This window comes from Megascapheus bottae, chromosome 19 (genome assembly GCF_031878675.1).
Source record: "Megascapheus bottae isolate mThoBot1 chromosome 19, mThoBot2.hap1, whole genome shotgun sequence".
NCBI classification, from domain to species: domain Eukaryota; kingdom Metazoa; phylum Chordata; class Mammalia; order Rodentia; family Geomyidae; genus Megascapheus; species Megascapheus bottae.
The window spans coordinates 5,034,337-5,159,739 of record NC_143527.1 but is presented as its reverse complement, the minus strand read 5'-3'; the positions used below and the strand labels follow the sequence as shown (position 1 = coordinate 5,159,739).

The following is a 125,403-nucleotide window of genomic DNA, read 5'->3' as shown; positions in this document are numbered from 1 at the left end:
TCCCTCTCCATGTCAGGACTTAATTTAGATATTTATAGTTCCTCTGTTTGCTCTTTGCATGCTATTTTCACAAATTACTGCAAATTTAGTGCCTTAAGACAAGTAAAACACCCGACATGGCTCTTGCTTAAAATTCAAGGCCAGTAGGACTGTATATCCTTGTAAAAACTCTAGCAAGAGCTTCTTCTGGATGTTGCATGTTCATAGAACAGCTGCTTTCCTGGGCTCTTGGCTCTGGCTCAGTCTTCAAGAGCATCAACACAGTATCTCTCTGACCATTCTTCCATATATCCATCTCCTTCTGCTCTTCCCTCAGCCTCCCCTGCCCTCTTAAGGACTCATATAATTCCACTGGACTCATGGTGACAATGCAGAATAATCTCAACAGTCCTTGACTTCACTCTTACATGCAATGACACAAAATAATTAATATTTAGAGGAAATTCCAGAGATGTTAATGTGTGTGTCATGTGTGGGTGGGGTGTGGGAGGGGAAGAGGTTATAGAGTGTACCACAAAAACTCAAATGCAAATGAGTCTATTTCCTTCCTTCTTCCTGGAAGAAGCTTTGGCTGAATCAAGGTTTTAGTGCCTAGCACAGAAACGAGCAGAATTCCCTGGGGACATTCGCTCATGGTGTTCAGCTTTATGGTTTTGGTATACTGAGGTCTGCTGGAGGAAGAGACAACAAGAGAGAAGAAAAATCCTAATTAATATTAAACCACACACGTGTACATTCATACTGTACTAACCAAAATACCGAATCATTAAAATATTTCTTGTTCAAATCTTTGTAGACTTATTACTTTCTAAAAATAGTTTAAGGGTTCCTCTGGATTCCCAGAGGTTAGGATCTAATAGCTCGATACAAAAAAAAGAGTAATAAGATAAAAGCCAGGCTCAGTTCTCTCACAAAGGGTAAACCCCACTATGATCTGTGCAGAGTGTGATAAATTTCACATCACTGCTTCCCTTTATGTCAGTTTTACCAAGTTTCCCACTGCCATTGAAATCATGTTTTTCTGTTCTTTCTGTAATTTGTGCATACTGGTTTCTCTAAGGACTTTTTCGATGCTGTATGTCTCTCTTCATTTTGCCCAGTAGCATGCCTATCTCTTCCTGAATTCCCTTTCAGAGGATTCTTCCAACGCATCAGTTCCCTCAATATGAAAGCTGAGATGTCCTCAGGTTAAAATAGTATCACACACATAATTTTCCTTATAGTATAACTACGTAATCAGATGGTTCTTTTACCAACCATGATCATTTCAAATATTTATGTAATCACACTAACAGTCATTTTTTGTGGTTATTAAAGTCAAAAATTAAGTGATTGTCCTTTTAAGCTAGCATGCTGAAGTTCTCAGGCTGGTGTCCAGGACACATTTCATTCACAGCAGACACAAAATCCGCTTCCGAGGGCTGAGGCTCCACCCTGGAGCCCACAGTAGAGATCATTCTGAGTCTTCCAATCCCTGAACACAACATTTCACCTGTTCACGTGACGTAACTTGATGTAACTCCATTTGTAAATTCTTCTTTGTATTTTCTGAGCTATTAGAGAAAGTCATTGCCTAGGCCTAAATCATATTTTCCTCTAGGAGTTTCCCCTTTTGTTCTGATCCTATATTACTACATTTGATCCATTTTCAACTGATTTTTGTACAGAGTCAGGGAAGGGAAGTGAGTTTTATTTTTCTACATGTTGACAAGCACAAAAAAAGAGGCTTTTTTTTTTTTTGGCCAGTGTGCATTTTTGGTCTGCTTTCTCATGCTGCATCAGAGCAGGGGGGACGCGTTACCTCTGCCCTCACCTCTGCTTGCCTCTGTGTATGGTCCTCTTGCTGCGGCAAGCACTGGGGCTCTGCAGTCCTGGACAGTGGGCCTCACTCACACCTCAGCTGCCGAGTGCAGTACCCGGTCCCCACCCTCCTAGAGAAATGTTTGGAATATTATGTCAGAGACTCTAGCCTTCCTCACCCCGCAGTGTGGCTTGCTCGGATGAACCACTCTCCAATCTTTTGGTTGTTATTGTTGTTCCTCTCACATCTTATTCCTAACTAATCTGCTGCTCCAGAGCTTTCCCAATTTGCCTATTTTTGCTTTGCTTCCTGTTTTGTACATAGGGAAGAAAACTATAGACAAACTCAGAGGAAGTCAAAATGGTAAATGCTTGAGGTTTCGAAAGCATTCTCTCCCAGATCTGTCTGACCCAGACCTGACACAACTGAATTGTTTTGCAACACGTGTGATTCACAATCCACTGGGAATGGTGTTTCATTTCACACAGCCATCCATACTCGCTCCCTTACCTTCTCATCCTCCCAACACACATTAATTGTTTTAGAAAGGACATCAGCTGGCTGAGGTGGCACGTATCTGTAACCCTAGGCCAATGTGGATTACGTGATAAGGCAAGAAAAGAGAAAAAGAATGAACAAATGAAGAGAAGGGAAGGGAAGGGAAGAGAAGAAGAAGGAGAAGGAGAAGAAGAAGAAGAAGAAGAAGAAGAAGAAGAAGAAGAAGAAGAAGAAGAAGAAGAAGAAGAAGAGGAGGAGGAAGAAGAAGAAGAAAGGGACCAAAAGGAAAAGAAAAATTAAAGCCAGAAAGAAGGAAGGAAAAAGGATGGGACACAGGTAGGCAAAGGTCATGAGAGTTAACATCATTATGATTCTGCAAGTGTCAATCATTTTTGAACATGGTCTTTTAGCTGAGAGCCATCCCCATCTCTTTTGAAATACAGAGCAGCATGTTTGGGGGCTATACGGTCCTTACTACCGAGTCCTGTGGTCTTCTTCCTCCCTGCACACATTCCTACTTGGTTTTATAATAAGAACCACAGCTGGAATGGCCCAACCAATCTGATGCAAGGAATGTGGACTCTATTGGAAGTGCTCACGAAGCATCATGGCATCCCGGTCAGGTGGTCTAAAGCAGCCTGCCTTTGAGTGTAGTTGTAATTTCTGTCTTTCTCATTTGGCTTTTTTAGGAGGCGTTAGATTCCTTAGATCTAGCCCCAGTCTCGATGTTCATTTCTTCCTCCTCTCAACTGATGAAAGAAAAGAGCTCAGCATCATTCTGTATTTCTGAAAGCTCCAGGTTGTACTGGTGGCATTTTGTATTTGAGTGTGCAATTAGGGTCTCGGGCTCCTTTCTCTTTAGTCCCTATAGAATAAAGCTGGGTTAACAAGCTGGAGTTCTGGAAGAAGTGATGTTATAAAGACCAAGATCACTACAGAGATTTCCAGAGCTGAACGTTAAGAGAACTACTCAGGACAAGACCAGCAGATATAAAAAGGAAAATTATCTGCACAAGGTTGGGAGACATTTTAGAAGAGATGGACATGAACTTCTAGAAGGACATTTTATTTTTGACTCCAACATGAATCTCTTTGCTATTACTTAACCTCAATAGCTCTTGTGGACACAGAGACCCAGCATATTTTGAGACCTCATCTAGAGATCCTTTGGAGGTTTGCTGAGATACTCATGCAGAACGACAACCCAGTGGGAGCTGTGAACTTTCATAGATCAGATGGTTCAGTCTGTGGTTGCACAGACTGAGGAAGAAACCTCAGGGCTCCAGGGCAGGAGCTCTTTGGACTGAACCGGACTTAGCTGGTTCAGGCATAGCCAGTACGATGGCTCACGTCTGTAATCCTAGCTACTCAGGAGGCTGAGATCTGAGGATTGAGGTTCAAAGCCAGCCCAGGCAATAAAGTCCATGACTCTTATCTCCAATCAACCACCAGAAAACTGGAAGTGGAGCTGTGGCTCAAGGGGTAAGGCAGTAGCCTTGAGCTGAAGAGCTCAAGGATGGCCCCCAGACCAGAGTCCAAGCCCCATGACCAACAACAACAAAGAAAAAAAAAAAAAGAAGTCCCGGCATGAGGAAGGCTGGTAGACAATGAGGAAGAAGCAGCAGTTAGGAAAGGAACAAACTCTTCATAAATAGATAGAGGTGCTTCCCAGTAAAGGTAATAACAGATCAGAAGAGGTCATCTGGCTTCTTGGGGAAACTACTAAGAAACAAGAGCTGAAGAATACTGACAGCAAAACCACACCCCAAATAACAGAAGCCACCCCCAAACCCCTGATTTTCTAAAGCCTTTCTTGTCAGTTCAGACCTTTCTGATGGGTTCAAATTCTCAGAATTTGAGAACTAGTTCACAGTTTCACAGAAGTAAAACATGATCATCAGGGCTGTCAGAACTGTTTTAAGTCTAGCAACCATTCTATAAAGAACATTAAATAGTAATATTACGTTTCTATAGCAAAGTACCAATGAGCATATGTTAAATGAAGAGACCCAAACTAATACCAGTTTAACCATTCTAAAAAGAGAGTAGTGATCGTATGATACATACACACACAGACACATATTAAAATTCAAATATGAGAGGTCTTGTCTAATACATCAATCCAAGAGAAGGAAATTAGTGACTGCTGTCAGAGTACTGACATCCAATCTCTAAGCTGGAAACAGAGGCAGAGCTACAGGCATTTTCTTTATGATTAAACAACTATACTTACCTGATCTAGGCCTGGTCAACTCTATGCAGACCTGGAATCCAATACACAGACCTTTAGCTGTCCCTGGCCATAGAACACACTCGCAGTGCCTTTCAGAGCCACAGTGTATGGCGCACACAAGGTGGGCCTGCTTTGTGAGCAACTAGATTCCCAGAAAGGATCTGGGCTCCCCCCTTAAAGCCATCCTGCCCTCCAGGGCCCAGGCCTGCAGGGGGTGTGGCAGCTTGTCACATCTCCCAGAAGCCTCAGGGGTCAATTCCTTCAGGATTCTGGTGAGTAATGTATGACTTCCTTCTGCCCTTACTGATCTCATGGTCCAGTGGTTGGACCATTGCAACATGGCAAAATGGAAGCACGTTTTTCACCCTTTACAACCCCGCTGGCTACATTCTCCAATCCTTTTATGTTCTGCTCCTCTTTTAAATAAATTCTATCTTTTATTCATATCTCTCTTCTTACATTTTCCTGTAAGAAGCCATGTGATCCTCTCAACACTGCACTGGAGCCTTCTTCATTAGACTTCATTTAACCTTCTTCTTTCCACCAGATAATACCAAACACTTAGCAATTTCAATCTCCCTGAAAATACAAATGAAATGGACCTGATGAGCAGAAGCCTTGCAGCAGAGAGTGACTTGGAGAGAGGAAGGTAGTTCAAGTGGAGGGGTGGGGACTACCCTGCACTGATTTGAGACCAGGAGCAGAATGTTCAATCTACAATGTTTCCCTAACGGCCCTGGATCGAAGCTTGCTTCCAACTAGTGTCGTTCTTGGAAACTATAAACTTTAGCAGCTGAGATCTATTTGGCAGAAGTCAGCCCTGGAGCCAGGATGTAGAGGCTTAGATCCTGACCAAGGCCTCTGCTTCTCTGTCTACTTCCTAATACCACATCTTACCCCAACATGTCACTGGCACTCAAGCCCACAGCCATGAGGCCAGAAACCATGCCTCTAAACTTGGAAACCATACTTCAAAATAAATCTTGACACCATTTCCCCCCTTCCCTGCCCCATGAGGTGTTTTGTCATAGGCACAGAAAGCTGTCTAACACACCCTTTAAAGTCTCTTCTTTCCCTTACCTTTAGTCATATGTGGAACTGCCCAACATGTTTGGCTACACCCCTGCACCAAAATCAAACATCTTTACTAAATATGTTTCACCAATTCAGATGCCATTTCCTCTTCAAGATGCGTTTGGCCAGACCCTGGTGGCTTACACATGTAATCTTTCTATTCAGGCCACTGAAGTCTGAGTCCATGAGACTTTTCTCCAATTAACCACCAAAAAAACAGAAAATAACCTGTGGCTTAAGTGGTAGAGCACTAGCCTTATTTGAAAAAATATACAGGATAGCACCCAGGCCCTGAGATCAAGCTTCAGGACTGGGGCACGGACACACACACACACACACACACACACACACACACACACAGTGTGGCTTTTTTTTTTTTAGGAATTAGTTATCTTATGCATATTTTGGAATAATTATGCCAAATTCTTCAGTAATATACTATTATTCACAAGCTAACTTTCTGTACTTTTGTAGCTTTTAAAATGTTTTAATAAATATTTGTAATTGTTAAGAAGGTTGTACATCATTTTAGATTTGCTTCTCTGTGCCTCACATTTTCACACTGACAGACGTCATTAGTGATAGTGTCTCTTTAAATGTAAAGTTGTTTCCAGAATAAAGAAATAAACTTGATTTTGAGGTTAACCATCTTGCAAAACTCACTGTGATTGTTTTCCCTTCGGTACTGAGGTTTAAACTCAGGGCCTCAAAATTCCTCAGTTTGCGGCTCGATTTGCACTATTAAACTTGAGCCATGACTCCAGACCTGCTTTTTGCACATCCATTTTGGAGATGGAGTTTACCAAGTTTTCTGCCCCAGGTGGCTATGAACCTGCATCCTCTGAATCTCAATCTTCTGAACTCTGAGATTTAAAAATAACATATTTGAAATTGCTTGAGGTTTACTATGTCCATAAATTATGTCATCTGCAAACAGAACTTTTACTTCTCCTTTCTAATGTTTAGACTAGTCATTTATTTTTCTTATCTTATTGCTCTGCATGAGTTATGCAATAAAGTTTGGGTAGAAATGGACTCACTAGGTCTACTTTGGGCATTCTTTTTTGAAAAAAAATATTCTTAAGTAGTTGTACAAAGAGGCTACAATTCGGTAAGTCAGGCTCTGAGGACAATGCATCTAGACCACTGCCCCGCTTCTTTTCACCTCCCTAATACTCACACAGCCTTAGCACATCCTTTATTATTATTATTATTATTATTATTATTATTATTATTAAAGTGAATACTTCTGGAATAAGCTTATTCTGAGTTTGTTTTACTTTTAAATATTCCTTATTGGTTAAGGATCTCTTTAATTTTATCATCAAACAGAATATTATCAAACACTTGTATGTCTACTGAAATAAGCCGATAGGTCATTTTATGACTTTTTAAATTATTGCTCCTTAGGCTTTTTGCCCAGGGGACATCAGATCTCAAGGAGTGCAGCTTGTGACTAGGTAAGCAGGAAGGCATGGAGGCCATGTATTTTCTCTAACAGAGAGAATTACTGAACGGAGTGAAACAGAACCTCCCGTGTGGCTCCCGCGCATGAGAGCCCATGGACTGCCCAAGTGTTGAAGGCCTAGGCCTGCCCACTGAGTCCTTCACTTTGTAGTGTCTTGGTAATGAGAGGCGCCCTCGTAGCTGATCCAGGATGTGGGCCATTATATTAATTGGAGATTCAGGGATGGGCCATTCAAATTCTGCTAGTCAGCTTCCTCCAGGCAAGAAGCCCAAAGGGAAGTAGCCAAGACATTCCTCGCTCTTGCATTCTTGCACATACTGTTTGCTTCTTTTACACCTGTGTAAATTTATAAATTTCATGGGAAGATAGTGTTTTCACTTCCACTACCTCTCATAGGTCATATAAATATACTTCTTTCATTATCATTCAGGAAGTTTCTACTGTGACTTCTGCTTTAACTCTGGGTTGCTGATGAATGTTTTTCAATTTCCAATTTGAACAAATACAACATGGTATGATTAATTTTTAACTTTTTACATAGGGTGAAATTTTTCAGATAAATAGATCTATTTCAATTCACATATGAATGAGGAAAAAGCTTATTTTCTCTGTTTTGTTACAACTTTGGACATACTCACTAGATAAGTCATTCAAGTTTTCAAAATCCACTTTGGACTTTTGCCTGCTTGAGGTACAAGCAATCAAAAGCAAAAAATAAAACCTATTCTTGCAATTGCAGATTCATTCATTTATTCTGGGAACTTTAGCACTTGCTTCATTTAATATTTTAAACATGTACACACTTAACTCATGTACGCATGTTAAATATGTACACATCTTTAAGTCTTTTGGGGAAGTTGAATTTTTAATCACACCACTAGCATTTTTATCTTTCTTTAACTTTTAATCTTAAAATGAAATTTATTCTCCATTAATACATTGGTTGAAATTAACATTTATTTTGTTTTGATTACATTTGTTTTATTCATCCTTTTATTAATGCAAACGTAAGGCTGGACATCTTGAGTATTGCTATCTTGTGGAACAGCTCTCCATGTGGAATTGAGGTCATGTTGACTTTTATTTGAATGCTGAATCCAGCCAAACCCTCCTTTTCATGAGCCAGTAGTCACATTTCCTTTCCCACGATGACCGCCCCTCCCCCACTCCGAAACTAGTTGTTGGTTGCTTACAACAGAAAGTGACACAATAGACATACTCTTTCCCATTGGACAGAGCCTTGGGGAAAAAAATAATAAAAAATGAAGTTCAGCTTTTTGAAATGTGCCAACTTGCAGATAGGCAGCTGGACTTGAACTCCTGGTAAATCAACAAAAGAGCCAAGAATCTGCTCAGCTGCAGAATGTGTTCTTATCTGCCCTACATACATCCAGGTGATGTTTGTTTTATTTGGGCTATGCATTTTTTTTTTAGTTTTTGCTATATTTGCCTGGATTCCTGATCATCTGTTTTGCTGGGACTACTCATTATTTATTAATTATTTCTATAGCAGGTGTAAAGGATGGATTCTTCTTCATAGCCCCTTGGCTCTACCTACAGCGGCAGAATTTTGATCACTATTTTTCTGCCCGTGAACTTTCTGTTCACTGTAAGCTCTGGCTCTATGAAGGCAGAGGGAAGCTACCTTCCTGTTCTCTGCTGAGATTATTTTTGAAGTTTATCTCTTTTGATATTAATAGAATCACTTCAGCCTTCTTGCACTTAATTTGTACAACCTATCTTTCCCCTTCAATGCACCTTCATACTGAAAGTGTACTTCTTTTGTAGATAGAAGGAAAAAATGCGAGAGGTATGGTGGGAGGGAAATCTCCCTGCACTTAATTTTCAGTTTACTTCCTGGTTCTAATTTCCTGAGTCTAGCTCTTGGAATTCTACTTGTCCTTCCTCACACACATACAATCCAAGCCGTCCAGCCAGCCAGCCATCCCACATGACCAGCGTCTCCCTCGGGAGCTCTTGACCCCAATGGAGATCTGCAGGAGAGACATGCTTGCCAACCCTCCAAACTTCAAGTTGGCAGCAACAAGACAGAGATCAGTCTCTCAGACCATCTCTGAGGCTATTTTGGTTTTAGCTTTCCTTTCAAGATGAAGACTCCTTGTAATCTCTTAGACCTCTGAGGGCAGGCTGGACAGAAGTAATCTTTCCTGCCTCTCAGACCTCAGGGCTAAGAGTCAATACGAGACCTGTGGTTGACCCGTCAGTGCTTTCCTTCTCCACCCAGTCCTCTTAACAGCAAGGCTGTTAGTTGGCCTAAGGTCCCAGGGCTGCCTACTAATTAGGAAAACTTCCAAGCAAAGATGGTGGACTGGTGCCAAGATAGCTGAGAAGCAGAATGGCAGGAATAACCAGTCAGGCCATGAACCTGCTCATGAACCCATTTGCATCAGGGACAGCCTAACTTTTTTCCATTGCTACCCCCATCAGGAGTCCAAAACAGAAAGCCTAGAGGCCTCTGAGGGTGCCACCTTAGAGTTCCATTTTGCTCACGTGCAATTGGCCGACATGTTGGTGAGTGCCAAACCAAAATAGAAATGGCAAGAACACAAGCATGGAGAAAGAGTAATGATTTGCAATGGGCAAGGAGAAGATGGGGTTAATTCAAACAATTAAGTAAGAGCAGGCCAGGGATTTTGTTGGAGAAATCGATATACATTCCTACAGGAGGAAACATGGAAGGTAGGCCCATTTCTAATCATGCTTCTGAGGAGTTTATTCCTGAGTATAAGGGCATAAGAAGAGAAGAAAGAAGGATTGTGGGCACATATTTGGGCATGCTTAGCCTAACGTTGTAGAGCACAGATTGACTGACAGATTAAAATGGTGAACAAAGTCCATTTCTGGCATGTGCAACTTGAGTCATACAGACGTCAAAACCAGAATGCCCTAGACAGGCTCAGTTTTCACCATGAAGACTGAACTGGAAACAAGAAAGGTGTGTTAATAAAGGAGTGTGCTCCCAACGTTACTTATGTCTCTCAGTGGCTAAGAAAACTTAGGAGAAATCTGAAAGGCTTTGAAGTAGTTTCCCCCTCCTTCTCTCCCTCTCTCTCTCCATTTTCTTTTGAGCTTGATCTCAGGGCCTGGTGCTCTTGCTTAGCTTTTCTACTCATAGTCAACACTAGTGAGCCATATCTCCAGTCCAATGCTTTGTTGGTTAATTGAAGAGTCTCCTGAGATGTTTTGTCCAAACTAACTTCACACCACAATCCCCAGATCTCAATACACCACCATTTGTTTCCCAATCAGTTTGTGCCTCAGTTTCTCCTAAGGTCAACACCTCCTAGAGGTGAATTTTTGGAGAGGGACCGGTAGTCCTGGGAGTTCAGCATCTTGGTCAGCAACAGACCTTCAGCCACGTCAAACCTTTAAATACACACTGGAAGTGCTGTGCACAGCGGGGCTTCCCGTTGTGGTAAGACTTTATCTATTTAGAAAGTCTTCATTTGAGTCCAGATTCAAACTTATCCACAGGAGATGCGGCATCGCCATTCTTCCAGATGAAGCTGTGTGTTGCCAGCTGCTGCTAAGAAATAAACTAGAAAAAAGAATCAAAGTGATGCAATTAGAAATGCCATTTCCCACATGGAGGCAGGCTAGAAGAGAAGGAGCTGTGCCATCCATTTTCATTAAGTTGAATGACTGCATTTCCTTTTGGACTTCACTATAGCTCCCTCTTCTCTTTTAGTACAAAGAGGACAGCTTCACACTGGATTTATTTGAATTCTGGTTCTGTGGGAGTCCAGCTGCCAAATCTGAGCACTGAGATGGGGAAACTCAAAGGAAGCTGACTTGTGCTTTCCACAGCCCTGGTAGGTGGTACTAACTAGCCTCTGGTTTTCTAGAAGTAGAATGTGACTTTTACAACTTTCAGAATTTGTGGCTCTATTTTCAAAAAGTAGATACTGACATTTTATCCCAAGTAAAATTGTCAGTAATATAATGGGCTCTGAAAGCCTCCACTGGTTCATGCTTTTTATTGAGTGTTGACTAACTACATTTTCAGATCATTGCTAAAATACTGATTTTTATCTTTTCCTCTACTAAATTAAAACGCTATTATAGAAATTGTCTTTAAGAAGCACTCTTTTGCTTTCATTTTTAAAGAACACAATACAAATATATTCTATGCCTAAAATAGTGTAAAACAAAACACTTCAGCCAGATATGGGTAGCTCGTGTCGATAAATCCTCCCACTTAGGGGACTGGGAACTAAGGATCATAGGTTCAAAGCTAGCCTGGAGAGAAACACATTTTATCTCATTAAGCAGAGAAAAAAAGCGTGAATTGAAGGTGTGGTTCAAATGGTAAGAGCCAGCCTTGAGTGGGAAATTAAACAAAACCTCCATAACTCAACCCTTTGGTTTTGAATCCTGACAAATAAGAATTTTGAGCTTAACTTATATCATAAGCTTGTATAACTTTTACTAATAAAGCTTTTTTCATAATCATTCGAATAAATAGGCACTGAGTATCTGCTGTATGTAATGAAACGTTCCAAATCTGAATCAATTGTCTTTATGAAAGAATGGAACCGTCACTCTACATGCAGGTCAGAAGAACCTGGGGCAAAGAGGTGAAGGGACACCAAAGCCGGGACACAAAGCAAACCAAAAATACTGAAACAGTCTTGGAAAACTCCGAAGAGAAAAGAATCTCAGCTGGGATATCTGACAGCTTCATGGGGGAGGTGACATTTCACTTTGGCCTTTTAAAACAGGCAGAGCCAGAAACACGGAGGTGGATGGAAGAAGTCTACCAGAAGGAAGCTGAAGTTAATCAGAGGTCAGAAGGAAAAAAGGGCATAATTAAGCATGCCAGAGAGAAGGCCCTGGGGGAAAAGGTGCATGGAGAATAACCTCTGAGCATGCACACACATCCTCCATTTTTGTTCTAATTATAGGGAACAAGGCAAGGAGTAACCACAAAAACAAAAAATTGGAAGAAATCTCAAAAACTCAGTCACATCACTTCTCATGACTGACGACGTAGAAAGGAGGTGCTGAGATTAAACCTCTCTCTACTCTCCCGCTGAGACACACGGGTACAGGTCACCATACAACACCCTCCAGCACATGGCTTTCTCCAGCTTTTGCCAGGTGAGTTTCCAGCTTACCAAGCTATGGCTGCATGTGTTTCTAGATGATTCCAACACAGAGTCTTGTAAGTACAGAACTTGGTAAACTATTAGTGATGTGTGAAAAATTAAAAAAAAAACTTTCTAGAAGAACTAAGTTGAAGGCTTTTGCAAATAATTGGTAGCAGTGAATCACAAATTATTTGATGTGAGGTAGAGTGTTAATTGCAAGAGAAAGTAAAAAGCTGTAGATACCTGGAAAAATTCCTAGTTGTTGTTTTTTTTTAAGGTAATACAAATCTGGAAGCAGTTCATTTGGAATGCTTAAAATAGGTATCAGTGTTTGCTTCTCTTCCAGAAACTGAACCTGTGAATTATCCAAATGCATTAGCTGTGATTTATGACCAAAAAATCCCCCCAGTATTCACAGAAAGACAAAACTATAGTCACCAAGGCCTCCTTAACCAAAAGATTCGAGAAGGAACACCACACGTTTTCATTTCTGGAATAAAATGGGGTGCATATTGTTACGTCTCTCAAATGCAAGAACACTGGAAACGCGTCTGAACCAATTGTTCTGTCTTCACAGCCTCTTTTCTCCATGGCAACAAAGGGCACTGCAACAACTGATGCTTCCATCAGGAAGATCCACCTCTCCCAAGGTACGGGAGAAACGCTGACTCCACCCTGAAGGGCCATCTTGCTTTGTTAATTCTCATACTAATATTTCAAGCTCTGGATTGCAAACAGAGCTAATCATGAGGTAAATGCAGATTGGACGCATTAAAGAAGAATCTTTCTGCATCAAGGAGCATCTTGTTTTTCTCTTAAGTCCATGTAGATCATTACTCATGGGGCTGTGTTTGCCCAGCCGTATACCTCGACCCCTTGTCTGCTTCCAGAGGACCCCCAGGAAGGGTCCATTCCCAGCCTCCCTCTGCAGCCGCAACCAACCATATGCTGTGTGTTTTGAACTGGCCTTATTGGAAGGCTGGAAAATGAATAGCGGGAGGAGCCCTTTCCTATTCTTTCTCTCCTTCCTGGTGCTCAAGAAAAATTTACAGTCCAGAATGTGTAGAGAGAAATGTCCAGAAAGCAGAGCCACTGTACTGTCCCCACCACAGGACATGTGACTATGTACTAATCACCTGGGAGGTTCCAGGTGTGGAGCAAGGACCACAACAGTAACAGAAGGGTGGGGGGCAGAAGCGGGGGGAGAAGTCTCTTCATAATAATGAAGTCCTCGTTATTTTAGACTCTCACATCTTTTCCTAACAGAGAAGGTAATTCTGAACTAGACATTAGACCCATACACAAATACTTCACAACCCAATTATCTGACCAATAAGAGAAAAGAATCACAAGTAGTAGATTGCCCTCATTGAACACTGAAGAGTAGAGGTGAAGGGGAAATAAGAGCTTGTGAGTGGGTCAGTCAGATGAAACCCCCTACAGAGGTGTGAACTGCTTTAGTGAAACCCCCTGCACAACTGACACGCACTCAAAGAACATGATATTTTTGAGGGCTTGGAGTGTAGCCTAGTGGTAGAGTGCTTGCCTAGAATGTATGAAGCCCCGGGTTCCATTCCTGGGTACACAGAAAAAGCCAGAAGTAGAGCTATGGCTCAGATGGCAGAGCACTAGTCTTAAGCAAAGAGTGTCCAAAGACAGTGCCCAGGCCCTGAGTTCAAGCCCCAGGACTGACAAAAAAAAAGGACATTGAGTAAGAATGTAAAATAGGTCCCTAGTGAAGAGTGGGTACAGGGAGGAGGGGCAGGGCAGATGAAGTCATGTATACTTTGCATACACATGGAACAATGACATTTGTTATTGGTTTGGGAAAATAAGCAGATATGGACATCTCAAAATGGACCTTCCTTGCAATTCATGCTGGTAACGATGGGAAAAAAATAGTAAACTTCCATTTTTATGATGTTTCTTTCCATAGTAAGTCAAAGAAAACAATGCATTAGTGAAGGCCTTAAATCAGAATTTCAGAGCTTATCCAGCTCTGCTGCAGGAATGTCCAATGCCAATGCCACATGATTCCAAGTGGGACCCAGAAACAGGACAGGTACAGCCACCAGCAGAGACAGCGCAGGAAGATGCCATTGAAAAAGAAATGCATGAAAAAGTTTTATTTTAAGAGAAATGTACTGAATGTTCCCAGAAGGATGCTTTGTGAAGCACTGTTCAAAAAGTTTTGGGTTTTGTTTTGGGTTTTGTATTTTCTTTCAGAAACAGATTGTCTTCAGTTGCAGAAGGAGCAGACCCAACGATAATTGTGGCTGGGAACATATAAAACACAGAGTCATGCCGAGCTCCTTGTGTGCATGGCTGCCAAATCTCAGAATTCCTGGGTTCCGCCAGTCTTTTGTACACCGCAGCCTCGGGCTCAGCTCACTATTACTCAGTCCCACATGATTCATCACTTGAGTGGTATGAGGAATTTCTTTAGGAAGAGCAAACTTAGTTTTCTCTTCACAGAAACTTCAGCATTTTTCTTATCACGAATTCTCTTTCTCTGGGGATCACAGAACAAGAACCACAGGTAGAAAGAAGGAAACAGCTTCTCTTAGATGGATGCACTCTTTATGTTAAGGTTTTCTTTTGGCTAGCGAGGTAGTAATTTTTGGAACTTTCCATCTTTATAAGTGAAATAGAGAAAGTAATATTTCACCAACTGACGTTCGGACAAATAACACATATCAAGTCATCCTGCTGTGTTTTGGGGCCCAGTGAATGACTTCCTGAGTGGTGGTAGGACTCAGCCAGGAGACTGTGGACGTGGATCTTTCCAGCTGATTGCAGTCCCGTAGAAAGGGAAACCTGAGTTGTGTGAGCAGAATGCTTCCCAGCACATCCCTTCCCTGAAAGGAGAAAAGTCTGGAAGGATTAAAAAAAAAAGTCATTTTATTAGAGAGGAATTTGAGGGGATTTGTAACCACTAATAACAGCTAAAGGACAGAGTCAGTTGTCCCAATTACTATGCTAAGCATTCAGGCTTCTCAGAAACATCATAGAGGAGGTACGCTTACCTTCAGCAAGAGCCTTGAGCCTGCCTCAGGGGTCCACAAGGTGCAGGGACCCCTCCACTGCCCAGCTAGCTTGTTCCCAGCTCCACAAGATTCAGGAAATGTCTGCTTTTAACTATTTTCTCAGGCTCTCTCTCTCTTCTGTGAGTTATGGCGCTTGAACACAGGAGCTAGGCAATGGCCCTAAGATGCTCAAGGCTAGTGTTCAACCACTTTGAACCACAGCTTCACTTCCAGTGTTCCGGTGGTTAATTGAGGATAAAGAGTCGCACAGATTTTCCTTCCTGGGTTACCTTAGATCTCAGCCTCCTGAGTAGCTAGGATTTTAGGCATGAGTCACTATGCTGGGCTTGGACTCTCTCTGGTACTAAAACAAACAAACAAAAAAACCAGTTGCTGGATATAGGGAAGGGAGCTATGCTAATTATTGCTCTTGCTTCCATTCTGCCAAATCTGGGTAGTATCACAGTTTAAGATTAGAGAATCAAAAAAACCCTCAGAACTGTGAATGACTGGAAAGTCACTGTAGGTGGATGAGCTTATTTCACATCACAAAAAAGGAAAATGGGTGGCTACCTCCTCCCCCAAAGCTGCGCCAGGTCTCAAATTCAGGTCAGTGTTACTGCTGACAGCTTCACAAGGCACAGCTGATATGAGCTTCTGTAACACAGAGATCACACCCATCCTTCTCTTCACCATGTCAGGAACTAGAAAAAATGGAGGCTGCAAAGTAGTTCCCTGCCTGGTTCCAGAATCCCTGTCTGAACTGGAGCTGCCATGCAAGAGATTGATTCAAGTCTCCATTTCATCACTACACTGTTCATGATTCCAAGTCATTCCTTTCTTCTGGGCAATTTGCTATAAAACTGGGGACTAGTCTGACATTCTTAAGTTATAGTAAGCATCTCCTGGGAATCCACCCACATTCTTCTGGACACAAGACTAACACCTGGAAAGTCAGCACTCTACAGCTAGCAGCAGCCAGCCTCTTCAGAGTGGGTGCACAGGGATAAGGCAGCCATGGAATACTCCAGCATTCTGCTGAGCATCTTCCCTGCTGGCTGAACAGGCACAATGTGGATGCAAATGGGAAGGACTGCTGTCAAGCACTGACTGCACATCTAGCCATGGATGTTCCTGGACACAACACATGGAAGTGGACGTCTTCCTGATGCTTCCCCCTTTTCCTGTCCCAGTTCTGCAGTCCTCCCGGGCTGTACCTGTCAACACCCCTGGGTGGTCTAATGAATGGGTTACAAATCTCATTAGTTTATGGTCCTACCATGAACTCTCAAGAGATAATCAAATACAGCACACTCTGACGTGTGAAGCCATCAATCAGTGAACCGTAACAAAAAGGATCATTTCCCTAAGGAAAGCAAATTTTTACAGGAAAATGGTGATTAGCCACAAAATCCAAACACAATGATGGCTATTTTAATAGAGGAATGAAGACAGTAAAGCTTGGTGGTTGAGAAAAATCAGGCTCATGAGCCTGAATCTACTCCAACCATTAACCAGCATAGGCAACGGGCCAAATTACCATGCCAAGTTCCATTTATTCACTTTGAACACAGGATACTAATATTTTAGAACAAGACAGATTAAATGATAAAAGTCCTGACAATGACTGAGATTGGAAGTCACAATGAAATTCATGTCATTTACTTATCAATGAGCACTTACAAGGAAATGCCACAGAATCAAGTCAGAATATTACAGGTGTGAGCTGCAACTTTCCTACCGAAGTTGTTGTTTGGTGTGCCTTAACTGTCCCAAGTCCTGAGGGGATTCATTATGTTCAAACATCATTTTGCTCAGAATAATCCCCTCAATTGCTTTCTCTCCCCACTCCCCACACACAAAATACTGTTTATTAGTTCCTAAAATCGATATAGCATGAGACTAAGAAAAATTTGCAAGCAGTAATGATGTGATTTTCAGTTTCTAGAAATGTTTTATTAAATATTAAATAGGATTTTAACAGAGTAAATTGCACAGAATGCTGCTGCTTTCCCCATCAGCTTGTCAGCCGTGGCCCAGGACGGGCCCAGTGGGCATCGTCCACCTGGAGTCAGCAGCCGTATTTCTCCCAGAAGAGGGCGGCAACCAATCTGCAGAGTAGGAGCCTTATGCAGGTAGCAGGCGGCAGGCGCGCACAGAGTGGTCTGAGGTCCAGTTCTCCTCTTGGTAGCCTCATGGCTTAGGAAGAGCTCAGCAGCTGCACCAGGTTTTCAAGACATTTCAAATAGTAGGCATTTAGTGGATTTTCTTCTGAGTCTGAAAAAGCTGAGACAGAAAACTAGGAGTGAGCAACGTCACATAATTAAACAGTATGACACTTCAGTGTGGAATCTCTTACACAAATGAGTAAGGCTTGTATATAAACTTCTGCTTAAGTCAATGTATTAAAAGTGATAAAAAATTTTCCTATTTTAAAGATCAAGAAGTCATGATTTACATTTATTTCTTTACTAACAGTTTTTCTAAAAATTTTTTAGAGACACATTCATAATGGGCATCATTATGTTCAAACGAATGCAATTACTTCATGCACCACCATCCTAAAGCAAAAACTTTGGAACTTAATAATTCATAGTCACAACTAGAGACAAACTGAAACTGCTCCACCTCTAAAAATCAATAGTCAGACAGACTATTAAGCCAGATTAGCAACTAGTAGATCTATGGCAGTTCAGGAAAGACACAGTTCAACTGTCATGTAATAAGGAATGTTCAATTTTCAGTGATCAGTGCCCACTGAAAACTGGTGTCACTTAAAAATGAGTAATGTGGACAGAAATCCTCTCGGATCATGCAGACAGTGGGGAATGTGCTTATAGGGGCACATGCTCTTAGGAGACTACGAGACTATTCCCTGGTGTTACATCCTTAAGCAGAAGCTCAAGGTCAATTCTAATTGGGCCCGGCTCTTATCTCACTATGAACACACTCTTAGCATGTTGGAAGTCACTGGAAATTTAGTCAAAAAACAGTAACCTGGAGAAAGAACAGATACATTTTAAGAAATTATTATGTCTCAAATGTTTTATTTTAAAATGAGGTACCAGAACATTTTATTATCTAAAAAATGTTACAAAGAAATGAGTGAACCAAATATTGGCAAATTTTATTGAACTGATAAAGAAAGAAGATTCCTAAAGCTCAATTAACAGTATAAAAAGGAAAAAAATACCTGTCATTTTAACCTGCCTAAATATTTCAATAAGCAGAGGATGTGTTTTTAAGTAGTTCCTATGTTCAATTCTAATTCCTTACATAAGAAAACTTACTTCTTTTCGCTAAGGAGTATGCTTCATCCACTCTTCTTTTTATAGATGGATTTTTCAAGGTTGTTTTTGCCTACAAGACAATAAAGGATAATCCAGGAGAGTTAGTCTCCAGTTCTGCCCAGTTCTAACTAGTTCCGTCCAGCGCTAACAGCAGCACTGAACGGCCACTAGAAAATATCCCCCGGTAAGGAGAGCTTTTCATTCTAGAAGGTACTACTGTGCCCGTCCCTTGGTACTTTCTCAGGTCTCCTGCCACCCTTCTCAAAAGTAATACAATTCTTTTACCACTGCCCAGGCTCTTCACCTTCTCTTATTCCTTGTCCCAATTTGCCATTCTAAACTAGTAAGCCTTAGTGAACTTGGTATTCTTCAAATATTAGATTTCAGATAAAATATTCCAAATATTACAATTTGGCCAATAAATATTTACTGAGTGATGACCAAGTACCAAATCCTATGGGACACTGGGTGAGTGGTGACAATGTGTCCCAGCCAGTGGGATGACCAGCACACAAACATGACGCTATCCCAGGAAGCTGTCTGTCCTAACACTGTCATCTGCTTGCTTGCTTGTTTACGTGCTTGCATGCTTGCTCGCATGCTTGCTCACAGCTATATCCTGACTGGGATTTCTCTTCAGAGAAATGTTGCCAATAAAAGAGAAGACCAAGGCCACAGAAGAGACTGAACAGGAGTGGCCGCTGAGCTGCATTCTCCCTGGGCAGGCCCGAGCTGCCTCTCACATGAACTGAGCTCATTTCAACTCAGTGATCACGCAGAGGAGAGGAAGACCATGTAACTGGACAGAACTCTGCTAGTCAGCCTATGTTAAGACGCACATTCCCTTAACACATTTCTAGGAAAAATAAAATTTGTACAAAATGGCAAATTAAACTGACAAGGAAACTCAAAACAGACAATACAGGTACTCTGCTGAACTGTGACATTCTGATGGAATGACAAAATGAAAAGGATTTCAGTTACTAGAGAAGGAATTAGGTGATTGATCAATGAGAACACAGGTCTCTGAGGCCAGGTTTAATCTGTCCTGCCCTGGTATAGCAATGACTTTTTTTTTTTGGTTGGCTGTGGGGCTTATACTCTGGACCTGGGCGCTGTCCCTGACCTCTTCAATTCTGGGCTTGGGTGCTGTGCCTGAGCGCTTCAGCTCAAGGCTAGCATTCTACCACTTAAGCCACAGTGACATTTCTGGTAGTTAATTGGAGATAAGAGTCTCATAGACTTTCATGCCCAGGCTGGCTATGAACCATGATCGTGAGATCTCAGGCTCCTGAGTAGCTTGGATTACAGGTGGGAGGGGGGCTGCATACTTTAAGGGTATGGAAGAATTCATTGTGGTAACCCCATAGGAACCATGTTTTAAAAAACTGACCTTCTGGTAATTGTAAGTCAGAGCCCAAAGTGCAGCTGCTCCAATCCTCTGAACATTTTGATTATCACTCTCTAGACAGGCCGCAAGCATAGTAATGACTTTTTCTAAAAATAAACACATTTAACAAAAATTCAGTTCCAGACATTACATTGCTTTTTTCTATGGACTAGTCAGACATCTGCTTTCCCCATTAAAACATATATGAAGTTGGAATCAACAAACTGGCAAAAACAATCTTTTATGACTGTGTTGTGCAGAAGGACCACTCATTTTCACGACAGATGAAGAACAACCAGAGATCAAGACTACCTACATTCCTGGACTAAGTTCAGAAGGCACATTTAAGTGACGATCAACAATATCTCAGAAGGAAGTACTTAATAGCTTATAATTCATTTATTTTGTTCAGTGCTTGGTACAACTCACTGGTAACATTACTGAACCTAGGATTTTCTATATTGCTAGGTTTCTGATTAATTCAATGTCTTTCATAGCTATTGGACTTTTGGACTTCCTGTTTCTAAGTTATTTTTTATCAAGGGAAATTTTTCTTTAGTTTTCTGCAGATTCTCCATACTAGGTAAGGAGTGCATGATTTATTTTTATCTGCTTAAAATGATCTGAGCTTCTTGAAGTTGCCTAGTAATGTCTTAGAACAGTTTTAAAATTTGTGTGTATAGATAGATAGATAGATAGATAGATAGATAGATAGATAGATAGATAGATATGCCAGTCCTGGGCTTGAGCTCAGGGCCTGAGCACTGTCCTTGGACTTTCTCAAGGCTAGAGCTCTACCACTTGAGCCTTAATACCACTTCCGGCTTTTTCTATGTATGTGATACCGAGGAATCGAACCCAGGTCTTCGTGCATGCTAGACAAGCACTCTACCACTCGGCCAAACTCCCGGCCCTTGTAGCCATTATTTCTTAAATAGCATTTCTCTCCTTTCTTTCTCCTCTCCTAGGAATTTATTAGACAGACTGTCTCAATGAATTTGCCATGTCACAGAATTTTATTTAATTTTATGTATTTTTCCATGTCATGAGTTTTATTATAACATAGTTATTTCTTTCTAATCATTTTAGCTCTGCTATTTTTTTGTGTGGGGGGATTATGGGGCTTGAGCTTGGCCTGGGCACTGTCCCTGAGCTCCTCAAGCTCAAGGCTACCATCCTACCCCTGGGCCTGGGTATTGCCCTTGAGCTCTTGAGCTCAAGGCTACCCTTGAGGAACAACCCTATTTCCGTTTTCTAGAGGTTAGAGACAAGAGTCTCAAGTCCTTTTGTGCCCGGGCTGGCTTTGAACCTTGATCCTCAGATCTCAGCCTTCTGAGTAGCTAGTATTACAGGTGTGAGCCACCATGCCCGGCTAGCTCTGCTATGTTCTAACTATGATCTATTTGCTAATCTAAATTATTTTTTGTATCATATCTAACTTAAGCCCAATATTATTGAAGATAAATTTTTAAATTTTGGCTATTAAAGTTTTAAGACAATGCTGCCACTATAACTTCCAACAAGGCAGAAGTATTTATAATAGCCAGCTCTACTTAGTCTGATAATCAGTAGCTATATGTAACTAGTATGACTGAAAAATTGCATATTTAATTAATTGAAATAGTTACATGCAACTAAGCTATCAGGTACTCCATAATGTTCAATGATTTTTTTTTCTTATTTCAGATCTGCCAGTTTGTTTCCTAGCTCCTGAAAATATTTCCAGGCTGGTCACTACCTTACCTAAATATGGTATGATTAAAGTCATTTAATCATACCTAGGAAGTTCAGAGAGAGAAAGTGGTAATGTCTTCCTCTCCTCCATCAGACAGGAATTCTGTTTCCGCAGGGATTCAGGGGCACTATCTATCAAGCCAAGTTCATGGCCAACTCAGACTACGTATCCCTGGGGAGGAGAGCCAGGAGAGGCAGTCTGCAGTGCTGCTCCTTGCTCTCCTTTCTCTTTAGTCATTCACATGACTCTGCTTCACCCTTTTCCTATGGGAGCAGTTCATCGGTGTCTTAGCTTTCTTCAGGATTACAGCAATAGTGCCGTCATGGTCCTGTCCCCTGGCCTCTCCTCCACACTCATAACAGAAGCTCAGCAAATTTCCTTGGGGCAACAGAACATCCTACATCCTTCTTATGTATTTCAACAGAGGCTTTCAATCAAAATTATATTACCTTTCATTACCTTTTTAAATTGCTATTCTCAAGGTGATGGACACAGGGGTTAGTAACCTAAGCCACGTAAATAGTACATTTCTTCTGGGACCAATGTCACTCCTTTCCTCGCTCGCTCCTAGTTTTCCCCTCCCATCCTGGCTATCCACAGGTTGTATAGTTCATTTTTACCACAGTGTCTAGTGAGTATCATGACTGTATTTGTTTACCTTTTGTCTCTTTCTCGTTAGCTTCTTAGCTGCTTATTTTTTTACCATAGTTTGTCCAGTCTTCTGACTGACTGGATTATCAAAAGCAAGGAGTGCTGTGGCTCAACGCTCATCAGTAAGGGCTAGCTCCAGGGCACACTCCATTCCTAACCTTCTACACCAGATGTTTCACTGTTTTCCACCAGACAGGCAACCTCCTCCCCTCCTGAAATTTCAAGCTGGCTCACTTTGCCAGGGCTTCCTGACTTGATCCCCATGTGGAAGAGAAAGCCAAAGCCTGGGACACAGTGTAGCAGCTCTGGAGGGCCTACACGACTGCTATGTCTCATCCAACCCATGCCTAGAAAGCCACTGAGTCCAATTCTCCGGGCACTGGGGAAGCTCCTTCCTACCATGATCTGCTTCAAGCTCATGGCAGAGAAAAACATTCCTGATTACAAGGAGAGGGTCCAAAGAAATCTAGAGGGATCTAGAAGTGGAAATTGCAGGTTTCTCCTGTGGTTTCCCAGAAGTGCTTTCCTCTCCCAACTCTTTCTACAGTAGGACCACAGTAAGTGGTCTCCAAAGAAAATGTGTATTCTGAGAAGGATGAATAGGTAACAAGAGATGCTATGAGGAGCTGCCATGTATTAGAGCCAGCAACAGATGTGTCACATGCCATCTAATTGCCCCGAGGTAGGCTTACTATTATCCTCATTTTACAAATGTAAGGCTGGAAGCAGACACAGAGAAGAGCATGGGAAGGAAACCTCTGAGGTACATCCCCAGGTGGTGAAAGCAGAGAAGCAAGAAAGAAAAACCACAAGTTGACTGAGATAAGCTGAAAGCCAGCTCCACTTGAAAGCAGCTATTACCAGAAAAATAGAATCATTACTATCCACACAGTAGAAAGAACTTGAGCAGAGCTTAAGTAAAAGCATATGAATGTTCAAAAAGTGAATCATGAATCTGATGACGTAGGAGAGATGTGCCAGGCACTGAATGACAGTTTACAGTTTCTTGACAAAGCATGGAGACGCAGTCACTAGACCAGAGGGTCCCGGGCATGGAGGTCTTGGGCCTAGAGGGTTAGGGAGAGCCCATCACCATAATACAATGTCTCTAACAAAACTTCCCATGTGAATCAGTCAAAGTCACCACATTTCATTCTCTTTTTCTCATTTGCTTCTGTTTTTCTCCTGAGTCCTTACCAGTCATCATCTCCATCTGCCCTCCACCTGGGAGATAACGTCTCTATAAGGCTAATACGGTTGTTTGGTTGGGGTCTGCACTCTCTCACCACCACGACTCACACTTTCATTGAAACTTATGGGGGCCCTAACAGGCACAATTCTACATGTTCCCAATAAAAAGAGCTCCTGGGCTAGTGTATGTGCTCACAGAAACATCCATCCACATCCATCACACAGGACAGCGGAAACGGGTCATGGCATGGAGAGAAATGATCCAGGGAAAGTAGATGAAAGGATAAGAGGCAAGGACAGCAAGCATGATGAAGAGGTATAGCTCCTCTACAAAGTGCACCTACACAGTAGCATTGGTTGAAAACAAGGGAGAGAAGCAGGGAAAACTCTCAAGAGCAAGGGGTGAGGGTGGAACATGAGCTTAGAGAGCACCCCTGCCCCTCACCACTCCTCCCATATCTAATTCTCCCATGGCATGGACAAGTATTCAAGAAGGACAGAATTTGTTAACCTCAAGAGACCCCAGCAAGCCATGGAAGGCTAAAGCTATGCCTGAGTCCTCCCCACAGGGACAAACATGGAAGTGTTTACTAAACAGAGAATAGTCTACAAATAATCACAGGTATAAAGTGTGTGTGTGTGCGCGCGCACGCGCGTGAAGGCTTACCATTCGCCAGGATCTTGGGTTTATTTGCAGGACTGAAGCAAATGTTATGAGAAATAAGAAGGGGCAGGTAAGCGCTGCTCTTGTGCTTGTACTTGCTCATCTCTGTGAGTAGATCTAAACAGCCATCCAGCCTCAAAATCATTTGTTGCCCATCTTCTCCAAATGATAGATTCAGGAGTAACTTCAGCCAGAGAATGGCCAGATTACTGAGCTGTTTATTTCCTCCTTTTGGCAATGGTAGAGATAGAAAGTTCTGTAAGAAGTTACTCTGTGGGCAAACAGAAACAATGTCATTTTCTTACTCCCTTGGTGACCAATTAGCTAGTATTTTGATATCCTTTTCCCAACTTTAATACAGTCTTTCCATATTTTCTAAATATCTCATCTACATTATTTCCAAGTATAAAAAGATATGGAGAACAAAACAGGCCTCCAGTTTTAATCCTTGATCATTTTTTTCCTGGTGATGGATTGACTAAATAGAGTTTGTTCAATTATTTAGGACTGATAATACAGTTTAGAGATTGTTTCAAGCCCCTTGAGTTTTCTCTTTTGGTCTATCTTCTGGCAGTTTTTCACTCATTAAAAGATGTCCTATGGGGCAGAAAAAAAGCAACAACTCAAGTCAGTCTTCCATACTGATTACTAATCTATGTGGTAGTGAAGATACATAGTATCATTCCGATGAGTGTTTTCTTTTCCTAGTTATTTATTTAAATTTATGAACAGGAACTGGATGTGAGGCTCAAATGACAGACTGACAGCCATGAACAAAGTAAAGCGAGAGAAAGGCCCTGGTTCAAGCCTTGTTAATGATCCTAAACATAAAATATATAACTTGCTTATCACTACAGATAATCATGTCTCATGGCTACATATCATTCTATTAAACTTATAGATGAGAACCCTGTATTACTAGAAGGTAAGAGTTACCTAAACATTCAAGTAAAGCCCTTCTACCAAGTCTCATCAAACTCTTATTACATGGAAAATAATAAATTATTGTCCAAAATAATCTATATGTAAACAAAATATTAGTATTCCTATTTAGGAGGAGCCAGCAAGCTCACACTACTATGTTCAGACTTTCAGTGGAGATAGGGTCTTGAACATTTTTGCCTTCCAGATCTCAGCTTCCTTGTAGCAGGCATGCCCCACTAGACTTAGTTATGGATTGAGATAGGGTCTCCAGTCTGGCTTCAAGCCACAATCTTTCTGTACTCTGCCTCTCAACAGTTAATATTACAGGCATGTACTACTATAACCCAGACTCTTCAATTTTTAAGGGAGTACGAGATTGTTCCCAGTTGGGGTTCAGTTCATACACACGTAAATAAAGATTCCCACTGCATATGTGCATTAGAATTTATTTAACTTATTCCTTCCATTTAAGCTAATGCCAGTGATGAGAAGTCCAGTTTTGGATGTACTGGAGGAAGCACACAGAACTGAAAAAATGTTCTACTTTGTCATGAAGAAGTAAAAGTCAATCTGGGGGAAAAGGACTCTGATTTCATAAAGCATTTTGTCAATGTAAATTGAACTGAAATTGTTACTGCTCAAGTGGTCCACTTAAACATTAGATATATTACTTTCATGACCTCCAATAAATGTAAGGCAGCTGTCTTTCTGACATCATTTTTGAGACAGATAAAGCACAATCCAAAAGTTAAGATGAATTAAAGGGAAATGGTCTGATCGCAGTCTAGCCTGTCATTTTTCATCTATCCTCTACAAACCTCTTAATCCTTTTACTGTGTCTTAAAATAAAATGTCTTAATATATTAAATTAATCCTCAAAACTGCATTCTGAAGTTTTCGTTGGGTCCTGTTTTGCTGAGTATCTCCTTTACCAAATGCAGAGGGATTTAAGTACTTACCTTTTGGATCGCTCCCTTACAGTCATGAGACAAAGCCAGGTTTGAAAGGAATGTAAAAACCATCTGCTGGACATGTGTGCTCTCCAAAGGAACCTGGGAAGCCAACTTCAGGATACAGAGCATCAGGCTGCTGCTGGCTCCTCTGTGTGCGGCCTGAACATACTGCCCGTAACTTGACCAGCAAAGAGAGCTGCAACCTTCAAACACAACAGCCCATCACAAGGTTGTCTCAGTTCCATGGCTTAGCTTCTAAAAACCACTAAGTAAAGCACATCTGTCCATCAAAATGATGTGTGTTCTCATTCTAATAGCTTCACAGACCCCACTGAGGGCCAAATTCAACAGATCATTTGAAAGTTTATATTTTTAGGAGCAAAATAAATGTGGAAGTGTGTGTGTGTGTGTGTACAAAGAGAGAGAGAGAGAGAGAGAGAGAGAGAGAGAGAGAGAGAGAGAGAGAGAGAGAGAGAGAGAATAGTTCTTAAAAACAGCTAAATAGAAGGCTGTATGGAGGAATGGAGGGACCGAAGTTTAGAAGTGGGAATTAATTTGGCCTGCTGCCTTCATTTGATGAAAGACAACTCAAATACAATTTCCACAGGAGGCAGGGGAGGAAAAGAGCTGTGAATCCAGTGGGATGTGCAGTCACCCAGCTTCCAGGCAGCCAGAGCTCTCAGTGGTGGCTCCTGGCTTCTCAATATACAGTGTTGTTTTGAATACACTCAGCTGTGAGGACAATGGGAACAGGGGTGCTGGGTTAACAGTCATAGGATTCAATGCTCACTTGTGGCAGTAGGAAATGTGAGGAGATGGGTGGGTTTGAATAGATGGGGTAAAGGGAGCATGATGATGATACACTGTACACATAAATGGAAATGTTACATGAAACCCCTTATACAACTACTAGAAGAGAATGACGTAAGAGGAAAAAGAGCCCAGCGTTTTCTCGATAAATTAATAACCACAGGAAATTTACTGAAGGAGAAAAATAATCATATGAAAATTGAGAATATGTTTTAGTGTTAAGATAATATGATCATACAGTAACATAAAACTCAGAGAGAATCAACTTGTGAGAGTTCACACTGGAGACCAGTTTATAAATAATCACAGGAAAACAAAGATTCACCAAAATTACCACATACAAGATGAACAAATTGTAAAAATGACCATCTTTCCTATGTTTACAGCTTTTTGCAAATACCAATGTTTCCATGACCAACTACACCAATCTGACATTAAAAGATGAAGTTCTGGGCCATGAGTGTGGCCTAGTGGTAGAGTGCTTGCCTAGCATGCACGAAGACCCGGGTTCGATTCCTCAGTACCACATACATAGAAAAAAGCCAGAAATGGTGCTGTGGCTCAAGTGGTAGAGCTCTAGCCTTGAGAAAGCCCAAGGACAGTGCCCAGGCCTTGAGTTCAAGGCCCAGGACTGGCAAAAAAAAAAAAAAAAAAAAAAAAGAGATGAAGTTCCGTTTAGAAATAAAATGAGACATTAGGGGTAACCTAATAACTTCTATTTAAAGTAACAAGGTATATTTTCAAAAGATTTGTATTAACGAATATATTTTATTAATATTTAGCAACTGATTCTTTATCTTTCCTTACTTCGTTAATCCCTACAAAGTAGAGGATAGCTGGGCACTCACTGGTGGCTCACATCTGTTACCCTAGCTACTCAGAAGGCTCAGACCTGAGGACCAAGGTTCAAAGCCAGCCCTAGCGGACAAAACCCATCAATTCTTATCTACATATAGAGAGCAAAATAATAATAATAATCTGAAACTGATGGTTTAGTTCAAATAGCAGAGTGCCAGCCATAAGCAAAAAAGCCCAGTGAGGGATGTGGGGAGTTTGCTCAATAGAAGAGTGCTTGCTTAGCAAGTACAAGGCCCTGAATTCAATCCTCTACACTGCAAAATTTAAAAAAGAGGGGGAGACGTGGGGACACGTGGGGACCCGTGCCGCCCTCGCCATGCAGCGCTCGCACTGGGGAGGACAGGCCCCGGAAACCCCAAAGCTTGTCACTTGGCAGCCCTGCCTGCTGTCCCGCTCCAGGCCTCGCTCCTCTCACGGCAGGTTTTGGCTCCCACCAAGGCCATCACTCAGTTTCAGCTATTTAAAGTTTGTACCTGCTTAGAAACAGTGTTCTCATTCCTAAAAGAGATTAATATGCAGGTCTGGCAGAGGAGTAAAATTAAGTGGAGACCAAATAACTTTGCCAACTTCAGTCAGAAAGCAGACAGACGTGGAGGAGTGGACTTCCTGGGATGAAGGAGGCAATGGCAACCTGGCCTCACAACAAAATACTTTGGAACAACTGGAACCTGACTATTTTAAGGACATGACACCAACTATAAGGAAAACTTAGAAAATTGTTATTAAGAAGAGAGAACCATTAAATTTTGGCATCCCAGATGGTAGCACAGGTTTCTCCAGTAGACTAGCAGCTACACAAGATATGCCTTTTATCCATCAGTCGTCTGAAGAGACTTAGACGCTTGGCAAGAAAATACTAGTACTTGAGGAGAGGAGGAAGATGCAGCCTGACAAGCAGAAGAAGTTCTGAGGCAGCAGAAAATAGCAGACAGAGAAAAGAGAGCAACAGAACAACAAGGGAAGAAAATGGGGCACAGAGGCTAATGGAGAAGGAACAGAACAAAATTGATGTGAAACTTTCATAACAAATACTCTTCAGATGTCATAGTGCCAGTAGGAGAAGTCTGAGCTCCACAACCCATGAAACATTCGTATGGATTTAAGAGTATTTATGGAATCCAAATACACTGCTTGATTTTAATGCATTCATCAGGCCATCCAGGAGACCGAGATTCTGCCAACGTACTTGGAACTCTTAGTGACTGAGACTCAAAAGGACAGAAAAGATGTATGCAACTATTTTCTTCAACATTTTCCAGACATACGACAGTTGTTTCCTGTAGAAAAATTATTACAAATGGAATATTCCAGTACCTCTCAAGCTAGTGTTTCTAGCTAAATAAATGGGTATAAATAATTTTATGGTGAAAAAGAACTCTGCTATCTATTGTTTTCCTTCGATGTGTATACTTATAAAATAAATAATTCTAATATTTAAAAAAAAAAGTTCTTAGATAAATAACAAAATAAAAAGCCTAGTGAGAATTCCAGGTCCTGAGTTCTGGGTCCTGAGTCCCAGTACTGATATTAAAAAAAAAAAAAGAAAGAAAGGAAGGAAGGGAGGAAGGAAGGAAAGAAAGTGAAGGGTAAGTCAGGTAAAGATAAATGCAAGACTGCTTCTATATTTCAAATAGAAGCTGGTCATGCGCTAAGGCAGGCTAGATTGCAGACACACAGAGGAGATAACCCAAGCAGAAGAGACAAAAGAGTTAACAGCAGCAGAAGGCAGGGACAAATCAGATATACAATGACAGTTCAAGATTCAAGATTATGAAGGTCTGTTTACATCTGTTCATGCTGGCTGAAGACAAGACAGTAGGCTGGCAAAGCCGAGACAGCCTCAGCTTGCATCCACGCATGGTGGTGACCAGATGTGCCAGTAACTGTCCTGAGCTCTAGCCGCTCCCTGTACATCCTTCACTACTCAAGGACCAGGCTATGGAAGCTGCCCTCAACCATCCCTTCTCCGCCTGTTATCCAGGACAATCAGATCATCTACTTTCCAGCTATAATCCAACTCCTTGTTCTGGTCTCAGAGACCCCACATGATCTGCACTCCTGTTGTTTGAACCTCTCAATGCATGCAAAACTCAATGCATAACCCCATAACAGGTTCTTGGTAAATGTCCATTCAGCCAGTGAACATATGAACTCATCTATTATAAGAACAATTACATTTTGGGCTCACTTTCTTCATGGTGATCTCTTCTTCTAGAATCTAGGAAAGTTTTAATTTTACCCTAACTTTTATTTGATAATTTTCTCGGTTTTCCTTTAAATCCAGGTTACCACTGCCATATAACCAGGCCCCTGTGTTCCCTGAACTGTCCAATATCTGCTCTGTGTCAATAAATATGGGATCAAAAAATCTGTCACCTCTTACAATACCTATAAGAAACTTTGCTGTGTTTAGCATACTTGCAAATATGGCTTTTCAGTGTTCCTTAACAACATTATATGAAACTAGCATTTCAGTGATTATTGAAAGTCAATATGGATTTGACTTACCACTGGGAAAATTCGCAGTATAGACACAAAGGAGCTGCAGGGCAATTTGCATCAATGAATCGTCCATCAAAAGCCAAGGCCAGAGAGAGTGCAAGACAGGGACAAGGTGAGCACCAAGCGCTGCTTCCTGTCATGGAAAGGACATAGGACAAGCATCACTCTGACCATTCAAATATAACATTGCATTCAAATCTGCACTATAAAGTTGGTTTTATATTTGTTTTGGTCAGCACAAGGGATCATCTGGATCTTGCCCCTGGCAACCCGCACTCCATGCCTGCACAGTCTCAGGCAGCCTGTCAGGAACACATAGCATAGACCATGCAAATAATTTTTCGAGACTTAATTAAGTGTAAGGACTAATCAACTGTGCACCTTTAAAAGTCAAAGAATTTCCCTTTTGTATTTGTCCTATGTTGCCTAATACAAAAATTCAACTGCTTACTATCAACAGTGCTACCAGAATATCAAGGAAAAACTCCACTTACTTTGCACTCTTCATTCTGATACAGACAGTTTCTTAGAAGCTGCATGGTAGTGCTGAGCTCTTTAGTAAAGCTGTCCTCCTGTTTAATTAAACACACAGAAGTTGACAGATGTGAACACAGAGGCCTAGTCCAGTTTCATCTACGGGAATGCCCTCCCCTTTGGGTCATAATAAATGTGCTATGCTCTGCTCATGCCTGACCAGGGTATGTCTGAAGGGACTGAATGATCTCTGGAAGACAACTGTATCTATAGACACATATCTATCACCAAAATAAACACATAAATAAATGCATAAATAAAACCTATTTCTGATCTATCAAGCATGGTGGAACTCATATATAATTGCCTTCACGTTTCATTTCAGCCTAGTGAGGCAGCTACTGGTTTTCAATCATACCAGGTAATGGCTGATTTTCTTGATGATGAAGTTTAGGGCTTTTGGCTAGAGAGGAAAAAAGGAAGAGGCACAAAAGAAACCGACAAGCATGAATTAATCTAGTATACCAATTATTAAATAAAGGGTTGGCTTGTTTTCTTACTAAATTTGCCTACAGTGTTTTTACACTGGCCTTATCCACACTCAAATCTGTACATTTATATACTCACACATATATGTATTCACTTTCTAAATTCACTACTAAATAACTATGTTATTTTGTGTTTATGTAAACTTGAAGTTAAAAAAGCTGTCCAGCAATTTAGTACTAGTTCATCAGTCTTGGAAGGAGATAAACAGATTAAGAATATGTGTACCTAGGCCAGTAATGTGGCCTCGTGGTAGAGTGCTTGCCTAGCATGCATAAAGCCCTCATTATCACATACACAGAAAAAGCCTGAAGTGGTGCTGTGGGCTCAAGTGATAAAACACTAAACTTGGGAAAGTTCAAGGACAGTGCCCAGGCCTTGAGTTCATGCCCTAGGACAGGCCAAAAAAAAAAAGCATACACGTACGCAAATCTCCCTGGCAAGTTCATGCCTTATCAATTGTCAGTTTTGTGACTGTGTTGTTACAAGTGGTTTTTAATGAGAAAATATGAAATATGTGAATAGTGTCTGATATAACACACAATTACAGTTGTTACAGATTTCATTTACTAGAGTTTGAGCTTATTGTTGTATAAACTCTTATCTGACATCCTATCATGGGTATGTAGACATTACCAAATGTATACAGTAGCAAAAATATATAACACATAAATTTCATCTGAATATCTTCAAAGTGAGAATTAATATTTAAAACAAAAGAGCCAACAACATAAAAATCTCAGTTTATTTGAATAGACCTTTTTTCTACCTTAGACATAATTTCAACCTTGTGCTAATTACAGGCCTGACGGACTGGAGACCTGGCAACTGTATGCATGCATTCCTTTGCCCAGAACTTCACACTATGGAATTACCTTTTTTTTCAGTACAGCTTTCCCAGGCCTCAGAGAATCTAGACTCAGTTGAGCATTAATGTGCTTCATCTGTTCCATGCAACTGTCTATGAGATCAGCTAAAAGGCAAAATCTGCAATAGTCAAAGGGTTTCTCACTTCCAAGTAAGTTAAAACCACATATAATACAAGTCTGAAAATCATTTACATTTCTGAAAAAAATTCACTTTAATATTATCAGTGAAAAATAACAAATGAGAAAAAATAAAAATTAAAATATTGAAGCCTACTTATTTTTAGCTCTTAATAAGATATTCCCAACAACTTCTAGTTTCAGACTTGTACAATGTGTTTTTGAGCAAATTGTAATCGAGCTTAATGGACTTTATATTGCTCTTATTCTCTTACATGTCCAGACGAAGAATTACAACATTTTACAGGAAAAATTACATGAAAATACAGGATTATCTTTACTATCAAAGTGACAGCTTTGTGCGTATATGTTCAGATGTGCAAAATGTTTGTGATACTAACATTGAATCACAAAACTGATAATGTGACTCCTTTATCTTCTTTAATATTGAACTATAGACTATCTAGAGGAAGAATCATTACATGGTAAATAAAAATTAACAACATATGTAATCTTTTAATTTCCTCTAATCATTTATTTGTGTTTTGTGGTGCTAGGTATCAAAGTCAGGGTCTTGTGCATAATAAGCAAGAGGCCTTCAATTGAGCTGTGTCTGCAACTTGCTACCTTTATAAATGAATGTTTACTGCATTTTTTTTCCCCAGTCCTGGGCCTTGAGCTCAGGGCCTGAGCACTGTCCTTGGATTTTCTCAAAGCTAGAACTCTACCACTTGAGCCACAGTACCACTTCTGGCATTTTTCTATACATGTGGTACTGAGGAATTGAACCTGGGTCTTCGGGTATGCTAGGCAAGCACTCTACCACTAAGCCAAACTCCCGGCCCCGATTATTTAAGTGAAACTGAGATGATAAATCTATACATTTTGAACAAATGAATGTTACAATAAACAAGACCGAAATATGAACTGCAGCATGCCACCGAAACAGCTGGCATGCCATGTAGATCAGATCACCTTTCAAGGCCTGCCTCTGAGCTCTTCTGCTGGCAGCCAGGAGTGAAAGCAGGGCATTTGTGGCAGGTCTTTTCAGAGGATCTTTGGAGGCTTTTCCTTCATAGAACTGCAAAGAACACAGAGGAAATTGCCTTGAAGAAAAATTAAATCTGGAGTTCAAGTCTTGTGAATAAAAGACGAGTTCTGCCTAAAATGTATTGCTAGGTTTCACTTTCATGCAAAATCTACTGGAATTTGATAAACCATTAATGCCAGAATGGTCTGTGTAGTAAGACTGCATACAAACCACTATAGAAAGCAGTATGGTGGTTCCTTAAAAGAATAAACATAGAGCAACCCTATGACCCAGCAATTCCACTACTTGGCATTTACCCAATCATCCAGAAACAAGGACATACTAAATCCACTAGCACAACGATGTTGATTGCAGCACTATTTACCATAGCAAAGATATGGAACCAACCCAAATGCCCCTCAGTTGATGAGTGGATCAACAAGATGTGGTATTTATACACAATGGAATTCTATGCTGCTGTCAGAAAGAATGACATCGCCCCATTTGTTAGGAAATGGAAAGACTTAGAAAAAATCATATTAAGTGAAATAAGCCAGACTCAAAGGAACATAGGCTCAATGGTTTCCCTCATTTGTCATAATCAGTAGAAACCTTGGGCTCTCCTAGCAGAGATTTACAATAGAACAAAACCTAGATACACAAGGCCATCTAGTATGACACTAAATGAAAGGACCTCCAGGATATAGAAACAAAAGCCATTTAAAGAGTGATTGTTGTCCTTAATGTACTGTTATCTCTCATCTCTTTTGCTGTCCCTTGGTTATCTCATATTGTTACGGTATTTCACCTTGTTATCTGATATACTGGATGTATGTGTATTTGGTTATTTGAAACAGGTTAGTGAAGGGGGGCAAACAAGATGAAGGGGGGGAGGGAAATGGGGACCAAGACATGAGAAAGGGTATCAATGTTTGTGAACCTTCTATCTGGTGAATATAATGTAACCCTTCTATTAATTACAATAAAAATATATGGAAAAAATTATAATTTTAATTTTTTATCATGAAATCCTAAATCTCAACACATGTCTAAATCAATAAATGTCATTATTCAATTGTCAAAAAAAATGTCTAATCTGGGCATATATGGGTGCTATCCCCAGGTTCAAGCCCCAGAACTGGCAGACTCAAATAAATGTTTAATACGCACAAAAGTAGAAAAACAAAATAAAAATTCAAGCTGAAGACTAAACACTAAGAGAGACCATCATCAAATATATAGTGTGATTCTCATTCCTGGTATCAACTAGAACCCAGTTCAAATTCAGATTTGCCCCTTTGTCTCCACAAGGCCCCCCTGTAGTTGTTTGATTTAAGGCCCAAGAAGCTTAAAGAAGCCCTGGTATCCTTTCTGCCACTCTAGCTCCCAAATGGATGGTGACTAAGCTTTGTGAACATGCTACAAAACACTGGCATTCTTGCTTCCTCATGAGGATGCTAGCTCCTCTTCTCTTATTCCCTGTTTACTGGACCTTTTACCTGGGAATCCTTGACTAGATCAAGGTTCAATTTCTGGAGCTGAGATCTCATGAATAATTTTTATTACAATTTCAAAGGGTTCATAAATTCCACCTTAAGACCAAAAGTCCTCTATTTGCTTGTTATAAAATATATATGTATATAACATGTATTGTATATAAAAATAAATTCATAATTTTTCACTGCCTCAGTAATTTTTTAAATTAGCCAGTTTGTATTATGATTATAATTATACAATATTACATTAAATACAGTATAACATAGTTGCACTGATGCCTGTGCGTGGAGATGTGACCTTGAAGTAGCTTGCACAGTGGGGTCTTGCAGCCTTCAATGTCTCCTGAGGCTGACACCTCCAACTATATAGGTCTCCTCATCAGTCAGTGGCGTAGACCCAGGGATGCTGGATAAAGATTATACTAAGTGTAACTGAAGATGAGGGGGAAAAAATAAAAGGCAGGAAATTATTATAGGATGGTGACTGTATGCAGAGCATGATTGTATTTACTTATGAATTATATGTATTCTTATGAATCTTATTATTTTTCTATAAAAGTAATCTTTAGCCTTAACAGAAAAATTGCTATATTGTATTGAACCTGCATGTGTTAATAATATGAAAAAGATCAAAGTGCTCGCACTGAAATGTACCCATCAGCTACACATGTACTAATAGGGGAGAATTAGGTGAGACTCCCAATGGAACCATTTTGTGATGTCTTTTATCCCATCTTGAGGTTCCATTAAGATGGCATGAATGGATTCTACACACATGATGAAAGAGTAAGACACGGAAAGCTGCTGGGTGAAAGGCAAACACATGAGCTGAAAACCCTGAATTCCACATGGTTCATGAGGCGCAACCCATCCCTGTACCACCCCAGTCTACATACTGAACTGCCAAAGGCTGAGGGAGCTCAGACAAAGCATGGAAGGAAGTGAGGGTAAAGGGGCAAGGAACAGTTGAAGAGTCCCAGATTCTCCGCTGACAACCAATACCTGTGCTGTCACACCCTCCTATACCCCAGTTCTTCAACTCCTGCAGGTCTAGTCTCCAGAGCACATGAATTCGATGCATTTCATGCATACGGAGGGCTCTGCCCAAGTCAGGAAGATTAAGTGAAAATGTACAAACTAAGTTCTAAGGCCTCCTGCTTTTCAGACCTACTTTGCCACATATCCCTTGTCAGTTGGCATTCACTTTCAGGCAAGTGGCCAGAGACTTTTCTCTAGGGAATCCAACAAGATCCCGAAGGCTATCCCCCAAACAATCCCTACACACCTTGCACAGCAATAGCTGATAAGCACCTCTCATAGACTCAGACCTCGCAGACCTCTGCGAGGTCTCCCAGTCTTAAATAGAGCAGGTAACCAAGATGATCAGATATGTCTACAAAATCTCTTAACCCGAAAAGAGAGACCAAATAGAGAATAGGAAAGCAAAGCAAAGAGAGATTATGCATGAAGGAGCTAAGTTCCTAAGAGTTTCAATACACACACTGCACAAAGCAGAGGGAAAGTCAATGAATGAACCTTGACAAGATGAGTTATAGATGGAAAGTACCTACTAGAGAACCCAGCACAGTGGATACACCAGCCCCACACCTACACACTTTATTAGAAAATTAAAGGATGCTAGAGAGGAAGGACTCTAAATCCTTCTGAGGAGAGACAAATAGGAATGATACTGGCTTCCTGGTTTTCCACAGTATCATAGGGGGTTAAATGGAACAGACAAATTATGTCTAAATTCTTACTAGCCAAACTATAAATCAGAATTTCTACAGATAGGTACCAGGAGCTAATGCCTGTAATCATAGCTACTCAGAAGGCTGAGGTCTGAGCATCATGGTTCAAAGCCAGCCAAAGCAGGAAAAAAAATCCATGAAACTTATGCCCAATTAGCCATCAGAAAACCAGAGGTGGAGCTATGGCTCAAAGTGGTACAGCACTAGCCTTGAATGAAAAAGCTCAGGTAGAATAAAGACTTTCTGACAACCAGATACTAAGGAACACATCTATGTACCTTTTTCTTGACAGCTACCATACAGTCTCTATACCAAATGGAGCTCATTGGCCAAGGATGAAGAACACAGGGGCAGTACAGAGAGGATGACACAGAGCAGAGAGATAAAAAGTGTCTTTAGGAACTAAGTGAGTGGAGAGCCCAGGACAGCACCAGGCTGTCCTCAGAAGGGAAATGGGAGGCATTGCTTCTAGGTAGTGAAAGTTTTGATGATTCTGAACATATTACAGAGACACTTGTAGAGATAATCAAAATCTCAGAAATTAAGAGAAAAGCAACCATTAGCTCCACGCAAACAAAACCTGCAGGAAAAGCACCTGGCTGGAATGTATGTAGTGTTTTCACAGGTTTTAACACCGTGCAAGCTGTCTATTCTTTACTTGTTGAGACAAACAGGAAACCAGTTAGGAGGTACACAGGGCATGGGAAGATAGTTTAAGTCTCATTTTCATTGCAGATAGGTAATGTCTAAAACTGAGTGGTAGGCTAAAAGAATGTAAGCATATTATTTAGACACTGAAGAGAAATAAAATAGAAAATATCAGACAAAGGAATTGGTTTAAATTTTGCTTTTAAATTAACTATTACATGTATTAAATGATTTAAAGGTTTCCTCATCAAGGGTTTTTTTTGTTTTTTATTTGCTTTCTAAAAGATACTTAACATAAAATAGCACGTACCACTGTTTGTTGAGATATGGTCTCCCCAACTTTTTGCCTAAGCTAGCCTCAAATACATTCTCAATCTCTATCTGCCATGCAGCTGGCTTTACAGTTATATTCTACCGTGCTCAGCCCATAACATTCTTTTTTTTTAACCATTTTATTGTTAGGATTATAATATTCTTTAAAAATGAAAAATCCAGGGCTGGGATTTAGTGGTAGCATGCTCCCCTAGCATACATGAAGCCCTGACTTTGATTCCCCAGAACCACATACACAGAATAAGCCAGAAGTGGCACTGTGGCTCAAGTGGCAGAGTGATAGCCTTGAGCAAAAAGTGTCCAAGGACAGTGTTCAGGCCCCGAGTCCAAGCTCTAGGACTGGAAAAAAAAATCCAAATCTAAGCACCGGAGGGATAAAGTGCCATTATTCTCAAAGGCAAAGAGATCACGGGGATACTCTTCAGGTTTTGCTTCTGACTACAAAAGGGTGAGTGAACAGGGAAGTAGTAGCCAGGGGGAACTGAGGCTTCTGCAGAATGAAGGGTTAAAGGAATATGCCGAGAACTCTTTCCTCTAGAAACCCAGGCTAAAATAAACTCGCTGGAGGAAGTGGTGCTGTGGCTCAAGTGGTAGAGTGCTAGCCTTGAGCTGAAGAGCTCAGGGACAGCGCCCAGGCCCATACTTCAAGCCCCACAACCAACCAAAAGGAAAAGACAAAACAACAACTGCTGAAGGCAAATGAGAAAATGCTGGAGAATCCCTATCTTATCAATGACAGAAAGGCAGCTGACCTCTGCGTGGGACAGGAGAATCCTGTTGACATGTAAACTTTCACACAAAGTGGCCTTCCTGGCTCTCTGCAGCCTTTCAACATGACCAATGTGATACTCAGGATGTACAAAGTTTGTCTGAAACATGTTCACGGCCACAACCCTCCCAGACCACAGAGTAATCTCCAAATTTTAAACACAAAGGGACAGTACCATCACTGCATGAAGAACCTTGTAAAATGCAGCCAGCTTTCTGAGAAGCTAATGTAAGCCCTCACACATAATAAATACTACGTTTTTACTTTCCAGTGAAGAGACAAATCATGGAACTATATGGTTATCAAACGGGAGAATTTTTGTAGGACTTAGCTTTCAAGTTAAAGCGTCACACTTTATGGGTTTGTTTTGCATAGCTACTGCTCTATAAGTTGAGTCATTTTCCCAGCATGTTGTTGTTGCTGTTTCTGGTTATTTTGGAGATGGATTTTTATGAGCTTTTTGTCTACAAGAGCTTTGAACCTGGAACCAACAGATCTCAGCTGTGGGAGTGGCTAGGATTAGAAACATAAGCTACCAACACCTAGCCAAAAGAAAGATTCTTATTTTTTTCTTTTTTGTTACCATTCCGCTTGCTTTTATTCTTTTTTTAAAAATTGTATTTCATTGTCAGGGTAATGTATAGAGAGGTTACAGTTATATTCATCAGGTAGTGGGTACATTACTTCTCAAACATTGATACCCCTTCTTATGTTTTTGTTCCCCTTTCCCTCTGCCACCCCCTCCCACTAATATTTCTAGGTTTCTAAAAATATATTTAGTCCTATTTTCAAGTTGCTAATGTACCCAGTTTTTTTTTCCCTCAAGTAGTCAAAACGAAAATTAAAATGATTGAAAAAGCACTAGCATCCCCAAGACTGAATTTGGGTCTTCACTGAAAGCACTAAATTAAAAGACCAAGAAATCACACACCTGAAGAATGACCTTGTTGAGTCTTTCTGCAGATTTCTGATGCTCGTGCATTCCATCCAACAGGGAGGCCACTGTTGGAGCAGGGCATGAACTTGCTCTGTCCTTCCCCTGCACCTGCCGTTTTCCTTCCTCCATCAAGAGGACAGACAGAAGCTGCAGGCTGGCAGCACACAGGATGGGGCACCTGACCCACAAGCCCACACAGTTGCAGAACATATCTAAAAAGGAAAGGGAGGTCAGAGGTAAATGGGAGAAACCATGCTTAAAATTAAAAGATGAAATGAATCAGACTGAGTAATGAAGTTCATGGCCTTCTTATATCCAAAGATGAAAAGCTATCAAAAGTTCAAGCATAATAAGAAAAACTGTACTAGACCGGAGTGTGGCCTAGTGGTTAAAGTGCTTGCCTAGCATGCACGAAGACCCGGGTTTGATTCCTTGGTACCACATATATAGAAAAAGCCAGAAGTGGTGTTGAGGCTGAAGTGGTAGAGCTCTAGCCTTGAGAAAGCCCAAGGACAGTGCTCAGGCCCTGAGCTCAAGCCCAGGACTGGCAAAAAAAAAAAAAAGAAAAACTGTACTGTTTAAAATTAAGTGTTAAGGAAGTAAACTGAAGTTAAAGGCCAGCCTAGGCTACAAAGCAACACCTTGTCTCAAATGACCCAGGGCTGTGAAGGCAGTACTATGTTATAGCACTTAGCACATGCACACCACCAGCACTGCAAAACAAAGAAAAAAGTATCAAAATAAAAATAAGAAAACATTCAGTGTGGAATGATGTAGAATGGTTTTATAGTGCATCATAAAGAACAGAAATGGTTATGGACTCATTTGTAAATTTGTAATACTGTAGATTAGAAAGAAAAAACAAGATAACAAAATCAAGAACACAACAGTCATTTCTAGTTTCTTATTGTAAGCACACATTAAGTTTAATCTAAATAACAGCTGGGGCCAGGCCCAGAAGGAGGTACATGTAATTACAGCTACTCTGAAGAGACAAAAACTTAAGGATCATGGTTTGAGGCTAGCATGGGGAAACCTTATCTGAAAAACAAACTGAAAGTAAAAGAACTAGGAAAGCCTGGGAGTTGGGGGGACAGTTGGTGGTTCATGAGGAAGAGCACAAAGTATGAAGCCCTGAGTTCAATCCCCAGTAACACAGGAAGGAGGAGAAAGGGGGAGGAGGGAAGAGAAGGAAATAGCACTACTTTTTATTAATTTGTAAAGTAAGAGACTTAACAATTTCAGTTCATTGTAACTATTCATAATTTTTATTTACATTTAGGTTTATACAAATGTAAATAAAATTGTGCTTAGCAGCAGCCTTTTAAGAAAATTATATTCATTTAAATTACCTCCAACTATTAGTCAAGCTTGAGAAAAGACTGCTACAGACAACAGAAATTGAATATTAATAGATGTATAAATACAAATGAAGATTTTTATTTTATATAAAAATAGTATGGATGCATAGGAGGAAAATTGACCGTTTAAAACAAAAGAGAAAACTTTACCATAGCAAGGGATATCAACATTTTCATTAATATTATCATTATTAAAACTATGGAGTAAGTTATTTTTGATTAGTAATATTAGTATATAATATTGTGCTCACATTTTCTAGGAAGGCATTTAATTTAGTATATTTTCATATCATCCCTAAGGAAATAAGTAAATACACAAGCTTAGGTCAGAGGTCAACAACCTTTTTCTGCCAAGGGTAGACTAAGAAGCACAGACTGTTTTGCATTTCACAGATTTTGTTGTGATTATTCACCTTAACTCTTACAGAAAGAAAGCAGCCATTTACTGAACTTCAGTAAATGAGTGTGGCTGTATTCCAGTAAGGCTTATTATTAAACAGTAGCAGGATGCCTCTGACCAGCAAGCCCTGGTCACTAACAAGAAGTGTTTTGCTTTATGCTGATGATTCAGGTGTTAAACTAATTTTCCCTGATGGATGCAAATGAAAAAGCTCAGTCTTTTAGAGAACTGCTTCCAATTTCTATCTCTTTTAATAAAATAATCTATAACGTGAGCATTTTATCTCTTATGATACATTCAGAACCAGTATGTTTGAAAATTGCTTCTTGTTGAACATGGGTTTTCCCTATAAACATTGCCTCAAACATACCAATTTGTATCATATACTTAACTTTACAAAATGAGCAATTACAAAATAAGTGTTAAAAAAGAGTCAACTGAATTACTAGATAACTTGAAAGCTCCAGCAGCTCACACCTATAATTGTAGATGCTCAGATCACAATTCAAAGCTAGCCCAGACAGAAAAGTCCTTGAGACTTATCACCAATTAACTACTAAAAGGCCAGAAATGGAGCTTTGGCTCAACCGGTAGATTGAGTGCCAGCCTTAGGTGAAAAAGCTAAGAGATGGTGTCCAGGCTCTGAATTCAAGGCCCAGTACAAATATACATACACACATACACACACACACACACACACACACACACACACACACACACACACACACACGAAGATAAATTTTTGCAATATACATTTCTTCAAAGTCATCTTCACATAAATGAGATTTTAATCTCAGTGAAAAATCACAAAATTCACGAATAAATGATACAATAAAAGCCAAAAATGGCACAATAGAATCAAGTGAAAGTAAGAAAGAAGGAAGACAACAATACACTCATTGAAAGTAATGTTGAGAGGAATCAACAAAATAAGGCAGATGTTCAAAAAGCTAGATGAAAACTTGAAAAGTTGAACCAACAACAACAAGAAAGTAAAGAGAAAATGCAGGTGATCAGAGAAAAACTCAGTGAAGAGTTGGAAAGTGTAAGGACTCCATCAATATATCAAAACACTCACTGAAAGCCTCAGCAACAGAAGTTGAAAACAGGGTTTCAGAGATTCTAGAAGGTAAAGCAGAGGAATTAGGTAACTGAAAAAACAACAAAAACAAAAACAAAAATAGTCATAATATACCTAGGCGACGTACAAGACCTTGTAGCTCCATCAAAAGATCAAATCTACATATGAGGAAGAAGAAATACTAAAGGAATCAAGACCCTATTCAACAAAATATTAGCCAAAAACCTCCCTAATTTGAAAAAGAAAATTTCATCTGACAAAGGCATATACAACTTTTTAAGCAGACTCTAAACCAGAGAATGCAAGGATGGCCTGGAAAAATAATTCGGTCCCTGAAGGACAACAGTCAGTATGGACTACTGTACCCAGGAAAGCTATAATTTACAATTGACCAAAAAGTAAAAAGCCTTCCATATTAAACACAACCGAAAGGAATTCATGACCACTAAACCAGTACTACAAAAGTATTTAAGGGAATTTAAGCCTAAGAAGATAAATAAAAAACAAAAAAATACAGGAACAAACACACCCTACTAGAAGAGATTAGTAAAACAGGAAGAAGAAAGAAGGAGGTACCACAGAAACAACAAAATGCTAAAAAACAGGTCATATTTCTTAACAGTAATGTTGAAGGCCAATTTCCTTAACTCTCCAACCAAAAGAACAGCAGTCAGAATTAAAAAGCAAGAGCCAACAACAGCTGCTGAGTGGATGTAGGGAAAGAAGATCCCTATAACATTGCTGGTGGGGTTGTAAACTAGTACAACCACTCTAGAAGGTAGTTTGGAAATTCCTCAACAAGCTAAACACACAACTATCCTATGATCCAACAAAGTCACCAACCCTGGGCATCCATTCATAAGATCCCAGTCAGGTGATAACAAACACACTGGCACACCCATGTTCACTGCTGTATTATTCACAATAGTATTGTTACGGAAACAGCCTAGATGTCCTGAGATGATGAGAGGATCAAGAAAATGTCTTAAATGAGTAAAACACAGAACAAATATTTTGTCACTTTCAGGGAAACAGATGGACCTAGAAAAATTATGTCCATGAAGTAGATCAGGCTCAGAAAGACAAATGATATATACATGTTTTCTCTTATATGTGGAAGTCAGATCTAAATTATAAACATACATGAAAACATAAGGCCATATGCAAATACGCACATACAGACTACGGACGATTAGTAAGGATGGTTTGGATGTTTGGAGGATTCTAGTAGTATAACACTTCTGAAGAACTGAGGAATAGTGTGATGAATACTACCAGGTAGCTAAAACATGTGGTGTCAAGAGTAGAGCAAGAAGGGGAACAGGTGAACGAGAGAGGAAGCGCGTGCAAATACACTCACTACATTCAATACACACATGTAAAAACATGGGGACCTTGCACTTAGAATCCCACTTGTTGAACTGAAACCCTTTGTACAGCTAGTCAAATTTTAAAAGAAATAAAAATATATAAATGAAGAGATTTCCTTAAGAGATATAAAAACTACTTACTTAAAATGACTGCTTGTGGGGCCAAGAGTTTGGCCTAGAGGTAGAGTGCTTGCCTAGCATGCATGAAGACCCGGGTTCGATTCCTCAGTACCCCACATACATTGCAAAAAGCCGGAAGTGGTGCTGAGGCTCAAGTGGTAGAGCTCTAGCCTTGAGAAAGTCCAAGGACAGTGCTCAAGCCCTGAGCTCAAGCCCAGGACTGGCAAAAAAAAAAAAAAAAATGACTGCTTGTTTAGTAGGAATTGTAAATTAAATGGAAAATACAAAAATAGTCTCCCTCCACTACAGACACTGCTGATAGTGTGAAGAAATGGTTAAGAATTGTATTTGAATCCCCATGTCATCATATATATATATATATATATATATATATATATATGTACTGTGTACAGATTCACTCACAAAGAGTACACATTAGAAAGGAGACACTATTCTGTACCACCCAAGGAAAATCTATCACCCTGCTAATCCTATCATATATATCTTCATTTGACAAGAGGTTTTCCTGCTTTCATGTCATCTTTCACAAATGAATCTACGGGGTGAGGGAGGGGAGGGGGGGGCAGGAGCTCCTCAAGAACATTGCAGATGCCTGCCAGCAAGCAGTCTGGTATGCTTTCCTGTGTCCATCTGTGATCACTTCACTTCAGTAAGCTGACATAACTAACTGAGAACAAGGCTGCCATAGCTCTAATAACAGGAAGACACCAATCCCTCAACCCTCTCCTTACCAGTTGCTGCTTCCCAGTGGTTGGCCAGTGCTGAAGTAATAAACGGGAAGGAGACAGACCCTGCTTTCCTCAGGAGCGTGGTGAGAAGACCACATAAATGTGTCCATGTGCGATAAAAAGCTGATTCCAACTCAAGATCTGTAAAGTTTATCCAAACATTTTAAGTTATTAACACAAAGGAGAGAATCTTTCAAAAGAGTATTTACAACACATTATTACACTTACAGTGTAAAATAAAACAAATAAATACAATCTAAAAGTCCTTTCGATGACCTTATCTTTTCCACTGCCTTCTTTTTTTTTTTTTATTTTTTGGCAGTGCTGGAATTCGCACTGAGTCTCACACTTCCTAGGCTGGCACTCTACCACCTGAGCCATGCCTCTAAAGCTGATCTGGGTGGTAATCTTCAAGATGAAGCTAACAGACTTTGCCGCCCAGGCTGCCTCTGACCCTTCATCTTACGGATCTCAGTTTCCTGAGAAGTTAGGATTACGGGGGTGACCCACCAATGCCCACCTCCATTATTTCATAAACATACCTCACCTCCACACAGATCTTCATCTTACTATAACACACTGAGCAACCACTGCAAAGTAGGACAATCGGAACAGAAGCAGTAACTGCAGAGGTACACACTAGGTACACATTAGGGCACTCTGCAACCATATGACACTGTGCTAGCTCTCTCACACACTTTTCTCCTGTTCTCTTTACTCTCCAGCTTTGTGCAGAGGTGAGAAGGAAAACATCAGATAGCAAGGTCAAGTATGGAAAAAAATTTCCTCCAACAGTAAAGAAACTATGACTCAAAAGAGGATTCTGCAGCCTTCCCATGTCTGACAATGTTAGCCATGAACCCTCAAGAGCAAGCCCTCGGTCTCCACGCCTGTGTTAGGTAAAAATACAATTTAAAAACTTCTTTCCCTATAAATACATTTAGAAAAGCACTCTTGCTAGTAGAAAATAACTTCAGATAGTCCTGCTGTTCTTAGTACTTGATATAATCAGTGACAGGTAAATTATATTTTAAGTAACTATAATAATTCGAGATTACTTTTAGTGATTTGCCAAAGAAATCACAAAGGCAAGAGGACTAGTAAACCGTATCTAAAGGCCACCAAGAGCAGCAAGAATGCTCAAGCTCTCTCCTGCACGTAACTCCGGGGTCAGCAGGAGGTCACTGCCTCATCACAGGCCGTGGCTCTATTGCTGCACTTATCTGTGCATATTCCATCCGGTCCCTAGCAGTGTCTTATCTCACAAGGGACCAGGCAAGTCCAGACTGAGAAGTTAAATACTACATGACAAGCCTAAACAGGTCTAGCCAAGCTCTGGGAGCACTCAGACCACTGTCATAGCTAAGATGGTCACTGCTTGTTTGCTTGCTTATTTTGTTTCAGGCCCGTCCCGAAAGGAGCCATTTTCCTTCTTTTGGAAGTGGAGGCGATACCGCCCGGTGAAGGTGATACTGTCAGCGTCACATGCAGAAATGCCAACTGAGCAACGACTGGTCCTCAAGCACTGGGACAATTTCAACATGGGAGAGGTGCCCAGGGCCAGCACTGCTACATCAATACACTTCACTTTCCACACCTGAACCCAACAAATGCAAACAATTCACAGGACTAAATAAGAAGGAACAATCATTAATTACCAAGTAGTCCATTACTTTATCATTACTTATGATTTTATTATAAATGATCTCTCTTCTGTTTCATTTTCTTCTCAGCACTAGGGATCATACCAGAGCAAAGCAAGTGCTTCTACTCTGTGCCCTACCCTCAGCCTAAATTCCATTTCATTTTCTCCTCCACAGTAGAAGTGAAGTTTCAGCACTGCATTCAACTTAACTTCATAAAATACTTCCCAATCATTTAAGACCTTAGGAAAAACATGATATTATATGCCAAACTAGCTTATGTTGTTATTACAAATGACTTATTTGGCCTTAGCCACAGTTTATAAGAATAATTAACATCTCAAATCCACTGTGCTTTATAATAAGACCTGGAAAGCTTTGCCTTTATTTCAACTGACAGACAGGGACAGTCTTTATTATGGCATACTTGCCTTAAGTGGTCTCTTGGAACCATTTAAAACCATCCAAACTATAAAATACACCATCAAAGGCTTTCAAAATACTGCCAAACACACAAACACACACACACAAAGTAACCTTGAAGTATCTGGAGCAAAGATTTTTTTTTTCTTTCTCCAATATTATTTGCTTCTGACCTACACAAAGTAAAATAAAACTAGTCAGGAACCAGCAGTTCGCACGTATATCCCTGCCTATGCAGGAGGCTGAGCTCTAAGGATCGCAGTTCAAAGGTAGCTTATGCAGAAGTCTGTCAAGACTCTTCTTTCTCACTGAGTAGTAAAAAGCCAGAAGTGGTTATGTGGCTTAGGGTTCTAAGTTTAAGTCCCAAAACTGGCAAAAGAAAGAAAACTTACCTGATACATCTTTGATGCCAATAGTGAAAACTCTAATGACATTAGTGATAAGCGGTTTCAGAATTTTGTCCTGGGTCACAAGGTTAGTATCTACCAATAAACAGGACTGCAGAAGCCTGGACAAAGAGGACAGATATTCCAGAAGAAAGGAAACCTATTTGCAAAAGAAAATAATGTATAAGAATATATACAAAAATACCATCCGAGTGATGCAATATTTCACTTTTCTATGCATTATAATAAGCCCTTTTGGTACCATAAGTTAAAATACTAATAAATATAATTCTGTAGTTTAGAAATGAACATATATCAGGCACAGCATTGTTTTTCTCATAATGTCAGTATGTTATCAATTAGCACTATAAACTATACCACCACCAAACAAAGCAGTATGGTCAAAGTCACAATCTACATCCTATTTAAAGGAACGTCCTCATAGTTTTATAACTTATCTATGCTGTAGAATCAGGATTGGGAGGAAGAATAGAAGGGTATTCCAGAGCCATAATGGACGCTGTTCTGTTAAGAAAGATTGTGACAAACACCCCCCAAAGTGTACACAAGGTGAAAACTCTGGCCTACCAGCCTAGATTTGCTACAAATAAAATGAATATATATTCTGTCTTGGTCCTTCATTATCCTCTTTTCTTAACTAGGAATCAGTGGCTCACACCTATAATCCAAGCTACTCATGAAGCTGAGATATAAAGATCATGGTTTTAAACCAGCCAGGGCAGAAAACTCAATGAGACCCTTATCTCCAACAAGCCATTCAAAAAAGCTGGAAGTGGCAGTGTGGCTCAAGTGGTAGAGCACTAGTCTTGAGGTCACAGAGGCTTAAGGATAGTACCCAGGACCAGTGTTCAAGCCTCAGGATTGGCATGCATAAATAAATAAATTAATTAATTAATTAATCATATTCTTAAGTATAAAAAAGCACCAGTAAATAAGCCTATACCTAGAATTTCCTAATTATAATTTATAAGTATATCATAAATATTCTTTAAAAAAAATCCTCTAACTGGGTGCCAGTGCTTCATGCCTATAATTCTAGCTATTCAGTAGGATGAGATCTGAGGATCAAAGTTCAAAGCTAGTCCAGGCATGAAAATCCATGGGACTCTTATCTCCAATTAACAGCCAGAAAACTGGAAGTGGTGCTGTGACTCAAAGTGGTAGAGCACTAACCTTGAGTTGAAGAGCTCAGGGTCAGTGCCCAGGCCCAGATTCAAGCCCCACAAGCAAAAAAAAAAACAAAAAAACAAAAACAAAAGTCAAACAACAACAAAAAAATCCTCAATGTACATCAATGAAGCAAAACCCTATGATGCTTCCTTTATCTACCACACCATTCATACAGATATACACACCATAAATACACATATATACACATGCACACACATATACATATACAAAATATGACACACACACATATATGTATACACACATATACTTCTTTTTTTTTCTTTTTTCTTTTTTTTATTGTAATTAGTAAAAGGGTTACATGATATTTGCCAGATAGAAGGTGCATTAATTCACATACATTGATACCCTTATATACTTCATCTTATTCTGACCTTTGTGGTCAAGTACTGATATATAGCATGTGAAGTAGCTTTCTCTATGCATGACTCTTGGAAAGTCTGTCCACCACAAGCTTGAACACAAAACCTTAAACCTCATCAGCTAATAACCCGCCGGTCTGCCCACATGCTCTGACCCCACAACCACAGTGCTCACTCATCAGCTCAGGTCTCAGCTCACAGGGCACCTTCATGTCTTCTCTGACCACATAAAATATTATCTTCCCCCAACCCCTGCCTCCACAACCCTTTGTACTGGTCCCCATTTCGTCTTCTCCATTCTTTTTCACCATCTTCTGCCCTCAGTACAGGACAGACGCCATATGACTTAACTCATTTCTGCATCAATATTGACTAGAGCAAAATCTGACAGAAGCTGAAGAATTTTCTGGAATAACTGGAAGATCCTACACAAGCACCAATAGCCAGGAAGCATTAATATCCATAAGGCAAGCAGTGCAGAGCTGAGACCATCTGTCTGGAACCCACCTACCACCCACCTGCCCTGTGAGATCCCCACCTCAGACATTTTCTTGGTAACCAGAGGTACTAATAAACCTTACATTATTGCTGTGAGGACTGCATAAAGCACCCGTAAAGTTTGTCACTAATACTCCTTATGCATTGCTCAAGTATTGAATGCCACGGGAAAGGTGTTATGTTAAACTTCCGGGAAACAAAATAGATCAACACAGACCAGAGGCCTTGCCTCACTTTGCTTGCTGTGGCCATCTCAGATTCAACTCCAGCAATTCTGGCTCTACCCACATCCCATCCCTGGGGCCTTGCTAGGTCTGTAGGACCAGTTTTCCCACTGGCTTCGGGTCATACATCACTGTCTGAGAGAGGTTGAGGTTCTCCTTGGACACTTCCTGTCCCCTGCTCTATGTTTGTCATCCTCAGATGTGCATGCATTTATTCATTATCTGTCTCCTACAGGGAAGGGAAAATCTTGGTTCTACTCATGTAGGAAAGATCCTGGTACACGGAAGGTGCTCAACAGATTTGCTGATTAGACAGACAAGAACTGCAGAACAGGCCGATGCACACTTGAACAGGCACACTGCTTCAGAGGGGAGGTGCAGCACCCCCACCCCAAATGAGGCCTTCACGTCCAGCTCTAAGAACACACCTGACTTCATTACCCGTAGTAAATGCACTAAAAATAGAACAATCCCAATTAACTTGTAATTCTGAAATAAAATTTCTAGGAGCAAGAACTACACAAAAGTCATTTCAGCCAGAGCTGAAAAACAATAAACATCTGTGAAGAAAAAAAGAACAGATTTATTCTTTTCAGATTAGGTCTTAAACATACAGCTAATTTAGCCACCAAGAAATTTTAGCAACTTGATTTATATGAAAAAAGCAGACGTAACAGAGAAGGCCTTAAAATCACAGAAGAGATGTGTGGGCTACAGCAATGCCCCATTTAAAGGGAAGCGCCATGATATCTGGACATGTCATTAAAAGTGTATAGCTGGTCAATAAGGAGACATGATAGTGTATAAGTGTTTGAACCCATGCAATCACCATATCATACCATACTCATCCCCAAAGATAGTCATCCTTCTTTTATGGTTGGAGACCCTCCCCCAAACCACCAGCAGGGGCTGCAGAAGGCAAAAAAATTCTGGGTGAGAGGCAGACGAGTTACTTACATGCGCCTGAATGTCTTCAACCGGAGGAGAGGCAGGCAGGGGGGTCCTGAGGTCCTGGATGCACATCTCTATGAGTGGGACATTCACAATGCTGGGAAGGACAGACATGATTCTTAGTATATGTCTTACTGAAGATCAATAAAGCTGGACTTTAGTATGAAAGAAAACCTGAATAGGATCAAGAGAAAATCCTTCCATAACTAAAGAGAATGCCTATCCAGCATTTCAGAAAATAGGAAAAAAAAAATATATATATATATATATTTATTTCTTTTTAGGAAATATTTTGATAAATGTGAGAAACAAAAGATTCTGAAACCAAGAAAATCAAAGAAAATTTACTTATTAAAAGTAAAACAAAGCCAGGTGCCAGTGGCTCATATCTGTAATCCTAACTATTCAGGAAGCTGAGATTTAAGGATCACAGTTCAAAGCCTGCCTAGGCATGAAACTTCATGAGATTCTTACTTCCATTAACCACTAGAAAACTGGAAGTGGCAATGTGGCTTAAAGTAGTAAAGCACCAACCTTGAGCTGAAGAGCTCAGGGACAGTACCCAGGCCCAGAATTAAAGTCCCATGATCGATAAGGATAAAAAAAAAAAAGTAGAATAAAATACAGGAAGCCTTTGCTTCCAGACCATATGGCCTCAGAGCCACAAGATTCAGCTAGCTTATATAAACCCTGGATATTATTAGAGTTCTTGTGGTCATTCATACAGTAGCAGGCAGGAAGGGAAGTCACCTGACTATAGTTCTATAGTTACTTCTGCAAACTTGGTAGGCACCACAGTAGAAAAGTATGGCAAATAAATATGAAAGGCATAATCACAACCCACTGAAGTAAAACAAAATATCCCAACACTGACCCACTACTGACTGCATTATGACTTTAGATAGATCTGAATTTAACACCTAGGCCTTTCTTATTCTACTGTGTAAGAAAATCAGAAAAGAAAATTATGACAGAGACTCAATAATGCTAGCTAAGTGAAAACTCAAGGAATGAAATAATTATTTCTTTAAATTTTATTAGAATAGTTATTGAAGGAAAGTTTAGTTTCTTATAATCAAATATTCCATATGATTTCAATGATTTTTAATCCAAGGGCATCATTCTGACAAGATTACTAGGGAGATGGGTCCTCAAACTACTTTATTTACAAGTAGAAGAATCAGGAAGATTGCACCAAGATCCTTGAATACACCTGAGGGAAAATACAGCTTAGAAACCCTGCATTAAAAAACCAAACCAAACCAAAAACACCCAGCAACGTTGGCCTCAACTGTCAATGTAAGAAGTTAATACAAGTCTGTTAAAAAACAAGATAGAAAGTATTTGACAACCGTGGCAATAGTAAAAACTTGGGGTATAGTCTAATGACTCTAAAAAAGAACAAATATGGGCCGGGAGTCTGGTCTAGTGGTAGAGTGCTTGCCTAGCATGCACGAAGACCCGGGTTCGATTCCTCGGTACCACATACATAGAAAAAAGGCTGGAAGTGGTGCCGAGGCTCAAGTGGTAGAGCTCTAGCCTTGAGAAAGTCCAAGGACAGTGCTCAGGCCCTGAGCCCAAGCCCAAGACTGGCTCCCCCCCAAAAAAGAACAAAAATGTGTTCCCAGCACACAAGGTATCTCTATGAATCCCAAGAAAAGAGCTGTATCCACCACTGCACTTCCTCTTACCTACAGAGCATCTCTGGGAGACCAGCTTGCTGCAAGGCATCTGCAGTGTCTCTTGCAGCAACGACCAAGAGGTTGTCTAAGAGGCCGCAGACTGCTGAGAGAAGAGATGAGGTAACAAGCACTCGTGGCTTGGACAGTGCGGTAGACAGGGATGAGTCACGGGGTGGTCGTGAAGGTATGGATCCGTGGTGACCTACTAATAAAAATGGGCATCAAAATGACTATTTACCGTTGGTTATTCATCCTGCTCTCAAGTTCTTACAATCACAGGTAAGTTCTTAAAATGATGAAGAGGAACGGCTGGCCACCTCTGTTTAACCCTGAGGCAAGCAAGTCAGGATGCCCTTCCCATCACAGGAGTGGTGTTTTCACACACATGCACAAGACCACGTGTGTATTTGAACGTGTGTACACCAGGGAGGAAGGAGAACAGCCCAGGCAGGGCATTCACATGCCCTATGGTCTCAGACACTGAGGGACAGAAAGTCCATAATCTTCTTTCTGAAATTCTGGAAACAAGAGTGGTTGTAAACTGAGCATATTTTGCATTTTAGAAAAAAGACACATGTGCCACAAATTCATTAATGCCTCCAATGGTACAATAAACATATACCATAGCAGGTTGAATAAAGGAGGGAACAGGACCCCTAGTCAAGTCTGAGCATTAGGTGTGGGCAAAATAGAAGTTTTCAGTAGTTTTGGATTGCAAAATTGAAGATATGTTTCCATCTGCCTTAATACTTTACCCTTAAAAAAACAAAACTGTACCTTTGAGAAATTCAGACTTACAGAAGAATACCTAAGTACAAAGAATTCTCAGATATTCACCCCAGATTCACTAAGTACTATTCTGCCATATTTAGTTTACTACCTGTCCACTGATCTATATTTTTAATTGTATATACATCACAGATACAATGCCCCTTAATCCTGAACTAATCTTCTACAAACGAGGATATTATCTCTTATTACCACACATCATTATTTAAAAAACAAGAAATTAACACTGATGGAACAGCACTGTTACCTATAAAGCATGTCAAACTTTGCCAATCATCACCTTCTATATAGCAAAAAAACCCAAAATGTTACCCATCAGGGGTAACATTGTCTCTTTTTAAACTGGAAGGGTCTCTCAGTCTTTACTTTGTCTTTCTGTTTGAGGCAGTACTGGATTTGGAAATCAGGGCCTTGTGCTAGCTAGGCAGTACTCCACCAGTTAAGCCATGCCCACAGCACTTTCCTGCCTTAGCTATTTCAGGTAGTGCCTTACATTTTTGCCTCCAGCTAGCCTTGAATGATAATCTTCCTACCTATGTCTTCCCAACATATAAACCATGTTGGCTTATTCCTTCAGATAGGATCTCGCTGTATTTCTTATCCACATGGGCCCTGAATCACACTGCTCCCGATGTCTGCCTATCAAGTAGCTGGGATGACAGGTTTGAGCTCCTCTGCTCAGCTTGCCTGCTGACCCATTCTATGAAGAACAGAAGCCAAGGTTTGTAAACTGTATGAGGCTTCCTTGTGGTTGGTGGTGCATCATCAATAAGGGGAAACTTGATTTGTGTTTTTCCATTATTGTAGGTGTTAACTTTGGCCATTTCATTAAGGGAGTGCCTACATTTCTCCACTGTAAAACCATGGTGTTTCCTCTTGTGCTACATAGTGATTTACTCATACTCTACTAGCTGAAGAGCATTTCCTCCCTGTCACTCATTCACTCAGTACAAGGATTCTTCTCAGTACTGTGCTGTTACTATTATCTATTCTGAGTTGACAGAAGTGGCTCTTGAGATGGAGCCTATATTCTTTTACCATATACCCAGTTAGCCTCTGAGACATTCAGTGTTCTGCCATTCATTTATTTTCAGTGTTTTTCTAGATTAATTTATTACTTTTATTTTTAAAGCAGAACAGTGGCCTAAAAGAATACCTTGCTCCACAAACGGTTCATGTAAAGCCTCAGGTGGAAGAGTTACTGGCCCAAGTGGGTGAAAGTCAGCTGTTTCCACTGAAGCTGTCACCTATGAATCACAAGGAGAAATGATGTCATAGTAGTGTTCACATGAACAGCAAACACGCAACCCACAAGGCAACCTTACACAGCAGGCTTCACAGCAAAACTACAAGAGGTACACAAATGGGCCATGTTTCATAGTTGAATTACAGCTGGTTTCTGTTAATACATTTCCCCCTATAGGAACTGTTAGTTTACATGAAGCAGTAACTCAATGAGATCACATTTTACACCTTAAATATATACAACTGATCAATTATAGTTCATAAAGCTGAGGGAAATAAAAGCAAAAGACTTATTTGCAGTAACTAGAATGTGCTTACAAATCTACAAATAAACACACTGAATGACATATATGCACACACACACACACACACACACACACATATATATATATACACATATATATGTATGTACACATACTGACACTGGGACATGATAAATTATATAGGACCCTAATCATTAACTTACAGAGGCCAACACAGACCATGCATAGAAATGGTGGACAAATGTTCAATAGTGATGTTTATATGATCATATAAAATAATATTCTATGAAATGAATTCCATGGAAAGGAAACAGTTTTCTGGTTGTTATTACACCTGTTTTGAGGGCTCCCCCCCATCTTGTGTGTTAGTTTGTATTTGGAGGGTAAGGGAGAAAACATAAAAGATAGAATAAGGATGAATGAATACAACAATGATATCCACTGGACACTTTGTGGAAAATGAATGATATCTTCTATGTGGGGATGAGAGTGAAAGACTTGGAGGGAGTGATGGAAGGGGAGACAATAGTTCAAAAAGAATTATACTCATTACTAACTACCCGATTCATATACCAGCTCTACAATAACCATAAAAATAAAGATGTTTTATCTTTCATAAAAAATAAAAGACTTAAATTCTGTTGAAAAGAACTGACAAGATTTTTCTTTAGGCTTGATAATTAAAGGTTTTAAATTAGAATTCAATACAAAATAAGCATCACACCTCTGTACAAGGATGACATTCAAATTCATGAAGTGTTCCTCATTAAAAATAAATAAATTAGCACTGCAACCATGAAAGTCAATGCAAACTTCAGAAAAGTCTATTGATCGGCAGAAAATAGCAATGTCACTGTGTCCACATAAAATCTGAGTATTATTTTTCATATAAGCAAAATGAATCAGTATTTTAAAATGATCTTCTTTGTATTCTGCCTTCTAGAAATAAAAGACTCCACTGGACATTTCCAACATTTTGAAAAGATGTTCCATTCGTCAAAAAAAGTTTATAATACTGTTCATCATTTCTCATGAAAAACATGGTACACTGAACTTCCCAAAAGTACAAAGGAAGAAAACAAGGATTCACCACATTGAAAGAATTAGAGCACAAATCTAGCAACCTTTTTTTTTTTTTTTTTTTTTTTGCCAGCCCTGGAGCTTGAACTCAGAGCCTGGGCATTGTCCTTGGGCTCTCTTACTAGTGCTCTACCACTTCAGCCACAGCACCACTTCCAGCTTGTTCTATATATGTGGTCCTGAGGAATCAAATCTGGGGCTTTGTGCATGCCAGGCAAGCACTCTATCACTAGGCCATGCTCTTGGCCCCTCTAGTAACCTTTATGAAACATAGTGAGGTATGGAAAATTTCTAGGGGTTTCTGGATATATTCATTTTTCATAAATAATACCTGTCTTTCTTTAGAGCCAAGAATAGAAAAGCTCTGGTATGCCTGATGATTTATAATCATCAATTTTAACAAATTATAACAGGAAGCTTAAATCACTTCTGTTACAGATTCATCATTCAATTAGATTGTACATAATATTTTAAAGAGAGAAAGAGAGGAGAATAAAAGGGAGAGGAAGAAGCTTACACTAATTTTTATTAAAAGAACTTTAAATTTTTCTTTACAAGTTATACGATAGAGCAAAAAAATACTCTCACTCACTTTTGTGCTCATTGTTATATATATAACATAACATTATTGTATTAGGAAAGAACTTAGTATCTAGATGCTGTTAACCATCAGCATTTAAGGTTTATTAGTAGACTTTTTTTCCTAAAGAAATTAAAAACAAGATTTGTGTTCATTATCTTGAGGTCTAGTGGCCTATTCTACAATACTTAGGAACTCTGATATCATTTCTAGTTCCTTTCTAACGATAATATGCAAGACTTTTAGTCTCCAAGTACATTATTCCTTCCATCTCTCTCCACTGTGATCCACACTGCCATCTCTAGTTTTCCTGGAGCTCAGTGCAGTTTTCCTGCACACAAAATGCAGTGATGTTCACAGACACTCCTGTTGCATATGCCAAAATGACTCTTTCTTTAAAAGCTCCTGGGATTATTTCTGTTTACACTGCTGTTAGTCATGTTTAACTACCACAGTTATATACTTAAGACATATTTGTATTTTTGCCCTTCACAACTATGCACACAAACATAAGAGAGACTACAAAGAGTTGGTCCTTTAAAGCCCATTTCCATTGCTTGACAAAAATCACATTTTATTTCATCATTCCTGAGGCAGAAATCCCACATCCTGTCTGTGGTATTTTTACATCTGTTATGGGTGCATCGATTGCACCTGGCCGTGGAGCAAAATGCAACACTTGTGGGCACAACAGTACCAAATACTGTGAATCCAGAGTTCTACCAGTTCTGGATGCTGGGTCTGCAAGCCAGGCCTTTAAAAGTAAGAATTACTTCAGTTTTTGTTGTTGTGTTGGCCAGACTAGGATCTGAGTGCAGCTTTGTGCTGGCGAGGCAGGCACTCATACACTGAGTCGTGCCCGGCAGCCCCTCGGCTCTGGTCTTCTGGCCTCAACCATGATCCTCCTATTTATGTTACCCACTGTAGACGGGATGTGCCACTCTACCCAGATTTTTTTGTTGAGAAGGTGCTATTGGGAGGGAGTGGATGTTTTAGAGAGCAGAGCCTAAATGGGAAAAAGTTAATATTATTTTGGCATTTATTCATGTTAATCTTTTTTGCCAAAACAACATATGTTTTCTCTAGCTTAGGAAGAAAAGCATGACATCTAGTGGAAGCAGGGTAATTATTTACTTTTTCACGTAAGTTGGCACTAAGCACAAACTCTTTTGAATGTAAAAAAAAATCCTAAAATTGTAATAAAAAAAAAAGTGCCACTCTTTGGTTGAAGATTTCTAGGAAGAAAACCTGATTAATGGCTGCACAATTTCTATCTGGTTGCTTTTTTTCATATTATTTTTAACTGTCGAAAGCTAGGTTTAATAAACTTTTGCATTGCTAATAGGTTCTACAACTCAGCCATCTACGTAAATGAATTTTCCAATTGAGAAATGTTTTCGTATGCTTGTATACAACAGAAAGCTACTATATATCATTATGAATGAGTCTTTATATGTAAATGAAGAGGGAAGGCAGGCATACAGGTATACACAAATTCCAGGTATTTTAGATTGGTAACACAACTTTCTATGTGATGCATGCATTTATAAATGTGTAAAATAATCAGTTAGGGCAGATTATTTGAAGGGAAAAATTTTCACATATTTCCTTGCCTTTAGAAAATTTCAGGACAATCAATCACTTTTAATCATATGGGATTTGTTTCTATTCTACTACTTTTGATAAACATTTTGGCTCTTTTCTCCTTCTGTTTCCATCTTATGAGGCAGGAAAGGGGCAGGAAACTCTGAAAGGGCAGTTTGCAGCACAGCCATGTTAGAGCCAGGCAACCTCTCATAGCAGCAAGTCTGGCCCTGCACTGACAGCACCAGTGAACTGAGTCACCTCACATCTGAGTAACCTGGTCATATGGAAAAACAAAAAGGTATCTACTATGTGGTTAGTGAATGGGTCAAATACTGTAATTTAAGTTAATTCAGAGCAGAAGTCTGCATAGAAAGTGCTTCAAAACCAAAAAAAACCTTACTGCTATTATAACCATAACCTTACACTTTACATCATTCTGATCTCCCAACCACACAAGATTTTTTTTTTTCATATTTCAAACAAAGCACATCTGGCATTGTTGTAAGTACCATTGTTTCCGCGGTGGAGAGAGAACTTGGATCATGATCCTGATTGGACATTCTTGATGAGGCCCTCCAAAACTTGAACGAGTCATCTAAACCTGTGTCAAAGAACAATGCTATTAACGTGAAGAATGCAACAAGTCACAGAAGAATTATTTATTATGGGATACCAACCATGAATTAAATAAAGAAATTCTTTCATGTGCACAAGAGTCATTGAAAACCCCAGTTCCAGAACATAGTACCCTAAGCCAGGGCGGGGCAGTGATTGTGCCTTTCTAAAAAGCTGCCAGAAGGTGCCAAGACTCGTGATTCAAGGCCATGCTTTGCATAACAAGGATCTAGGGAGATGTGAACACCCTGAGTAGGTGATTTTAATAAAAGACATTTACTTAGAAGCCTCAAAGCCTATGTCAAAGTCCATTTTCCCTCAATTCCTTCAAGAAGTGAACAGAATATTGAGTTATTAATTCATACTTAAGTAGTTGGGCGTAAAGGAAGTATACATCTGTAATTTAATCTTAATAACATGAAAATATATATTCTTTTATAAAGTATATAAAATTAATGTAGTCATATCACATAGGCAAACACATGAAGAAACACAATTAGATGCTAATATTTGGGGAATTCTGTACTATTCCTGAGCCTTTTTCTTTTAAAGTACGTAATGATGTTAACAATATACAATGCTCAATACTAATTTAAAAGTACAAGCTACTTGTATGACCATGAACCAAAGTCGTTATTTGTATTTGTTACCATCTGCTCCCTAGCAAATCCAAGAATCTACAAAGAGATCCTCATCAAGACAGTGTGCTAAATGAGTAACAATCTAAAAATGAATTTGAAAATTTAATGGGAAAAGGACTCAGGCATAAGGACAGTGAAAAAACAACAACAAACAAAACCCAGACTCTAGGCTGCTGAGGAATGAATATCTCAAAAGGAGTTTCAGATAATGCTGGAGGAAAAAAAAGCTATTATCACTTTAGTGAATAGCATAAATTAGCTTATGAAACATTAGTAAGATGTTAAAAGTGGCTTCCATGAAGAATTCATAGCACAGAATAATGCTTAGGCGATATTTAGAGAAAGAAGGGAATATAGAAATACTGCTTTGATACGAACATAATTACACAGAACAAACAAAAGTACTACAGAGCAAGAAGACTGGAAGGAAATGACTATAACATAACCACTGCAGTCTCTAGAAAGCAGGATTGAAAATGACTGTTTTTCTTGGGTACTTGCATTATTTTTCACTTTAAAAAATCATATTTTAAATCTTTCTGAAAATTTACATTGTGTAAAAATAAAAATATAAACATAATATACTTACTATTCAAGTCATTGCCTTCTGAAGTCCTAGCAAAAAGAGAAAATGACAAATGGAAAATGTAACGTCCTAGGTAACACTGTTTCACCATCTGAGTCAAATGCTCATAGAAGTGGTAGTGATACAGAAGAGCCTGAAGGGCAGGTTTTCCTGTGAGTGACATACCAGAGTCCTCGTCATGGACACAGGGGCCCTGCAACAAGACAGAGGGAGAACAGAAAGACAGACATTTGATTTTAACTCCATTTCTTCAAAAAGATCTACAGCAAGAGACATTTGTTTACAGCGTCACTTCTTCAAAAAGAATCTACGGTGTTCTCATTATTATTACTATCTTTAAGCAGTTGTACAGATGTATCTTGATGTCAGCCCTTTCATCATTCCCTTTGGTCATGTGTAACTCCCCGTCCCTCCTGATTTCCCCCGGCTCCGTTATCACACATGTGTACTGAGTACTATGCCTGCATCTGCCCCCCTTCCTCCTGATGACATCAGGAGGCCCCGGACCCTCCCATTCCTCCCACTGTTCCTGCTGCCTAAACTCTAGCTGTGCTAGAGCTCTGCTGCCAAGGGCTCCTCTGAAGTCATGAGCCTGCTCCAGAGCTCTATCTCTTGAGGGACCTTTCATTTCAGATGCTTCTGTGAAATGATGGCAGTCTTGCGCCACCAGGGCAATAAATGCAGTTTCCCAGCCCCCACACAACAGTAAAACAGTTACCCACAGTAATGTGGTCCAGGTAATTATTTCCAGAAATATTCTGGGCTTGTCAATAATTCAAAAATCAGAAAAGGATTATCAATCTACAGAACAAAACCCGTTTCCCACAGAAGTTGCCACGGCATCAACCCTGGAACAAGAAGAAGCCAAGTGCATGCACACAAGCACCTGCACCTGCCACCAAGAACATGAGAGGATCAGCCACTGCTCTGTGTTATCGCTGCACCTTTCTTCCTATAAATTTTGCAGAGCCACCACTAATTTTGTTAATACCTCACAGTAGAAGTCAGGGAATCAGCATTGTTTTTAGATTTATCATAGTCTCATCATTGGTTTCTGAATATTTCTATTTACAAAAAAAAATGATAATAAAGGAAATGTCTTAAAACATACCACAAGAAAAAGTTAGAAAATGCCACCAGCAAAAAAACGAACTTGAAAAAAAAAAAAAGGTACAGCAAATCTTATTCAAGCATGAGGTGTGACCTCACATGTTCCTCGCACTTCCCATCACCAAGGCAAGAAGGCTGTAGCTACCAGTTATTCTCTTAGAAAGACATAGTACCCACAGTTAAATGTATAATGACATTGACAATATTAGCAATCCCCACTAAGAATACTAACAATATTAATAGTGTCCATAAACATTTCATTCTAAAGATATTATCATTATAATTAAGACTCCTCGATTTAAATGTCTTTTATGGTAATAATGTTGTTACACCAATGTTCAATGCATTTATGCAGCACTGTGAATCTACCCTTCATAAGAACAATTTGGAAGAAAAATAAAATTAGTGAACAACAATGTGTACAGTTGGTTTATTTTCAGACCAAAGTAGGAGAAGCAGGAAAAAGCACAATAGGGTCTCAGGCTCCTGTTTATGAACCAAGGTCTATGTTATAGGCAATGTGATCTTGCATTCTCAAGTCCAAAACGAGGGTCTTGGTCAGGAGGTAACTACACAAGGCTGTCCCCATGAGCAACACCCACAGCCCACTGTGGTCCTCTTAGGCACGACCCAAAGGGCTCAAACCCAAAGGTGCTACTCTTACCATATCTATTTTCACAATATTCCGGGGGTGGGGGGGTTCTTTGTTTTGTTTTTTCCAGTCATGGGGCTTGAACTCAGCACTGTACTTGGGCTTTCTCAGGGCTAGAGCTCTACCACTTGAGCCACAGCACCATTTCCAGCTTTTGCTATGTATGTGGTACCAAGGAATCGAAGCTGGGTCTTCCTGCATGTTACGCAAACAATCTACCACTAGGCCAAACTCCTGGCCCTGTTCCGTCTTTTAAAGAAGCTCTTCCTAAAGGTACAAAACTTGTGAAGCACATGAAACACAAACGCTTAACATCAGGAAAATCATTAACAACCGAGATGAAAGGCTACTGGTGTAGTTCTGAAGCAGAGTACTGGCAGGGTAGGTACACGTGCAGGCATGGTACTAGATTTGATCTCTAGTACCAGAAATCAAAAACCAAAGCAAAGCAAAACACAAAAGTCCAAAATCAAAATCTAGAAACATAAAGTGTATTAGCTTAACTCTGATTACCTGACAAAACACATGACTCACACAATTTTTGAAGTAGTTCAAAAACTACGTTTACAAATAAATTTCAAAATGATGAGAATAATTGTAAAGATTTAATATAAAGATTTCATATTTTTTTCAAAATCCTGTCTATAGTTACTCACTTTACAGTTACAACTACAGTCCTAAATTCACAAAGGCTGAATGACTCTTGGCAAAAAAAAGGAAGCACTATATCTCTGAAGGGAGACTGAGCTTATGAGTATTTATAGATCCTGGAGAGATTTTCCATCTCAGTTATCTTTATTCTGCCTGAGGCATAGTAATTCTTGTAGCACCTGATATGGCAGACACTGCTGCTATGACAGGGGTTACCAAATATGCTTTCTTCTAAAACTCATCTTTTGTTGTTAGTATTTTCAAAGTTGGTAAGAAGTACAAATAAAATATTAGAATTATTTTTTTCATATATTTTATTGTAATTAAAAGAAGGGTTACATTATATTCATCAGATAGAAGGTGCATTACTTCACAAACATTGAAACCCTTTCTCATGTCTTGGTCCCCATTTCCCTTCCCCCCGACCCCTGCCCCTCATCTGGTTTTCCCTCCTTCCCTATCCAATTTCAAATAACCAAATAAGCATATATACAATACATCAGATACCACGGTGAAATACTGTAACAATATGAGATAACCAAGGGACAGCAAAAGAGATGAGAGATAATATAGTACATTGACAACAATTACTCATTATATGGCTTTTGTTTCTATATCCTGGAGCTCCTTTCATTTAGTGTCATACCATATGGCCTTATGTATCTAAAGCCACTTTACTTTTTCTTGTTCTTTTTATTGTAATTAATAAGAAGGGTTACATTATATCCACCAGATAGAAGGTGCTTTACTTCACAAACATTGATACCCTTTCTCATGACATGGTCCCCATTTCCCTCCCCACCTCCCCCCGCTCATCTTGTGTTCCCCCTCTTCCCTATCCAATTTTAAATAACCAATTAAGCACATATAAAATATATCAGATAAGAAGGTAAAATATTGTAACAATATGAGATAACCAAGGGACAGCAAAAGAGATGAGAGATAACATAGTACATTAAGGGCAACAATCACTCATTATATGGCTTTTGAATTCTTATAATTATAAAAATCATCATGAGACCCTACCAACCCAATTGTATTCATCTTTCAATTTATCTTTCAGTTTATCTTTCAATTATCTTTCTAAAAATATATTTTCTTGTTCTTTTTTTCCTAACAAAATAAAGAAACATCAGCTTTAGAAAGCCAAGGTATCAAAACAAATCATAGTAAGAGATATAAAATCTACACATTAGCTATGAGCAAGTTAATATCCCAGAAAACAATACAAAATGTCTACAAGGTAAAAATACACAAGATAAGCAGACAGAGAATATCAATTCAAGAAGCCTAAAATGGGATGCATATGCTTTTGGCAAAGATAAAACCTAGGGTGATGTGTTGGTTAGTTTTTCATTGCTCTGACAAAATACCTGATATAAATCAAATTAAAGGAGGAAAGGTTTATTTGGCCCAGAGACTCAGAGTTTTCAGCCAGATAGCTGGTTCCATTGATAACTGAAGGTAAAAACATCATGGCAGAAGGGCAAGGTAGATAAATATTGCAAATTTTATGACAGGCCAGGGACATGCACAAGACATAAACATATCCCTCAAAGGTATGAGCTTTGTGGCTGAGGTGGCATATGCTTGTAATCACAGCTACTACAGAGGTGATCAAGAAGATGACCATGCAAAACGCTGGTCAGATAGATCTGTTAACCAAAAGGCGTGAATGAGGTGGTAAAAGTCTGAAATCCCAGCTACTTGGAAAGCATAGATAGGAAGATCAAGGCTGATTCCAAAGCAAAAATGGGCCAGGGCATGATCAAGTGGTGGAGTCTGCCAACCCTTACAAACATGGTCTCTGGGGGCCACTGACAATCCAAACCGTACACACAGAAAAAGAAAGTCTTTCTTAAAAATAAGCCACAGCCAAAAGAACACGTAAGACTCCGAACCAAGGAGGTTCCCAAGTGTGGAGCATGAGAAATGAAAGAAATGCGTGGTCATAATGTTCTGGAACATGGTGGCTACAGGGGAGAGGTCGATGGGGAGATCGGCTATAAATTTAGAAAGAAGAAAAGAATCCAACTCCGATCAGCAGCACTGATTCACAAAGACAGTGGGTCAGGAATGGGAAGAAGGATTTACCTCATCCTACAGTGGGAAATCGTCACACCATCAACACAGCACAACTTCAACAAGGCACTATTAACCAAGCAAGAACCCATGAGCCACAGGCAAGACAGCCACTTTTTGAGAATGTCTAGGAGGAAACAGGGTCTTAATGCAAGAGCAGGGATGTTTTGAGCTTAGAAAAACTTGAGCTCTGGGATGGACTCTGATAGAAGAAAAACTAAATAGGAATTCCAAAGGAGTCACCCAATCAATTTTTTCGAATTATGTATATCCACATATATACAATGCACAGGTATGTATACACATAGTATGTCCATACACATAAATACCAAGGCATTTTTCTCTCCAAATACTAGACAGGCCCAGCCTTGGGAGTGGAGAGAAGGAAATGTACCCCCCGGTTGTGACGCCATAGGCAGTGACTGGTTCCCAATGTTCAAGATCAACCTATGGAAAAGCCAGGGGAGAATGAACACATCACCACCCACTGAAGAGCAAAAAGTGAAAAATTAACCCATAGAAGACCAACAGAAAGACCAGTGAGAAAGAAAAGGAGAAGAACCAGGTAAGAACATTTTAGCTTCTGCTTCCTCATTGTCTAAAAGAAGCCAAGAACATCAGCTAATACAAGGGTCACCACTGGAGAATCTCAGACAGCAGCACAGCCATGTGGCTAGGTAAGTGAACATTTTTGCACTGAAGCACTGAAGGAATGAACATACTGCAAACTTACTATTCCATACATAAGGGTCTCCTAAAGAACTCACATCAGAGATTTAAACTTGTCCCGGGGAGAGAAAAGCCATCTTAGCTTCTTGTCACTATTGGCATATATAACTTGAAAAAAAAAATAATTCTTTCTAAAAAAATATTCAAGCCACTAGTAAACTGAGAATATTTTTGACTTCCCCAAAGAAATTCAAATGAACTGTATATATTTTATATAATCATTATTTATTTTTTATGTGGTTAGTTTTAACTAAGCAGTAAAAGGAATCCCAATTCTCCACATACCAAAGCTTCCTAGAAGCAATGGCACATTATCAATGGAGCTTTGCTCACAGCAACGGAGCCAAGCCAGGCATGTGCACAAAAGATGGGCAGATTCTAGCTCTCTGCAGACCACTAATGGTACATGGCCCAGAACCAAAGAAGCCCTTCATGCATGCAGCAGGTTCTGTTCCACAGATCTATCTGCAACTGATAGGGCTGTGGGCTGGCCTAGTGTAGAAATCAGAACAATCTGATGTTCCATCTCTAGAGTGTTCTGTCCCAGCCTTGCCCACAGGTAAGAAATGGGGATGCCAGATTGTCTCCTGAATTGCCAGGGAGCTAAGGGGGGCAGTATTCCAAGAAAGCTCTCCAGATCACTAGGTGCTGATCAGAAATATATGTGCACAGAACAGTGATTTGTTATGTCATACAGAACTCCAATTAACTGAGAACACTGCTATCAAGGACAAGCTAGAACACTGACTTTAAAATACATATTTTAGTCCTAGGGTGAATCTATGCTATATTCATTGGTTATAATTGAACAGAAACTAGAAGCAAAGCAAGAGGTACATCTGTAAAGAACATACAATGCTTTCAAGAAGAAGCAAGATTTATCCTGAAAATAAACAAAAAGTAGTATAATAGCACAATCATAAATATTTTAGAAATCTTCCATAACTACATATAAATTAAATGAGGATCATTATAGAAGCATACATTTTTAAAGTGCTAAGATTATAAACAGTAAGGATTTAGAAACAATTTCAGATGAATACAACTAAATAAATATGACAACTCTATGAAGTATGTATTCCTGAACTAGATTCTAGATATGATTGCTGTTGTCTATAAAAAAAGGTAGCAGAACAGCTGGAAAAACTTTAGTAATTTTCTAATTCTGATCATTACAATTGTGATCACATAAGAAAATATCCTGGTTTGAAGGACATTCATATTCGAGCTTTAGGGAACAGAAAACATGTCTAGGATTCTCCAGTAGCTCAGAGAGAAAATGTCACACTGACAAAATTAAATATGATAAACCAACATTTAGGAAATCTGGGTGAAGAACACATGAAAACTGTACTTTTCTAAAGCTTTTTTTTGTAAATGTTTATTTATTCCAAAACATACATATGACAATGCAATTTCTATCACAAGTGTGAAAAGAAAAGCAAGAACAAGTATATTCATATCAGCAACTAATAATGTTCAATTATTTAAGTAATGGTTGTCTTTATATTTAAAAATGTGACATCACTTTTGAAAGTTATTATTCTCTCCTGCTCTGGATGACAAGGAGCCATCAGACCCAAGGTAGAAATGATGTCTATATTCTGTTGAGGCTTGCCAGTATCCACACGCAATGAACACATTCATAAAGAAGTTGTATACCACAGACTATGGATAAATGTGGACCATAAACGAAATGAGAGGCCTACAACACATAATTTTTTTTTTTTTTTTTTTTTTTTTTGCCAGTCCTGGGCTTGAGCTCAGGGCCTGAGCACTGTCCTTGGACTTTCTCAAGGTTAGAGCTCTACCACTTGAGCCTTAGCACCACTTCCGGCTTTTTTTTTTTTTTTTTGCTATATATGTGGTACCGAGGAATCAAACCCGGGTCTTCATGCATGCTAGGCAAGCACTCTACCACTAGGCCAAACTCCCACCCCTACAACACATAATTTAACATAAGAAACGCACTTCAGCAAAATGTATGGCTGCCGTTCTGGTTGGATTTTGTGGCTGTGGAAAGATCTCAGTCAACAACCAGAAAGAAGTCTTCCTCACTGGGACCTCACTCCCATTAGTGACAAAAATGCCAGGCCCTTTGTTTTCTCATTTAAAACATAGATGGCCAAGGAGGTGCCTCTGAAGACTCTTTCAACTCTGAGGGTAGAGGAGTATCTAGAAGAACATCTACTATATATACCATGTTAACCTGTTTTTCATATTAACTATTTTAAATTATTTTTAACAGTACAGAGGAAAAACTTAAAGATGATCAAGCATAAGAAAATGTTTACAATGAAGAGATCTTTGCTGCCTTACATACAGTTTCATCAGTAGTGAAACACAATCTTCCTCAATATCCACAGAAGATGAACAGTTATTCCCATGGACACAACACTCCACAGATGTCAAAGTCCCGTATGAAATAATACACAGTGTTTTTGCATATCACCTAGAAACATTCTACAACATAATTTTAATCTTTATTCATCATTCCCAATATAATTCAATCCCTGTTTGCTTAAATTCAAAGATGTAGAACCTGGATACAGAGGTATGACTAAACACACCTGCTGAAAGCTTATCACTAATTAATCTCAAATATATTAGGTTGATAACTGTCTCACCCACCTGCCAAGTATATTCCTTCATAACTTCTGAAGCCATCGGAATTAGAAGGAGATTCTGAAAAATGAATGCAGCCTGAAAATAAAAACAAAAGTCAATACTGCCATCTTGTTGTCATCCCTGAAATAACCAACATATTGTAATCTAATAACTGAAGATGCATCTCTGGTCAATTCTATGGACTGAAAGGTCTACACCTAAATTGCTTACATTTCTTGTAACATGATGACTGTTACATGACTACCTAATAATGTACTATTTCATAGAAAATATAATTTTCTCTTTTTAAGAATTTGGTTTTATACAAAACCTATTCTGGTACCATTTAAGAAATATACCTCCAGGGGGGCCGGGAGTTTGGCCTAGTGGTAGAGTGCTTGCCTAGCATGCACGAAGAACCGGGTTCGATTCCTCAGTACCCCACATACATATCAAAAAGCCAGAAGTGGTGCTGAGGCTCAAGTGGTAGAGTGCTAGCCTTGAGAAAGTCCAAGGACAGTGCTCAAGCCCTGAGCTCAAGCCCAGAACTGGCAAAAAAAAAAAAAAGAAATATACCTCCAGCTGGATACTTGGGGCTCATATCTATAATCTTAGCCTCTTAGGAGGGTGAGATATAAGTATCCCAGTTCAAAGTCAGTCTGAGCAGGAAGTCCATGAGATTCTTATCTCTGATTAAACACTAAAGAGCCGAAAGTGGTGCTGCAACTCAAGTGGTAGGACACCAGCCTTGAGTAGAAAAGGCTAAGGGGCAGTGACCAAGCTCTGAGTTCAAATACAAATACCAACATAAATTCTTTTTAAAAGAGAAAGAGAAAGGAATGTACTTCTAAAGTAGTTGCACTACTGTTTTCTTCATAACGCTCTAAGAATTATATAACTATTGTTTTTAAAGCAGTTATATGACTTATTACTTTGACAGAAGTAGCAATAAAAAATCACAAATTAGGGCTTAGTTATCCTCTCATATTGTATGAACTATATGACAAAAAATGTAATTTTGAAAACATAGATGTATTAAAATTTTATAAACCATTAGTAACATACTCACCTAATAAAATCATTTTCTAGCCAGGTACCACGGACATACCTATACCCTAGATAGTCAAGAGGCTAAGATTTAAAGAGCTCATCAGTTTAGAGCCAGCCTTGAGAAGACAAATCCTTGCAAACTTGATCTCCACACAACTAGCGAAAAGCTCTAACTGGTTGAGTCACAAATGTGAGTAGAAGAGCCAAGTAAGAGCATGAAGCTCTGAGTTCAAGCCAAAGCCCAGGCAAAAAAAAACTAAGCAATTGTTTCCATATTAAATAAGCAGAATCAGATTTTTCAATTACCTTCATAAAGGACTACAACTGTACTATCCAGGACCTTTTTTCATTCTCTGTCATTTCATTTTTTCACAGTCAGAACACAACAGTTAGTCTACCACACTAAACATGCGTTACACAGATATTCAGGCCCTGTTGCAATGGATTTCTATGGTTTTGAGGTGCCTGAAAGGCATACATACCTCCCGGCGTACCATACTGCATTCCAGCTGGTCCAGAAGAATGCTCAGCACAGTCCCCCAGAGCCCACCGGAAATGTTCTGACAACTGCTGGCCAAAGCCACACAGCCGGCTTCAAGAGTGGTCAGTGCTGACCCCAATCCCAGTGAGGTGAATCTCACCTGCCACAGTAAAGCAAGGGTGTCAAATGCGCGAATCCATCTCCTAAGGTGAACTGAAGTATGAAGGACTCGCTGTATAAGTATGACATTTCCTTTAGAAACCCCAAGATAAATGGTGCACAGAAAACATGGTGTCCTCTAAGTTTATAAATACCGTTTCTATGACTAAAGTACACAATAATATAGAAAAAAAATGAGAATAAACCAGTGTTACATGAGGTTAAAAACAGGTAGTTAGGGGCCGGGAGTTTGACCTAGTGGTAGAGTGCTTGCTTAGCATGCACAAAGACCGGGGTTCGATTCCTTGGTACCACATACATAAAAAAAAAGCCAGAAGAGGTGCTGAGGCTCAAGTGGTAGAGCTCTAGCCTTGAGAAAGTTCAAGGACATTGCTCAGGCCCTGAGCTCAAGCCCAGGATAGGCAAAAAAAAAAAAAAAGGTAGTTACAAATAAGAAGCATAGAAATGACAGCTTCTGGGCCTTTTTCAAAGAACATAGGTATTTACGCAAATTTTAAGAACACAATTTCTATTTATCCCTCAAGCATAACAGGGATACCTGCTATTTTTTCTACCTTTCTTAAGTTCTTAATGTTCCCCCCCATAAGTGGTTTTAACTTTTTGCAAACTTTTTCATAGCTTTTATTCTTTTCCCCAAAATTAGTTTTTTTTTTGTATTTTTTTTTGCCAGTCCTGGGCTTGACCTCAGGGCCTGAGCACTGTCCTTGGATTTTCTCAAGGCTAGAGCTCTACCACTTGAGGCTCAGCACCATTTCTGGCTTTTTTCTATGTATGTGGTACTAAGGAATCGAACCCGGGTCTTCGTGCATGCTAGGCAAGCACTCTACCACTAGGCCAAACTCCCGGCCCTCTCCAAAATTATTTTTAAAAAAAGTTTTTCAAGTAAGGCTGAATATGACTGCTATTCAAATGACATATTTTTTGGTGAATTTATGAATTCTGATTTAAAATATACTTTTGAAGACAGCTACCAGGTAAAAATAATACAGTGATAACATGGCCAAGAAGGAAATATAAGTATGCAAGTACAATATACAAACTACCTTAAAAATGGAACCTCTGGGGCTGGGAGCATAGCCTAATGGTAGAGTGCTTGCCTAGCATGCAAGAAGTCCTGGGTTTGATTCCTCAGTACCATATACACAGGAAATAGCTGGAAGTAGTGCTGTGGCTCAAGTGGTAGAGCACTAGCCTTGAGCAAAAGAAGCTCAGGGACAATGCCCAGGCTCTGAGTTCAAGCCCCAGGACTAGCAGTAATTTTTTAAAAAATTAAACAGAAAAAAAAAAATGGAACCTCTGAAGCCAGGCACAGTGGCTCACACCTGTAGTCCTAGCTACTCAGGAGACTGAGATCTGAGGATCAAGGTTCCAAAGCCAGCCCGGGTACAAAAGGACCTTAGACTCTTATCTCCAATAACCTCTAGAAAATGAGAAGGGGGGCTGGCTTGGCTAGAGGGTAGGGTTGTAGCCTTGAGCTGAAGAGCTCAGGGACAATGCCCAGAACCAGGAGTAGGGCAGTGGCCTTGAGTTAAAGAACTCAGGGACAGTACCCAGGCCAAGTTCAAGCTCCATAACAAAAAAAAAGATCAAAATTTCTATAAATTTTGTTCTATAAATTTAATTTGTAGAAATAAATAATAGGACTTAAGCATTTCTTGTTCAAAATCCATGGACAAATAAAAATTACGAAGTCGAGTAACATTTCATATTATCATAGTACTCTTCCATTAAAGGGCACCTAAATGTCACTAGGCTTTTGAACATAATTTCCAGCATGCAAACTATTTAAAGATGACTGGACTTTTCCAATAAATTTCCATTGGTAGACCCAGTGACACATCCTGCTATCTTTTTCTCTTACATTTTTAATCAGTAAATCTAAATGAATTTAATTTTAAAGGCCACTGATTTGTAACTTCCCAAAACTATGTTGAAGCTTGAATTCCTCAGTGTAAGTGTTAGGAGATAGGGCTTTCAGGGGATGATAAGATGACATTCACAGGGGGGCTTGGGAAAAAGGAAATCCCATTCTGTGTTCAGGCGGAGGAGACTAGGCAAGACCAACAGAATCAATATAGGCAGCAGCAGAAACATTCTTTTCCCCTGCTTATTATCTAATCTTTTGTCCTCTGCTTCACGTCTAAGTGGCTTCTTGGAGAGTGGTCACAACATGAACCCCAAAGTGCCCAGTTGCATCTACAAGGAAGTTCCAACACCCACTGAATCTGACCACAAAGGGCAGGCACCTACTGGAGACACATAGAGGGCACATGTCCCCTGCAGCACTGAGGTGACCACAGCACACGTCTCAGCATGCTCTGGGCCCTCAGCCATCTTTGGCTGAGCGCTGCTCTCCCTGAACCCCGCTCCTCAGGCATATCTTTCTTTTTACATTCTCAAAAGCCCTGAGGTAAGAAGCTTTGCTCTACCATGAGCTTCTCACCAGAGTCTGGAGAGCAAAGGACCAATCTACCCTTGGATAACATAAGCAAATCTGTGCTACTCAAGGAAAGGAACAAAGACCCCATAAGTGACTGCAGATCTTCAAGGCTGGTGCCACTCTCATCAGAGAAGTGGGAATCAAGAAGGGGCAGGGGATGGAGAAGTGTTTACTACTGGTTCCAAATGGCAGTCCTGCTTTTCTACTCCTGCTTTTCAGTGGGCTAGGATGACCTTGCTCAGTGGTTTAGGACCATTGTAATCACCTTGAAAACAATGGTAGTAGGTCCGGAAGGGGGTTAAAGGCTGTCCACAAAACTGCGGGGAACTGGGGGCTGAAGTGATCTTAAACACTAAGAAACAATAGAATTCACCTTGACAGCTTTGGGCTGGCTTGGAATGACAATTTCTTTGTTCTTTCTTATTTCTCCTTTATGGACTACGAATATTTATCTTAGGCAGTTCTACATCATAGCTAGAGGTACCTAAGTTATGTAACTTCATAAATTCATATACGGAGAGGACTATTTTCTCCTCAGACAGAAATACATCTAAAGTCTAATCTGCAGTTGAGTTCAGCGATATTTAGGTAGAACTCTGTGTTTTAGAACAAAGAGTTAATGTTGCCTTGAGTTAAGATGCTAGGATATATAGAAGAAGAATGAATGTTTTATGGGAAATAAGGGTATGAAAGTTTCAGTGAGGTAGGTTTGCCCCAAAACTCCAAAATGATGAGAAAATAAGTTTCTCTCAGTTAAATTTTTATTAAGTCTATAGTATTATATTATAGCATCCTGAGTTAAGACAGGAACTAAATGAAATGTAAACTAGAGTCACTACAATAATACCATAACATGAAGATGCAGAAGCATATATTTTTTGTTTCATTGTTTTTTAAAATCTCAATACAATAAACTTGGACCTCTTTTATACTGACCTCTGGGTCCCGATCAACCCATAATGGAATTAGCCAGGCCAGCCCTTGCTGAATGGGAGAAGGTCCTTCACTGTGAGTACCCAAAGGTAAAAACCAAAGTGGCATCCATTCCTAGAGTGGAAAAAAAAAAAAAAAAAAAAAAAGGAAGGGGAAAAGGGGAACAAATCACTTTAGGAAAGCTTACTGACTTTCAACCAATGGTGAATTTTTAAAGATCAAAATAAAGGTAAATTGTACTTAAGACTTGGTTTCATTCAATCCATTATTTGGCTAAAACAAGGCAAATAAAAATCTCAGCTTTAGGGATAGGAACGTTGCCTAGTAGTAGAGTGCTTGCCTAGCATTCACAATGCCCTGGGTTGGGTTCCTCGGTGTCATACGCAGAAAAAGCCAGAGGTGGTGGTGTAGTTCAAATAGTAGAGCAGTAGCCTTGAGAAAGCTCAAGGACAGAGCCCAGGCCCTGAGTTCAAGTCCCAGAACCAGGAAAAAAAAAAAAAAAAAACACGCACACACACCTCAGCTTCTCCTAAAAAGTTAAGCCTACCTATTTTCCCATCAAAACTATTTTTCTCATGATTTATCGAAACCATAATGTTCAAGTGAATGCAGATTTCAACCAAAAGAGTTTCAAATAAAATTTGAATTGGATAGCATACAATTTTTAAGAAATGCTTAACCAAGAATAGCTTTTGTCACCTAAAAAGAAAAGTCAAAAGAAAAAAGGAACATTTCCATGTAGCAAGCATGCAGGTGGAAATGTGTTAGACATAGCACATCCCTTTTCAAGTAATGGTTCCAGTGACGGGCGGCATCTAACGTCCTCACCGAGCCTGGAGCCTGGGCCATCATCTCATGGGACAGGTGGAGCAAGCAAAGAATGGTGCTCTTTGTGACTCCTTTCCCCATGAAGGACATAGCATTTCCTCCACGCTCCACATAAAAAGAAGTAATGACCTGGAACACAAATATAAGTAAGTTCAGTCAAGTAAGAGTGGCTAACGCCTGTCATCCTAGCTACTCAGGAGGGTGAAAGCAGAGGATCATAGTTCCAAGCCAGCCCAGGCAGGAAAGTGCAAGATACTCTTATCTCCAATTAACAATCAGAAAACCACAAGTGGCATTGTGACTCAAAGAGGTAGAGCACTAGTCCTGGTGTTTATATATGAACAACTGCATGTGGATTTATTTCTGAGGATGCATAAGGTAACTCTATTCCCACTGACTTATCAAATCATAGTTTGACAACAGATATAAAAGTTCAATCAGACAGGATCACTTTTGTTCCTATTTAATTTAAAAGGAATGCTAACTACTTTTTGAAGGAAAAACTGTTGTAAGGCAAATGGATGGCAACGATTTCTTCTCTGCATTAGCACAACTTATAATGTGTCAGTTCACCCACAAAAGATCTCAATGCTTTTTCTTCATCATATACTCTGTCCATATGGGCCATTTTACTTCAGTCTAATATTTGCTTCTATTTTATTTTCTTTTTTGTTAATTCGCATATCATGTAGACCACATATAGTAAGACACACATTAATAAAAGAGCTTTATAGGCAGATGATTTAGCCATTTTGACCTGAGATGATTTTTATACATTTTTAAAAATCATATCTCATAAATAAAATAAGACCGACCAGAGGTGAAGAAGAATGGTGACAATTCCAGGGGTTCCACTACTATTCCACAAGTGTATTTACTTATTTTTCTTAATTAAAATTTTAAATTACCAAGTGACTACATTAAAAATTATCAAGTCTTTATTATCTTCCTTGGAGCTACAAATGGAACTATCTAACATCTGTGGAATGATTTTCTTCCTTACTTGGGATAACTGTGATCTTTGGTTTTATCTCTTTTCAACTTGACCTTTAATTCAGACCTCTGAAATTCTATACCGTGAGACTAATTTTAAGAAATAATTTAGCATAGCCTATTTATCCATCATAATCAATCCCAAATAGCTTAAACATCTTTACAATCATAGTAAGTAAATAGCTAATATTCAAATTTCACTGTTTTCTGCAGAAGCAAAATAATCAGATATTAGAAATGATTCCCCCTTCCATAAAGGAATCATCTTTACTCACAAAGAAATTATGAAGCTGGGTCAACAATGACAGCTCCCATGTCCACTTGCACAAGCTCGACTTCACTCTTTGTAAGCCCTGAGGATTGGACACATTGCTGCTGCTGACCAGGCAGTCTATCTCCTGGGCCATGTCTCCAAACCCCATTTGCTTTGGTTAGTTTTAAGGTAGGGTTTTGACTTATGCCCAGACCAGCCTGGACTGCAATCCTATTTGTGCCTCCCCGTGTTGCTGGGTTAACAGGTGCCTGCCATGGTATGGCGTTATTGTGTTTCTCCCGCAGTTGAGTGGCAGGTACATATCTCCACGCCCAGACATCATCAGTTTAGGTGGGTTCTCTTAAAGTGTTAGGCCTGGGCTGGCCTTCCATGTGGTTCTCTAATCTCTGCTTTCCACGTAGTAAGGATTATATGCCTGAGCCACAGCAGCAAGCTCGGATTTCATTCTTAAAAACAGGAACTTAGTAAGAATAGGATACCTATTTACCTAGTTGATACAACTACCTAACAATCTAACAATTACCTCATAATTATCTATCCTGCAATGCCTAACCAAAGTAATAGCTTTCTTCATTTAATTCTTCCTGTCATTTAAAGACATAGAGATTTTCTTCTCAAGATATCTATGGAAGTACAAAACAAATTCCTCTGTCTATACAAGATTTCTTAATCAAGCTTTTCATAACTGTAAAATATCACAAAAAAGGGACTATAATTTTTATCTATAAATTAGCCAAAGAATTGTATGGATAAATACCTCAAAGACAATTAAACTCAGAATGAGACTATTACCTTTCACCTGTATTTCTTTCCTAGAACTAAACCATCTGTTTCTTCAATACTATTTTAATTCCCAATATCTGAAACATGACTGTGATTTGAACTCTATTCTAAGAAAGCCAATTTTACTTTTTCTTAAGAATGAGAATATTCCTAAGAATGATCTTCCTGACATATTTTTGATTAAACTATTCAAGCATTTAGTCATTATGATAAGCTGTATATAAACTGTGTCATAATTACCTTAAATATAGTAAATAATAATATGTAAACGTAATATATAACATATGCAAAGTGTGTATGCTTGACATAGCTGTGATCTGACAAGCTGTTTTTTAGCTTACCTCAAGTAGCCCTGACAGGTACTTCACACAAATGTCAAGAGGCTTTGTGAGAGGAGAATGAGAGCTCCAGCCAGGAAACGTGGTGAGGTGAACCATCCCACGTAATGTCCGCTCGAGGGAAGGCAAGCCGTAGAAATGAGGAGCATCCGTGACTCTCAGACACTGGAGCAATTTCAGTGACAGCTGTGTTTGGAAAACATAAAAAAGTTCCAGGCATTTCCTGTGCGTGGAAGAGAGGGTAAATCAGAGCGCCACTCTGGTTATATGCTATTATGAAGTATAAACTAGATAAATGGTCTCGCTCTACACAGGGCTTTTCTGGGCATGTGAAGGAAAGTGACAATTATAAGTGACAATTACACTGACCATCGATAAGTGGATACTGGCCTTTCCACCTTATAAAATTTTGGAATAAAAAGTCAATATACATTTTACATGAGTTTACCTGGCATATACTTTAAATTATACTTTACATCATTCAGTGTCATGAAAAAATAGTAATTAAATTGAATAAGGTGTACATGCTACTTTTTCCTTTAAAAATTAAGATAAAGGGCTGGGAGTTTGGCCTAGTGGTTAAAGTGCTTGCCTAGCATGCATGAAGACCCGGGTTCGATTCCTCAGTACCACATACATAGATAAAAGCCAGAAGTGGTGCTGAGGCTCAAGTGGTAGAGCTCTAGCCTTGAGAAAGTCCAAGCACAGGGCTCAGGCCCTAAGCTCAAGCCCAGGACTGGCAAAAAATAAATAAATAAATAAGATAAAACAAATAAAAAGGTTTTAAAGAGTTTAACAATTAGAATAATCAAAAGAGAACTTTTTAAAAGTAAAATTTCAAAAACTATGCAGCTAAGCAGAAATTGAGATATAATTCTGACGTTTATGCAACAAAGCACTGAATGAAACCACTGAGACTCCAACCTGCCACAAAAGCAACCAAAAGTACTCAAAAACATAGGTACAGAAAGGATCTTTTTCAACATTATAAGAAGTACAGATGAAAAACCCATAGCCAACATAAGAGTGAGGAGCTAAAAAGCTCTTCCCTAGGGTCAGCTGCAAGCACAAGAGCTCACTCTCACTACTGTTCAACCCTCAAAAGCCCAGCCAGAGCAGGTGAACAAGAAAAGACATAGCAATTAGAAAGAAAGACTGTGTATCTCTATCTGCAATGGTATAAGTTTACAGGTAGAAAACCCTGAAGAATCCAAGAAGCTATTAGAGCTAAAAAGTGTGTAAGACTCCCATGTAGGCCAATAAAAGTTGATTGTCTGCCTGTCATCCCAGCTACATGGGAAGCATAAATAGTATAATCATGCCCAAGCTGGCCTGGAAAAGTTACAAGGCTCTATCAGAAAAACAGGTAACACAAAAGAACTTGGGATGTGGACTCAAGTGGTAGAACTCCAGCCCAGAAAATAAAGGCAGTGTTCAAATCCCAACACTGTCAAAACAAAACAAAAAATAACAAACAAACAAAAAAAACAACACCAAAACACCAGACATCTGATCTCCTTTTTCTAGAGAAAAGGCTGCTGCCTAGGCAGGCTGAGAAGAACACTGAGGCAGGCAAGCCTTGCTCGGCTTCCCATCTCGTTCTTCAGAAAACACACAGGCGCAATGAAGTAAACCCCACAAGAATTGGCTTCAAAGAGCTTCAGGCAGCTCAACATGCAGCGGTTCCTGAGGGATGCAGCACCCAGAAATGACACAAAAGCTCCATACTGCCTCCACCCTGCTTCACCTTCCACACCTCTTTATGAACACACTTGGTCACATCCTTTCTGAGAAGCAGTAAATGTACTTAAGTGTGAGCTCAGCGAGTCATTCAACAAATTAATCAAAGCCGAGAATCGGGGTTTGAGGAATTCAGATTGATAACCATCAGCAGAAGCACAGGTAGAACAACCTGGACCTGGTGAACAGTACAGAAAGACAGGAGTGAGGAGGATGAATCCTCTACCACATAGAATCTCATTCCATCTCCAGATAGAGAGCATTAGAATCAAGGTGAATTAGACAACACGTAGCTCGTTGTTCACTGTCACAAAACTGTCTGCTTGTTGGTAGGGAAAAATCCACGAATCTGGGTTAAAAGCGTTCCATGGTTCTTGTGGTATAAGGAGAGGAAAACAAACATTTCGTTTAAAAACACAACAACAGAATACATGTGTGAATGAGTGTGTGAATGTGTGTGTGTATCTTGAAGGAGACTGAGAATTTATCAACTCAACTGAAACACAGAGCTTGATCCTAACTAACTAGTGCTGAAGAATCCCCACCTTAATTTTAGTTTTTATCTTTATTAGCTTACATTACTTACACTGCTGTATTACAAGATTACAGTAAGTTCCAATCATTCTGATCCCCTCCTTCTGCTTTCATTTTGAAAAATTAAGATGTAAAACTTCAGAAATCAAAGAATTCTGTTTCATCAAATGTATCCAAACCTTCAGAGATAGATTTGGTACCTGTCGGTGACTGCTGTGAAACTGAGCAGCATGGTACTGAAAAGAGCCATCAGTTCTTTCTGCAGCTGCTGTCTGACCGCTGTCTGGATGTCATCTGCCTCCTCTCGAACCTGGGAGTCTGTCAGAACCAGCAGGTCTAACAGGGGGTTTGGACCCTAGACATGAAAATTTGTGAACATTTTAATGCTCTCTATATAAGTTGTGTGTGTTGGTTCCTATAGTGCCTGTTGCTGTGTTCTAGATTAATTATGAGTTTTATTACCTAATTAGTAAGATTCAGTCAAAATGTGATTGAGCATGCTATTTTCCTTTTTCATTTTTTAACAGGCGAGGACTGTTTATTGAGGAACAGTGAGGGGCACAGATCTTCCCCCACAATTGGAGGTTGTGCTAGGGACTGGATTTGGGGGCAGGCTTATATAGGGCTTACTAAGGAAGCAAAAAAAAAAAAAAATGGGTTCTGGTCTCCTGGGGGCCCAGGGTGGTATCTTTGGCCAGACACACAATGGAATGCCCCACCTTGAATGTGGGGGCTATTATCCTCTGGGGAGCAATTGCTTTTAACCATAAACCTTTTACTCTATTAAATAATCAATGAGTTATCATTTCACTCAACTACAAAAAAGTATGCTTACTTCTGTGTTTTATATATAATTTCTAAGCAGTGATTACTGAATCAAGCAAGGCATTATAACTATTTCATAATCCTCTGTGTGTATATATATATATATATATCCATACACATAGAATCCTTTTCCTACAAATTTTCCCTAGAGAAAGTGAACCAATATACATGACTAAGCATGCATAATACCTGAACCAACTTGCTTAGCTGAGTACTGCTACTAGTAGCACCAGGACTGTGGAAAACCAGAACTGTGGAAAATCTATCCTGTTTATCTAACTGAAAAACATGAAAAGACCTCAATGCAGGCCAGATGCCAGTAGCTCATCCCTACAATCTTACTACTTATGAGGCTGAGATCTGGATCAGTTCAAAGCCAGTAGAGGCAGGAAGTACATGAGAATCCAGCTCCAAAATAACTAGCAAAAAGACTGGCATGGCTCAAGAGGTATCAAACTACCCAACCAAGAGAGCCAAGAAAGCATAAGGCCCACAGTTCAAACCCTGTGGCTGGCAAAGTAAATAAATATGAAAAATAATAATAAAGGAACATGAATGTAAAGCTAGACTATCAGATGAAGAATCAGTGGAGGAAGGGAAAAAAGAAATACTGGGTAATAAAATGGATTAAAGGCTATTTTACACACACACACACACACACACACACATACATGCACACCATAGCTAATGACAGCATAGTGAAACCTACTCTTGTTTGAAAAAGGGAAGAATGAGAACATAATGGGTGAACATGTTCAAATATAATATATATGTACAGAATTATCAGTGAATTATCTGTCTTTCTAATGTTTGCTAATTCAAAATTAAAACAAACTAAAATATAAGTAAAATGAGACCAAAGGGGACTTGCAGGGCAAATACTCCAGGAACTTTTTACCAAAGCCTGAGCACAGTTCTGTCCATGCTTTCTAATCTTGCCATTATGCTTCCTCTGCTATCAGTCTTCTCACCCCCAGATCCCATGAGGCTCCCCGGGGAGCTGACAGGCCTCCAGCTGAGACAACAGCTGCAGCAGAAAGCTCATTCAGGCAGGTTTCCTCGTAAAGACACCAAGACTGAATGTGACATTTTCTCTATAGGATTGCACTTTAACATATACTCCCAATCCTATCGGGAAGGTCAGGTTGCTGCAAGCCATTCACTCATGATAAGGACTGCACCACCAAGAACAGGCTATATAAAATACCCTTCTCATAATAGAACTCATTACTACAAATGAATTGCCCTCAAACCAAAGTATCTAAATTCTTTAACAATACTTACAGGTTTAAGGAGTAATTCTAGAATCCAATTTAAAAGTTCTACTGAAGGATTTTTTTGTTGTACTTTTATTAACTTATTTAGAAAATGTATAATATCGATTAGCAGTTTCTCATCTTCTGTGCAAGCAGGAAGCACTTGTAGAAACCTACAGAAATAAGAATGAATTGTGGTTTCTAGTTCTTTAAACTGTATGTCATCACTGTTCACCAGATACGTGCACCCAACACATCTCCTCAAGGCACCGGTTTATGAGATATTATCCCAGATACAATGAATATGCAAACAGGAAGAACGGGGTGCCTGCCTTCAAAAGTGACAAATAACAGACAAAAAGAACACCAAATTAAGAAAGTGTTGAAGGAATGCCAAAAAGTCAGGCATCGCCACTAACTGTCCAGGCTATGTTCTCCAACCAGACTGACTAGATAGGAAAAACAGGGTATAACAATATAAGGAGGAAACCTCAAACATGCTGCCAGCACAGCCATATTCATTGCACCATTATTCTCCACAGCTAAGGTATGGCTTCATCCAGATGTTCCTCAATGGATGAATGGATTCAAAAACCATGGCATAGCTACACAATATAATTTTACTCATTCATTGGAAAGAATATTGCATTGCTTGCAAAGAAATGGAAAGACCTGGAAAAAAATTCATTTTAAGTAAGTTTGCCTCAGAGAGATAAAGGATGTATATTTTTTCTTACACATAGAAGCTAGAATTCATTGATAACCGTACAAATATACACTTTGGAGCAGGATGCAAGTGTACCCAATTGTACAAACTGAAATACTATAAATTCAAGAGAAAACTCACAAAAAGGCTTTAAAGAGGCTAACTCACAAAAAGTCCAACAAAATAAATATCAGGAATTAAGTATTAGAAAGTGAGGGGGCGGGATCAAAGAGAGGAGGTAAATGAAGAAAGGAAAGGAGAAAGCAGTTATAAAGTTCAATACATATTCCACAAATTAAGAAAATTCAAGAAAGAGTGGGGTTAAGAGGGATGGAGAGAATGATAAAAGGGGTGACAGTGATCAAGCTTTATTTACATGGAATTTACATCACATTGTACATTCTGAGTAATGTAGCTGTAATTTAATGTGGAAGGATATGCATTGATTGTATGTGAATACTGTGCCATTTTATATAAAAACTTGAACAGCTACAGGTTTTGGTACCAGTAAGGAGTTTGGAATCAAAGCCAGCATGGATACTGCTATCCTGAAATTGCTGCACTTTTTCTCTTTTATTTGGTTCACGCTTGATTTGCTGTAAAACAGGCACTATTGCCTACTGTAAAATATTTTACTAAGGGACATAAATAAGAGATATTTTTACTTCCAGAAATATATGCATAGATAGGACACTGGGAAACTTTAGTTTTGCTTTTACACATTTGAAGAAACCAATTCTTTGGCCAGGCTAGATAAAATGAATCAACACTGTAAAGGGAAAAAAGTGTTTGGAGAGAAAATTTCCTGTCAATTATGGCTGTATAGAATACTGAGATCACATGGAAAGGGTGACAGTGGTAAGGAAGCATTGTTCACTGATGGGCATGGTAAACCATATTTTTGTGTAGCTATTTAAAGGTAATAGGAATAACGAAAAAGAATTGAGATCATTTTAGCTTAAGACTTAAGCTTAAGACTTTATATTATATATAAATAGTTCAGACCATCACATTCTAGACAAAACAGTATCGAGAAGCTCAGATATAGTACCCAGGCTCTGATTTCATGCCCCAGGTCTGGTAAAGAAAAAAAAAGCAAGGGCCGGGAGTTTGGCCTAGTGGTTAAAGTGCTTGCCTAGCATGCATGAAGACCCGGGTTCGATTCCTCGGTACCACATACATAGAAAAAAGCCGGAAGTGGTGCTGAGGCTCAAGTGGTAGAGCTCTAGCCTTGAGAAAGTCCAAGGACAGTGCTCAGGCCCTGAGCTCAAGCCCAGGACTGGCAAAAAAAAAAAAAAAAAAAAAAAAGAAGAAAAAAAAAGCAAATAAAAACATATTTTTGAGTTTTTTTAAATCAAATTTCATTTTGGCAAACAGAAAGAGATCATATTCATGAATCCTGTAAAGTTTACACTAGTTACACTCATGCTTTAGTCACTGGCAGCCATGATGGGAGAGCATAATGGGTTTGCCAGTTTGCACGGCCTAAATATTCCTACAAGGTCATGTTCTACTCATAATGCAATGTGAGATAGGAAGAGGCGCACTTTCCAAAAAATCCTGAGAACTTAACCATCAGCTTCCGGCTGGCTCAGAGCACTGGAAAGGCCTACCTATATACCCTACTGTCAGAGGGAAGCCAAAAGAAGGAGTTCATGTTTTAGAAACTCATGGAACATGACCTTTAAAAATTGTACCGTCTATGCTCAACGGGAAAGTTAAATGTTTTGCACTAGTCACCAGAAGACTGAAATGAAAAACTGCCCAGGGTGGTTGCTTATCAGTCTTGTTTCAAACATGACCATCTGCTACCAGTTAAATTGTGCTAAATTTACAACTAGAGTCTTTCCAATAACTATTAAAGGACCTCCACACAGCAATCAACTTCCTGAGGTTCAGAGTAACAAGAAAAATGAGATCATTTACTTGAGAACAAAACAAAAGCAAAACAAAACAGCCTATGGCAGGTGTGTCAGACTTATTTATCAATCCACTCATGTCTCAACTCATATATAATATAGACAGGAATAAGCACTGAGTGTCCTTCATCCATGCCTTATCCCAATTATTTACTTTTGTAAGAAAAATCTAAGCCAGTATAATAAAGATAATTTTTTCAAAAATATAGACTAAATTAGCTTTGTTTTCCTATTATTATTAGTTAGTAAAGATTTTTAAATCCTGGAGCTTTTCTTACTATAAAAAGTATTGCTCTCATGACAGTAACCACAAGAACTCACACTCTTATCTTCAAAGGTTTGGCAAGGAACCCAAATCCAATTCAATCCAAGACTCTGAAATGCAGCCTTAAGCTTCCACTGACCTGTTTAGCACTGTGTGCCAAGCCAAGGACTTCAAGGTAACTCCACATGGGCCAGCGGCACTCTTTAAAGACAGTTTGTCATTCAGAAGATAAAAACCCATCCTTGTGATAGCGGCCCTCACATCCCTGTGGGCTGCGGCCTGAACAATGGACTGAAGGCAGTCCTGCAGCCCACTAGCCGTGTGTGTGATCTTCAGAGTGAGAATATCCTCTGCAGATAGCAGCAGAGTATCTACAAAGCTAGGCAAAGAGGAACAAAGAGCAACATGCACATATTTAAATGAAAGCTCATATGTTTCTATTATAAACTCTATCCCCCAAATCCTGTTCTAGCTTCATCTTCTCTTAGTTAAAGATTGATGTATACACAGAAGAAAGCTGGTACTAGTATATATGCCAACACTGTAGGTTAGGATGAATGGAATTAAGACATTAAAAAGTGAAAACATTCTCACATACACTTTACAGTAGTCCAGAGGACTTTTCAAAATGATTTATATCAATTAACAAAACAAATTTTATATAATGTTTAAAACTGTATAGCATACAATTTTTTTATATTTCAATGTCCTGGTATAATTGCTTTTTTTCATACAGACATCAGAAATATTCAAAACCAAGTAAAAATTAGGATCTTCAGTTAAAACCTCATTTAACACCAGCAAAAATTACTTGACAAAAAGAAAGAGCAAACTGAAATTAACTGTAAATACTTTCTATGTTTATCAGCTCACTTTTGGATTTTAGCGTCGGAGTTTATTTGTTTCAGTAGATTATCGCTCCCATGGTACCAGGACAAGTTCCAAGCCATTCTCAGCATATCAGACACTGGCTTCAAAGCCAAGCAATCAGCAGTTAATGGCAAAACTATTGAGTAAGGACTCACAACATGATGGCTGATCACATGCACTGGCAGGTGATACCTAGAGAAAATGCACAATGTCAGCAGTGAAGAACTCGTTCACTACTACTTTAGATAACGGATTCCTCCAAGTTGAACTAAAGAAGCTAATTCTAATACTGCATGCTTGATAAGGTTTTAGGACTATGAGACTTGAACTCTAGTACTAGGCACTGTCCCTGAGCTCTTCAGTTCAAGGCTACTTCCCTATCCCTGGGCCTGGGTGTTGTCCCTGAGATCCTAAGCTCAAAGCTACCGCCCTACCCCTTGAGCCACAGCACCCCACTTTGTGAAGTAATGCACCTTCTATCTGGTGAATATAATGTAACCCTTCTATTAATTACAATAAAAAAAATATATGAAAAAAAGTCTCATGTTCTTTAGTGCTGGCTTAGAATCGCCACCCTCAGATTTCTGCCTCCGGGAGTAGCTAAGATTACAGGTGTGAGCCAATGTGCCCGGCTAATACTATGTTATTCTTTAAGAAAATCTGAGATAATCCAGGTGCTAGTGTATCACACCTACATCCTAGCTACTCAGGAGGCTGAGATCTGAGGATTATAGTTTGATGCCAGCGCAGGCAGGAAAGTCCATGAGACTTTTATCTCCAATAAATTATTCAGGAAAAAGCTGGAAGTGGTGTTGTGGCTCAAGTGGTAGAGCATTAGCCTTGAGTAAAAGAAGCTCAGGGACAGAGCCCAAGCCTAGAGTTCAAGCTTCAGGATCAGCAATAACGAAAAAAGAAAAAGATCAGACACATAAATTCCTTACCTCCTAAGAACTGAAACAGGCAAACTGAAGACTGACGGTGAAGAAGGTTCACTGGAAGGATTAACAGACCTATTTCATAAAAACAAACAACTAAGTAAATCAATATTTTGTCTAATACAACCTTTATTTCTTGCATTAAATTGGGTCTGTAGTCTCTACAGTTACATGTTTTCTACCACCTGTATTGAGTACTTTCTTTTCACATGCCATATAACAAATGATTCCCATTCAATGATGGTTGTATTAGATGGTTGTTTCTCAAAATCAATGCTAATCAAATATTACCACCCTAAACATCTTGTTTTTTTTTTAAAAAAAAGAATAAAGCATTACAACAAAAACTACCAAGATAAAAGTATACATTAAAATCTTATATACAAAAATCTCTGCAGTAATTCTTAAACTTTATACGTAGTAGTGCTCACAAATAAAATTTCAGAATGACTTTTGAGCCAACAGACTTTTCATATCGCCTAAACCCAAAGTGATAGTACACGTGTAGCATAGATGGACTTACTAGGTCAAATCTTCTACACACTCCTCTCAGGCTGCATCAGAGACCTTAAATAAATAAGCATGAAAAGTGTATAACTCTTTCTATCTTACCACATGTCCATGCTTGAGACCTCATCAAATAATAGAAGACAAAGCAATGCTCCAACTTCAGTTACAATGGTACAGTCTTCATGAAATATCAAGGAAACTAAGGATAAAAAAAGAGCATAACTTCATAAAATATTTTTACTTCTGGAAAGAATGAAGTTCAATTTTAAAATGACTTAAAAGGAAAGAAATACAAAGTTAATTCAGCAAATCCACCAAGAAATGCGGAGGTAGACAGCACACATTCCATTTGGTATATGAAAGACAGAGCTTGAAAAGGTGCATTTCTAGAAAGATTCCAGAGAATGCAACAGTTTGAGGGAAATTCCCACAAAAGCATTACTTGCTTTCCATTACAAGGCTTTTATTCAGTCAGCTCTAAATTGTTGGGCAGCATAGTCAAAAAGAAACTTCACTGTTATACAAATTAAACAGGAAGTAAATGTTATCTATAGTTAAACCATAGACAGATGCCAATAAAAGCATTTATTTTATTCACCTCTGAGTAAGAGGCTCAAGATGGAAGACTGCTGTGACAGCGATAGGCGCATGACAGAATCGGCACATAGAACTTTCCTCAGGAGCACGACGCATGGCTTTATCAAACACTCTACAGCCTGGAAACAAAACACAATTTTAATACAATTTTAGATAGCACAAAATAGAACACTGTATTATCTTATAAGGTCTTATGGCTTTGTCATCAAAATTACATTAATCTAAAATCAAACATTAGAAAAGAATTTTAATTAAAGATAGCTTAATGTGTACTTGTACTAAGTTATGCCTTATGGAAATTTTAAGACTAGTTTTCCTTTATAGAAACCTCCTTTTAGAAATTAAAAAAAAAGAAATTAGTGCTGGGGGTGGTGGCTCTCCCCTATAATCCTAGCTACTCAGGAGGCTGAGATCTGAGGATCAAGGTTCAAAGCCAGCCCGGGCACAAAAGTACCTGGGACTCTTCTCTCCAATTAACTTCCAGAAAATGGAAAGTGGGGCTTGGCTCAAGGGTAAGGTGGTAGCCTTGAGCTGAAGAGCTCAAGGTCAGCGCCCAGGCCGAGTTCAAGCCCCAAGACCCACCAAAAAAAAAAAAAAAACCAACTCATAATGATTACAAATGTCTAATGTCTAGACATTAGTCTTACCTTACCATCTTGACTCACACATTTATTCAAATACTCGATTATCTTGTCAATTAAACATAACTTTTTCACCACAGCATGCATTTTAATATCTGTAGACAAAAACATTAAAAGTTAAATGACATTTTTTGCAGTTTTAAAAATCCATTTTGAAATACATAGGACAAGTATCTGTACAAATTTTAAACTATTAAAAAATTACCTTAGGTTGCAATGTGTCAAAAGTAAAACTATGAGTACTGATATGAACATAAAACACATACTGATATTGTGATTGGTAGCCGTCGATGTAACTACCTTTAAGAACTACTTCTTTAAATTTCTTACTCTCTATTAATAAAATTCGTACATGCTAAAATAATGTCATTGTTTGAAATGTTAGCAATATTGACAGATTATTCCTTAAAAGAAAGTTGCATAGCCTTTTTTAAGCTAAGAATCTTCACTTCTTTTGTTTTTTCTTCTCTTTCTGTGTTGCGTGTTTCTGTGCTTGAACACAGGACCTATACACTGCCTCTGAGCCTTTTTTTGCTCAATGGACAAAAAAACCCCACTTAAGCCACAGCTCTATTTCCAGCTTTTTTGATGGTTTATAAGAGTCTTGAGGACTTTCCAGGACAAGCTGGCATCAAACTGAGAGTCTTAATTTCCAGCCTCTTGAGTAGCTAGGATTACAGACATGAGCCACTGGTGCCAGGCTCTGGTATTTTTTTTTCTTTTTGATAACAGTCATTCTAGGTAGAATGAGATGATACTTCATTGTAATTTTGATTTGCATTTCCATTAGGGTTAGTGTTGTAGGGTATTTCCCCACATATTGGTGACTATCTATATGTCCTCTTTTCAGACATGTCTAGTCAAGTCTTTAGCCAATTTAATTGGATTATGTGTCAATCCAAAAAATTAAGGTTTAAAAAAAAACACAAATATGCTATCAGGATAAGGAATGACAGTCATATTATTATTTTATTATGTAGACACAAAGTTGTCTCTTCTCAAAAACATTAACATATATACATCAAAAACAGCAAAATAAATTATTAACTAAAAGAATGAGAGCCTGTGAAACAGAGAAAGAACAAATACAGCAAGCAATGCATTTTGCTATTGTTGAAAAGGTAAATCCTTAGGTGCCAGGAGCATGGTTTAGTGGTAGAGTGCCTGCCTGGCATGCACAAAGCACTGCTTTTGATTCCTTGGTACCACATACACAGAAAAAGCTGGAAGTGGTGCTGTGTCTCAAGTGGTAGAGCACTAGCCTTGAGAATGCCCAAGGACAGTGCCCAGGCTCTGAGTTCAAGCCCCCCGCACTGGCAAAAAAAAAAAAACAATCACATCAAGTTAACTGAGTAACATAAATGATACTGTCAGAATTCTATAAACACTTTAGAAGATAATTCTATCAAATGATTTTCTATAGATCAAATAATAATAAACTACTTGACCAACAAACTATTTCTGTAAAGAACAAGGTACAAAATGCTAGATTTGCCTAGCTAAATGTAGCTTCTCCTACATAAGCTTGAGTTTGGTTTTGTTTGCCAATTCCAAAGACAAACCATCTTTAACTTTAAGGCTAATGGAAGAGAAAAAAGCTGGACTCTAGTCAATAAACCAGTCAGCCAACCCCTAACCCTACAACACACAGCAATCTCACAGACATTACCTTGCATGATCACTGCTAGCTGTTCTGCAGCTGACCGTCTCAAGACAAGATCAACATCGTCCGAGGTGAAGATTTCATATACCTTTTCAACAGTCTCCAACTACAAACGAAAATAAATAAGCACATTTTACCTGCTTCCAAATCCTCAATAAAACCAATTATACTTAAGTAGCTAATATATACATGTAGATTAATATAATTGATAGAAGGATAATGGCTAGGCTTTGCAAAATTGATGCACTAGATAAGGGAACTCAGAACTTAAAACAAAAGGCCATCCATCATGTGTAGTAAGCCTCTCTTCTCAAGTATTTCTGTTAGAAACTGATTCATAACCCTGCATCTGTTAGCCGCCTTATGACTTCACAGAAAACATGCAGATTCTCTAACATCTCTACAGGCTATACCAAGCTGAGAAGAGCCACTCAGACCTACGACTCAAAGACATCCTTGTTTCAGGAAGCCCTCATCTGGAAATCCCACAGCCCTTTTCCTTAAGGGACCCCGGAGCAGACAAAAACAATGAAGTGACAGGACCGATACTAGTTTCCTTCATAGTAGAACAAAGTTCAAGATAGCAAAATGATAATAAAGACTTAATGCCTTGTTTTTCTCACTCACAATGATTTTCTAGTCTATGTGCTCAGGAAAGTTCCAAAAATTCCTTTCCCTCTTTCTCCAAGTTACACACATAGGATAAAAGGGGGCCTAGTAGTGGCCTTAGTACCCAGTGAATCTACAGCCCATCTTGTATGTGGCAAAGTAAGCCTGTCCAGTCCCCTTGTGACTGCTATATAACCCTAAACCTGGAGTTCCAAACAGCAAAAGTGTTCACCCAAGGAAAACCACTATTAGAAGTTGGGTGTAGCGGTATTAGCAAGTAACCACAGTCCTCAGGATACAGAGGCAGGAAGACCTCCAGTTCATGGCCAGCTGAGACTACATAACAAGACCTCATTTCCACAAAACAAAACAAAAAGTCCTTATTTAAAGTAAAATGAGAAGCTGTATGTCTACAGGAGTCAGTGAGGGTAACTGATGGCTTACTTCCAGAACTGGTATAACTTTGATACCATACAGTAAGTTGGTTCTGATCAAAAATGGATATAGGTGCTCCACTTCTGCAGGTAAAGAAGGTGGGTCAGAAGTCAAAAAAGAAAGACACACTGGTAGGTATTGGAAGAAGTGTCAGCTGGGAAGATAGCGGATTTTAGTCCACCATGACCTTCCTGAACTCCACTACCATGACTGCCACAATGCTGAAGTTCAGGCTGGGAAGGATCTCAGCCCTGGGCTGAGAAACTCCACCCTGTCAATCCTATGGAGGCACACGTGGTTCTTAAAGAAGGTAAGAAGACGGACATCTGTGGACTAAACAGATGACTCCGTCTGCTGTATAAACAGAACAAACTCATGATATAAAGAAGACTGAGAAATCCTACTGTCAGAATATGTTGAAGAACCTAGTGTTGCCATGTGAAAGGGACTGATAGTGGCACACATACATTTTGCCATGTGTACATAGTAAATACCTTCTGAATTTGTGTATGTATTAGTAGAGAAAATACTTAACTACAAGGTCTATTCAAAAGCTGGGAGGTATTATTTCTTCTCCTCTCTTCTTAATATTTAGAGAGGTAGGAATGAAAGTGTTTTCGGGTAGGCATATTTGCTTACTATTTGGAAACCAAAAACTATCCACTATCTCAGAAATTTTTTATATATTTAAACATTAAACAAAACACATAATTCTCCAGTGACTTCATACCATCAATTTGGAGAGGAAATACCTCCAAAAAAAAACAATTCTTGCTTAAATTTAGTATACCTGTTAATAGGAAATTAAATAAAACAACTCTGCTGGGTCACTGTATCTCTCTGGAAGCATAAAATCCTTCTGTTAATAACAATACACTGTTATCTGCACTTTAGTGTGCTCTGTTATGGACGGCTATGAAAACAAGAATGCTTTCCCTCCGGTCCCTAGACTTATCCGCTTGTTGAGCAGTGAGTTCCAGTGTGCTGTGTCTGAACATATGAACAAAATGGTGACCACTGCAGTATATGCCAACACCCTGCTGGAGATCATGCATCCACGTGTGTCTGAGTCACTGAGAGTGACTCTCACCACTGTTGCTGGTAAGTGATCCTGTATCAATTGATTTTACCATCTACACATAGATTCATGCCAGTGCCCCATCAAGTGGTAAGGCGCTTCAGGAAACTAACAGTTTTGTGGAAGTTTGTTATGTCAGGTTCCACTAACCACGAGAAATTTTGCATGATCCACAGAAGAAAGTAAGTAAAAATTTTACATAAGTATAAATAAAATTAACAAAAAAATAATCTCTTAAACCAATGTAAAACTTTACTCTGTTCATGTACCCAACTTTTTTTCCTGTTTGCCTTTTCGTTTGTTCGTTTCTTTCTTCTGAGAGGTCTTGCTACAGCCCAGGGTGACTTCAAATTCAAACTGTAGCCTTTGCTGACCTCACACTTGAGATCTTCTAGCTTCCGCCTCTTGAGTGCAGGGATTACAGGCATGTGCTACCACACCTGGCTTTATTTTTTTTCTTGCATAATGTAGAAGATGACAGTTTGTCATAACATTTTTTGCTATTACAGGCAGTTCCAATATAAGAAGAATCCTCATAATTTTATGTTAGAGATAGCTTTTTTTTTTTTTTTTTGGCCAGTCGTGGGGCTTGAACCCAGGGCCTAAGCACTGTCCTTGGGCTTTTCTGAAGGCTAGCACTCTGCCACTTGAGCCACAGCACCACTTCAGGCTTTTTCTATGTATGTGGTACCAAGGAATCAAACCCGGGTCTTCATGCATGTTAGGTAAGCACTGTACCACTAGGCCATGCTCCCAGCCCGTAAGTCAGCAATATCTTGAAAGTCTTTAAAGTTTTTCTTCTGTTTTTTTTTTCCCTGTTTGCCTTATGCTATATTTAAGACACTACCCAAAGTAATTTACATTACTAAATGAAAAAGGACATATAAAAGGCAAACAAAAGACAGTAAGGAAATATCTACTCAACAAACAAATGTATCCAGAAGCCTGATGACTCTAGAACATAATTTTAAACTAGCCTTGAATCCCCACATTTCTCTTCTTCCCTCAAGCATATACAATCTAAAAACTGTACCATAAAACATGCGATACACAAATGAGTCAAATAACAACAGAGAAAAAAGTTCAAAAGTTTTACTCACCTTAATAACCTGTTCTCTTCTGTCATCTAATTTGAGTTCAATAGGTTTTTTCACAATAAATAAGTTAATAACTCTGGAGAGAACTCTGGCGTCTATTAAGGGGCGCTTTGTATCAGCCCCTTCTTCACTGGTAAGATGAAGTGCTACCAGCTTCAAAGCTACTGAACGAACCCTACAACACAAATATTTAGGTCAACATTTCATATTATGCTCAGCGACTATAAAGGCCTATGTCACAAAGAACTATATCAACAGTACATATGCTGTTACTTGTAAGCAGCTTGGATTTCCCCAGTGAGAGCCTATTAGAGAAAGTAGATTTGTGGCGGTTCAGGCTCTCCATCTGTGACTTCTATCAACTTGATGATTTTGTTTTTCTGCTTTGTTATTTAGTGTCATGCTCTCCTTAAACTTTCTTTGGAAATATCTCACCTACCAGTTTAACTGACTTTAATTTACTCTAAATTATTTTGATGAAAATTTTTTGTAAATTAGTGGAATCTAATATTTTCCTTTTAATTTTTACATATAACTTAAATTACTTAATATTTTACAAAATAAGCAACACAAATAAAGAGAACGTGTAATTACAAATAAGATAGTCTCGCTGAGACCAAACAGCATAATCAACATCAAACTGCATATAAATCTATTAACCCTGGCCTTAAAATTTAGTGATATGCATTAACCATAGAAAGTATCAAGGACTTCTGACTAGAGTCCAAATAATAAGCCCTACAGAGTTGATTCATTATACTAATTTAAATTAAAGTTAGTAATTATACTAATATCTAACATATATCACCACCATGGAAGAAAATTATATTAGGAATCAAAAAAAAACTCCTCTAATTTATAAAACTTCCCATCAAAATAACTTACCTATAATAAATAGACTGTAATTAAAAACAGCTAAACTGGTAGGTAAGATATTTCCAAAGAAAGTATAAGAAAAGTACGACACTAAATAACAAAGCAGAAAAATAAAATCACTAAGGAAGTATCTGTTCTCAAACAGTGTCTGTCTGTTCTTGCTAGCATTTTCAATGGACACTTCATCATAGCTTATCCTGGCTCTAAACTTCCTTCCCTTCTCAAGGAAGAAACCAGCTGCTGATAGCTAAAGACAACCACCAGAAGATGCATGTTTCATTGGCGGCAGGAAAGAAAATAAATTCTGCTTGCACTCTCTGTTAAAATGATACCTGCACTAACATGGTTTAACAGAATGAACTAAATGAGAAGATAATACCTGCATAACTCTGCTTTGAGGCAATTAATTAATATAGTTTTCATGCAAAACAATTTTCAGAACAGATGCCTAGAAAAGATCACTCCAGGGAGCTAACAACTTCTAAAAAGTATAGGAATACAATATAATTTTGCAATTTCCATATCTCCACGGTTCTCCAACAGGATCATAGTGCAGTACTTGACAAGACTTGTCTAGCATACAACTACTAGCTATAACATCAGTGAACAGCTACATGGCAGCATCTGAGATACCTTTCAGTTGCTTTATTTCCCAGACTGGTCTCCTCTCTCCAGGAAGGAAATTACCTTCCTCTAAACTTTTTGGTTCTACTTTGTTGCAAAACTACACGTGCTTAGAATGCCTCTACTGAGCCTTTTATATTTAAATCACTGTGTTGTACTCACGATTGCTTTTTCACCAACAGAAGTCGCAGCACAGACTTTAGCCTGGTGGTATAGGGGAGGATCCCCTCGCCCGCCTCAGAACCTGCGTTGCTTAGAAGCAGAATGCAGCTACCCAAGGGATCATCTGGGTCGGCATAGCCCTAATAAGTGTATTTAAGGGAAAGACTGTCATTCAGCTTTACATGTATTTTAACTTTCAAAGTTGACAGTAGTCATGTATTAGACTGTCCTCCAATTGTAATGTTCTTTTGATTCGATTGAATAAAAGTCATGTTTAAAAATAACCTGCACAGGACTGGAAGTTTAGCCTAGTGGTAGAGAGCTTGCCTAGCATGCATGAAGACCCAGCTTCTATTTCTCAGTACCCCATACACAGAAAAAAGCCGGAAGTGGTGGGGAGGCTCAAGTGGTAGAGCTCTAGCCTTGAGAAAGTCCAAGGACAGTGCTCGGGCCCTGACCTCAAGCCCAGGACTGGCAAAAAAAAATAAACAAACAAATAAATAAATAAATATGCAGGAACATTTATAGAACTATACTAACGAAGAAAAAAGAAAAGAATAAGCCTGTTTGAAAAATACCAGAACACTTCAGGAAAGCATGTCAGTTTCCTGAGACATGCTGATTCTTTTGTTTCCCTAGATTCTGGTGGTGGCCCATCCCTGCAAAAGGCACTTCACAGATCTTTGGCCACTGCCCACAGAATAAAGATGGCGCCTATAAGCACTGTGTGAACAGGACAGTGTGCTTCAAGGACCAAGGCTTAGGCCATCCTAAATGAAGACTATGCTCATTCACAACAGCATACCTTACCTACCTCCACTGCTCCATTCTGGAGAGGAAATCTCAAGTCCTTCAAGATATCACCCCAAGTTATAATATACACCAATAGAATTCAAGAAGCAAGTGAGTTACATAATGTCTGCTTTAAAATTACTGTTAGCTTTGCCTCAAATCATTTCTATAGGGAAAGTACCTACACCTCCCACCCAGCCACACAAAGCACATACAAATATCTATCCTTGTTTAACCTTCTGCCAAAAGCAGACAGGCACTCCCTTCCTGTTCACTTATCCATATGACAGCTCTGTGGTTTGCATGCCTTCAAATAGCTCACATTCAGCCAGTGATAAATGGTATCATAAAAGGTAAAGAGCCCAGCACACCTGCAGTACAGGAATGACAGGACAGAGAGATTCGATGAACTTGTTCCAGGTCGGTGCTGCCATCATCAATCGACCCTGAAGCAGATACAAGAGAATGGCCTTGGCAGCTGCATTCACCTGCTCAACAACACAGACACAGTGAGCCCATGACAAAAGACCTTCCGCACCTACAAGGGGCTACAGTCTGCCATAATGAACTCTCCTTCTTAGATGCCCCCATTTCCACAGGGCCACCTCATATTCTGTTATATTCTGTTCTCATCCAGCTCTCTATCTCAGTGATTTCTTCTTTTCAGCCTTTTACAAACAAAAATTTGAAATAACCTGTTTACTATCACTATCTTACAGTTCTTTACATCTGCATGAAAACCACAAATAAACTGTCTGTCCTGACTATTTAAGGTAAGTATGTCCTGTATTTTGATTCTCCATCTGTTTAACTTGTTTACATAAATAACGGCACAACTAAAACCATATATCAACGTATACTTTCCTTTCCCTCTCCGTTGTGCTACCCTGTCTTATTAGAATATTTTCTTGATTTGGATGACTAGTACTTTATACTCATTTTTTAACACATCATACCTCATTTTTGGGTTCTTGAATACCAAATGTAGAGATTTCATACAGAACTTTGGGATGAAGTAGAAAATGAATTCCACTACAAAGCGAAGACACGGGTTTATTGACATTATGGATACCTAAACATTCCTGTAAAATAACAATTTAAAAAAAACTTAGTAACATGTATTTTTCAAAACTTTTTTCTTGTTCTTTTTTTTGGGGGGGTGGGAACGGGGGGAGGGTTTGTCATGGGGCTTGAACTCTGAGCCAGGGCACTGTCCCTGAGCTCTTCAGCTCAAGGCTACCGCCCTACCTCTGGGCCTGGGCACTGTTCCTGAGTTCTTCAGCTCAAGACTGTGGCCCTACCCCAGGAACAGGAGCCACAGTGCCACTCCCGGTTTTCTAGCAGTTAACTGGAGATGAGAGTTTCATAGTCTTTAGTGCCCGGGCTGGCTTTGAACCTTGATCCTCAGATCTTAGCCTCGTGAGTAACTAGGATTACAAGAGTGAGCCACCTCTCATTAAAGGTCAAATATTTTTGTGATTCGATATATGTTATCTAGAGTAGCCAAATTCAAAGAGACAAATTAGAATGGTGATTTACAAGAGAAAGAGAAGGGTGGAAGATGAGTAGTTACTACTTAACATGTACAGAGTTTCACCTTGGGAAAATAAAAAGCTCTAAAAATGGTTAACAATGATAGTGAGACAACAATGTTCTATGTACTTATTCCATTAAACCATACTGAAACTACAATGATAAAGTTCACGTAATATATACTTAAGACATTTAAAAATCAAATTAGACACAGCTGAGGATATGACAATTCAGTATACTAAAATACTACTAGTGTGGAATTTTTACACAAATAAAACTTAAAAAGGCATGGAAAATATAAGAGAGGCCTAAAAAATACAAATGGAAAAATAATGCCTAACACAGATGTGGTAGCAGTTACACCAGGGGGGGAAAAAAACCAAGGATGGGAAAAAAAAAGTTTTCAAAATAATAATGACTGAAAGTTATCCAGAAATGATAGTAGACCTAAGTGCTCGGTTAAAAGCCTCCTAAACTCAGTAGCTCTCAAATTAAATGAAAGGAACAACTGATGAAAACGTTAAGTATAGCATGGAACTATTTTTAAACACACAAAATCAACAAAAGCATGCATTTTTTATAAAGATAAGCATGTGTCATAAAAACACAGATGTGGATGGGAAAGATACACATGAACAGAACAAAGGGACAGGCTGTGCTGAAAGAAAGAGGGAAAAGATAGGACAGAAGCCTTTAGAACCATAGAATTTTATTGATGTAAAAGATCAGAAGTAGAAAAATTACAACAAATACATGTCATACCCAGAGTGTATTTATAATAGTGTTACACCCAACAAAGCAGTTGAATTGATAGTCTCACTAAGTTAAAGAAATGCAGTAGTACAAATTTGTTAGAATTGACTAATCATTGCCATCTGCCTTTATTTCAAGTGATTTAACTCTGAAAGTCTAAGAAGCAAATCCAGTGTTAGTCCTCCATACAAGGTCCTACCTTCACAACCTCCAGGCAGCAGCGGTATGCTTCCACTTTCACCTGGGGCAATGGGTGAGACAACAAGCGGAGCAGCACCTTCTGACTCTCTCCTTCGAGGAGGGGACTGGCCTTGGTGGACTTGGAGCTGGTGAAAAGTAAACCAGACCAGGTATCTAAAACAGGGAGTAGGCAAGACCTACACCAAATATCAGAAGAGATTTCTTCAGTGCTGACTCCTCTGCCTGAGGGCTTAACTAATCAGACTAGCCATCATTTACCTGAAAATTTACTTGTTTCAAGGCAAAAAATGTTCTCTTAAAGAGAAGAGATAGATAGATAGACAGACAGACAGACAGACAGACAGAAAAGAAGGGAGGGAGCGGAGGAGAGGTTGGAGAGAAGGGAGGAGAGGAGGAAGAGGGGGAGAGAGGAAAAGATGGGAAGGGGAAATGGGGAGGGGAGAGGAGGATATGAAGGGGAGGGGGGGAGGAAAAAGGAGAGGGAGAGAAAAAAGTACCTTCAAAAATTCATATTTAATACTTATCCCATTATGTAACTTATCCATTGAAAAGCAATGTATATAGATAGTAATTTCTAAATGAGAATCTATTCTAATATCCTCAAAATAAATTAACAAATGCATAGTTCTTTCCCAAAAATCCATTTCAGAAAAATGGTATGGAACCCTAAGTGTAAACTATTACTTAAAATTTTCTTACATCAAATAGTCTTGAATAGTTGATCAGGGTGGATACCAAAAACAAAAGCATAAAAATATAAGAATTACTCATGATTATAGTTATGGCACTTTTACATTTTTCTCTGAATAAAACAGTTCACTATCTTAATTCAGCTGTACACATATACCTTAAGGGCAAACAGATAAGAGAAAAAATTAAACTAAAACATTACAGTAAAGATGATAGGTCAGACTTCTCTTATTTCTAAGTTTACATGCACTCTCCTAGAACAATACAATCCTAAGAAGAAAAAAAATGTGCAGGACATGGTAGTGCATGCTTGTACTCTGAGTATCCTAAACTACTAGTGCAAGGCTGTCCTGGGCCACACAGCAAGTTTGAGGCAGTAAAATTGCACAATGTGGTTTCCCTCATTTGTAATAATTAGTACACAGCAGGATCGTAGCAGAGAATTACAATAGCGTAAAACCTAGGTACATAAGGGTTTCTAGGATATGGAAACAAGAGCTCTATCTTGAGTGATTGTGTTCTTAATGTACTATGTTATTTCTCTTCTCCTTTGTTGCTCTTTGGTTAATCTCATATTGTTACTGTATCTGACTTTGTTACCTGGTATATTGTATATACATTTATGTTTAATTGAAATAGGAAAGGGAAGGGGAGAAAACAAGATGATTAGGAGGGGTGGGGGAGAGTAATGGCGACAAAAAACATTAGAAGGGCTATCACTGTGTGAGAAGTAATGCACCACTATCTGGCAAATGTAACTGTAACCCCTCTATACATTACCTCGTTAATAAAAAATAAAATAAAATAGACAGACAGAAAGAAAGACAGACAGACAGACAGACAGACAGACAAAGAGGAAGGAAGAGGGAGGAAAGCATTACATCTTTGAACAAATGGAGATGATTTCCTTTATTAGTGGGAAGTGCTGATGGTAGGAAAAGCCACGCAGGGCTTGGTCTGCCAGCTCCACTAATTCTAAGAGGTTCTTCTCTCCCTAAAAATAGGAAGGAAAGATAGTAAATGTCAAGTTCAAATATAATAAAAATCTCAGCAACTAACTAAGCAGGTATAAGAGACCTTCACATTTGTTAAAAAACATTTTCTGAATAAGTCAATCCCTAGCAAAATGTCCACTGAGACTCTGTATGATTTAAGCCTTCTGTCAAAATAGTTTCATGGTTCTGTGTTGGTGGCGCTGCCTCCCTTCTCGAAGCAGGACTGGTCTACTTTATCATCTACTTCTTTGACATCTGAACACGTCTGAGGAACCCAGAGGCTTCAGAACACATGTGATCAAACTATGCACAATGCCACAGGAATAATTTCAATTAATGACACAATTTAAAAGCATACCGTGGAAGAAAAAAGTCAGTGGCACCAAAATGTAAAAAAGGAGAAAGACACCATATTAAGAAAATAAAAGAAAGTGCTATATGTTAAGTTCAGAGATACCACTGGATAAGTCAAAAAAAAAGCAAAAACTTTTTCCTAGTTCTTTAATAATCTCACCATCATTTATAAGACCCATGAACCCTTTTACTAGGACAGTGTCCTAATAGTATGTTTTAAAAAATAAAGATGAACACATAATCACTGCAGTACCAATGTAACTAAAGATATCCACTATCCTTCAAGCCATAGTTCACTACCTCATTTTAAAAAACAAAGAAATCAGATTTCTTTATGGAATATATAATAACTGCCCATAAAATATTTAAACAAACTATACCCACAATCTGCATTAAAATAACCCTCCTCTTAAGTTCGTATGCAGTAGGTCAGTTCATATGTACTCACCATTAGTGTTAAGACGCTGACAATGACACTGCTTTTTAAACCACTTATATTATAAACATACTTCCTACAATAATCTAGTCTTTGATTTACTTTTAGACAAATCATATTTTTTCTTTACAGGACCTAACACTAGTAAAAGAGTTTACCTCCTTCTCGATATCAGATAGGAAGTTACAGGTACATTCAATGGAATAAACAGCCTCAGCAGTTCGTTTGTAAGTACTGTAGTTTTCAGGATTCAGCTGTTCCAAATAGGCCACGGCAGAATCATGAATATTTGGATATTCCAAAGACATTGGAATGTCCAAGCAAAGGAGAAATAATGCTGCTGACATGGGCTCTGGTAAAAACTCGCTCGCCTGGAAAAATTAAAAGGCAAAAAAGGTAAATTTTCCTTTTACAATTTTATTCAGAAAATCATGATAGTCTATAATCTTACCAAGCCCACCTTCCTTTTGAATAATTATCTACCACCAAATCTGTTTTTGAAAGAGATGTTGTTATATCCCAACACACTCTTCATTTCTGTGTCTCTGTCCACTAGAACAAGATCTTGAGGAGGTGTTTATGTATTGTACCTCAAAAAGCCTTACTCTGACTCCTTTCACCAGCCAGCATTCAGCAGATCCTACATACCTCTCTGAAAAGCCCAAGGCTGGTGAGATAAGTTCTTGTGGCTTGGCTGAGAAAGCTAATAGGAGGCTGTAGAAGGCCCTAGGATCATGCTTCCAACCTAAGATAGTACTTTCAGATCTTCTTTCCAGATGTTTCCCCCAAATGAAATACTTTTATTCACTTTAACAACTTTGTTAATGCAGTGAAAATATTTATCACAAAAGTACTGTTAACCTATATAATAGTACTCTACCAAGTACTATAATATCAAATAACAAGTAACACTTTTAAAAAGACCTTCAAGAGGGCCAGGAGTTTGGCCTAGTGGTAAAGTGCTTGCCTAGCATGGCAAGGGTTCAATTCCTGGTACCACATACATAGAAAAAAAACAGAAATGGTGCTGTGGCTCAAGTGGCAGAGTGCTAGCCTTGAGGAAAAAGCCCAAGGACAGAGCTCAGGCTGAGTTTATGCCCCAGGAGTGGCCAAAAAAAAAAAAAAGACCTTCCAGATCATTTTTTTCAAATTCTGGCAATTTCCACACGGAGTTATAGTCACTGTGAAACATTCAAACTACACATTTACTAAGTAGTAACAAAAAAAAAAACAAGAAACTCCATACCACTCTGAAGGCAAGAAGTTGCAGAGCTCAAATCCTCAAATCCCCTCCAACTGTGGACCAGCTAGTCACAGGCAGAGGGCAGCAAAAGCTTACAGTTACATAAGCTAAAGCAACAAAAGCAATAGAAGGGTACTCTTCTTTGTTTCATTTTAAAATAAAACTATTTCTATCATAATTGGCCTCTGAACAAATAAGCCCACAAATGAAAGAAATAACAAAACTGCGATAAACTACATGATATTAATTGATATGATATAAAAATTTTTCACCAAAACTTCATCCTTGAGATAAATTGATCATTTGGGATACTTAAATTATTAACAGTCTTCTAGCTGTTTATCATTATGTAAAGAAAAACACCCGTATTTTAAGGTCAATTCCAGTCTTCTCTTACTGGAATCTTCCATTTCTTTTTAATATTTATGCCTTGCACAAAATGGTAAATTATTTCAGAAAAATAGTAATGAATAAAAGCAAAAACGTGATAAAAATTATATTGTTTTCCAAAATACTAAACTTTAAAGTTTTATTCTTATTTTCCCAAATGACCTGACAGTATATTGCATATTAAGTGGTACAAGAGGGGAAAATTTAGACATGCTGCTCCTAAGAATTCTAGGCAAGAAGGGGCAAATGATTAATACCTGAGGTCCATAGAAGACATGACAAAGAGCTCTTCCACGGACTGACTTCTCCTATCCCTCACTTAGGTCCACAGAAGACATGACAAAGAGCTCTCCCACGGTCTGACTTCTCCTATCCCTCACTTAGGTGCACCACACCTTCCTTTCAGCAGTAATTACACTACAAATACCTGTATATTAGATCATTTGATATATTTTACCAGAAATATGCAAATTCAAGGGTATAACCTCTAGAAAATGGGAAGCAGGGCTGAGCTAAAGAGCTCAGGGACAGTGCCCAGGCCCAGGGGTACGGTGGTAGCCTTGAGCTGAAGAGCTCAGGGACAGCACCCCAGCCAAGTTCAAGCCCCATGATCCCCCCCCAAAAAATATAAGTCAAACTATGAATGTAGTTTAAATACTAAAACATGTTATTAAATAGCAAATATTAGAGTATATAAACAAACCAAACATACAGTAATCTTTTCAGAAATTGTTTTGATAAGCTGCCAAAGTAAAAATATTTAGCCATAAGTTGTTGGAAACAGAGAATAGAAAAAGGGAAAATAGGGAATAGAAAAAACAACAAATGACTTAATTAGTAAAATATAGACTATACTATGTATGCAGTGTAGGTAGTTGTAGACACAAAGTATGACAAATACAACAAATAGGGTAGGCCTAAGAACTGATATCCCTTTGGATAGGCAGACAAAAGAATGATAATATTACATGGCACTGACATACTAAGCAGGAAATCATTTCTGAAGAACCACAGGAAACTACTGTGTCTATCAACATGAACTCTAGCTATAGAGAAAAAAGTTAACGTGGACAAGAATGAGAACCAAGACTCACTCTCTAACAGAGAGAACAGCAAGTTCTCAAAAACCTCTATTCAACTAAAAGAAATAGTGACTACATCAACATTTATATTAGTATTATGCTATATTGTAAACATACATATTGTAGGTATACATGTATTACATGTATGTGCATGTTTTCCTACAAATGTAACTCAAGTATCTAAAAAGCATACTACATGCTGAACACAAAGAAAGACTTAATGGTACTAAAATGATTCATAGAAAAGACATAACCCCTGACTTCCATGTGACCCAATTTATTAAATAAAAACATATATAGTTGAAACTCACACACTAAAACATTACTGATACTACTTCATAGTTTAGTAGACAAAACTATGTTCTGGGAGACCAATTCTAATGTAGTCAAATTTGTATCCATTACCTAGCACTACTAGCTCACTAGAGGGAACCAGTTAAATATTCATTAACCTAACAAGTTTAAGATTGAAAGTAGAGACTTACAATAAAATGTATGCAATAAATGTAACTGCCTTTTTATCCAATGATTTGTCAAAATCTCAGCTTCTTCATTTCTCTTCAATTTACATACTCATTTTTAAAACAGTTCAGCTGGAAAGGTGGTTCCGGTGGCAGAGTAGTTGTGTTGTAAGCATAGTTTAAGTCCCAGTACCTCCAAAAATAATCCCAAACAAAATGCCTTTGTACCAGGAAAATCAAAAGAAATTTACAACCGAGCATACATGTGCAATGCTAAGTACTCACAGGAACCCAGCATTACCTGCCTTACCTTTTCCACAGGAAGAAGTACTTGCAACAGGCGAACTACAAACAGCCCAACACTGACAAAGGTCATCCTGTGATGCACCAGCATAGCCTCTGTGTGTTCCGAGCCAGTGCTGCTCTTGCGGTAGCACAGGGTATCTCCCAGGGTCTCCAACACCATGAGCAGTTTCTCTTTCTGAAAACATTGAAATGACACAAAACGGAGACGAACAATCAGTTGTAGGAGCCAGTGTGCACTGTGCAAGTGTCACTGGGAACTATTAAATTATAATGAAAGGGCCAAGAAATAAAATAGTAAAATATTTCATCCCTATCAGAATCAGAAGTATTAGCTGAAAAAATAAAAAGTGCAAAAGAGCTGGGCACTGGTCATTCCTATAAGCCTAGCTTAGCTACTCAGGAGGCTGAAATACGGGATCATAGCACAAAGACAAACCCAAGAAGTAAAGTCCATGAGACTCTTCCCTGTAATTAACCACCGAAAAGCTCAAATGGAAGAGTGCCAATCCTGGGTAAAAAGCTAAAGGACAGCATCCAAGACCTGAGTTTAAGTCCCAAGGGAGGAAGGAAGGAAGGAAGGAAGCAAGGAAGGGAGGGAGGGAGGGAGGACAAAAGAGTGATAAATGTACTCATATTTTTTAAAAGCTCCCAATTTTAAAGTATTGAATATATGATCCTTTAACTAATAAGGAATGAACATAATAAAACAAGCTTATTAGCAAGCTGTAAATTTCTCCCAGGTTCAAGTGCTTAATTGCTCCATCCTTTAATATATATGTGAAATGTCCTACTCCAGTGCTTTTTAGGCTTACTTGGTGCCTAATATATTGGCAAGAATATGGGGAAAGCATACGAGCACAAAAGCTGTGATTGCCGTTCTCAAACTGATCACAAAGTAAATAAGCGAATAGCAGAGCCAAAGAATTAACAGCAATTACATATCCACTGCTATAAGGTGTCTTTGTGTAAGGAGGTTCTTTCAAGTGGAGAATGTTTTGACAGCATAAATTTCTATACAACTTAATACTTAGACATTATACCTTTTAAGTTGAAAGACATACAGAAAATATGAAGAAACAAGTGAAGCATAAGTGGTCTGATTTAGTAATATGATTTAGTCATATTAAGTCATAATATCAACCAAAATATGATTTCACTATTTTGACATGTTCCCATAAAGTAACTAGTAAAAGGTCAGGTGACCTCAGTAAGTGGGTGTAGCAGAACAACAAAGAGAAGGAGCAGGAAGTCCTACTCTCCATTTTCTACTGAAAAGCAATACATCAGTGTGACCTGTCCATTTAGAAGAAAACCGGTGCAGAGCACACAGGTTGGAAGTTCAGAAACAATGAGTCCTTAGGGAGAAGTGACACAGAGAAGAAACAGAGGCAGGGGAGTGAACAAAGATAACCTCAGAGCCAGAGGTAACACTCCTGACTGCCTGTGAATAAAGAAAAACATAAATGTGATTTCAGGTGAGCAGCAATGAAGACATACTCTCTCTACATCTATCTCATTTTTACAAAGTGCTTATCAGTAAATATTCAAATACATGTAACAATTTTGTGAAAATTGCATCTTATTGACCTCAAGTGAGACAAAATCATTTAATCTTAGGTTAATTTAATTATTTAAATTGGGTTTATTTAAAATTAGGTTAATTAAATAATTCAATCTTAAGTTATTATGATGTTAAAGTAAACTGAACTATTTAGAAATATCTAGAAATTTGCTTATTTTCAAAAATATAATTCCTAAACTGACAGGCACCACACTATTTTGTTCCTTTAATGATTCACCTAAAACACTGTTCCTATCATCTTAAATTCTCAAAAGTAGAGACCTGGGCCAAGAGTGTGGCCTAGTGGTAGAGTAGCTCGCCTAGCATACACGAAGCCCTAGGTTCAATATCCTCAAACCCAGAAAAAGCTGGAAGTGGCACAAGTAGCAGAGCACTAGCCTTGAACAAAAAGTGTGCAAAGAAAGTGACCAGGCCCTGAGTTCAAGCCCCAGGACTGGCAAAAAAAAAAAGTAGGGATATTAAGAAATTTTACTTCTTTCTGCTAATATATAGCCAAATAAAAGGTGTTAATTCTTTTTAAACAAGTAAGTCAAATATAACATTAAGCAGTGAGGTTTAACTTAGCATTCTGAACATCCCAATTGGGATAATAAATTTAACCTTTAAAGGCAATTCATTTAACCATAAAAGATCAGCAGCCAAAAGTAAGAAGGGAATGACTTTTACAGATCAATATTCTGGCCAAGAAATTTTTAAGTTAATTTAAGAAGCAACTCATAAAGCATTCCTCACACTTCTTAGCAAAAATTCAGTAGCTGAAAATCTTCAATATGTGAAAATCTCAAAACAGTGCAAAGTAGTGTGGTATATTAAGGACCAAAGAAAACACAAGGTTAAGAACTATTATCAGGAAATGATAGGCATGAAAATATATTGTATCCATTGTGAAATCTGTGCTTCGATTTTCTTTCCCAGGGGTAGGGTAGGGTCATCAAAAAAGAGGTTGTGTTTGTCTACACCTGGTACAAAGGTAGTTGGGATATTAGGTCCTCAGAAGTCTATGTGTGAAAGGCTTAACCCCAGGTGAGCATGATGGGGAGGGGCTGGTGGGCAATCTGTAGTTCCCTGAAGGACACTGTGGGAATGCAGCCTTCTTTCTCCCTCTTGCTTGCTTCCAGACCATGAGGTAGGTGCTCTGCCGCTTCACTCACTCTCTGCCATGATCATACCCATCACAGACCCAAAGCAATGGCTCTGCCCAATCTTAGACGGGGTGATCCACAAGAATGAGACAAAATAACTCTCGCTTTTTGATAAGTTAATTATCTCAAGTATGCCATTATAGTGATGAAAAGCTGCCAAATGCATATGGGTATTAGTATCAAATAAACATCCACATTGTATATTTTGTTTTCTTGACAAGATTAAGTGAAATGTAAAGGAGGAAGGAAGGAAGGAAAAACAGACACACATGACCAGTTTACATTCACAGAAAGGACAGATTATCATTACTTTAAGACGAGGTTATCAGATAATTTCAAAATAGAAGTTACAAAATAATAAAGGACTGCTTTACAATGTACTGTCAAAATGTATGGTTTCAAGTAATAAAGACATACTCAGTCTACAGATGTACAAAATGTTATGATGTTATATAATATTTATGATGTGCTGGTTACTTATGCAAAATATTACCTACCAAAATACACAAAAAATATGCAAAATTATCTGTCCTAACTGAAACCCTGTCTACACCTTGAATGATTATTCTAAAGCTAATTCAGAATTTATACCATACACTTAAATTACTGATTACCTTCTTAAGTGACATAATTTAAAACTTTACATAAAACTTTCAACTCTAGCCATGAGATAAGAACTCATCCTGTATTCTTAAGAAATCACTAGTAAATAACACAACATAATGAAAGGGGGGGGGGGAGTTTACTAGACATCAGACAGTAAGCAATGAAGAAGTATAATGCAAGGAAAAAGAAAGTAAAATATAAGAGGCCCACTCCCAGAGAAACAGATTATACTGCGAATAGACAAGAACCAATGCCCTAAGATGAAGATCCTATGATGCTAAGATGGTTAGAAACTGTTAGGAAGCCTGGACACAAGTGATTTTACTCATAGATAATATAATTCTATAGGCATAAAATCCTAAAACAGGGGCCGGGAATTTGGCCTAGTGGTTAAAGTGCTTGCCTAGCATGCATGAAGACCTGGGTTCGATTCCTCGGTACCACATACATAGAAAAAAGCCGGAAGTGGTGCTGAGGCTCAAGTGGTAGAGCTCTAGCCTTGAGAAAGTGCAAGGACAGTGCTCAGGCCCTGAGCTCAAGCCCAACAACAATATAAAAAGTTATGAGAATTAACCATAGCCAATAAGGTCTTAATATAAAAGACTAGGATAGAAGAGAGGCCCTAATGGCCCATACCTGTAATCCTAGCTAATCAGGAAGCTGAGATCAGAGGATTATGTCTCAGAGCATGAAAGTACATGACTCACAAATTGTTTACTTCATTGGCAATGCAACAAAAAAAGAATAAAAATACTTAGAAAGGGCCGGGAGTTTGGCCTAGTGGTTAAAGTGCTTGCCTAGCATGCACGAAGACCCGGGTTCAATTCCTCGGTACCACATACATAGAAAAAAGCCAGAAGTGGTAGAGCTCTAGCCTTGAGAAAACCCAAGGACAGTGCTCAGACCCTGAGCTCAAGCCCAGGACTGGCAAAAAAAAAAAAAAAAAAAAAAAAAACTTAGAAATTACTTTTTAAACATTTTTTAGATTTGTTCATTCAAAATGGTGGTTAAGGGGCAGGGAGTTTGGCCTAGTGGTTAAAGTGTTTCCCTAGCATGCATGAAGACCCGGGTTCGATTCCTCGGTACCACATACATAGAAAAAAGCCGGAAGTGGTGCTGAGGCTCAAGTGGTAGAGCTCTAGCCTTGAGAAAGTGCAAGGACAGTGCTCAGGCCCTGAGCTCAAGCCCAGGACTGGCAAAAAAAAAAAAAAAATGGTGGTTAAAATTACTAGCACAATGCAAATTAAAACCAAACTAAGAAACCACTGCATATCTGTTAAAACAACAAAACCAAAAAAGGAAAAAAAAGCTAAATGTTATTGAAGATGTGGAACAACTGGGATGTCTATAGAAACCTGATGTGTAATAATTAAAAACTGGGAATAACTGTACGTACATGCATAGATAAACAGGCCAATGTGGAAGTCCTATAATGGAACACTCCTCAGAAGTAAGATGAGCTACTGATATACCCAAAAACCCAACTACACCCCAAGTCAAACTTAAAGACCCCCAAAAACATATAAAATGAAGGTCATCCACACACAAATCTAGTAAATACGAAGGGATCTGCAGTGCATAATGTATATAGTGTAACAAGTTTCTACCTATGCAAAATATCTATCAAAAATGTCAAACATATATAGCTATTTTATTACCAAAGCTCTCAAACACACACATATATTCACACATTCATGAGTAAGCCACAAGAAATGTATAAAATCTAAATGAGACTATTTCTGAAATATAAAAATGCAGACATTAAGAACATGTCATATCTTTCCAGTTTTGAGTTTATGACTCAGAATCTATGTTTTTAAGGGAACTGAAAACACAACTATGAAAATAAATGAGTAAAGATCTTACATGACCGGAAGCATCATTTTATTTTACCTTTTAAGCTTTTTACAAGGATTTATTTTAGTAAAGCAGGAGGGAGGGAAATAGAAAAAAAAAAGAGAGAGAAGTATTTCCAGCTTCCCAAGTAGGGAATGGGAGTTAAAAGACTAAAAATGCAGTTCTTATCGTAGCTTTTATACCTTCTGAACTTTGTGATGATGTCAGTCTAGCTACCACCTAATCCTTAGACAACTGTGGGTGGTTACGATGGGTGAGAATAAAACCCAAAAAGCATTTAAGACATCCTTTTGCCAGATATGCATTTCATTTTCATTTGTGAATAGTTTCAGATTTTTACCATTTCAAAGAAGATGGCAGACGTTTTTATGTCTCTTAATTTTGTAACAATATTAAAAAGAAGGTATGATGGAAGGTCAGATATTTTTGTTTACTTCTTGGTTTCAAATTCTGAGTCTAACCCTTTGGATTAATGAAAAGTAACGTAATTTTCCTGTCTTATCTAACTATCCTATCTGATTTCCTCTCTAAACAACTTTGATTCCTTTTAATCTTAAAAGAGCTACAGTGTCAATAATCTATCTTTTATACTGCAGGAGCACCATTATAGTACAGTAAAACAATAAATAAATAAATAATAGGGAATAAAAACCATCTCCCAAATAAGATGCTGATGTCCTTATACATAAAAACCTCTTTGAATAAAAAAGCCAGGAGTTTCACCGGGTGGTAGAGTGCTTGCCCAGCATGCATGAAGACCAGGGTTTGAGTCCTTGCTAGCATATACACAGAAAAAGCCAGAAGTGGTGCTGTGCCTAAAGTTGTAGAATGAAAGTCCAAGGACAGTGCCCAGGCCCTGAATTCAAGCCTCAGGACAGAAAAAAAAAAGGCATAACAGTGCACTGTTGTAATCCTGGCAGTAGGAGGATAGAAGCAGAGGATCTTGAGTTCAATGCTAGCTAGCCTTTAATTAGCAAACTTTATCTCAAAAAAGAAAAGAAAAATTTTAACGCCTAATGACCCAAGAAAAAGTGAATAAAACTGGTAAGTTTATAATAAAACAAATGTAAATGATCCTTAAAATAATATAAAGTTGCTCTCCTTTATTCCTGGAAAAGTTTACAGTTCCGTTGCTGGGCCATTCCATGTATTTTTAACACGCAGAAACAAAATAGAGAAGAATGTACATAATACCCCACCTTTTATAAGAGATACAAGCAGATGGGTTAGACAGACATGTCATATGTATGCATATATTTATATGTATCTGTTTATATTTGTAAAAATGTAAAATGAAACAAGAAAAAATAAACAAGATGATAACCAACAAAGAATGTATCTTAATGGAAAGAAGACTACAGGCAAACATCTCTGAGCTCCATTCTTTCTTTTTTTTTTTGTACTTTATTGTCGGGATAATGTACAGAGAATGTGTAGAGAATGTATACAGTTACATTTGTCAGGTAATGGGTACATTACTCCTCGAACTTTGATACCCCTTCTTCTGAGCTATATTTTTATGAAGACAAAAACAATTACCCCCAATGAAAAACAACTGAAACAAACATAACTGTATGTTGACATTATATATAACAAAGAAAAGGAGTCTTCCAACTGTGTATCCTTTCCTTTAATCAAAGTCAAAAAGAACTGCTAGAAAAGCCTGAAATTTTATTAGAGTTGCTCTTAGTGAAATTAATATTGCTATACTGAAGTAATTTTATGTATGCTAAAGGTTCAAGTAATCAAATATTTTGAAACTGCTAGGAAATAAGACATTTTATGAGAAATACAAATTTAAAATCAGAAAAATAGCAATAAAAACTCATGATTTTTTTAAATAATGCATTTCCTAGTCTGTCAGGAGGAAGACAATGACATCACAGTAGGTATAAACTCCCCTGTGGCCTGTTATTGGTCTTGATAGACCTTACCCTATCAGAGAATCCAACACTCTGGGGAAATGACCTGTGAGAGAATAAGCCTATACCCAAAATAAGCCTGGACAGACAGTACCAGAAAGAAGAGTCAAAGACTAATAACATAATGAAACCAGCTAAAGCAAGCCAAAATTAAATATTATTACCCATATCCAAAGAAAACAAACTCTTACCATATCTATAGCAAAAAGGCTATTGTCATCCCAGATATCAGCTGAAATTGCTTCACCAATCAGGGTTAGATCCTCTTGGAGCAATTCCAGCACTCTTATTATCATTTGTCTACTACCTAAAATGCAAACAAGGGAAAGGTGAGAGGAAAAGTAACTTAATCATAGATGCAGTTAGCAGTTAGTATTAGCAGACATGGTCCTAGGTTCCTATTTCACACTTTAAAGATACTTTTAGAATGTTGATGAGTAAGGATGAATTAGGAAGTCACATCTAGACCTCAACATTTCATGTGCTCATCAAGAAGAAAGATACTCAGGGAGAGGAGAGTAGTAATAATCTAACTAAAACTACCAAAATATAGACTTCAATAAATTTTCAAATTCAGAGAGTCATCTATGGTACTCATTATGAGACAAATCATCAAGTAAGTGTAGAAAATGCACTCCAGTAACTTCTATTTACTACTAGAAGGCTTAATTAAACTTTATCTTCCTATACAGGAGGTGTCTGGGAACCACGCTTAGATTGGAACAACTAGTATAATAAATGTCTACACTGCCGTTTACTGAAGAACCTTTGATAAATTCTACTAACCTCCCAAAATATCCCAAATGAAACTCTGCTGGCCTGCTTTGCTACGGCATATCCATAATCTCATTACTTGGAGGTCCAAGCAGGACTGAGAGTTCAAGGCCAACATGAATGCCATAGGCTCTTTTGAGACAGGGAGACAGATTCTGTCTCAAAAATCTGACAAAGAACAAGAGGGGAGAGGAGAGGAGAGGAGAGAAGAGAAGAGAAAGAAAGAAAAAAGGAGGGAAAATTATGTAATCTCTTTTCTGAACATCATTGTCAGAATTCTGTGTGACATAAACTTTCTAATAAAACATTCCTATCCCACATCCCAAAGATTTGTTTGTTTTTGTTTTTTTTTTAGTGTGTGTGCACCAGTCCTGGGGCTTAAACTCAGGCCTGAGCACTGTCCTTGGGCTTTTTTCTCAAAGCAAGCACTCTGCCCCTTGAGCCACAGCACCACTTCCGGCTTTTTTCTATGTATGTGGTACTGAGGAATCGAACCCAGGTCTTTGTGCATGCTAGGCAAGCACTCAAGGCCAAACTCCCAGACCCCCAAAGATTTTTTTAATAAACAAAAGTAAAACGAACTACTAAGTCATAAAGATCTAGAATAATTTTTTCATTAGAACAGCTGCAGCCAAGTTCTCTTGACTTCCCTTACAATATTGAACAATTACAAATTGTGCAATCATTTACCACAAAAGGGCAAGAGAACAATTAAAATTTTTTATGTGCCAAGATATGGCTTTATAATTATCAATCTGACTTTTTACAGCAAATTAAAGAAAGGTTAAATGTAAAATCATTAAGCCTAAAACTGCATTTCCCAATATGCCAAGCAAATAAACAAAATACTTTACAATGCTGAAGTTCAGTTTTCCTTTATTTCAGTCTTAGGATAAAAATTAATATGCAGTCTAATTCCTAGAAGCAAGTATTCACCCCATATAAAGGAAATTTAATTTTCTTTGGTTTAAACACAAATATTCAATGCACCATACATAAGATATCGTGTCCTACTTTCCTCTCCATCACTACAGGCAAAAATAATTGTACACCTTACAGAGCTATTCATATAGGACATATATTTTGTACTTTATTTTGGTTTTTTTCCCCTGTGTATAAGTGTAGCAGCACTGAGGCTTGAACTCGGGGCATGGGTGCTGTCTGTTACCTCTCTTGCTCAAGAATAGTGCTCTACCACTTGAGCCATATATGTTGCTGGTTAATTTGCAGGTGAGAATCATGCAGACTTTCCTACCTAGACTGGCTGTGAATGTTCCTTACACCTTAACCTTCTGAGTGACTGGGGTTATAAGAATGAGCCACCAAGGCCCAGCCCTCCTTTTCCTTTAACAGTATTAACTAAAAAGAATAAAACTTACTTAAACTGTTCCTTATATGCTGACAAGTTTACCAACCACTGAACACAGAGGTTTAGAGACTAAAAATCCTTACTGTTTCCACAGTCTTCCTTAGCCTGAAGTTCACCTTATGTGCTGAGGAGCAGGGCTGTGGGTACAGAAGAATGTGAGGCCAAGTCCCTGTCCTTTCCAGTTATCTAACTTGAGGTAAGTCTACACACCATTTATGCCCAGTCTTCTCATCCATAATAGTGGGACAGGCTTCTACCACTTCTGGGAGCACTGAATGGATCCCCACAGCGTACAGTATGCAACACACCTAAAGCCAAGTCCAGTGCACACCCAGGATTCAGTATGTGAGCTCTGCTACGAGACCTCAGCCAAATTGTTGATGCTGTCACTCTTTTGTAAAAGAATTCCCATCCTATTTGGGCAAAAATGTAATCCCAAAATAGGTATAGAGGTTTAGGAAGAACAACAAGTTACTACAAAGGTAAGAACCCACTTAGGGTTCTCCAAAATCTATGTAAGGAAAAACAGGCTTTCAAAGAGCCACTAACCTGTCCTTAAAAGCGGAGCTGCAGATTCCAGAATGGCCACACAGAACTGAGGAAGGCTGAGCTGCTGAAACTGTAGCTCCAGGGTGTCTTCCATGTCCAGCTCTGGCAGGTCCATCTGTCCCAGATCCAGGGGGGAGTGGTCGGATAGCCTAGAGTTCCCTTGTGCCTGACTACTGCTTCCGCTAGAGAGAAAACAGTCAACGCTGAATATAGAGGCAATTCCCCCAACCTCTCTGCTATCTGTGCCTCCATCAGAGGCTTACAAGGAGTCTCAACTACAGTGCTACATGCAACAACTCTGGTCAGACTCATAAAAACATTGACAAACTCCTGAGACTTTATTCCATAAAGAGGACTTGACCAAAGGGTCTGGGGGTATAGCTCAAGGGCACTGTACTTGTCTAGCATATGTGCGGCTCTGTATTTGTTTCTCAGCATCACAAAATATAAAAAATAAAGTAAGATAAATTGTATATGAAGTAACAAAATTGCATTTAATTATTGCTATCCAAATTGCCAATCTTGAAATATGTCAACATTCCTATAGCAGCAATCAACACTAGCAGTAATAAATGACTCACTTCTAAAAGAAGCATACAGATTTATGGAAAAGCTCTTGTAAAGAGGAAAAAAAAAGTAGTTCAGGTAGTTCGGTAGATTTTCTGTGACATTCACCAAACATGTTCTATGTAAGCCAATGGTAGCAACCAGAAAATGTTCACTGAAAAATATAAATTAAAACAAGATTGGGAGGGAGTGGGGTGAAGGAAAGCGGGAGAAAAATATGGGAAGGGGTATCCATGTTTAAGAAGTAATGTACCAAGGGGCTGGGAGTTTGGTCTAGTGGTAGAGTGCTTGCCTAGCATACACAAAGATCCAGGTACAATTCCTCGGTGACACATACATAGAAAAAGCCAGAAATAATGCTGTGGCTTAAGTGTTAGAGCTCTAGCCTTGAGAAAGCCCAAGGGCAGTACTTAGGCCCTCAGTTCAAGCCCCAAGGCTGGCAAAAAAAAAAAAAAAGTAATGTACCCAATATCTGTAGTTGTAAACTGTAACCCGTCTATACATCACTCTGACAATAGAGGAAATTAAAAAAGAAAAATAGGGGCCAGGAGTTTGGCCTAATGGTAGAGTGCTTGCCTAGCATGCACAAAGACCCAGGTTCTATTCCTTGGTACCACATACATAAAAAAAGCTGGAAGTGGTGCTGTGGCTCAAGTGGTAGAGCTCTAGCCTTGAGAAAGTCCAAGGACAGTGCTCAGGCCCTGAACTCAAGCCCAGGACTGGGGAAGAAAAAAAAAAAGAATGAAAAATATAAGTTGCATCCGCAAATTAAACATATGATTTAGAAATGCATTTAAAAAGACCTTTTCCATGACCTTTATCAAAAAACTCTTATCATCTTGCATCCTCAAAACTTTGACTTTTGATGTAATCCACAACTGAAACCCAGATCACACAGATAATCTAATGCTATTCAACATTTACAACTTCCCAAAGTTTACACCTATTTTGTCATTTCTTCAATTTCAAGATCCCACCCCCAGCCCCAAGACAGAGAAGAGATCCAGTACTCTCTTGATGTCTAAAAAGCTTCATGAGAAAATTACTCAGAAGTGAAAATTCCCAAGCACATATTCTAATCATTCCTTTACTAAACACATATACCCTTAAATTTTGCTTAAATTTACAAAAATGTATTTTAAAATGCTATTAAAAATATATCTGTCATTTAAAGCAATGCTTTTTTAGACTAGAACATCTTCTATTTATGGCTGATAGGAAACATCTAGGGAATCAGAATCATTTTTTAGTAGGAAAACAGAAAAAGATAGTTTGGTGTATATGAAAACAGTGTATGGCAGAACGAGCAAGATATATTGTGACATGTGTCTGAATGGGTACACTGGGACATGTATTGAGTCCAAGATGCATGTGGGATTTATTCATTTTCATAGTAGAAGATGATCAAAAGCAGGAGAGCCAGTGGTTTCATACAGGCCTATATACTGGGTAAAGTTTCGAGAAAGAACAGAGAGGAATCATCTCCCACTGAAATGAAAACATGTGTATGCTAAGCACATCTTATCTCCCGCAGACCCCAATGCCAGTCACCTGGAAGACACTGCATCCCAATCCTGGCCATCTCCCCTGGGTCGCTGGCCTGTGCGTCCGACCACAGAAGGCCGGGGACTGCTGCTTCCTGGGGACAGATTCTGGGACTGCTGTGTACCTCGTGCTTCAGGACAGTAAGACAGTGAGGAATTGTGGGAAACTGTATCTGAGAAAATAAATGAACAAAATTATCCCTAAGTATAAACTGACGTCAGATTACATATATACATGTGTCATTCTTCAAAAAATAAATAAATAAACACAATTATCACTAAGTACAAACTGGCTTCAGATAACACAGTACATATGTGTTATTCTTCAAAACTGAATACATAAAACTAAGATAGCAGAAATACCTCTGCAAAGGTAGAAACAATAGTGAAGATCAACCTATTCGGCAGAATATGTTGATGCACAGAGCACATTCAAGCTTTAGGTAACTGACCTGATTTTAGGGAACTTTCTGAACAATGCTACTTCTACACCATCAGACATCACGAAGCAGAACAATACTATTGCACAGCCTTCTGCTTTAAACTCTGGCAGCCCCTGCCCCAAACCATGTGCAAAAATTAATCAAAGTAGATCAATAATATGAAAACTAAAATCTTAATGTTCTTCACAGAAAAGTAATGTAAATCCTTGCTGGATTTAGCAGGGAATGCTTAGGCATGAAATCCAAAGTACAAACTACCAAAGAAAACACAGAAGAACTGGACTATATCACATTTAAAATATTTAGTACATCAGAGGATGGTATCCAGAAATTGTATAGACAGCCTACACAATGGAATATATTTCCAAACCCAGGGCCCAGTGAGATGGTTTGATTAAAAAACAAGAGAAATCACCTTTATAATAACAATTCATAAAACTTTTTAAAAATACAAGCCAGATACTGGCTACTCAAGAGGCTGAGATCTGAGGATCATGGTTCAAGGACAGCCTTGGCAAGAAAGTCTGCAGAATGTATTCTTTTGTGGAACCTGTTGTGAAGCTTTCCCACCTTGAGCTGCTGCTTGGGGATCAATTAAATCACAGAAAAAGCACAGTATCTCCAGTGGTAGAATGCTAGTCTTGAGCAAAAGGAGCTCTGGGACAGCACTCAGGCCCACAGTTCAAGACCCAGGACTGGTATACATATATCTATATAAGTATATATGCATATATGTGCATATATATATTCCAAAGAACAAGAGAAATAAAGAAGCAAGTGTTTGTGAGGAACATCACTGTGCTAGAAGCTTCATACTATGCTAGTAGATATAGAAAAATGTCATAACTATAAAGGAAAAAAAAATTGGGTATGTCTTCAAAAAGTAGAACAAAGAACAACCATAGAATCCAGAATTCCTCCTCCTAGAGTTACAGCTAAAAGAACTGAAAACAAGGACTCAGATATTTGAGCCAACATTCACTGAAGTATCATTCACAACAGCCATAGGCAGAAACAATCAATATGCCAAGTGGTAGAGTGTTAGCTTTGAGCAAAAAAAATTCAAGGGCAAAACCCTGGTTCTAAGTTCAAATCTCAGAGGAAAAAAAAAGTACAGACTGACAATGGTTCTGCCATTCATGCACTTTCTATGTGAGAATTAACTACTTTTAGGAGTGGGAGCTATGGCTGCATAAACATAGGGGACATGAATCCCGGAGCATGACAGGCAGTTCTCGGAAGAACAACAATGGCTACTGAAAAAACGGAGACTGGTACCTTGTTTATTAGAGAAAAAATGTGGGTCTCGGTGAAAGTTAAGTCTACTTCTTAACCCTATACACAGCTGCTGCAGGCAGGACACTGACTGCAACGCCAGGCGGTGCTTCCCATCTCCTCCAAAGGCCAGCTTCAACAGAGACAAAAGGCTCTGAAATGAGGAGCAAAAACAGTTAAGAACAAAGTGGACAGTTCCAGCAAACACCAAACTACTAAATATGAGCAAGTGAACAATAAAATAAGTTGTGAAGTATTGATAAGACATCAGAAAGGAAGATATGGGCCAAAATGCTTCAGAAGAATGCAAAGCAGGTCAGAATAACGTAATAAAATTTAATAAAATGGATAGTAGCATATGTTCATAATCCCTGCCCCAGGGAAGGCTGAGGCAGGGGGACACTGAACCACCTGAACCTACCAATTAGAGCACAGCAGGGCAATCTAGTAAGATCTTCAGCTTAAACAAAAACATGCAAGCACGCACACACACTCGCACACACACACACACGCATGCACAAAACAAGACTTCTCACCTCACACATTTAAGTCATATTTTGGTAACTCACAGCTTTTCTCTGCTATTACTTCCCCACCCTGGCTCTCTCTCTCTCTATCAAAGAAGCAATCACCTACGATACATTCCCCAGCTTCAAAATTGAGCTGCAAAGGTCAGCACCCAGGCCCTGAGTTCAAGTCCCAGGACCAGAACAAAAAACATAATATCACTAAATTTTGGAGAAATAGTGAGAAAACTCAGGCTACCAAAGAAAGAATCAAAGACATCAATGCAGAAAATGCAGGAGTTCTTTTAGAGCCAGGAAAACTAGAAATAGCAAATGAATATCATAGAGATGTGGAACCTACAGATGATGAAGACAAGCAGAAAAGCAGAAGATCATTTGAAGGAAAATGGATGGGGAAAAATGATCATTTATAGGGAAATAAATGAAAAAAATGATGTTGAGTGAAGTCAGTTAAGCTGAGAGAGACAAGGGATGCATGCTTTTTCTCACGTGGAAGTTAGATCTAAAGCGTGTGTGTGTGTGTGTGTGTGTGTGTGTGTGTGTGTGTGTGTAAACATATACAGAGTCCTAGGCATGATATACACAAATGTATTATCTAATCATGTATACTCTGGCTTCTCTTCAGGTCATATAAATCTTTCACCTTTTACTAATAATGTATGGTATATGCAGGGGACAATTGTAATCATGTAACTCCTTTGAATAGCAACTAATGTATAATCTAACAAAATAAATACCAGGAAGCTGAAAAAAAAATACTGAGCTGTAAATACACAAGATACTCCAATACCGATACCACCCATACTAATGTTATCCATACAATCTTCCATCGATCCCTTCTGAGGATCCACAAACAGCAGCTCAAGGTGGGAAAACTTCCCAACAGGTTCCACAAAAGAATACATTCTGCAAAGACTGTCACTACACAAGTTAAGTCAGAGAATAAACAGCTTAAATATCTACGTGTTTCCCTTTCTTTTTTAATGGTAATACACATTTTCTTTCCAAGGACTTCTAATCTATAAAATCTCAATTCCAAAATCTATTACCAAAAGATACTTACCTGAACAATCTTGGGCCTTTGAAGGAAGATCTCGGAGGGAAAATCTTGCATGATCACATCTTTCAAGAGTTCGCATGTACTCCAGATCAACGTGTGACTACTACTTCTCAAAGAGCTGCAAAACACAGTATTACATTAAATACTCATATACACACATCTACATAGCCTAATGGCACACAGTTACCAGCCCTCAGGTCTCGAGTAATGCAATAGAGCCATCAATTGTTTTCCTATCACTGGATCGTTTCCAGTACTACATAGCAGTTCCCACCAGATTAACCCAAGATAACTTCAAGTACATGAGGCACTGTACCTTTCACTGGAGGAGAGGACGTGCCTATCCGTGGTAGTCAGAGGTAGCCAAGGAAATATAGAAAACTTCAAACACTTCACGCTCTGATTTACTGCCAAAAGATAAACTTAAGATGTCAAACAAGGAAATGATGGATTTGCAATGTGTCAAATGGTTTGAAATGAACCTCAATCGTTCAATATAGATAACAAAATTAATGAAATCCAAAACATTTCCAGAAAGAAAGGCAAAGTATTTTAACACCTCCAAAGTTTTCTGTTCTTTCTTAGGTGATTAACTTGTAAATTTCCATGAAGGCTTGTTTATAACAGAGGATTTATAAACTGCACAGACACCAGACATTCTCTTGGACACATTCTTTTCCTTGCAACCATGCAAGAATGAAATGTTAAGGACAGTGAATGTTGGCCACATCTCCAAGCTTCAGTGTCCTATCTTTAAATTGGGAACATAACAATCCCCTTCTTTGTGGTAGGTAAGTAGAAACAAACATACCACAAAGACCTGATGATGACATTCCAGAGAGAAGACTCTCAATCACTTCCTAATATTTACAAAAGTGGATGTTAAAAAAAAAAAAAATGAAGTGAACATAATGTCTGACCTCTGCTGGAGTTATGAGGTAAGGATAGCATTTAGTGAGCTGATGGTACACAACACATATGTGAGACAATAATTTGTGCTCAATAGACACTAAGCACTAGGGAAGCTAATAACCTCATCTCCAAACACAGCTAGCATAACATAAAATTTTGTCACTTAGGTTCTATATCCTAAACTAATATTCATAACAACTGAAACATTTAGCTTGGTGCTAAATGCTCACAATCATCCATCTTCATAGCAGTCAGGAAGAACACACAGATTTTTTTTCCCCCTTTTTTTCTGGTCTTGGGGCTTGAACTTAGGGCCTGGGCTCTGTTCCTGAGCTTCTCTGTGCTCAGGATCAGTGCTCTACCACGTGAGCCACAGCACCACTGTCAGCTTCTTCTGAGTACTTTATTGGGGATTAGAGTGTTATAAACTTTCCTTATCACGCTGGCTTCAAACCATGATTCTCAGATCTCAACCTCCTGAGTAGTTAGGATACACACCGACAGACCGTGAAGACACGTCCGTCTGTTGGAAGTTACATCTGTCTTGGGGAAAATATCCTCCTGTTAAGATTTCAGGTTGCTGGGACAATTCTGAGAAGGAAAAAAGAAAGAAAGAAAGAAAAAAAACCTCTGCATTTGTAACTAAATTAATTCACTTGTTAAAACTGAAAATAAGGAATATTTCCTCTTAAACATTTTAGTCACTTAAGGAAGGAAGGGAGAAGGAAGGAAGGAAGGAAGGAAGGAAGGAAGGAAGGAAGAAAGGAAGGGGAAGGGAAGGGAAGGGAAGGGAAGGGAAGGAAAGGAAAGGAAAGGAAAGGAAAATCCAGGTTTTCCTCTGACCAGCCCTTCTTAGGAAAATACAGTTCTTTATTGGAATGAATATCCACAACATATCTGAGGAATCTGTCACCAAGTATTTAAAGACAAGCCTCCCGTGCTCAAATCTCCCTCCCTCCCACCAGTATGTTTGTATTTTCAGAGATTCCATTAAGCTTACTCTAAAGAGTTACCAGTATGGGCCGGGAGTTTGGCCTAGTGGTAGAGTGCTTGCCTAGCATGCACGAAGACCCGGGTTCGATTCCTTGGTACCACATATTTAGAAAAAGCCGGAAGTGGTGCTGAGGCTCAAGTGGTAGAGCTCTAGCCTTGAGAAAAATCCAAGGACAGTGCTCAGGCCCTGAGCTTATGCCCAGGACTGGCAAAAAAAAAAAAAAAAAAAAAGAGTTACCAGTATGGTTGGTTTCATATGAGGCACAGCATGGCTCAGAAACTTCTAAAGGAAGAACAAAAAGCCCATCCAGGATGCCGTCAATTTCCGCCTGCAGATTTGGTTCCACATTAGGACGAAGCTTGGATAAAAACTCCACGGCACCAAGTTCAGTCAAATGCTGGACGGCTGAGGGATACTGAAATAAGGAGACAGCCATTTTCTATCTTTTTATTATCTTTGTATGGGTTTGATGAGGACATTTTCATACATATAGACAATGGAGTTTGATTCCCTTCCTTGTCTTCTCTCTCCCCTCCTGCTGGTCCCTTCGAAGAGAGAGCAATCTCGAGAATAAGCAAAATCTCCAAACTTTACAACAATCAAAAATTAAAATTACTTTGGGTATGTTTGATGGGGTTGGGGGGTTGGGGGGGAATCTTTCACTGCTGTGCCTAAACAACATCTATGAGTAAAATATAAATTTACAGAGACACACATAAATGATTTTGATCACGCTTACGGCAAACTGAAGACACAGAACACTAGAAATGTCTCTGTAATTTCTACTTGTGCATTCATGCATATAGGATACTTTCCTTCAGACTCATTATCCTCCTAAGAGTGCATCCATGATTTAATTTTTAACATTTGACCTTGAAAATGACTGTACACCAGGAAGGCATGGGAGCATACATGCAAAAAAAAAAGTTACAGAGAACAACTTGGTACATGGGACTATATAACACTACCTTTGAATGTGTCTGTTGCATACGCATGTGTTTGCGTGCAAATATCAGGAAACAAGGAAAAAGAGAATAATGAAAATTAACCTCCAATTTTGATTATAGAAATCATCCCCTAACAAAAGCTCAGTTCTGTTGTACTTCCAAACATAGGAGACATGAGAATCAACACCAGGAGATATATATATATTATATGATATATAATGTATATAAAATGTATATATAATGTATATACTGTATATATAATAGTTGTACTTCCAAACATAGGAGACATGAGAATCAACACCAGAAGATATATATATAATATATAATATAATATATAATGTATATAAAATGTATATATAATGTATATACTGTATATATAATAGTTGTACTTCCAAACACAGGAGACATGAGAATCAACACCAGGAGATATATAATATATTATATAATATATAATGTATATAAAATGTATATATAATGTATATACTGTATATATAATAGTTGTACTTGCAAACACAGGAGACATGAGAATCAACACCAGGAGATATATATATATTATATGATATATAATGTATATATAATGTATATATAATGTATATACTGTATATATAATAGTTGTACTTGCAAACACAGGAGACATGAGAATCAACATCAGGAGATATATATTATATGATATATACTGTATCCACACAGCAGGTGCGGCGCTGGGGATTTCTCCAAGCCCCAGCTGCCTGCCTCTCAGGCGATGCGGTGCGGGGGACGCTGGGCTCCCCCTCCCCCGCTCGCTCACCTTCACCAGCCTGCTCAGCAGGCCCAGGGCCTCGGCTTTCAGGGGGACGCAGGGGAAGTTGAACCACTCCAGCAGGTGGAGGAAGAGCAGCCTGTGGTGGACGAGGTCGGCGGGCCGGCTGAGCCCGCGCTCCAGCTTGCCGAGGACGCTGCGGAGCGCGCGCTCGCGGATCTCCGCCAGCGGGTGACCTGCGGGGCGGGGACAGCAGCGGTGGCGTCGGCCCCGGGGCTGGAACTCACGGCCCCCGGGCTGCGCAGCCTCCGGAGCCCCGGGGACCCCCGCGGGGTGGACGCGCCGCCGCCTGCAGCCCCAGCCCCGGCCGTTACCGAGTTTCCGGACGAGCCCCGGCAGCGCCATCGCGTCCCTCGGTGGCCGCCGCCGCCGCCGCCGTCCGAGAATCAAACGGCCGCGCCACCGCGTCCGGCCGCCATCAGAGCCCCCCCCGGAAACCCGGGCGGCCGCACCGCAGGTTCCGCCGCGCCCGAGCCAGGAAGGGTGAGGACGCGCCGCGGACGGCTCGTCGTGCCCCGGTCGCCGGGCCACCTTACAGCCTCCCCGTAGTCGCCCGAACTACGCGTTCCGGGGACTGCACCCCGGTTCGAAGGAGCGACATGGATGAGGCGGAGACTCGGCTTTGGCCGCCGTGCACGCCAGGAGTTGTAGTCTCGGCTCTTGTAGTCCCTACGCCAGATGGAGCCGAGTTTGATCGCGGTGCACGCTGGGAATGGTCGTCATGGCTCGACCAAGCCTCAGGGAGCGCCCCCTTCAGCCGCAGTGCGCGCCGGGAATTGTAGTCTTTGGCCGCCGCGCCCGACTCTGGGAGTTCCGGTGTCAAAGCGCGGGCGGAGAAGCGGGCTGGGAGCCGTGCCTGATCCCCGGGTGCTTGGTTCTCTTCAGCTGTCAATCAGGACGCTCGCCTTCCAGAACTGTACAACAGAGAACGCGGATGTGCATTTGTTTCGTGCGGGTCTCGTCCTCTTCCACCTGGATGAGCCCGGGGCTGTGAAATGTCCTTGCAAAAAAGTCAGGCCCAGCACCTACAGAGGGGGGCGGGAGAGGAAAAGAAAAGGAGATGACCCTCCATGCCGGGCTGAATCTGCGAGCTGATTCCTGGCTGCCGTCCAAGCTGGGGGTTTGCACCTTGCACTGTGAGCCTGTGGGGGAACCTTCACAGCTGGAAAGGATTTGTGAGCCTTTCTGTGGACACCAAAGTTAAATGCGTAAAGAACTCTGCATTTTAGAGAGCATTTTTTTTTCCTCTCACCATCTTTTAACATTTCCCATTCTTAAGATACAGAAGACCTGTAAATCCACAGCAGCAGTCACCTAGAGGTCACATGGACTAGAAAGAGGCAGCCTAAGGACCCAGTCTCCTGTCCTTTGTCCCCCATGGTTAGAATACTGCTGTCTGTGTATGGGTGCCAGAGAGTGGAAATGATGACATCTGAGTTGCATCTTGAAGTGAAAGTAGGAATTCTTCAGCTGAAGAAGTAGGCAAAGGAAGTCCTTTTTAACTACCAAAGTGGGTGGGGGGGGAAATCCAAGGGAAGTGTGTGAAAGACAGAGAAAGTGAGAAACTCAATGTGGCAAGCTTACTCCTAAGAGAAAGAAAGGGGGACAGGGGGAGAAGAGAGGGGTAGCCGGCTGCATTTTCTTCATTGGGCTCTCCAGGGGCTGCTCCTCTTCTTCCACCCCACTAGCCACTGCCTCTACTGATGAAGACAAGGTACCCCTCTAGGGGCCTTGGCAGTTGGGCTTCTGTAAATGAGGTTGGTGAACTAGCCTATCCCAAGCATACCCAGACTGCAGTGGAGACTGACTCATCCCCCTCTGGGCTCCTGTTACCAGTGGACAAATATGTGCAGACTGAACAGTCCCGTGGATCAGTTCACCAGTCTTCCTGCTATGTACAAAGCACCAAGATCATGATTTTCTGTTACACTTAGTACTGCTCTGGCAATATTTCCTCCAAGAATCACACAGGGCCCTTGAGGGGCCCACTACCTGTGGTTTCACTAAATCACTGGAGTAGCGAAGAAGAAACTCAAAACCTGTAGAGTGCTTAGAATAACCTAAAGAAAGCTCGAGGCAGATCTAACAATCTCAACAGCCTTTAACAGTGCTTACTATTTAACAGTGTTAAACTGGGTTTAAGGATGGCCTTGCTGGGAGCTGACCCTCCTCCCAGGGACTCCCCCAGATGTGTCTCAGACTTACTGCCATGTGTGGTGTTCAAATTAGGAATATGCCCAAACGCTTGTGGATGCTCATGGAACACAGCCACGGGATGAAGGCAGAGAGGGCTGCAGGATGCTTCTGGCTGACCGGGCAGAGCCACAGGTCTACGACCAAGAAAGAGCACATTGTCTTGAAGAGGGTCTCCAGCTGCAGGCCCAGAGACCAAGAGGTAAAGCTCACATTGTGGGTCTACACAGGGCACAGTGGTATCTATGGTTATACAGATCGTTAAAGTACATCCATTGCAAAAACAGACAACAGACAAAAAAAAAAAGATCCACACCCATTTTCTAACATAGTATCTGTGTTTTTATTTACTATCAATTGGTTTTTGAGTGCTTCTTTCTGTATGTTTTGGCTGTCTGTTTTCTAACTTACTGAGCTAAAAGTTTTATTGCTTTTGTTCAATCTTATCTAGGCTCACAGAATTTGAATTCACCAGTAAGTAGAGCATTAAGTTTATACCACGATTTGCAATTTATAATGTTCTAACCATTTGCTTTTCTCAAGCATTGTGGAACTATCCTCTGTACTTCCTGCTTCATTCCAGAAAAAGGAAGAAATAGAAAGTATCTTCAATACTAAACTTAAATATACTTTTCCTGATTTCTTCCTTTCTTATAGAAAATCAACAATGAGGCCTTTTTAACCTTGATCCTTAGCAAACGGGCAGCCAATGTCTGGGGATCTATAGAAACCATATCTGTGCTTACAATGTCTTCATCGAAGTGACAAGAGATTTTATATATTTATTTAAAGGTGGTCTTATAACAATTCGGTGTTAGGTGTTCATGATGCAAGCGTAAGTCAGGAAAGGGAAGTAGAGTTGCCATGTACTTAAATCAGCCATTATTACAAAGCCATGGGACATATGGTGAAAACAGACCCAGAAGCACGTGCCAGTTCTACTGCACAATTGTCCACTGAAGATCGTGTCAAATTCTGTTATATCCACCCATCAGTCATCTTGTCATACTTCCTAGCAATACCATCAGTCACTGGCACTTAATTGTCTGCGTTACTGGATTGGGAAATGCCTAGGAGATGATTAATGCACATTTCAGGGAGTGTCTGCGAGGCAGTTTCCAGAAACCATTAGATTGGGAGCAGTCTGGCCTAACTAATGGCTTAATGCATTAATGGATTCAGCATTTGAATAGGTTAGAAGGTGGTAGCGTGTGGGAGGTGGGAGTCTAGTAGGACGAAGCAGGTCACTGAGGAATGTCCTTGGGTGTTATATCTTGCCCTGGGCCCTTTCTGTGACAGCTCCCCTCTGCTTCCTGGCTGCCATGAGTTGAATAGCTCTACCCACCCACCACAGTAGACTGAAACTTTTGAAACCTTGAGCTTCTCCCTAAAGTTGTCCTGCCAGGTATTTTGTCAATGGGATGAGGACTTGACCTTCATGACCTAATTACTTCCAAGACATCTGATCTTCAAATACAATCAAATGAGGTGAGGGCTTCAACATATAAATTTGGAGCAGGGAATTATCATAGCAAGATTCAAAAATATGAATTACAAAAAAAAAGGAATTTGAATGAAATTTTTCCAAAGAAAACCTGTCAATGGAAAATAAATATTTAAAATGTTATTATTTTACATCAATAATCCGAAAGGAAATGCAAATCAAAGCCACCATGATGTGGGGTATATTTCAGTGAAGGAATGTTTACCTCGTATGCACAGTGGCCTAGGTCTGGATTCCCCAGCACTACAAAAACAATGTAAAGAGGACAAGAAAAAGCAACGCAATGAAACACCATCTCACACTCATTAGGATTCCACCAAGCAAACAAATAGAAACTATCAACTGTTGGCAAAGATGTGGAGAAAACTGAAAGAACTGTGTACAATTGGAAAGGGTGTAAAGCGGTATGGCAAGTATGGAACATAACCTGAATGTCTCTCAAAAATGTAAGCAAATCCAAGTATGGAACATAACCTGAATGTCTCTCAAAAATGTAAGCAAATCATTGCCAAGTGACTCAGCCGATCTATGCTGGACATACAACTGAAAGAATTGAAAGCAGAGACCTGGGTGGAAATTTGCACACCTTTGTTCTTCACAGATGACTCACAGGAGCCAAAACGGGGAAACAAAACAGGTGTTACCTGACAAGTAGATTAAAAGTTGTGGTCTGTACATGTAATATAATAGTATTCAGCCTCAAAGTGGTCTGACACAGGCTACAATGTCAGTGAACCTTGAAGATACCATGCTGAGTGAAATAGGCGGCCATAAAACAAATACGGTGTGGCTCCCCTTACAAGGTATACATAGTATTCAAATTCTCAGACAGACTCAGTAGAGTAGTTGTAACCAAGAGGTGGGGAAATGGGAAATTGGATGGTCTTCTTTAACGGCCACACAGTTGCAATTTTGCAAGATGAAAAGCAAGAATCCTAGCTATAGATTTTGGTGATGACAGTGAAATGCACAGGGGCCTAGAAAAATTTAGTGGGAATCACACAATGTAAGACTTCAAAGATGACAAGAGATTGGGGCCATTTGGGGATTTATTTGCTCCAGATTTATAATTTTTATTCATGTGTGCATGCACACATAGCAGAAGCCATGGATTTCACCATATTCCACATTCCC

The 125,403-nt window shown here is 39.2% G+C and overlaps 1 protein-coding gene and 1 pseudogene across 1 annotated transcript; one reads left to right on the top strand and one right to left on the bottom strand.

Moving 5' to 3' along the window:
- Nucleotides 1–17,082: 17,082 nt before the first annotated feature.
- Nucleotides 17,083–121,196, bottom strand: Rttn (rotatin). Its single transcript, XM_090352970.1, has 49 exons — nucleotides 120,887–121,196; nucleotides 120,561–120,748; nucleotides 119,064–119,241; nucleotides 118,331–118,423; nucleotides 117,237–117,327; nucleotides 116,924–117,038; nucleotides 115,337–115,487; nucleotides 113,623–113,788; nucleotides 111,505–111,686; nucleotides 109,004–109,119; nucleotides 101,708–101,878; nucleotides 98,380–98,592; nucleotides 97,318–97,430; nucleotides 95,745–95,871; nucleotides 94,216–94,341; nucleotides 93,631–93,747; nucleotides 92,468–92,607; nucleotides 90,809–90,980; nucleotides 87,593–87,692; nucleotides 85,930–86,018; nucleotides 85,284–85,401; nucleotides 84,788–84,884; nucleotides 84,182–84,250; nucleotides 83,244–83,432; nucleotides 82,510–82,749; nucleotides 79,509–79,653; nucleotides 77,600–77,754; nucleotides 75,129–75,348; nucleotides 72,738–72,866; nucleotides 71,913–72,023; nucleotides 68,358–68,516; nucleotides 66,850–66,921; nucleotides 58,998–59,187; nucleotides 57,662–57,753; nucleotides 53,554–53,644; nucleotides 51,618–51,813; nucleotides 49,933–50,023; nucleotides 46,689–46,842; nucleotides 44,234–44,371; nucleotides 39,144–39,361; nucleotides 33,161–33,266; nucleotides 32,075–32,172; nucleotides 30,674–30,751; nucleotides 30,186–30,312; nucleotides 26,016–26,212; nucleotides 24,136–24,403; nucleotides 19,895–19,998; nucleotides 18,502–18,571; nucleotides 17,083–17,497 (listed from the first exon to the last, which is right to left on the bottom strand). Exons 1-49 carry the CDS (start codon nucleotides 120,915–120,917, stop codon nucleotides 17,412–17,414), a joined length of 6,687 nt encoding a protein of 2,228 aa, XP_090209096.1. The 5' UTR covers nucleotides 120,918–121,196; the 3' UTR covers nucleotides 17,083–17,411.
- On the top strand, nucleotides 26,929–28,702 carry LOC150049570 (receptor-binding cancer antigen expressed on SiSo cells pseudogene; annotated as a pseudogene).
- Nucleotides 121,197–125,403: the final 4,207 nt, after the last annotated feature.

Bases quoted from the DNA above. Each gene is read 5' to 3' on its own strand.
- Rttn (XM_090352970.1), bottom strand. From the start codon at position 120,917: ATGGCGCTGCCGGGGCTCGTCCGGAAACTCG. The intron at 90,981-92,467 runs GTGAGTACAACA...TTTGTGTTGTAG, and splicing joins CTGTTGGTGAAAAAGCAATC to GGTTCGTTCAGTAGCTTTGA. The intron at 72,867-75,128 runs GTAAGCTAAAAA...TTTGTGTTCCAG, and splicing joins ACCTGTCAGGGCTACTTGAG to GTCATTACTTCTTTTTATGT.